The sequence below is a fragment of the Equus asinus genome, chromosome 13, assembly GCF_041296235.1.
Source record: "Equus asinus isolate D_3611 breed Donkey chromosome 13, EquAss-T2T_v2, whole genome shotgun sequence".
In the NCBI taxonomy this organism is placed as follows: Eukaryota; Metazoa; Chordata; class Mammalia; order Perissodactyla; family Equidae; genus Equus; species Equus asinus.
In genome coordinates, this window is record NC_091802.1 from 2,969,270 (window position 1) to 3,084,839 (window position 115,570).

The following is a 115,570-nucleotide window of genomic DNA, read 5'->3' on the forward strand; positions in this document are numbered from 1 at the left end:
CGGGTTCGGGTACGAATTTGCGAAGGTTCCAGCAGCGGTTGGGGGGGGGGGGTCGCCTGGACACGTGAGTAGGGAGTGGGGGGCTGTTTGGGGAATCCGGGCGTATGCAGAGGAGCGCCGTGGGAGGGCGGGACAGGCCCACGTGGGGTCGCGGGCGTGCGGGGTCGCGGGGCGGGGCCTGTGCGGACGGGGGCGGGGCCTGCGGTCTGGGGCGGGGCCTGCGGGCGCGCGCACGCAGCCGGCGCGCCCCCTCCCGGCCGCCATGTTGGCTGCTGTGTGGGTGTCAAACGGAGCTAGACGCGGCGGCGGCTCCGCGGGCTCCGGTCGCTCCCGCCTCCCCAGCGCTACTGGCGGCCGCAGCCGCGCACCCGCGCCGGCCCGGAGGAGCGGAGGTGAGCCAGGGCCCGCGGGGCTCGGGGGCCGGAGCAGGGCCCTAGGGCGCGGACCCTCCCCTCCCCAGGGGGCGGACGCCCCCAGAGCGCAGGCCCGCGCCCCCCAGCCAGCCCCTGAGAGCATGCTCCTCTGCTGCCCCAGCGGGGTCTCCACGTCAGGCGGGACCCCTCCTTTCCGACCAAGCCCCGCTCCACGGGCTGGAGCATAGCCCCCTCCCCATCTGGATCTCTCTTTCCGCTGCAAGGAGCCCCGTTTCCCTATCAGGGCGCTCTTCCTTTTGCATCCTCGGAGTCTGGGGCTCCCCTTACTCCCACCCCAGATCCAGGAGCCCCCTCCAGGCTCTCGCCCTCCACCTTTCAGCTTGGAGCAACCCCGCCCCTCCTCCCCGGAGCACTTTCCTCCCCTCCGCGGGCCAGGCGCCCCTTTCCTCCAGAGCCCAGACTGGCTTCCCTCCCGCCCCTGTGCAGAGCCCAGCCCCCGTTCCCTCCAGAAATCGAAGGAGGGGGCCCTCTGTCCGGGGTGCCTGCCCGTCCCCCGTCTCCTCTGGGCTGGAGCGGGGCCACCTTCCCCTCCCCGGGGACCAGGTTCTCCCTCCCCACCCCCACCCCTACCCCCACTGCACAGCGGGGACGGGGGCGGCAGAGTCAGGCTCCAGCTGCCTTTTGTTCCGCGTGGGATGGCAGAGACCCCGCCCGGCGGTCCCGCTGGGCTAATCGGGTGGGTGAATGGGTGCGTGGGGGCCGGCCTCTCCGGGAGCCCCTTCCGCTCGCTCTCCATGGGGCGGCTCCCCAGGAGCGCGGCGCGTTGGGAGAGGCTGGCCCTTCCTAGAGGAGTCGGTGCCAACAGGTTTTTGTTTGCGACCTGGAGTTGGCCCAGTGGCTTTGCGGGGGAGTGGGGAGGGCAGCTTGCTCTCCTCAGAAACCCCAGCCGAGGCCTGTGAAAACCCATTCCTCCGCCCAGGGGCTCCGTCTGGGGTCCCTTCACTATTTTGCTGCCCTCGGGACGCATTTGAAGTCTGTGCTTGAAGAGAGGATGGACCTCAACCATCATTAGGGTTCAGATGGGGGAAACTGAGGCCCAGAGATGCAGTGATTTGCCCGAGGTCACACACAGCGATAGCGTGTCAGTGCCAGAACTGGAAGCTTGGTCTTCGGGGCTTTCTCCACGGCGTTTTAGAATTTTTTTGAGAGAGATATTCAGGTTTACTCTCCTCCTCGTTTATTTTTTAACATTCACTCAAGCAAATGAGCAGGAAAAGATGAGAAGTATGAGTTCTTTTCTACCTCCAGAAAATGTCCCATGAAAGAAGGGATTGAAACAGAAGGGTAAATTAATTGAAAAAGGTGAATTTTAATTATCCACACCCGCCCCCCCCGCCCAATTACGTAAGATAATGAAGATTTGGCAGAAAACTTGTGCATCCTGTAGCTCTAGACTGCGGATGATAGGTGCTGACAAAATCATATACTGAATCCTGCACAGCAGTGATTGAATTTGCACTGATAATTAAGTTTTCATCTGTATTTAAATGGACATCTAAAGGGACTACAGTTTGTTTCCGAATGGTATTTGTTCCAGTGATTATGTTTGGAACAAGTCATTGTGTTGGAGAAGCCACTAAGATCTTCTCATCTTTTATTTATCTGTATTTTTGTTCTTACATTCTTAAAGCTTATTTGTTTCTTTAATTTTAATATCGGGTTAGTCATCCTTACCAGTCTCACTGGGCTATTCTTTTGTAAGTATTGGATGAGATCCTGGCTGTTAAAGAGTTTGGTAAAGTGCAGATTACTATAGGGCATGGTTCAGGGCTGCATCCCACAAGCCCCTAGACCGGGAGCAAGTTTGGATTGTCCTGTGGGATGTACTCATCTCTCCTGGTTCCCTCCCTGGACTCAGGGCTTGCAGATGGGGAGCTCTGTGGAGAACTTGTCCCCAGCAAGCTGGGTTGCACCAAGTACATGTGTGAGGTGTGAAGAAATGTAAAACTGTCAAGTGATGATGCCTAGCATGGTATATGCAGTCTTGAAAAATGACCCATCCTTGTTAGAAATCCTCTGTAGAAATGCAGTTGTCCCTTAACGTAGCTATCTTCTGTAGTAAGGTGTGGATTTCCTAAGAGTTGGGGTTCTGATAGGAGTCCTGCAAAAGTGGTTGACAGTTTTTTGGCCTCTGATTTCTTCTAACAGCTTGGCTTTTCCTGAACTTAATGAATGGGCTTTTTTTTTTTTTTTTTTTAAGATTTCTTTAGGAGGAGTGGCACCTTTCATTTCTTTGTGGACTAAAGTGTTAAGAGATTTTCATGCATGTGATTGTCGTCATACTCTTGGGAAGCGCATTAAAGTTTTCAAAGCTTTTTGGCAATTGTTCTCACTGTTCCCCAGAATCTTCCTGTCGTCTTGGTGGGGTGTGAATGACTGTGGTTGCTGTCATTTTATGGCATGAGTACCTGGTGACCCTGAGCCTTGGAGAAATTAAAGGGCTTGGATTTGGGGAATTTGAGGTTAGGGAGGATATAAGGAATTATCTAGTCCTACTCCCTCGGTTGTCTGCTCAACTTTCAACTCATGTGTTCGATTTAAACAGACCTCCTCTGTCAAGCCTTTGCCAGCCAACTCCACCAGTTGTTTGCGCCCCTGTGCTCTCCAAGCCTCACCACCCCAAACCGTCTGTTGGAGCATTTATTATGTTGTCTGTGTGTCTGGGGCTCTTGTGACACTGTGACATCTTTCAAGCCAATGATCATCCTGTCTTTCTTTACTTCTCCAGCGCCCAGCTCAGTCTCTGACGTGTGGTAGGTGCTCAGTAAAGGTCTGAGGTGTAAATAAGTAGCCTTGGGGGCAGGGGAACAAACTTTTATCAATCCCTTACTACAGGCTCCGCTGTTCTGTTTTATACTCTTGCAAAGATGACTGCTGTTGGTCCAGCAGTTATATGTAAGTCACATGGGTATTATCCCCCTTCTACAGCTAGGGAAACTGAGACCCAGGGGCTTAAGTCATGTGCTCAAGGTCACATAGCCAGTAAGTGGTGGGGTTGGGATTTGAACAGGTCTGTTGGATCCCAAAATATGGTTATACCTGTTATCTCATTGGAGAAACTTAGTCTCACAGGGGTGAAGAGACTTGCTTACAGCCCTTCTGCATGTTGACAGTGGACTGAATACCATGGGATGATGTAATTCAGACTGTGGAGGGTGGGGGAGAGCACGCTTTGTTTTTGTCAGATGCATTATGAAATGAATGTGTATGTCCATCTGTTGAGTTTTTGAAAATTGACAAGCCTTCTGATAAGTTCCTCAATGGAATTTTCTGCAGTCTTAGTTAGCTTGTTCAAGGTGTCTAAAAATAGAATCTTAGAAAAACAAATACAGTGAAGTAAGCGTCCACAAGCTTCAGGGAATGTCTTCTGTAACACGTATCTAGGGACTTGTTTGACCATACCTATTTTCCAGTCAGGCATTAAATTTTTGATGTCTTGAAATGCAGAGCTGTTTCTGCAGACTTTTTTTTTTTTTTTAAGGTATTTTCATTTTGTGTTCACATCGACATATGACATAGGGATTACCACCTATCTATGAGTGGAAAAACTGAGGCCCAGAGACGTTGAGTAACCTTGGAGGAACTGGCACAGACAGGAGTCAAACCTAGCCCCTGTGCTTCCTGAACCTGGGTCCCTCCTACTCCACCAACTCCTATAGAAAGCTCCACAGTGGAATGGGTACTCATTTAAATTATAGGATAAACTTGTGATCTGAAAATCACCAAGTTCATTTAGAAGGTTGGGACTTGTGAATGAGGAGATTTCTGTCTTTTTTCCAAGCTTAGGATCTGTGAAAGCCCTGTGGTTTGGATGTCGAGTTTAATGGACCACTTGAACTGATAGAGGCTAGATTTAGGGTTTGATAAAATAAAAAAAGAAGAAAGCCCGCCTCCTTTGAACCAGACCTGCAACATTGTTACAATGCTCCCTGCACATGCTTTGGATTCTTTCTGGTGACTCATTCCCAGCACCCCCAGGTCCTGGAGCCTGCTTTGTGCCTGGGCACAGGAGAGCTTTCCTGTTGCTCCTGGTCTAGGCTGAGTGTGCTGCACTTTCAAGCCCCCTAGAGACAGAACAGGTAACTTAACTCTCTTTCTATTTGAAGCAGTGCTGGGAGCTGGGTGCACAGAGGGCTGCAGATGAAGGGACTCCCCATGTTCTCTTCCTGGCAGCCCGGCTGATAAACGGAGCAGGGCAAAGCAGGCTCATCCTGCGGGGTGGCTGAGACCATTTAGGGCTGATGCATGATGTAGATTTAAAAGCATCTATAATTAATCACTTCTGAGTGCAGGCCTCATCGTTCCTGTCACTCCCACCCCTCTTAAGGTAATGTCATCGTCACAGCCTGGTGGTTCAGTAGGTAAGGACACCAAATGATACAGACAATTTGGCTACAAAGGTCATGTGACAAAAAGCTTTGGAATCAGATGTGGGTATAAATTAGCCTCCTGGCTCGGTGGCTTTGGGCTTTGGTTTCCTCATCTCTAAAGTGGGGCTAATAATAACCACTTTGCAGAATAGACTAGCGGTGTTTCTTGGAGGGCCTGGTAGACACATTGCCGGGCTCCACCCCCAGAGTTTCTGATTCATGAGGTCTGGAGTGAGGCCTGAAAATGTGCATTTTCAACTAGTTTCCAGGTGCTACTGATGCTGCTGGTCTGGGGACCAGCTTTGGGAACCCTGGCCCAGAGGACTGAGTGAGAAGGTATGTAAGGTGTCAGCACTGGCTGGCTGTGCAGGGGAAACTCAAGAACAGCAGTTCCTTTTTGCCTCTGAAATGCTCTGAATATTGCTCAGGAGATGATGGCGTGACACTTGGGAAGGGAGTTTCGTTTTTCAAAGAGACGTTTTGACTTTGTTCTTTTATGTGGTCACAGGTATTATCACTCTATGGGTTAGTAAGGTTGTTTTCCTTAATGAAGGGAATTTAAGACCTCCTTGTCCTTCCAAGAGACAGTAAATCTAGGATTCTGTTTGAAAAGCTGGTTCATCATTCTCACACATCAAGCAAGATGTTCGCTGTCAAGGCTTTTTAGAAATGCAGCTGGGAAAGGGCAAGGGGAGTGATGTTGGGCACCGAGCAGACTCCCACGGGGCCATTAGGGATGGCCGGTGGTGTTAATGGAAGTCACTCTTACCCCCTCCAACAGTTCGGATTGATTTAATAGTCTTTGGTGTTTAGAGTTTGGGGAAAAAAAATTATTTTTCTTCAATAGTAATTATCAGCATGTCTATCAAAAAACATGTGCGTGTGTGTTTGAGACCTGATGGTTTTTGAATGTCTCCCGTGTGCCAGGCTCTACACTCCTCCTTTTATGCACAATATTTAATTTAATTTTCATCATGATCCTGCAAGGCCTGTCACCATTTCTCTTTTTTGCATATGCAAAAACTAAGTCTCAAAGGGGTTCAGCCACCTGCCCCAGGCTACACAACCAGTAAGTGCCCCAGCTGGTATTTGTTGCCAACTGTGTCAGATTCAGAACCACGTTATTTCTACTACCTCACTCTGCAGCTGGGCCAGGTGCTCCCCAAGCCCCACTCTACCCTCACTCACAATAGCCCTGGGAAGTAGGTGTTTCGCAGATGAGCAAGCTGAGGCTCAGAGGGGTCAAGCTTGTTCACGTGCATCCACCTGGTGGCTGGCAGGACCAGAATTCAGTCCCACACCTGTCTGTTTTTGGAGCCTCATGAGCTGTTTCCAGGGCAGCACCTCAGCGCCTTGTCCAGGGCTACAGAGATAAATTCTAACACCCAGAGTTGCCTGGATGTGTACTACAGGGACCTGAGGGGACCCCAGCTGGGTTGACTGGGAGGAGGTCTGTGTGGGCTGGTAGGAGTTTTTGTGTTTGCAAAGCTGTGTTAAAATAATTGCCCAAGTTGCTCTTTGAGGGAGTGAATTTCTTTTTATTCTGTAATCCTGAAGCTCTGCATCTTGATTCTGTAAACATGACACGTGGGAATTAAGGACTAAAAAATCCTTTGGTGATGCTGTTGTTAAAACATGATCAAATTCATGCAGAAGAACTTGATAGTCTTAAAAAGTTACATATAAATAAAAATATAAGGTATCTCCTTCCTCACTAGGCAATTAATACATGACTTCTAGCAAATGGGTCATTTTTCTGGTCTCACAATGTACCAGGAGGCTAGGGTGTGATCGTTTTCCCAGGGTTTGAAAATTGCCTGCAGCTCCCAAGCCAAGGGATGGTAAACAGCTATGTGTCAGTACCTGCCCTGCGCTCTTGGGAGGCCCTGGAGGTTTGGACGCCAATTTGTTGAATAAATCGTGACAGCTAAAAGTTGGTACTCAAAATCTGTCCCCTTCTCTGCGCCCCCCACAAAAAAAAGTCATAGCAATAAAGGAATACTGACAGACTAAAAAGTCACATTTTTACTTGAAATCAGGTCCTCTGTGAGTGGCTGTTTAATACCCAGAGCTGTCCTGGGTACAATGAGTATACCTTGGATCCAGAAATTTGGGAAACAGATGATCAGAGAAATAATTTTTTTTTTTTTTTGAGGAAGATTAGCCCTGAGCTAACTACTGCCAGTCCTCCTCTTTTTGCTGAGGAAGTCTGGCCCTGAGCTAACATCCGTGCCCATCTTCCTCTACTTTATATGTGGGACGCCTGCCGCAGCATGGCGTGCCAAGCGGTGCCATGTCCGCACCTGGGATCCGAACCAGCGAACCCCGGGCCGCCGAGAAGTGGAACGTGTGAACTTAACCGCTGTGCCACTGGGCCGGCCCCCAGAGAAATAATTTTTATCCCACTTTATGAGAGGCAGTCTGGTTGTATAGAGGTATGGGCATCAAATCAAGGACAACTTCTTGACAATAGGGCAGAATATTTGAGATCAGTCTCAGCCTGGAAAATATGCAACACGTGTCTCTCGACTTAAAGTGATGTGATGCGTGTAAGTGAAATGCCATGTTTCTTGCCACCAAGAACTTAGTCTAATTGAGAAGACAAAGTTAATATTTGTGAGACAGAAGCTGGCGGTTTGTTGAGCTGTGATTTTGATTCTTTGTCAGATCAAGAATGGAGAAAAGTCTAGAAGAGTAGGGGAGAAGGTAGGATTTGAGCTGGACCTCGAAGGACAGGGAACAGTGTCTGGGAGTGGAAGGCAGGTAGGAAGGCATTTCAAATGGAGGGAACAGCAGGAGGCAAAGCCTGGGGTGGGCTTGGGCAGGTGCCTGCATGTGTTTGGGGGGTGTGGGGTTTGTGCATGGCACAGGCTCCAGAAGCAGCTCTGCCCAGTGGATGCTTGCCAAGAGCAATAAGGACCGAGGTGGCTGGATGGCCACTGGCTCTGATGAGGCAGTGGCCTTGGGATTTGGTGGTGTTGGCAGTAGGGAGCTCACGTGTTGGGGGAGGGGCCTTCTGGTAGAGACCTGCAAAGTGGCATAATTCCCGTGGGCGAGGACCTGGCCAGGCTGCCTTCACGAGACTGGATAGGTCACAGTTCCAGAGACAGCACAAGGGTATATATCAGAGTGAAGGGAGGCCAGAGTTTGGTTCTGTTTGGGGAGAGGCAGGGGCCTCAGTGCCAGCTGGGAAGTGTGGATGTGACCCTGCGAGCCTGCAGTTCTTATCCTTGGCTGCACCTGCAAATCACGTGGCCTGGAAAGCTGCTTAAAAATTCCTGTGATGGGGCCCCACCCTAGACCATGGAGGGGGAGTCAGTAGTTTTTTAGAAGTACCCTAGATGATTATAATAGTTTGTGTGGGCTGAGAAACTGAACTGTGTGCTCAGGGGAGCCTGTAGGAGTGGCAGGGTGTAGAAGCTGGGAAACAATTGGAGGTAGAGAAAGCAAGAAGCCTTTGCAGTAACGAGGTATGGTGTGCTGGGACCCTGAGCTACCATAGAGTGACTGTGGATGGGCTTGAGAAAAGAGGGAGGGGTGGCACATAAGGTGGAATCCTGCCATAGAGAGACAGACAGAGATAACCACCAGGGCTGTGGAAGCTTGTCCTTGAGCCACCTTGGGAAAGGGGAGCTAGTTTAGCAAAGAGTAAACAAGGTGAGGGCAGGAGAAGAGATTGAGACCCACCTGTTTGGTAATCCTCCTTCAGTCTGATTTTTAAACAGGTCTGTGGAGCAGGCACAGAGAGTTCTTATCTGTTCATTCAAGCCTGTGAGCCAGGTTCCTTCCTACGCCCCTAATTATAATGACTGTAGCAGACATTACTTATAAAATTTAAAACTGCATTTCTTTAAAGTAGTCATATTAAAGATAGTTGGATTTAGGATTCCTAATTTAGGTAGATTCACCTTTTAGTCAAAGTAGTAAGATTTTAGCTGGTACATTTAATGCATATCACAATATCATAATTTATGGTATTTCCAGAAAAAAATTAGTTTATCATCCAATCATTCAGTCTTTATTTAATGTTTATTGAGCACATGTGTATTATGAACTATAGGCTGGGAATACGTAGATAGTAAGATGTAAGTTGCTGCATTCCAGTAGCTTATGGTCTGCAGAGAGTGGCTCCTGACAGAGGGACAAGTAATGTCAGTCCCGGAAGAGGGAAGTTTGGAAAGTGGTGTCAGACACTGAGAGTGAACCTGGGTGTCAGAGAAGGCTTCAGAGGAAATGATATGTAAGTAGGATCTTGAGGGAAAAGTGGGAGTTCTCAGGGACAGAGACAAGAGCAATCCTGGCCAGGGGAACAGCGCTGTGCCAAGGCCTGAGGGTGAAATGTCAAGCTTGGGCTCAGCAAGAAGGGTGTGGAGGAGGAAGGGTTGGACCTGTGCCAGAGGCCCGCTGCAGGCCGGCCGGGCAGGACAGGCGGAGAGCTTAGTGTGATTTGAGTCGGGCTCTGGTTTTCGTCCGGTCTTTTTGGTGCTGAGTGGGCAGGGACGTGGGTCCTCCACCCTACCTCTGATCAGAGCAGCTCTCATCTGAAGATGGGGAACTGGAAAGAGCTCATTTGAGAAGTGTTCCTCTGCTGTTTAAAAAAACCGAAAGTGATTTCATTGCTGTAGGTGCTGGGGAACCACTGTGAGCAAGAGAGTGCCCTGTGGGTGGCTGGGAGGGAGGGACTGGAGGCTTCCCCAGGGACCTGAAAAGCCCTCACTTTTTTCTGTTTACCTGAGAAGGTAGAGTTGGAAAGGCTTCTTGCCCGTCCTCTCTCCTCCTCCTCCTTCCATCCTCTACTCCAAGCCAGTTTCTCAGGTCGCTGGGTGATGGTCTAGGCAGCGTGCTGATGCTGTGCTTGACAGGTCCCTTGCGAATAGAACCTCTTGCAGTCAAGCAGCTCTGTTTTCCAGAAATCCCCGGAGACTTTCTGACCAGATTGCCGAGGTAAAGGGACCTAGCAGTGAATTTGGGGTGTGTGTCAGAGAGCTGCTGTGTGCCAGGCCCTGGGCTGAGACCCAGGAGATGGCCCCAGCCCCCACCTCTCCTCAGTGTGGTCCGTGGGTCCAGCTCAGATATGCATTTTTGGGGGGGCTGTACTGTGCCTCTTTTTAAAAATTAAAATTAGTTGCTGTGTTAGATTCCTCTGGCTGCTGTAACAAATTACCACAAACACAGTGGCTTAAAACAGCACAGTTCAATAGGTTGGAAGTCCAATACGGGTCTTAGTGGGTTGAAAGCATTGTGTAGTCAGGGCTACGCCTTATGGAAGCTCTGGGGAAGAATCTGTTTCCTTGCCTTTTCCAGCTTCTCGAGGCCATCCACGTTCCTTGATTTGTGGCCCCTTCTGTCTTCAAAGCCAGCAATAGCCAGTCCTGTCCTTCTCACACATCACTCTGACACTGACTTTTCTGTCTCCCACTTCCACTTTTAAGGACCCTTGTGATTATGTTGAGCCCGTTGGATAATCCAGGATCCTCTGCCTATTTTAAGGTCAACTGATTAGAAACCTTAATCCCATCTGCCACCATAATTCCCCTTTGCCACATAACTGGGATTAGGATGTGGACATATTTGGGAGGCCGTTATTGTGTCTACTACAGTTGCTAACATGAAAATCAGGAGGTCTTACATAGCAATCCAGACTTGCAGCTTCATTGACAAATCAGAACACTTGGCAGTGGGGGACTCGCACTGTTGCCTGGCAACAGTGGGTCAGCGCCAGTGTCACCGCCATCTCTGGATGGGGTTGCCTGCGCCAGTTCTTCACAGCCCCCACCCCTCCCATGGAGCCCAGTCATTTCTCTTCAGTGCCTGAATGCTGCTCCGGGGACCCAGGGCCTTACACATAGTCCAGTCATGGCAGCATTGTGTTCCGGGTGGTGGAACTTGCCTACCTCCCTGTTTGGTGCCTTCCTCTTTGCCCCTACAACCCACTTCCTGCTCCCAGAGCCTTGTCCTGCACCCTGCTCTGCCTGGCACACACTCTCCCCTCGTCTCCATGCCCCCCTCTCCTTAACCCAGGCTTCTACATTCCAGAGCATCTCTGATACTATTTTAGGTGATGTTGTTTGTACCATGACTCCTTGTCTCCTGTCCCCTCCTTTTCTGGCACCCAACACCAGTACATTCTGGCGCCTTCTATTTTATGTCTTGCATTGGTATTTGTGAAAAGCAGGTCTTTGTAATGTACCTTTAGAGCAGTATCCATCAAAAGTCAGGATCACACAACAAGCATTTAGTTGAACATCTACTATGTTCCATGCACTTCCCCAGACACGGGAAACACAACAGGGAATGAGATAGAGATACATGACCTTGCCTCCCCCTGCAAGTCTAGTTCTAGAAGTGGGAGGAGGAGAAACAGGTGAAGAGGCAATTGCAATATTAACCTCCTACTGCATCTAGAGAGGGTCTGGCAGCATCCTGCTTCCTCACACCCTGGCTGGGAGGTGAGCTCTGTCTGCAGTGGTGAGAGGTTCTGGAGCTCTGTTAAAGGCATTTTGCTGGAAGATTCCCTCATTTCCAGACATTGCCTGGACCCCAGCTGATAGCTGTGCAGAATTTGGGGCAGGTATTTCAGAGGCCCAGATAGCAAGTGTATTGGTTTGCAGTGTGAGAAACTAAGCTAGATGCTTCTGTAGGCCACTGCCTGGCAGTCTAAACTGGGGCCCTTGTTATTTTCCATGGAGCTCTTTGTGTGGCCTCTAATAGACTGGCCTGCTCTAGGTGACCCCGTGCTGTGGGGCTCAGGTGGAGGATGCTTGGTTGAGCCACCAGAATTTGACAGCTTAAGGGCATCTAGTTCTTTTATCTATGCAGAGTTTTATCCAGCTTGTTAAAAATCTTTGGAAATTTGCTTGAAAACAAAGCAAAACTTTAGTTATGGAGGATTTCTAACACGTAAGAGTAGAAGAGTTCCATGAACCCCTATCAGTCAGCTTCAACAATTTTAATCCAGGCTCCTCCCCGCCCCCCCTCCCCCGGATTATTTCAAAGCAAATCTCAGACTTCACTTCACTGATAAGAACTTCAGGATGTCTGGCTAACAGATGTGGACTCTTTGGAAACTGACTTTTAAGTGAAGGTTGACCACCAGGCATCCTTGTTCTGATTTTCATATGCTCTGGGGTTGAAGCTGATTTTTTTCAGTTGTGGAATAATGACCATCTTCATACAAAATCTTTTTCTTTTTAAATTGGCACCTGAGTTAATTTGTACTGCGTGGATCAAAAAGAAAATGTCATCGTGTATGAGGGGACAGGATGGTGATTTACTCTTGATTCCTTGATTTCAACACACACATTTAAAAAGCACTTATTACTGAAGTATGATATGCATAATAGAAAAGTATTCAATACATGATGTCAGTGCATGAGGGGCTCTGAAGACTCTTCTGGCTGTTTTTTGTTTTCGCTGGCTGTGTGGCCTGCTTAACAGCCGGCGTCTGAGGGACAAACCCTGCTCTTCTTAGACCTGAGACACCACAGCTGTGGGTCTGAGGGTGGACAGTGGCCTTTCTGAGCACTGGCATCGAAGGAATGCTCAGCAGTCTCTGGGGCTTTGCCCCCTCCTGAGTTATGGGGACAGACCTGGCATTCTTCGTGTTTTCATGAGAGCCGTTGATGGAAAAGCTTGTTTTCCTGGATATCGAGTCAGTCCCCTTACTGCTATACGGAGAGTCTGTGCCCTCATGCGTTCACAACAGCAGGCAGGAGTTCAGGACGGGAGGTTAGCTGCATTGCTGTCGGTGTGGAAAATGAAGTGGATTTGGTAGGTGTTTTACGTGCAGCACTGATTTCCGTTACAGTTAATTTCCAGTGAGGAGTTAGTGGGCAACTTGGAGTAGCCAGATGCTGACTGGTGGGTGCCCTGCTCCACGTCTGCTCCATGGGGTGAGAAGTGGCCCTACGCTGCTTCTTAGTTGGTTATGATCACAGTGTTGAGGAGCATACTCTCCTCTGCATCATGCTGTGTGTCCTTTTCTGGAGGGTGTGAGGGAGGTATGGGGGGGGGGACAGAATTCCTCTACCCACTTTAGGTCCTTCTGGCTGGCCTGCTAATTAAATTGACATGACACAGAATAACAGGAGAAAATCAGACAAAGCTTTATAGCATGTATGCATGGGAGAAACCCAGGAAAATTGGGTAACTTGCCAGAATGGCCGAGCTGCCACCTTAAATATCATCTTCAGCTAAAGACAAAAGAGGGTGTTGGGGATAGGTGTCTGGGGCTTCAAAGGGGAGGGAGGCAATTTACATGGACATGGAAAAGCAAATGTTTGGTAAACAGAACTTTGATAAGAATGGGCTTAGCAAGGACCCTCCCAGTCTACCAGTCTACTGACACTCAGAGTTATATATGGTGATGGCCTGTCCTGGGGACAGGCCTTTTATCTTAAATTCTTTTGGGCAGTTAGGGGGAAGGTCAAAGTTTCTTTCAGAGTCTTTTGTTCTTGAAAATAATCAAGGCAAAGAAATATATTTTGAGGTGACCAATTCTGATCCCCCACAGAGGTGTTCATCTCAGGTCCCAGGACAAGGAGAGTCTTCTGTGAATCTGATTTATTTCTATTTTATAGACAGTGTGAATCCTCTTTGCTTTGGCTACTAGGAAGCTCAGCTCAGAGCCAGTCACTTGTCCCATCTCTAGTGTGGGCTGCACTTTGGGTTCTAACCTTGCTTTCTGGCCCAGCATTTTTTTTTCCCCTTCTGTTTTCCTATTGCCTGGGTTTCTTCATTCACTTGTTTTTCATTATGTTCTCTGGATTTCTCTAAGCCAGTGATTCTCAACTTGTTTAACTGTTCTTTAATCAGAATCACCTGGGGAGATTCTTTTTTGAGGTACCAACACTGGGTCCCCATCACCTTCTGTTTTAATTGTTTGGATGGGGTCTGAGCATAAGTAAATTTCCAGAGCTTCCCAGAGACTCACACGTGTGGCTAGGGTTGAGAACCACTGCTGTAGGCCATTTTACATCTTTTTAGTGACAAGGCAGGGATAAATAGATAGAAAGGATGGAGTCTGGGAGGACAGCTGGCCCAAAGGACCATGTAGTGAGCTCAGAGAAGCCGAGTAAAGAGGATTATGTGGTTCTTCCAATTGTTTTCCTGCCAGTGGAACCAGTAGGAAACCTCTGAGGGGCTCCTCCTTGGCCAGAACAACCAAAGCCTGGACCAGGGTGGGGAGGAGTGCCTGAAAATTTTGCTCTGAGGATCTGGGGCCTGCCTAGTGGTACACAGCGTTGTAACAAGGTCTTCTGGGCCGTTCAGCACCCAAGTCGCATACCTGGCCCTAATTTATACTTCATACCATTTGCTGTAGAATGTGATTGTGGAGACAACTCAGCATGTGAAGAGAAAATGTAAAACATGGTCTTTGCAACTAATCTGGTCCCTCCTACACTTTAACAAAAAAGCACTCTTCCCTGCTTGGAAGAGAAACAAGAAATCATGAACGAAAGCACGTTCTTTCTTAGCTTGAAAGAGTGTATTTTATTGGCAAAAGAGGGCAAGCGGCACAGGAAATCACTGTGTAACCTGACTGCAAGGTGTTAGGTAGATTTGAACACTTGAAGAAAGAGAAACAAATGTTTCTTTAAACAAACAAAACCAAACATCATTCTTTCTTCCCTCTGTCCCTAGAAAAATCCAGATTATTTTCATTTAGTTCTTTTGACTTTGAACAAAAATCTTAACTTTTTCTTTTCTTCTCCACCATCTGATTATCAAGAATTTTCAAAGACTGTGTTAAAGTCAGCTCTACTAAAATAGGGTGCCTGCAATATAGTAGTTCCAGGCTGATTTTCTTTTTTTGTGCTCTCATGGAGAATGTGTAGGATGCCTGCTTTAATGGTCATCGAGAAAATTTGGGAAGTTCACTAAGTAGGAAGGACCAAAGCAGGACTTGACCTATAGCCTTGTCACTGTAATTGCTGTTATATTTTGGTTTACTTTCTCTAAGTTGTTTGTTTGTTTAGTACCCAGGGGTCTTTGTGGCCTGTGTGACCATCATGGATGGTGCAGAGCTTTCCCTTGAATGGCCATGCTGGGAAGAGTTCAGGTACCTGAATGATTTGTCCCCTCCTCCCTTGCTGCACATCGTCTGTAGCCCCCAGGGGCTCCAGAAGGCCAGGAGGGAACTCTGCTGGGGGAAGGGCTTTGCCCGCTTGCTAGGGTTTATTAACCAGCTGGATGTGGGTGAGGGAGGAGGAGACCCGGTTAGTGCCGGTGCTGAGGTAGGGAGTGTGGAGGTGGAACTGGTCTGGTGAGGAGGGTGATTTCAGGGCTGAACAGTGCAACCAAAGTCCGACAGCACTGCATGCATTTCAGAGACTTCCAGAGTGGGATCAACAGCTCCTTGAGCAAAGTCACTTCATGCTCTCTGGGCCTCAGTTTCCCCGTCTTTGGTATAAATGAGAGAGTAGGACTGAGTGATATCCAAGTCCTTCCTGATGCCGGAATGCGTGAGTTCTGTGTCCTCAAGACATTGTATTCTTAGGGAAGAGCAGCGTTCAAGTGGGTTTGTTGTTTCTGGATGTATCTTTTCTCTTTGGAGAGGTTGGGTTGGGTTGCTGATGAGAAGCTGGTAATGGTTCATCACCTCTCTGGAGTCTCCAGAAGAGAAGATGGGCCAATTCCTCAGGAATGGTGTTTGCCTGAGGCTTACCAGCTCACTCTGATCCAGCTCAGAGAGCTAGTCCAGGCTGTAGGTCAACTGGGTCACTTCAGGGTGACCTATGACATGTCGGGGTCTGGTGATTTCCCTCTGGGGCCCTGGGCATTGAAGTTGCATATGCACAGTCAGAGGGGTTGTTTGAGTCCCTGTGAGCAGGTCTCCCGCACTGGGGAGAGGTAGGTCCCTGATTCCCTGCCCACTCGTGTCAGGCCCACTTGGCTGGTTAGAGTCAACCCAGTAAAAAGATGTTGGCCTTCCCACGAGACTGCACACCCCAGGAAGGCAGCAATGTGCCATGTGCAGTGGGCAGGGTGCAGTGCAGGGCCTGGTGGTGGCGGCATCTTGGTACAGACTTGTCAAGTGGAGGTTTGCGTTTGTGTGCTACATTGCACTACCAACTGGTGGATATTTAAGACATTCTTTTAATAGAAATTGAAAGCCTGCTATGAAGGATTCTTTTTTTTCATTTGGAAGAGAAAAAAGTGGTTTAAAACTTGAGAGGGGAAACAAATGTTTTCTTCTTTAAAAGAAAAAACTCATTCCTTGACACACTGGCTTCTGAATCAGAATAAGAGGTTTTAAAAACCACTGCCCTGTGAGGCTCGTGGCAATCCAGTTTGGAACTGCTGCGGTTTCTCCCCTGCAGTAGGTGATCTGGAAATACGGCTTTGCTGTTGTTTTTGTTGAGCAGGAGCACAGCACCGCATTGATTTGTCATCTTTTGAGCATTGAGCCGCTTCAGAGGGACATTTCTAGACAAATGAATATCACCCCTTTGAGGGCCAACGCCTTTCCTTTTCACTCACAGTTTTTGCTTCTCCTCTTTACACTTTCCCACTTCCCTGATTTACCAGAGGCTAGGCTGGCTGGACCAGGACGTGGTGAGGAGAGCTGGATTCCAGGTGGAAGGCCCAGGCAATCCTGGAGTGAGGTGGATGAGATCGCGTGCTCAGACGGGCCCTGAGATCGTGTTCCCTCGCTCTGAACGCCTGGAGGAGGAGTCCAGGTTCTCTGCCCCTGGCGTCCAGCGCTGTCCCTGCCTGGTCTGCCACCCTCTCTTCTGGCCTCACCTCTCACTGCTCTCCTCTCTTCACTTGCCAGGCTGGGTACTGAGCCACTCGTTCTGCTTGGAATGCACTGTGACTGCTGCTCACCCACCTCAGCCATTCCTTCACATGCTCCATGCCTTGCCGGTACCCTTTAGGCTTCCATCTGGGTATCATTGTTTGTGTTTCCCTGCTCCTCGTGGGCTGTCGCGTGAGCTCTCTGCAGACAGAAGTTTGTCTGATTGATCTGCACCCCCCAGTGCCGTGCTGCTGCCCAGCACGTAGCAGGTGCTGAAGATCCAACTGCTGCACAGTTGGCAGCTCTGAGCTTCTTGTTCTTCCCTTCCTTGACCCTGCCACCTGATGATTAGAGACACAGACCTGCTCAGGCTACACTTGGAGGGGAAGAGGATTGTGCATGAATCTGTGGGCAGGGCAGGGGAGTGGACAACTGCAGCTGGGAGTTGTCTGGGAGAAGGACGATGCCGACCAGCTGGATAGCCGGTTGGGTGGGAGTGCGGACAGCTGGGGAAGCCACCACAGGCTGTTCACAGCCTTCCAGGTGTTGAAGTCTGAGGGATTTGGAAGGGACAGATGCAGGACTTTCTGTGCTCCCTGCCCTCCAGCTTTCACAGCTATCAGTGGAGGGCTCTGACCGTTGGACGGGTGGAGGGATACGGAGAGAGCTGGGCTGACGGTTATGGCTGCGCTGCTCATGGCACTGGCATCTGGGACCTTTTGGCCAAAAGCTTTGATAATTTTTTTTGAATGATGGGACTTTTTAAAAATGTAATGCTCTTTTGAACAGGCGGTACATTTACATAGTTCTAAAATGAAAGCGCACTAAAGTATATTTGAAGAAATCTTGCCCTTCGCCTCTGATCTCATCTGCCCTATCCCCCTTCTCCCTAATAGATAAACCCTTTTAGTAGTTTGAATAGCCTTCCGGTGTTTCTTTATGCAAATAAAGCAAACACAAATTTATATTTCCATTTCTCCCTCCCCCACCTTTGTTCTTTTGAGGAATATTAGCCCTGAGCTAACATCCTCCACCAAGCCTCCTCTTCTTGCTGGGGAAGGTTGGCCCTGAGCTAACATCCATGCCCATCCTCCTGTCTTTTACGTGTGGGACGCCTGCCACCGCATGGCTTGATAAGCAGCGCATAGGTCCGCGACCGCGATTCGAACTGGTGAACCCTGGGCCACCAAAGCAGAGCGTGCAAACTTAATCACTGTGACACCAGGCCGGCCCCTACCATTTATCCCTTTTTGTTAAGTAAAAGATAGCACACTGTACACATCGTTTTACACCTTGATTTTTACTTACCAATGTAGCCTAGAGATTTTCCATGTCAGTACTTAGAGAATCATTGTCATTCCCTTTCTCTGAGAGAGGGAATTGCTATGTAGTATTGTGAAATTGTTCCTTTTTTTGGAAGAACAGAAGTTGTTCCTTTTGTTTTGTTTTAAATTCCATCCCCTATACAAAGGCATTCGAGCTGTTTTCCGACATGCTGTTTTATGACATGCCTGCCACGGGTAGCTTACTGTGCCTCAGGAGTCCTTTCCGGCAGTGCAGGTGGACCTGTAGGGTAGCCTAGGGACGTTGCTGGGTCAGAGGGTAAACACATTTGTCATTTTGATAGATTTTGCCAAATTGCCCTCCACAGGGGTTGTTTCATTTTGTGTTCCCACCAGCAAGTAGGAGTGCCTGTTTCCCTACAGCCTTGCCAGCAGAAGGTATAGTCAAATGTTGGGGTTTTTGCCAGTCTGACACGTGTAAAGAGTATCTCAATATAGTTTTAATTTGCATTTTTCTGAAATGTGCGCTGATCATGTTGTCATATGTTTAAGGACCATTTATATTTTCCTGTGGACAGTTTTCCCATTTTTCTCTTGGGTTATTGGTTGCTTATTTCTCAGTTTCTGTGAGCTCTTTGTATTTTTGGAAGTTTGGTTCAATGTGTTATGAATTGTAGGTATTTTTTCAGGCTAGAAATTATTCTGATCTAACCAGATTCTTTAAGTACCTCCCACTCCATTTTCTGTGTTTAAAGATTCAGACTGTGGCCTTGGGACAGAGTCTGGTTCCTACTGGGACAGAACCACAACCTTGGCGTCCTTCCAGGAATTTAAGTAATTGGCCGCAGACACGTTTTCAACAGAAACATACAGTAGTATGGATGTGTTTGAGTCTGCATGAGGATGGGCTGCTTGCTGCTGTGAAAGCAACCAGCCCCTCACATTTCAGTGGTTCAGCACAGCAAAGGCTTATTTCTTGCTCATGCTACGTGTCCGGTGTGTGGTCGTTGTAATCATTCATGGACGCAGGCTGATGGAGGCACCATCTTTTTTTGGTTGTTATTAACAGCTTTATTGATATATAATTTGTGTACCATGCAATAAAATTCACTTATTCGAATATACAGTTCAATAGCTTTTAGTATATTTAGAGTTGTGCAACCATCATCATAGTCTTATTTTAGGACATTTCATCACCCTGTAGAGAAACCCCTTACCCATTAAGCAGTCATCCCCCACCTTGTCCCCCAACCTCTGGCAACTGTCCATCTACTATACTTTCTGTCTCTGGATTTGCCTGTTCTGGACACTTCATGTAAGTGGAATTGTACAATATGTGTCCTTTTGTGTCTGGCTTCTTTCACTCAGCATGTTTTCAAAGTCGTCATGTTGTAGCATATATCTTTACTTCATTCCTTTTTAAGACTGAATGATATTCCATGTTATAGACACACCACATTTTGTTCACCCATACATCTGTTGAGGGACAAAGCTGTTTCCACTTTTTGGTTGCTATGAGTAATGTTGCTGTGAACATTGGAGTGTGAGTTTGTGTGTGGACACGTCTTCCTTTCTCTTGGACGGATAAGGAGGCTCCATCTTGACATAGGCTTCCACCCTCACCAGCACATTGGGAAGGGAATGTGGAGAATTGCACAGTGGCTTTTAAAGTGTTCGACAGAAAGTGACACACATCATTTCTGTCACATTTTATTGCCCTGTGCCGTGACTGACTTCGGAGGGGGTGGGAAAATGCATTTCTATCACAGGCCCAGAAGGTGGTGAACTGGAAATACTTGTGAATGGAACAGATTGCTACAGAAAAGAGAAATGGGCATTCCCGGGCCCCAGGAGATGATTCTGTGTTGAAAGGTCACTCTGGAAAGGGCTCATTAGTAAGGTGGGAGTTCTAGGTTAGAAATTACCTGGAACTGATGGGTGGACCTTGAAAGCTGGTTGGTGGAAATACCTTGACTCTTCCAAGGAGCGGCGTAGGAAGTGTGTGATGATGTTGGAGAGGAAGAGGGCAGCCTCATGGAGTAAAGTTAAATTGGCCTAGGTTAGGACTGGGCTCATCTAGGTTTTCACAGGCATAGAGGGAGCACAGACCTCACCCCAGCTCTGCGACTTGCTCTGTGTTCCTCACCCTCTCTCTTCTCATCTGTAAAATGCCTGCTTTGCAGATTTGTAGCACATAGTAGACACTCAGTACATTACAGCTGTCACCTTGGTGAGTTTGACAAGCAGCAGCGGAGCCTGTGGTCACTGAGGGAATAGGCCCTGGCCTTCCCCAGGCCTTTGGTTCATGTTTTCCTTGTGAAGCAGAAATGTGCTGAAGGACTGCCCTGTTCTCACGGTCTGGTCATCCCCGGGGTAGCTGAAGGAGGAGGAGGTTGGTGGCATTGACGTGGCCGGTTGAATATTCTTAGGCATGTAAACAGTTCTTCCTCAGCCTCTGGCACAACGAATTTCTAAGCCGGTGCATTTTCTGGGCACTGGAGAAACTGGGCAGATGTGCATGCACACTCAGTCATCAGTGCTGGACGTGCACCCCTTTATTATTATTTTTCTAAACAAAGGAGGACAATGGCGGTGGAAACCTTGTTTGAACAAAGCATTTGGCTAATGGAGATAAAACCAAAAGGAAAAGAAGTGCTTTAATTTCTTTTTGGCTTTTGTGTTTTGACATTTGGCAGCATACTTCTAATCTTTTAAGAATTAAAAAAATTATGTGGTATGCAAGCTACTGTTTGTTTCTGCTTGTTAAATTTAGTGTGAAATTGACTCAGAAATGCCCCCCCAACCTGGAATGTCAGCTTGCTCCTGTTCTGCTTTTCTTTTGGGGAGAGTGGTAAGGGGACCAGTGGGGCCTGGTGAGGGTCAGTCAGAAGCATGTGGGCAAACCTGGAGCCTGTCGTAGAAGTAAAATGTTTCACCCCAGTTCACACAACTCAGGTCTGTTGCCGTGTGGGGCTCGCAGCTCACCATTTCCATTTTCCAGAGGAGGAAACTGAGATTTGTCCAGGCGACTAAAAAGTGGTATGGCGGGGCCAACCCTGGTGGCCTAGTGGTAAAGTTAATTGTGCTCCGCTTTGGCTGCCTGGGTTCAGTTCCTGGGCGCAGACCTACACCACTTGTCTGTTAGTGGCCATGCTGTGGTGGTGGCTCACATACAAAAGAGAAAGATTGGCAGTAGATGTTAGCTTAGGGTGAATCTTCCTCAGCAAAAAAAGAAAAAGGAAAAGAAAAGCGGTAGGGAGAGCAGCCATCTTTCCACTCTACCAAGTTGTTATTTTTAAACTGTAACAATATTGATAGGCCGTGTTTTATATTCCATAAGAGCATTTGCAGGTCCTTGATTTGGAAGCGTGGTGAGGGTGTGGGAAGGGGCAGAGAGATGGTGGGGGTGGCACGCAAGCAGGTGGGGGTTGTACTCGGTGCCTGTGGAGTCATTCATTCCTATAGCAGATGTGTGCCAGGCGCTGTGCCAGGCCCTATGAGGCAGAAGCAGTGTGGAGACAGTTGGAGCCTCTGTCCCCTGAGAGCCTGCAGTCCAGAGGTCGTGGGAGGAAGGAGGGAGAGGTGGAGGGAGAACCGGAAGCTTCCCACGCAGGCTCCAAGGCCTCTGGCTCGCCCAGCCAGGCAGCAGGTGGTGGGTCCTCCAGCAGAGGATCCCTGGAGGGAAGGGGAATTGGAGGCAGGCCGGGGAGTTGGGGGTGATGGATTCAGATTTGTCCTGAGACAGGGAGGTGGCCAAAGAGGTATGGGCCATGGTGCAGCAAGTCTGAGAGGTTCCCTGTGGCCTTCCCCGCAAGGGCATTTGAGCCATTTGTTGGTGTAATTAGGAGAGGGCACAGCTGTCTCAGCTACCTGCTGCCATACATGGTACTTGAAGGCAGGTCTCTTGCTATCTCCTCTGGACTCTTCTGTGTCCCTGTTTTTTGTTTTTTGGGTTTTTTTTGAGGAAGATTGGCCCTGAGCTAACATCTGCTGCTAATCCTCCTCTTTTTGCTGAGGAAGACTGGCCCTGAGCTCACATCCATGTCCATCTTCCTCTGCTTTATACGTGGGATGCCTACCACAGCATGGCTTGCCAGGCAGTGCCATATCTGCACCTGGGATCCGAACCGGCGAACCCTGGACCACTGAAGTGGAACGTGTGCACTTAACCACTGCGCCACTGGGCCGGCCCCATGTGTCTCTGTGGATTAGCATTACTCCCCGAAACCTCTCTGCTCTCCACTCCGTGCACTGGATGGTTTCCTGTGTCTCCACCCGCTCCTGGCCCTTCTTGAAATTTGCTGATGGCCACTTGCCTCCTTCTGACTTGCATCCTCGTCCCCATACTCCTCTGCTCTCCTTGGTTCCTCTCATCTGCTCCTCCCAGGGGAACATGCCAGCCCTAGCACCCCTCCCCGCCCTAGGCACCAGCTGCCACTTGGCCATATCCGTTCTCCGTGTCTATCTTGCCAGCACTTTCAGCTACATTTGTCTGAAATAAAACTGCTTATTCTGCCTCTTTCCTTCTCCTGAAAGCTGCACACCCTCCTCATCTTTACGCTCTGTTAAAGGTGCTTCTGTCCTCCTGGCTGCTCCCTTGCCTGCCTGCCCCACCCATGCCGGCACTTCACTGTCCAGGGTTGATTTTCCCGCTCTGTGTTTATGTCCTCTCTGGCCTGTATCCATTCCCCTGCTGCACCGGATTCAGGCCTAGTCTCCTCGCATCGCCTCTGGTGTGGGCCGAACTTCATCTTCCTCCCTTCTCCCACAGTCCTCTCCCCCTGCTGCTGCTTGATCAGGATTGCAGAAATACCATTCTGACAGATCACTCCTCTGCTCCCAAACAAAACAAAGACCAACTTCAGTAGCTTTGCCTTTAGTGGTATTTCCTAAAATAATGTTAAGTGGTACGCAGTTGAATGTTACTCATTTTAATAGTTCTTTATCTTAAAAATACCATAAAGTTAAATATAGAGTTACCATGTGACCCAGCAATTCCACTCCTCGTACATACCCGGGAAAGCTGAAAACATATATCCACACAAAAACTTGTACAGATGTTCATAACAGCAGTATTCATAATAGCCAAAAAAATGGAAACAACCCATATGTCCTCCAGGTGCTAAGTGGATCAATAAAATGTGGCGTATCCATATAGTGGAAAATTATTCAGCCATAGAAAAGGAAGGAAGTATGATAGATAATGCAATCTGGGTGAACCTTTAAAATATGCTAAGTGAAAGAAACCAGACACAAAAGGCTATGTATGGTCCCACCTATGTGAAATGTCCAGAATAGGCAAATCCATAGAGACAGAAAGTAGACGAGTGACTGCCAGGGCCTGAGGGAAAGGAGGCGTGAGGAGTGACTGCCCATAGATACAGGGGTTCTCTTTGGGGGTGATGAAGATGTTCTGGAATTAGATAGTGGTGATGAGTGTACAACATTGTGAATATACTAAATTGTTAAGTGTGAATTGTACACTTTAAAATGGTTTTTTAATTTTTTTTTATTTATTTATTTTTCCTTTTTCTCCCCAAATCCCATCAGTACATGGTTGTATATTTTAGTTGTGGGTCCTTCTAGTTGTGGCATGTGAGACGCCGCTTCAACATGGCCTGATGAGCGGTGCCATGTCCATGCCCAGGATCCGAACCGGTGAAACCCTGGGCTGCCAAAGCGGAGTGCGCAGACTTAACCCCTCAGCCACGGGGCCGGCCCGGAAAATGAATTTTATGCTGAATTATGAATTATAATTTTATTTTTAAATAATTTTATTTTAAAATAAAATTTTAAATTTTAAAATAAATACAATTTTTAAATGATTAAATTTTAAAATAAATATGTTTAAAAATAAATTTTGTTTTTAAATAATTGTGAATTTTATGCTGAATTATGAGTTATATCCCAGTAAAAACAAAACAAAACGACCCCTCCCCCCCAAAATGCCATAGCAATGATACCTGATTTCATATATGGTATTACTTAAAATGGGTGTTTGAGATTATAAATAAATTGATTTAAAGAAAAATATTAAACAATAGTACAGCTTACAGTAAGAATTTTAAAAGAGATATACTCCTAAGACAGTGCCTGACACATGGTAAGTACCCTATAAGTGTTAGCCATTATTATTTGGAGGAGATGGCGAAAATCTTGAAAGTGGATAACCAAAGTTGGCGTGTCCAGATTCCATAGCGTGCTGAGTGGGGCCTCACCGTGCGGCCTCGCCAGCCTGTACCTGCAGCCTGGAGACTGTGCACTCCCACACACCTTGCTCTCTGCCCGAGTGGCCTCCTTTCCCTGCTGCACTTGCTCGTCCCTCTTATTCTTCATCGGCATTTCCTCAGGTACACTTGACATCTTACAGCCTGTCCTGATCTTTTCATTTGCTGCCTGGAGCACCCAGTTTGGAGTCTGCTTTCGTTGCCCTGTGTGATTGCTGTCCCCCTAGTCCAGACCAGAAGCCCAGACCTGAGCTTCCCTAAATCCTTGTGACTGTTGGCATTGTTTTTTGCACACTGAGTGTGAGACAAGTTCTTGTGGAATCTAGTAGCAACTAAACCATTAACATGACTTCGTGCAGTAGTGATAAAATGATGTTATAAAACACGTCAGCAAAACTAGTTTAAAAATTTAGCACAGAGAACATTTGTATACCCTATGAATGAGCAGTTCTACTCCTAGGAACATACTCTAGAAAAACTTGGTGCATGTGTCCCGGGAGACACACTGCACATACTAGCATTATTCATGGTAGCAAAAATCTGGAAATAATCCAGATGTCCATTGACAGCAGAATGAGTGGATAAATTGTTAAATATGAACATAGGCAAATATTATGCAGCAGTGAAAATGGATGAACCACAGCCAGCTGTACGTAGCAGCATGGATGAGTCCCAGAAGCATAGTATTGAGTGACAAAAGCAGGTTGTGGAAGATCATATATTATTTAGTTTTACAACATATGTGGTAAAATTATTTTCTTTTTTGAAAAGCAAAGGGCTGAAGAATCCAGAACCTGAGCTGTTTGCCTGGAGCTGGGGTGGGGGCGAGGGGAAGGACCTCCTGGGTGGGCACATGGTCGTGCTCTAGGCCTTGAGGGGACCTCGGGTCACAGGGGCTCATTTTGTTTGTGCCTCACGTATGATTTGCACTTACTCTTTTATATGCAGCCAACAGTACATAATAAAAATTTACAAAAACCAAGGAGCAGCAGGAAGACATTCGGGCTGACTTAGGTCTTTGTAGGGCAGACTCTTGACATTTACGGGTTAGAAGGAACCTTTCCTCCTAATGTATCCAGTCAGTGTTGCAGAGTAAATAAAACACTGGGAATGTCTCCAGCAGAGGAGGAAGGAGAGAAATAATATATTTTACTCTGTACCAAAAAAGGAAGTTTACCTTTCAGCATTGAGACCTGTTTTTTTCTGAGTGGTATTTCAGATGACAACAGCTATTTCAGAGGAATAATGCAGACTTCTCAAGTTGTTAAAGTTGGTGTAACTGATTTAGTAGAAGACGTGGTTATAGCCAGAGAGACAGCATTGCTTAAGGATGTGAGTTCTGAAGAACAATTTTTTAAAAATAGTTTTGGAGTCTCTGTGGTATTTCAGACTTCCACCTTGCCTGATTTCATTGTATTGCCAATCTGTAAAAGCGCACACATTTCAAGGTTAAGCTTTCTTGAAGAGCATTAAAGCCATTTTCCTTTTGCTGACTGTGCTGGAAGGAGCTGGGAACGCCAGGCTCTGATCCTGGTAAGCGCTAAACCACTCTGGGCCTTGGTGTCTGCATGGGACCAGTTCTGAGGCCCTTCCAGTTCCAGCGTCTTTGCCCCTGATCGCTTGGCGTGGTGAGCTTCCTGGGGAAGGATCTCCTCTGGCCAGCTGAACTGCCGTAGGAAAATAGTTGCTTCTCTGCCATCTTCTGACCCCTTAAACATCTAGACAAGAGGGGCCTTTCTAGGCCTGCAGATTCAGCAAGAGAAATTCATTGTTCTCATGACTTTGAGCACTAGATTTGTCTGAAGTCAAATGGAGTAAGAATAGGGATTAAGAGAATGGGATCAAAAGCTGGAGGTCTGGGTTCAGATCCTCATCCTGCCACTTGCTGGCACTGTAGCTTGGGCCAGTTATGTAACCTCTCTGTGCCTCAACTTCGTCTATAAAATGAGGATGGGGCCAGCCCTGTGGCACAGCGGTTAAGTTCGCACATTCTGCTTCGGTGGCCTGGGGTTCGTGGTTCGGATCCCAGGTATGGACCTACATACTGTTTGTCAAGCCATGCTGTGGCAGGCGTCTCACATATAAAGTGGAGGAAGATGGGCATGGTTAGCTCAGGGCCAGTTTTCCTCAGCAAAAAGAGGAGGATTGGCAGCAGATGTTAGCTCAGGGCTGATCTTCCTCAAAAAAAAAAAATAATAATAATAGTCATAAAATAAAATGAGGATAATAATAATAATAATAACTCCCTGTAGCATTCTTAGGAAGATTCAGTGAGTAGATGTGTGTGACATCCTTAGAACGTGCCTGGCGTATAGTCAGAGTTCAGTTAGTATGCATAGATTCTATTTAGAGAGCCTCTTTTCCTGTTACTATTCTTAGTTTATTCTATTATGATTACTAGTATCAAAGAGTTAGCACATCCGAGACCTTTCTTCTAAGTACCAGCTGCAAAGGAGAAGAGCAGGCACTGGTCACTGTGTCTGACAGGTTGTCTGTATGGTCAGGAAGGAGATGCTTGTGGATAAGAGTGCCTACCAAACCGCTAGGTGGTTTCAGCCCAGCATGTTTGTCACGGAGGTGCTTCTGTGGGCTCTCATCTTCTGCCTTGGAAGTCCTCGTAGAGTGGGCCTCAGGGACATGCTGAGAAACATCTTTATAGACGTTCTCACTTTGGCACGGCCGGAGAGGAAGCAGATATTTGGGCACCTATTATTTGCTGTCCCTCTCTAGGCACCTCCTCACAGCAACCCTGAGCAGCAGCTGTCGGTACCTGCATTTGAGAGGTGGAGACATAGAGGCTCAGGAGAGCACATCAGCTTGCCTCAGGTCACCCAGCTGGAAAGGCAGAATGTGGATCCATGTGGTCAGAATAAGGAATATCCATTTTCTTTCTTTCTTTGTTTTTTTGAGGAAGATGAGCCCTGAGCTAACATCTGTGCCAACCTTCCTCTATTTCATATGCGGGATGCCATCACAGCGTGGCTTGATGAGTGGTATGTAGGTCTGTGCCCAGGATCTGAACCTGAGAACCCTGGGCCACCCAAGCAGAGTGTGTGAACTTAACCACTACGCCACCAGGCCAGCCCCAAGAAATATCCATTTTAGCACTTGCATGCTGCCCAAGGCTGGCTGGCTTTGCTCCTGAGCCCAGGCTCTCGAGCACATTGAGTCGTGTCTGCCCTGAGACACATGTGTTGCCCTGTGGGGCCCAGGCTTCAGTGGTGGCTGTTCATGCATTGTGGTGAGCATTCATTAAGCACCAGGTATGACAGTTCCTGTCTTCAAACAGTTCATCGTTGGGCAGGCAGTCAGTAATTGGCGTATAGCAGCTGTTTTGTTTTTCTTTTTCTTTTTTTTTTAATTTTTTTAATTAATGTTATGATAGATTACAACCTTGTGAGATTTCAGTTGTACATTTTTGTTAGTCATGTTGTGGGTACACCACTTCCCCCTTTGTGCCCTCCCCCCACCACCCCTTTTCCCTGGTAACCACGGATCAGATCTCCTTGTCAATATACTAACTGCCACCTATGAGTGGAGTCATATAGAGTTCGTCTTTCTCTGACTGGCTTATTTCGCTTAACATAATACTCTCGAGGTCCATCCATGTTGCTGTGAATGGGCCAATTTTGTCTTTTTTTATGGCTGAGTAGTATTCCATTGTGTATATATACCACATCTTCTTTATCCAATCATCAGTTTCTGGGCATGTAGGTTGGTTCCACGTCTTGGCTATTGTAAATAATGCTGCGATGAACATAGGGGTGCAAGGGACTCTTGGGATTTCTGATTTCAGGTTCTTAGGATAGATACCCAGTAATGGGATGGCTGGGTCATAGGGTATTTCAATTTTTAACTTTTTGAGAAATCTCCATACTGTTTTCCATAGTGGCTGTACCAGTTTGCATTCCCACCAACAGTGTATGAGGGTTCCTTTTTCTCCACAACCGCTCCAACATTTGTCGCTCTTGGTTTTGGATGTTTTTGCCAATCTAGCGGGTGTAAGGTGATATCTTAGTGTAGTTTTGCTTTGCATTTCCCTGATGATTAGCGATGATGAACATCTTTTCATGTGTCTATTGGCCATATTCATATCTTCTTTTGAGAAATGTCTGTTCATGTCCTCTGCCCTATAGCAGCTGTTTTTAACTCAAGTGATAGAGCCCAAAAGGGAAACAGAAACTGAGAGAATAGCTCCCAAACTCTTAATTCTGGTGGTCTGAGTAGATGGGATTAGGGATGATTTTTTAAAATTTTCTTATTTTTTGCCTTTGTGTTCATTCACTCATCAAATGTTTATTGAGCACTCACTGTGTGCCAGGCTGTGTTCTAGGCACTGAGGAGATAGCAGTGAAGACAGGCAGGGCCCTGCTTTCATAGACGGCATGAGGGGCATAGGAGATAAACAAACAAACAGGTGCATAGGCAAGAAAATGTGCCATAGAGAGAGGGTCTCTGCCGAAAATGAAAACTGGTGACTTGATAGAGTGACTGGTGGTTCTGAGGAGGTGATGTTTAAACTGTGGTCTAAAATGACAAGAAAGAGCAGTCTAGTGACAGTCATGGGGAAGGATGGCAGGCAGAGGAGACAGCAGGTTGGTAGAGTGGGAGGCAAGGGCCAGTTTGGCACATGAGTTTCTCTGAGGTGACAGCAGATTGTTTCAGTAATAAGGAAGAGACTGGAAAAGAGAGTGCAGCACGTGAATGGCACATAAAGAATTAACCTTCAGGACGTGGCCTTCCCCAGGGCCCAAATGTAGGATAACTTGGCATATCCTTTAACCTAGTGCTGAGGTGAGCCTGTCCTCTGGTCTCTGGCAGCCCCATCCCATGCTATTAGGGTGGGGTAGGGACCAAGGTCCCCCCTGTGAGTTGTCTGGCCAGCAGGCATCAGCCACCACTACCTGAAGTCCATAGAAGTAACTCCCTTAAGTGCCTGCGGAAATCTGCCTTGTTCTTCACTGCCACCGTGGACAGAGTCAGACATGACCTCCCACAACTGCTGGTTCAAGGGCAGAGGTGAGGAAACCACTCATTTTTGTCGTGGCTTTGGTTTGTGCCTACACAATGTGGAAATACCTGTTCCTTAGCCTCAGAGTTCCTCTTGGCAAGCATCTTGAGTTCCTTTTGAGAAAAGTCTTAGGTCACTGCTGTGCCTCAGACCAGGTCTGTGGGGTCCTGGCCACAAGATCCATGGCTCACCCTCCCTTTGCTGCCACTCTCTCCCTGGCTCCTGAGAGATGGCGACAGCCCAGCACTTAGCGCCACCGCAGCAACCAGCCAGCTCTAAATTAAGCATGAAATCATGGGAATTCTAAATTTTCCCATGCAGCTCTGCATTTTTTTCAAATGTCTCAAGCTGGAAAATTGTACTGATCAAATGGTAATCCATAGCTGGGCCTGCCCCATGGGGTGGGGTGGATATGTGAAGCCGTCAAATGCCCCCATTCTGTGGTTCCCAGTCTTTGGGTGGCATTGCCATCTGCCGTTAGTGGGTATTTCTAGTAGCAGAGTCACAGCGTGTCGGAAATGGAGACTCTGGCCCAGGGGTCACACACAAGCTGCCTTCCTTGGAGGAAGGAAGAGTTCTGAGGGCTGCTCTTTGTACTTCCAAAGGCCTACGGGAAGCCCTACCCTTTTGCCGACCATGGAACCCCACAGGCCAAGAGAAACATCCACTGCTAGGCTTGTGGCTGGAATTCTAGCCCTTCAGTCACTGACTTGTGGCTAAGGCTGGTCGCAAGCTTGAGCTCCCCTGTGACGCCATAGAGATGGCAGGAAATTGAGCCATTTGTTAGAAAGGGAGCCTTGGGACTTGAAGATTTTGGGGAGAGCGACTGGTCTATCCCATCATTTTAGAAGCAAGGAGTCTGGTCACTGGCTTGCCTGGTGCTGCAGAGTGGTCACGGTGCTGGATCCAGATCTCTGGTTTCCCAGCTCCTGATTCTGTGCGCTCTACCACACCACTCTGTTTGCTTTTCGGCATGACTTTTTAAGAATGCTGTCCGTGATTAAACTAGTTTGAGGAGTAGAAGAGAGGTGGGGGAGCATTAAGAATTCTCTTTTTCCTTTCCACGTTTCTGCATGCCCTAGGTCCACTTGCCAGGGTGTTTGATTGATCCTCGACCCTGTGAGGGAGGTGCAGCTTGTCACACCCCCGCTTCCTGGATCAGGGAGTGAGGCTAAGTGACCATGTCAGATGGCCAGGGTGCAGCCAGAATGGCCAGAACCCTGTTTCCTAACGTGGGTCCTTGCTTCACACAATCTTTAAAAATGACTGCATTTCAGCACCTATGTAATCTGCACCCACAGGCCGCTCTTCCCAGAGACTAAATGCTCAGGGCACATAGGTAAAGAAAAAGGAAATTCCTCATGTCTGTTTTCAGTACTTGATTTCTGCTTTTAGAAAAATTAAGGACACATAAAGTCATGGGAGGCTGTCTGACATCTGATTGGAGCTCTCCTGTGCTTGTTCCAGTGACTGTCAGATCCTGGGGGAGCTCCCCGGGTGGCTCTCTGCAGGAGGCCCTCCTGCCTCTCCTGAAGGGCCTTGTTGGCCAGCATGGGGGCGGGGCCTTCTCCCCATTTGGTGGGAGGTTTGCTGACTTTCCTCCCCTAGAAGGGAGAGAGGAGAGTGCATGGGCAGTTTAACTTTACCTGCTTTATCATCTAGAGGTCATCTAAAACGTTTGTTTCCCTCGAAATTCTTTAAGTATGTGAATCCAAGTTTTTTTCTAAGCTGCTTTTTGGATAGTGATATAAAATTTGACTGCTCTACCCAACAAGCATTCATTGGCATACTTCCAGCCCATGTTCAGTTAGTGAAGAGGACATTTCTTTTTTGGGCTGTAACTCACTGTTTTTCTGGTGTTTATAAAGTAAAGGGTTTTTTCCCTTTTCACTTCTCCCCTCTGCGTGAGCAGTAGTTCTTAGGCTCTAAGTTATTGCTGGCTTGGCTGATGCAGTCATAATAGTCCTTTCTCTTTAGGCTGAAATGATTACTGTGGAAAAGAATGTGGCACTGTCCATATTGTCCTAACTGGACCGTTGTCTTCTGGAGAGCCAGCTCAGTTTGGTCACATGAGCTGCGGTCTCAGCCACCCCTTTACTGAGCCTCCTTGTGATGGCTGTGGTACCCTTTTCCCCAGTAGGAAGATGGAGATATTTCCAAACTCATGGTCCGTACGCACAGGGAAACTAGAGCCAGCTAATCAAGGCTTGCAAAGTAGTTCACACACTTAGTGTTTGTGTGAATCATACGGTGACCCCCTGGCACTCACTTCAGGATGCCTAGAAATCACTATGGGGGCTTGTACAGGCGTCACATCCCCTCAGGGCTGCCCCCAATTTACTGTGTGTCTGGAGTTTTGAACAGTCTGCCCAGGAGATTCTGGTTTATATACCCTTCCCACAGCTCTTCCTGTCATCTGCTTTGAGAAAAATGGAGTACATGTGAAGTCGCTGGAGACTGCCGGACATGGATAGATTGAGCTGCTGTCTGGAGTGAAGATCTTCAATTCGCCCAGTACTGTTTGTTGATTTTGCATGGATTGTCGCAGGCAGCGTTGGTTGACCTGTGACTGTTAGGTTTTGGGAGGAGGGAGAGACAATTGTTGCTGTTCCCTTATAGCTGGTCTTGATCCCTGATAATGATCCCTGATCCCTGAAAAGCCACTATCAAAATCGCCTTAGGGATTTGGTGAGGGATTTGGGGTAGACTACGATGGATAGGACCTGGCCCCCACGCCTTGCTGTCACAGAAGCACAGTGGCTGAGAGACTCATGGCTTTGACCAGGGACCCGCCTGGGCTGCTGGGAACCATGGGAAGCCTCCTCTTCTCCTATGACTGGGAACTCTAGGTTTGGAAGGAATGTCCCCACCCAGCTCTGCAGGCCCTTAGAGCACATTTTTATGGAATTTTTCTTGCCTCCAGGGGCATCACTCTAGCCTTGGAATTTTTTGTTTGTTTAGGTTTTTTCTATTTGCTGTTTTCTTCAATCTATTTCCAGTCTCCACTGTGTTTCGAATTTTGATTGTGTTTCAAATACGCCAGAATTTTTCTTCCCCAGCTTGTCCCCTGCAGATGTAGTGATCCAGCTGTTACTCTGTTGTCACCATTATAAGCCACTCTCGACAAAGAGCGATGATCCCAGGCTTTGACTGGGGTGCCTGCATTTTGAGGAGTGATGAGCCTCCCTGGGAAGGACGCAGCTCCTTGGTGAGCCTGGGGCTGTGGGTCAGGCGTGAGTGAGGAGAGCCTGGTTGGTGTCCCTGCACTTCTACCTGAGGCTCTGCGTAGGCCCAGGCTCTATATGTTTGTTGTTTGGCTGTTGCCGGCTTTCTTCCTCTCAGGGTACTTGTTGCACGGGGCTTGCTGTTGCAAATGACAAAAGCACACACTGCTGTGGGTTACAGAATGACCGCATTGGCTCATGCAGCTGAGGAGTGCAGAGGGTAAATGGCTTCAGGCGTAGGTGGACCTAGAGGTTCAAATGATGTCCTGTCTTGCTCCTTCGCCATCTCTTGGCTCCTTGCTTGCTTCTCTGTAGGCTTCAGACTCAGGTAAACCCTGGCTCTGTGGTGGCTTCCAGCCCCTTACCAACCTTGCTGCTTTCCCAGTAGTTTCAGGGCCCGTCCAGAGAGGTCTCTGGTGGCCCGGTCTGGATTGTCCACCGCCCCTGATCTAGCCACCATGGCTGGGGGCCCATGGTGCTCTGATTAACTGGACCTGGGCTGGGCTGGGCCTACTCCTGGCCGCTCCCCCCACCAACGACGGAGGCTCTTTCTGAGATAAGGGGATATGGGTATTGCACAGGCAGAAACAATGATGGACATGAAATATTCTTTGGCTTAAAGAACTTTCCCTAGTACTGGGGACTGACTGTAGAAAAGTGAGAGTCCCCTTTCATACTGAACAGGCTGGCTTTGATGTGGAGTCTCGGAAGCTCCCAAAGGCCTTTTGGAAGTCCCAACAGAAATGTATATTGGCCACGGTGAGACTTTCCAGGCCAGCTGATATGTTCAGTTTCTTTGCCCGTGGTTTGATTTTATCGACTCGGTATGGCTACCAGTGGTTTTCTCATGTGCATCAGAAACACTGATTCTTTTTTCTTTTTAATTTTTTTTTTTTAAAGATTGGCAGCTGAGCTAACATCTGTTGCCAATCTTTTTTTTTGCTTCCTTCTTCTTCTCCTCCTCCCCAAAGCACCCCAGTACCTAGTTTCACATTCTAGCTGTAGGTCCTTGTGGTTGTGCTATGTGGGACGCCACCTCAGCATGGCTTGATAAGCAGTGCCATGTCTGCACCCAGGATCCAAACCGGCAAACCCCTGGGCCGCTGAAGTGGAGCGCGAGAACTCAACCACTCGGCTACAGGGCTGGCCCCAGAAACCTTGATTCTTAACAAAGTGAATTTTTAATTAGTACAGTTTCAAAACAGGCTCTTCAAGGCTGAGGCTGGAGTGGGGAGGTATGGTGGAGGTTGTGGTGGTTGGGAGCCCCTGCTCACCTCATTCAGGAAAATAAGTGGATGTCCTCTGGCTCCTGTTCCAGCTGCTTTGGCAGGTGCAGAAAGATTTGTTTGCCTTGAATAGTAAATCTCAACTTGAAGTCTTTTTGCTGTTTCCATTCAAAAATATTTAAAGTTGTACCGATTATACAAACTCATGTGCTTCATTTACCACTTACCGTAAAGTAGTTCTAAGTAATATCTGGCAGTAGAACTAGATTTCTAAAGGCATTTCTAGTTACTGATGTTCTAATGGTGTTTGTCCCTTTAGCTGTCAGTGTTTAGCTTTTGAAAACGAGTCCTCCTACTTTTTTTTTTGGCTATCTTGGTCTAAACCTTTAACAAAGTTTGTTTTTCCTCCCTATTTTGACAACCCGCTCCTGCCCCTCACCCACTGTCTTCCCCATATCTGGCTTAGAGGTCCTTAATAAATGATTGGATGTTTGTGAACTGACCACAGTTCCCCAGACTTGAGTGAAGAGCCCAGAAGGTAACAAATGCTCCTGTTTTAGTTGCTTTTGCATGTGCATTAGTTCAGGCTCAGCAAGCTGGAAGCGGAAGAAAACTGGCAAATTGAGAAGGAAAGTTTGGAAAGTGGAGCGTGCAAACTATTCAAAAAGGAGTGAGAACGAAACAAAACTCAGGTTCTAGAAATAACAGGATGTCTACTTGAGGATGGTGTGTGTTTGGGGCTTGCTTTTAGGAGGGAGCACCTGGTGGATTTTTGCTGGGAGGGGAAAGGTTTAAGTGTTTACAGCCAAATCCTGAGGTTGAGGGGGAGAGGTTTAAAATGGGAAAAGCTAGGTCTGAGGTCCACATAGGCAGGCGCAACTGAGCCACAGAGGTCCACATCTTTAAGTGGAGCAACCTGGGACATCTTGTGCCCAGGCTAGCACTGCTGTGGTTTTGCAGCCCACCCTCCTGTGGCCAGGTTCTCTCATGGCTGGAATTGGCAGTTCCCGTCTGCAAAGTCTGAGGTGAGGTGTGTAACTCAGTTGACTTTGAAAATGGTTTCTCGAAGGCACGTTTGCTGTCCTTTGTCCTGTCAGGAATTTCTCATTCTCAGATCTCACCCTTCTCACCATTTGCCTGTCCTGAAAGCTGTTCTTGTCTATAGCTTTTAAGAAAATAGCAGGCAGCCATTCAAATTAATATAGACTTTACATATCTTTTCTGACTATAACAAATATTTCATTAGCTTTTTCCTTCTTGAAGCCTAAATGTTTCAAAGAGACTGCCAACAGATATCTTTACAAGTTGAGCCTGTTAGAGAAAGCCCCCACCTTGGTCTACAGCCCCTCTTTCTAAATTGTTTGGCATTCCTTTCCCAGCCTTTGCCCAGAGGTACCTGGGCCCTCGCTCGCAGAAATTGCTGCCTTTTCTTTGCCACCGAAGACCTAGAAGGCTCAGTGGGTGCCCTCGCTGGGCCTCACGGCTTCTCCTCTGCTTCTCCCTTCGGAGGACACCGAGTCCAGCTGTTCTGGTCCACTCCCCAAGGCAGCCAGACTAGAGGAGGGGCAGCAGAGCCTAGCACGTGATTTCTCCCTCAGGAAATGGTGGGTTTTGTCATTATATTTTCAACTGTTTGAGGCCTTTTTACCAGGACCATTTGCTCTCTTGCTTAATCGATGCTGCTTCCTGACCTGGAGGAAGGTGCCCCAGGGTTTCTTCAGTGTTGGATCCCAGCTCTCCCTGCTTCTCCAAGAAGCAGGACAGTCACACCTGCTGTGCATCAAATGGAATGCCAAATGGAAGTGCCTGGTGGTCCCTGGCACATCGTAGGGCCCCTGGGCATTGTGTCCATCCAAATGTTACTACTGATTTTGACAAGTATTTGCACTTTAAGTTGGGAGATGCTCATTAAAAATCAAAGTGTTCTTTTTTCCTTTTCAAGGCGCATCCCACCTCTGCTAGCAGTGAATGAAAAACCTAATTAAATTGAATGTGTGGGTCACTGTGAAAGTTTTTATCCCTGGTCCTTCTACAGCTTTGGAGGATTTGTGAGAGCTGGCCAGATCAGTGGAGAGGCAGAATAGGCCTGCCTTCAGCTGAAGCCCCTCCTGTGGTTTCAGCTGGAGGCAGAGTTCTTGGCGTATTTGAGGGTGGAGAGAAGGCCCTTTTTGGCTGGAGCACATGTATTGATTGTCACCACGATGAAATTTTATGAGCTGCCTTTTTCTTATTTGTATGGGTACATGTGATGAGTGATCATTGCGTTTCTTGTTGCTTTTCCTGCTCCTGACACCTTTTTTTTACTTTTTCTTTTGATGTGTCCGTTGCCTGTCTGAGGCTATATGTGAGGAAGGTGGGAGCTGTCCGTTGTTTTTCTAGCAGAAGCAGCGCAGCAGCTTGGAGAGTAAGGACCCCTGCAAGAGGAGAGAGGACGGTCCTAGCTGGTTGACCTTAGTCAGCTGACCTCATAACTCCAGGCCTCAAGTTCCTCATCTGTACCGTGGGAAGAATAATCATTCCCCAGAAGGTTTCGTAAGCGTTACGTGGGACAGCCTGGCGTGAGGCTGCCACAGCTCCTTCACAGGCCAGACGAGCCCAGCAGGCAATAGCTGGGGATGTGGGTGGGGGATGGTAGGACAGTGGGTAGTGTGGCCAGACCCCAGCTGTGCTGCTCTGTCTTCGGCAGTCCCTGGCGTCTTCTGGGCATGTTTTCTCACTTTGAGGAATAACCTGTGTCACCACTTCCCTTCCACCTGCTCAGGTCTCCTCAGCTTTGAAGACCATACTGAGGGTTATTTCTGGCAGAAAGTGCTTTTTGTGCCTGTGTTTGCAATTCCAACAGCCAGCTAGGTTGGTTGTTCTAGCTTTGCATCCTTAGATCCCCTGTGCTCACCTCTGTCCCCTGCCAGACTGTGGCCTTCCTGAGGACAGGGACACAGTTTTTAATCTGTTTCATAAATCTATTCAGTAACATTTATATCTGTGTCAGGCACAGCGCTAGGTGCTGGGTGCTCATTGGTAAGCAAGCCATATGGGGGTCCCCAAACTCGTGGAGCAGAGCCCACTCTTGGAGACGTGGACTTCACTTGAGCTCGGACAGTGTTTCTGCTCTGGAGAGATGGGTAGATGTGTTCGTGCTTGTAGGGCTGAGTGGACCAGCTAATGTGTAACCCTGAGCCTCAGTTTTCTCCTCTGTGAAATGAGGGGATTGGGCCAGAACCAGATTATTTCTAAGGGTGTGTGATACAGCTCAGGCCAGATGCTGGAGACTTTTTTGAAAGCCCAGTGGAGGGCCTTAGCCGTGCTCTAGAAGAATAGTTGGAAACTTTTACAAAAAGTCAGGAGAAAAGCAGTGCTCACAGAGAATTCCCTGGGCAGCTAGAATCTTAGAATCATGGTGGACCAAAGCCCAAGGTGAAGCAATTTTAAAGGTGTAGATAGGCACTTTTGGGTTACGATATACTGAAATGAGAGGCTTTCTTGCTCCCAGAGGTAATGTAAAATCTGTCAGGACTGACCTTTCCAAACTTTATGATTCTTTTGTAGCTGGCTTTTGCCACGCAGTGAAAATACAATCCATAGAAGAGCCATTCCAGAGGAAGTGTTTTGAAAACAGAACAATAGTCATACTGTTTACTTCTCTTCCAAAGGCTTAAAGTTGAGTTTAAATTTTATTTACTTTTAAAATTTTATTCATTATTAACTTGTAATATTGAGCTTATCTTAGTCTTGAAAGAAAGTTGGACTCTCTCTCATCCTAGGGAGGCTGGAGTGTGTTCACTCACTGCCCCTTGACAGACCTCAATGCCTCTGTTCACAAAATGTCTAAGCCAGAGCCTCCTTCTGTCTTGGAGGAGCTGATGGCGCAGTGAGTGCTTCTCTTTCTTTCTCTAGGTCATGGCTTCCGGCTTCCTGGACCTGAGGCTCCCACGGAGGAAATGACTGTCAGGGATCTTGCTCCAGATGTGTTAGAGACTGAACTTTGCATGGTGTGATCTTGCCCAGGACAGGAAATTTTCTCTCTTTGAAGGGCTTTACATTTGTAACAAAGAAAATTAAAGATGACGACCTCGTCTATCAGACGCCAGATGAAAAACATTGTGAACAATTACTCAGAAGCTGAAATAAAAGTCCGAGAAGCCACTTCCAATGACCCGTGGGGCCCTTCCAGCTCTCTGATGACTGAGATCGCTGACCTGACCTACAATGTGGTGGCCTTCTCAGAGATCATGAGCATGGTGTGGAAGCGGCTCAATGACCATGGCAAGAACTGGCGGCATGTGTACAAGGCGCTGACGCTGCTGGACTACCTCATCAAGACCGGCTCCGAGCGCGTGGCCCAGCAGTGCCGCGAGAACATCTTCGCCATCCAGACCCTGAAGGACTTCCAGTATATCGACCGTGATGGCAAGGACCAGGGCATCAACGTGCGTGAGAAGTCAAAGCAGCTGGTGGCCCTCCTCAAGGATGAGGAGCGTCTGAAGGCTGAGAGGGCCCAGGCTCTCAAAACCAAAGAGCGCATGGCCCAGGTCGCCACCGGCATGGGCAGCAACCAGATCACCTTCGGCCGTGGCTCCAGCCAGCCCAACCTCTCCACCAGCTACTCGGAGCAGGAGTATGGCAAGGCTGGGGGCTCGCCGGCCTCCTACCATGGCTGTGAGTAGTGGAAGCGCTCCCCTGCCCCTTGCCAGAGTGCGCTGGGTACAGATGCAACAGCGCTTGGCCACGGCTAGCGTGGGTGCCCTTGGGCTGAGCGAGATCTTACATCTATCCTCTGTTCCCAGCTTTTGGCAGCCCAGACAACAATGCTCTTGGGCTACATCGAGTTACAGTTACTAAGGGGCTTTCAGCCCCTCGGCTGCTCTGGTTTGAGGGTCTTGAGAGTCTCTCGCTACTGTGTGATCTGGTTCTGTACACCTGGGCAGGGCTGGCCCCTGGGGAAAAGGCAGGCCTAGGGGCAGATCTTGTCTGCTTCCTCCTCATGGAAGGGCTGGAGCCAAGGGATTGGCCTGCTGCACAAACAGTGGGGAGTTGACTGTATTTGGTAGTTAGGAGGAAACGAATGCTCTTTCTGGATAGTCTTGTTTCTTTCATCTCACATTAAGTGGTTTTCTAATGACTGGGCTGCAGGTCTCCTGACTGGCTCAGTGTATTTTCTCAGCATCAAGGAGGGTAAGATGGTATGTCTCTGTCTCACGTGAAGAAGGAGAAGGCAAAAACCTCTGCAGGTGTCAGTGTGGGCAAGGCCTCCTTTCCCAACATGCGGATGAAAGTTCTTGGTTATTTGGTGGCATGGGTGGTCTATGCTAGGTGTGCTGCTCTGTTTTCTCGTTTTGCATCTCGGATTACTTGGGTCTTTGCCCAACGTTCAGAAGAGATTTCAGGGAACAGAAGTGGAGTTCAGGGCGTGATGGAAGCTGGTCTCTGTGAGCTGTGTTGGCATCCTGGCCATTCACTGAAAGTGGTCCCAGGAATGGCACCCCTCTACTTTCACAGTATGGTGTTGAGATAGGTAGTCCTGGTGGCCTGCAGGGGTTGGGTGGGGTGGGTGATGCAGAAATTGTATCTTCTGGCTGTAATAAAAACAGAAGTTCAAGTCCCCATACCCTTTCTTTTTGGAATCAGTAACACTATGTCAGCATAACAGAAAACTTTTTTCTTTCTTTTTTTAAAGGACATTGTTTGTAGTTTGGCAAACCCCTGTCAACCCTTGCTTAGTCAGTGCTTCTGTTACCAGACCACTTACTCAGGTTTCCTGCTTTTGCAGGTTTCAATTTGATTTTGTACTGCCACCAGCAGTATTTGTACTGCAGCATTTTGAGAAATGTGTCAAATAGGAGATTTGCATAGTAAAGTCAGAGTCCGTACCCCCCCACCCCGGGAATTCTAAATTATTATCAAGCTTGGAGAGATTAGTGTTTTATTGTCCTACTTCTAGTTATTGTTGTTTTCCCCACTTAGTTTGAACTGTTCCACTTAAGCAAAGGTTGTGACCTTAATGAAACCACTCGGAACAAATGGAGCCCGTGTCTCCAGAGGTCTCCCTATGGGCTAGGTTTCATCAGAAAGTGAAGGTTGCCCTTTAAGAAATGAAGTTGTTGTTTTTCTCTCAAGGATCCTCGTTCCATCCTCCAGAAAGGCCCTCTGAATTGAGTTGGTCTCAAGCCACCTTGACTTCCACTTTGGGAAGTGACTGTGGCTGTACTATATGGCCATGGGAGCTGTTCTTCTCTCGACATGTGTTTTGCAGTCATTATTCTCAAGAAGCCAGAGGATAGAAAGTGAGGAGCTGAAATAGCGTCCATCTCATCAATAGTCTGTGGGACGTTCCGGTGCTAGGAGAGGCGGTGAAGGTGCAGGAGCTTGGGGGTCTGGGTCGGGCACCCAGTCACACGTCCTGCCAGCCTTCCACTGGCCTGATCGATGCTGCCATGCTCCCAGCTCTAACAGCTTCTGGTTCCCTCAGACGTTGAGCTTCAGCTTCATGTTCAGGTTAGAATGTGGTCAGCTGGCTATTCACCATCTCTCAGCCTATGGGGCGTTGGCCTCACCCGCACCTCTGCCGCTCCCTCTCCCTCTAATGGCATGTCTTTCTCTGTGTGTATGTGTGTGTGTCCCTGCCCGACAGCACCCGAGGCCTCACTGTGCCCCCAGCACCGCACAGCAGCCCCGCTGGGTCAGAGTGAGGAGCTGCAGCCACTGAGCCAGCGCCACCCCTTCCTGCCGCACCTGGGGCTGGCCTCCCGCCCAAATGGCGACTGGTCCCAGCCCTGCCTCACTTGTGACCGCGCAGCCCGAGGTGGGACGGCGGTTTGCTTTTCTCCTTCCTAGAAATGCTGGGCTGCTTGCTGGGGGTGAGCTTGTTGTGTCAGTACAGCCAACTCTCTCCCTGTCTCCTTCTGGGCCTCATGGTCCAACCTCCAGTGGCCCCAGGGCCCCTGTCTTCCTCCCTCCCTAGGAGCTCATGGCCTAGCCATGCTCCCCTCACGCCATCACACGTCACTGCCAGAAGTTCTGCTGAAGGGTTAATGGGGGAGCTGCTGTTTGGGGGAGGCATGGGGTGATTGTCCCCATGCCCTGAAAACTGAAGGGGCTCCACTGTCTGCCAGACCCAGGCGTGGTGGAGGACTGAGCCAGAAACATGCGGTTTAAATCTCGCAGCGCTGGGCAGCCCTGAGGGCCTCAGGGGACAGTTGCTGGAGGCCACCGTCCTTGATGCAGTGACAATACCTCGCTGAGGACAGGATGGGCTTGTTTTTGCTTCTCAATTAACTGCCGTCCTTCCTGAAATCCCCATCACCGTGGTAAACAGAGAGTTAGCTGTACTGTCAATTCTAGGTCACAGTGTTTGAAGATACCTAATTGAATGGGTAACTGAAAATGGGGCTTCTCTTTTGACTAATTAATAATGTATCCTGGTCAGTCTACAACTGTTGCAGATTAAACTGAAAACAGATTTTTCACTGTTGCCTATGAGAAAATGCTCTCAGTCTAATCTACCTTCAGTCCCAAGTGGGGCCCCGCCACAGAGCAGAAAGCCACCTGCTCTCTTCTGCTCTTACTAGAAGGGGCACCAGCGGAGAGCCTTTTTGCGACTTCCCGATAAGGTGGCCAGCCTTTATCCAGCCCTGGAAACGGTTACTGTTCATTCATGCCTCATTAATATTACAGCTTGTCTGACTTGGGGATTTGTGTGATCACTCTGTTTAGCTCTGGGAGATTTTCCTTCATCCTCCTTTAACGGTTTATACAGGATTTTGTAAGGAGGGCCAGCTTTGCACCTCAGAGAATGCAAAAGGTCAAAGTGTGTTTGAAGGATCACCCAAAGGCATTTGAGTTACATGCCCGTTTCTCCCAGCAGATCTTCAGGGCCTCTTCCCGCAGGTTCCCAGTGATCCCCAGAATTCCGGGAGCTCCCTTTTTGTTTTTCCCATGTTCTCCCTATCCAGTAACTGCTAAGGTCTGTTTTGAGTCTGGGTGATTAACTGTGTTCACCTGGCCCTCTAGCTTTCCTGGTGGCAGGCAGGCTTTCCTGAGACATTTGTATGTTAAAATCAGGCTGAGCCGCCTCAGCAGTGCTGCCTGCTGCTCCCACTGTGGCCAGGACCAGGTGCCCTGCCTAAGCAGGTCGGTCTTGGTCTGTCTTGCCCATTCAGTTCCCTCTGCTTGGCTGCCTCCCCTACACACACACATCTGACAAGTTGCTCAAGATATAGACCCCATGTGGATTTCTTTTCTCCTTCAGCTCTGGTAGAAATTAAGGATAAAAATGAGTTTTGGGTCTTTTGGGAGAATTTCTCCTGGCCCAAATGAGTTTTGGACAAACAGGTGTCACACGGTGTCATGTTTCATCCTGTAACCTTTTCGTGTGTGCATTCTTCTCCATATCTCACACCCTCCCCATCATGGGGAGCTGTCTGGGGGCAGGACCTGTCCCATGACTCCTTTCTGTTTTTTTCTTAGCACCTAACAAAGTATTAAGTGTAAGGTAGGTTCTTAATATGTGCACATCTGGGGCTGGTCTGGTTGCGCAGTGGTTAAGTTTGCACGCTCCACTTTGGTGGCCCAGGGCTTGCCGGTTTGGATCCCAGGTGTGGACCTACCCACCACTTATCAAGCTGTGCTGTGGCAGGCGTCCCACATATAAAGTAGAGGAAGATGGGCATGGATGTTAGTTCAGGGCCAGTCTTCCTCAGCAAAAAAGAGGAGGATTGGCAGTGGATATTGGCTCAGGGCTAATCTTCCTCAAAAAAAAAAAAAGTGCACATCTGCAGATTTGCTTTGAAGATACCAGCTTGGAATCCAGCAGAGGAGAAGTCAGTCAGACTGACACCAGCCATTCAGAAAATGGTCTCGTGAAATTCATGCTATGGTTCAGGGGAGACATTTGTGAGGGGCACACTTAGGACCCCAGAACCTGCAGGGGAGGCGTGGTGGGCACAGGTGCAGACTCAGGGTAGGGGGCGAGTGGAGGCAGATGGCTGAGAAGGCCCTGGCCCCTTTATGGGGGAGCAGGCCTGGCCGGGAGGTTATGACCCGCAGTGTGCATGAGGTTTGAGAAGAGCTTCCTTTGACGTAGCGTACCCATTTGATCCTCCCTGTGCCTCCTCCGTCCCTCTCACTTCCACATACATCTGTGGATCTGACCTTGGAAGCCTCTCAGATTCTGTCCTTCATCTCTACTTGCATGGCCTCAATTCAGTGCCAGCTTTCTGATTGGCTTCCTGGCTATTAGGCTCTCCCATTCTTATCTACCCTCCATCTTTATGAATGATACCCTGAGCCCAGGGCTCAGAAAGCTCCTCTAGCTCCCAGCAGTCCCTGCACTGTTCACCCCAGAGCCTTTGACATGGCGGACAGCTCCCTTCCCTGCTGGTCCTTGGTTCTCTGCCAGCTCAGGGCTGTGAAGTCTGCCTCGGGGCACTGCTTTTGGGTTCGCTCTGTGAAGCCTGCCCTGGCTCCGCTCTGGCTCCCACATTCCCTTGTTCACTCTACAAGTGTGTGTTGAGTTCCCATTGTGTGCCAGCACTGTGCTAAGCACAAAGCAGAGCCCCCTGCCACTACTAATGGGAAGAGAGATAATAGATGTGGGGCATTATACAGCATGTAATGTAATGAGTGCTCTAGCAGACAGCAAACAAAAACCAGGACAACCCAGCTGAGTATGAGGATCAGGGAGGGTGGTCTGCAGTGCTAAGGAGGGTGTCAGAACAAGCCTTGTTGAGAAGGTGATGTCGGAGCAAGGATTGAAGGAGGAGGAGGAGGGAGCTGTGTGAAGGTCTGGAAGAGCATTCCAGGCAGAGGGCAGGAGCAGCTGTGCAAAGGTCCTGAGGTGCGAATGTGCTCAGAATGTTTGCTGAACAGGAAGGCAGCCAGTGTGGCCAGAGCTGAGTGAAGGTGAGTGGCGCGTGAGGTGAGGGTGGGAGTGTGGCTGAGGGCAGGCGTGGAGAAGGTGTAGGGCATGCTTCTCAGATTGCTTCTGGCAGGAAGCATTTCTCTCAATTCCTAATCCATCTCAGGCTGAGACTTTTGTATCAGTGTTTGGATGTTGTAGCAATGTCAGATGTCTAGAAAAGTTTCCAAATGTTCTCTCTCCCTGTACTTGTCTGTCATGGATCACACCCTAAGGAGACTGGTGTAGGGCCTTCTGGGTCATTGGAAGCCCTTTGGCTTTTACTCCGTGAGCTGGGGAGGCAGGGGAGGGTTTGGAACTGAGGAAGAACTTGATCTGATTTAGGGATGAGAAGGCCTAAGAGGACCCTCTGGCTATGTATGGGGCAAGACAGGCCTGGGGAGACTAGTCAGGAGAGCACTGTCTTTATCCAGGTGGGAGATGATCGAGCCTGGACCTGATGGAACTGTGGAGGTCTGGGTACATTTTAAAGGAGAGCCAGCAGGACTTGTTGGAGGGCTGGATGGAGGTGAAAGGGGAGTTGAGGACAGCTTTGATGACGGTCACCTGAGCACCTGGGAGGTGGAGCTGCTGTCACCTCACATGAGGGTGGCTATGAGTGGAGCAGGTTTGAGCAGAGGTGGGGTTCCATTCTGGACATGTCGAAGTGTCTACTAGACGTGCAGGTGGAGGTGTGGAGAAGGTCTGAGAAGTCCAGGACTTGGGAGAGAATTCTGGGCAGGAGATGACTCCAGCTCTTTGGCCTCACCTGGCGCTTCTGGGTACTTTACCCTTTTGTGACCCCTGGTGCACCGGCTGCCCTCCCCACCCAAGGCTGAGTCTTTGGTGCACCTGCGTTGGCTACCTTGCGTGATCCTGGTGCTTAGGACTGCAGTGTGCGGGCGAAGCTGTGGGGCCCTGAGGAGGCCTCTCGGGCTGAGGGGTTGGGGTTTGCCTGAGACCACACAGACAGTGCAGCTGGCTTGGATGGAATGGGTGTGAACAGCCTTCCTGTTACCCCACCCAGGGCCCTGTTTACCCTCCCACATTCTGTAGGTCTGGTCACAACATCCAGTAGGCCATGGAGAAAGTGCAGAAGTTCTTGGGGTAGTGGGAACCCACATCAGAGGGGCCACAGGAGGTTGGGAGAATCATCCCCATGAGACAAGGTGGAGACCTGGAATATAAAGATTGCCGCTGTCCTCTGACCTGGAAGCTCTGAAGTCAGGGACGAGACCTCCCACTCTCCGCACCTCTGGGCCCTGGGTTGGTCTCCACCGAGGGAGGGCTGGTGAGAGAAGGAAGGAAGGAATGCCCAGCTCTCGTTCTCAGCTCCCTTGGCTGCACTCCCTGAAGTGGTCTCTCAAGCCAGAGCTGCACTTGCCTTGCCTTGCTGCGGCATGAATGTGTCCCATGTTGCTTGTTGCCTTGGGTTTCTGGGTGGGAGGTCAACTGCCAGCATTCTCGTTCTTAGGGAAAAAAAAGAAAGAAAAAAGAAGGAAGAAAGAGAATAGAAATCCTCATTGCCCTCTAATTCCCTTGGGTGAATCAGAACCAACCTAACGTCCCAGAAATGAAGTGGGCAGCAGTGGGTTTTGTATGGGGCAGGTGCATGGGGTGGGTGCCACCGCCTGCAGCCCGATCTTGGGCTGTCCTGATGGACACCGTCTCAGTGACACCTCCAGCACTCTGGCTGGTGCAAAGCAGCCTCTGTGGTGTGGCTAACGTATGCTTCCAGGGGAATGTCAGTCCTTGGGGCTGAGAGCTCCTTAGACAAGGGCTGCTCCTGCTCACATATCATAGACAGTGACTGACCAAGTGATTATACTAGAGATTATGACCATTTCATCTATTTGCCCTGCTTCACTCTAGAAAGGATTGGTATTGGCTTACAAAACACATGCAATACCAGAGGATTAAACAGATACCAGAAGAAATTGGGGCAAAAGGAAAATAAGGATAGGAAAATAAGGATAAGAAAATAAGATAAGACCAGGGTCATATACAACTGCTGGAGATGGATCCAAAGATGGCTTTGAACTTCTCAGCCACCAACACCAAAGAGAACACTTTCTCTTTCGTTTCTGGACAAGAGTCCAGGATCCAGATGAAGCCCAGGGAGGCCAGGTGCAGAAGGAGGAGTGCTTAGGTTCACCCGGGGCTGAGCACTGCTGCTCCAGTGGCCGACTCAGTGTCAGGTTTTGTTCTGTTGAAGGCTTCCTCCTCCCTGTCCCTTCACTTGTTGACCGGTAGCAGTGCCCTTTCAGAAAGTCAGAGTCAGCTGGCCATCCTCCACCCTTCAGCAGCTTGAAATCGATGTTGCCGATTCGGTTAGTCTCCTCCTGCTGACTGCTAGTGGAAAGCTTAGTCCGGCTGTTAGCAGAGTAGCTGGCACCCTTCAGATGAGTTCACTCGGTGGCCTCCTTCTGCAGTTCTAACTGGTAAGTTTGGCATGGATGTGAAATAAGAAACTCTACTAGTTTTTTCATTATAAAAGTAGTGCGTGTCCATTCTTGGTAGGGTAGAAAATACAAGAAGAAGACAGGAGTATCCTGTAATCTTATTACACAAAGACAACTGTTGTTCACATCTTGGTATTACTTCCTTCTGGATTTTTTTCCTAAGCATTTTGTCTTCCAGGGTTGCAGTTTATTGTAAATGCAACTTTGCATCCCTGGGTTTTGTCTCATAACATTGTAACAGAAGCATTTTCTCCATCCTTCCCCAATCCTGTGAACATTTTAACAGCTGCGCTCAGCGTTCCGCTGGGTGCAGTTCCTGACTTATCCTCGCCTGATGTTGGACAGTCAGTCGCTCCTCGTGTCCATACTGAGCAGCACAGCCATCTGCAGTGCTAGGGTCCTGGCTGCCTGGACTGAGCATGGGCGGTTTGGAGCCTGCAATTGAGCGGTGTTGTTATGGCCATCTGTCTGTGGGTGAAACAAACAGGTTCTTAATCTGGAGAAGAATTGAAGGCCAGATCAAGACCCACATCCCCCAAAGGCAGCTGTACTGATGGATGTGGATCACAGGTCTGAATAGTGTTCCATGAAAGCAGAACGAATCTGATGTTTTATATTATGTAGATAATAGAACAACATTATACAAGTGTCATTTATAACCACATGACATTTCCAAAGCACATTTCTCAAATGGTTAGTGTGTTCATTTGTTCATTTTGTAAGCCTGTGTGTGGCAGGCCGGCACTGAGCAGTAAGGGGCTCACGGTTGGCAGCTGAGGCCTTGCTCTCAGTGGGCTTCCAGTTCAGGAGAGGCAGACATGTCAACAGTGTGCCAAGTGTAGTGCCTGGCAGGGGGCCGGGCAGGGGGTTCAGAGCTTCTGTGACCATTGAGCTGTTCTTACTCTGTACACAGTGGGATAGGGTGAGCAGAGGCCACGGCAGACCCTGTATAGTGGCTGCCCTTCAGCTGACTCCTTACCACCGGATCCCCAGGAGAAATAATAGAATTATGCAGTCTGATTTTTTCACCTCACTTTCTGTGTGCATTTTTCATGTTGCTACACAGTTACACTTCATTTTAAAGGTTAACCCTTGGGTAGGTTACTAACTTCTGCAAGTTTAAGTCTTTTGTGCTAGCCCTGATGGCTTAGCAGTTAAAGTTCAGTACTCACCACTGTGACCGCCTGGGTTCACTTCCCAGTCATGGAACCTCCCCACCCGTCTGTCAGTTGCCATGCTGTGGTGGCGGCTCACACAGAAGAACTAGAAGGACCTACAACTAGGATGCACATCCATGTACTGAGGCTTTGGGGAGGGGAAAAATGGTTTAATCTTTTAATCTGTAAAATGGCGCTAAGGATAGTACTCTTTCCTGGGTTATTGAGTAAATTACATACGCAAATACATGCACTGTGCACACCTCTTTGCACAGAGGAAATGTTCCGTAAGTGGATCATTCATTATCATCGTTATGATCAGAGTGGTTTTCACCAGTGTAGATAATGTTGTGGTAAATGTCTTTGTGTGGAAAGCTTGCTTTTCTAAGGATTTTTTAGGTTATGTCTTCAATGTAGAGTTCTCAGAAGTGAGATTAGTGGGAAAAGTGTATCAGCATCTTCTGTCTCTTGAAACATTGCAAATGCTTTCCAAACAGGTTGTGCCCATTTGCAGGTGCCCCAGCCATGAATGACCACTGCTCAGTTGATAGCCCCTAAGCCCAAAATGGGTACTGTAATTTTTAAGATCGTTACTAATTTAGTAGTTGGAAATTACTATCAGAACACTCATTTTAAAAGTGAGTTTCCTGTTTATAAACATTGCTCTAAGAAACTGCTGTAGGCGTTTAACTTCTTTAAATTTATTTATTATTATTTTTTAAAGATTTTATTTTTCCTTTTTCTCCCCAAATCCCCTGGTACATAGTTGTGTATTTTTAGTTGTGGGTCCTTCTAGTTGTGGCATGTGGGACGCCGCCTCAGCGTGGCTTGATGAGTGGTGCCATGTCCGCGCCCAGGATCCGAGCCAGCGAAACCATGGGCCGCCGAAGCAGAGTATGTGACCTTAACTGCTCGGTCACAGGGCTGTCCCCTAAATTTCTGATTGAATTAAAAAAGAGGTAAATTCGGTCTTTATTGAGGTTCGTGTCTTTTCCTGTGCCTGCTCACAAGTTTGGGTGCAGGTGGGCAGAGCCCCCTCCTCTCTCCCACACTCTGGCCTCGAGAGCTGTGGATGGCTCCCAGCTCCAATGGTGCCCTCACCCTGGTGCTCCATCCAGAGCGTGACTTCCACCGTGGACAAAGCAGCAGGAACCATGGGGACCCCTGGGAAAACAGCAATGAGAAAAAATTGCTTAATGTTTTGGACAAGCCCTCCCTTCGCTGCCTCCCATGCTGGTGATCTTGTGAGGGAGAGGGTTTAAGCTGTAGCCCAAAGAGAACAGCACAGACTTGCTCCTTTATTTCAGACAGAGGATGGGCTTTGAATCACGCAGACAAATAAAAGGACTGCCTTTTGTCTCTGCTCCACCCGCCTGCCCCCATTTCAGGCTCCACCCTTGTTCCAAGTAGGAACATGGCCGCTGCCCTGGCTCTGCCTCCTTCCCTGGGTTTCAGCTTCTGTGTCTGTAAACTGAGGTGGCAGCACTAATATCTCAGGGTAGTGGTGACGAATGTGTGAGGTGAACCCTTGGAAGTCACAACCATTGTTTTCACTGGAAACTAAACTTGAAAATGAACCCACAGGTGTTTGAACTCCTGCTCTGTGCCTGGAACAAAGCCACTATGGCCCCTACCTGTGTAGAGATTGCCGCCAGGTTGGGGAGATGGCCTGACTGGATAGGTCAACAGTGCAGAGTGCATAAGTACTGATCATGAGGGGTGCAGGTGAGGGCCTCGAGGGGCCCTCTTTGTTAACGCTGCCTGAGTGCTTGCAGAGTGCCTGGCCTGCTAACAGGTGCCTGGGTGATGCCTGGGGGATGGGGGGGGGGAGGAGTCTGTGATGAATCAGGCCAATAAGAACCTCTGCCCTGTGGAACGTCCTGATGGCACGGTTGGGGAAGATGTGCTACAGAAGGTGGCATTGGAACTGACACTGAGGGATGAGGACATGTTTCTTTTTTCCGTTTGAGGAACAGAAGGAGAGTGCACAGTCTGAAGGCAGGAAGGAGCCTGAGGATTCTAGGAACTGAGTGGAGGCTGGCATGGCAGGTGCCCAGGGGGAGGATGGGCTCGTGAGCAGGGCCAGGCCAGGTGAGCAGTAGCCCGACAGCCAGGGGTGGGTGCGGTTCCTTGCCCTGCGTGAGGAGGATGCCTGCTTTGGTCTGTGTCAGGAGGTGCTGGGAAGGCCCTGAGATGTGCTCTGGGAAAGGCTTTGATCTCGCAGCTGATAGGGCTGCTGCAACAAAGTGCCACAAACCCGGTGGCTTAAAACAACAGAAATGGATTGTGTCACTCTTCTGGAGGCCAGAAGTCCGAAACCAAGGTGTCGGCTGGGCCGTGCTCCCTCTGAAACCTGCTGGGGTGACTCCTCGCCTTTTGCTGGCTCCGGCTGGTGGCTGCAGTCCTGGTGTTGCTTGGCTAGCAGCTGCAGCACTGCAGTCCCTGCCCCATCGCCACGTGTGTTCTCCTCTTGTGTGTCTGTCCCTGTGCCTGTTCTCTTGTGAGGACGCCAGTCATATTGGATTTAGGGCCCACCCTGCTTCAGTATGAGGTAACGAATTACATCTCCAACAACCTATTTCCAAAGAAGGTCACACTCGGAGGTACTGGGAGTCAGGACTTCAACATATCGTTTTGGGGGACCCAGTTCTGCCCACAACACCCAGTCAGAAGAAGGCACTCGGAGTGTGAGTCCCCGCCTTGAAGAAGCATCAGAGGCTGCGCCCTGCTCACAGTGGCACGGTGAGGTGCTGCTGAGGGCCAGTGTGAGCCAGGCCAGGCAGAGCCACAGAGCGTTGCTTATGGCCTTGGGCCAGATGGTCCAGGAATGTTTCCAGGTATAATAGCATTTCAATTAAACATAGTCAGAATCCGGCCGCTTCTTACCTCCTTCCAAAGCTACTTTCTGGCGCAAGCTCCCATCATTGCTCCTGGACCTGTCAGATTGCATCATTGCTCTGGTTAGACCCTCTCAAAGCCCCGCCAAGGGCCCCTGGAACCGCCAGTGTCTTCCATCCTGGCCCTTTGGGTGCACTCTGCCTGCACCAGCCTCAGAGCCCTCCACCCTGCGAGTGAAGCTCCCATCTGCTCTCTGCCTGGCCTCCTCGCTGCCCCCGCCCACCCCAGGCCTCTGCTCCAATATCTTGTGTCAGAAAGGCCTTCCCTGACCTCTGAACGCACAGAGTAAGCCCTCCTCTGCCCTGACACTGCCCTTCCCCTTTCCTTGCTTCTTTATGTATGTATTGTCTCTTCCTACTAGAACACGAGCTCCTGGAGAGCAGGGACTTTCCTCAGGCCTAGAGGAGTGCTGGGCATGTGTCCGCGACTGTAAAGGGTGGGGCTCGCAGAGTACCTTTAGGGCGCTGGGAGCAAGCGTGAGGTTTGGCTCTAAGACTTGGCCTTGAGTTCTTCTCCTGCCAGTAAGTGAGTCATTTAACTTCTCTGGGCCCTAGTTACCTCTTCTGTGAAAAGGGTTGATAATAAAGAGCAAGGCCCTCAGGGCCAGACTTCATCTCTCACTGGCTGAGTGACCATGGGCAAGTCCAGTTACCTTTCTGCCTCAGCCTTGGTCTGAGTTGGGGAGCAGCACCCGCTCCTAGTCTGAGGGTTCATTGATGTGCTGGTAAGTGTCGTACAAGTGTTGTGTGCCAGGTGCTGGGCTAAGTGATTTTCACATATTAACTCGTTTAATCCTCACAATAGCTGTGGGAGGCAAGCACTGTCTCCATTCTGCAGAGGAGAAAACTGAGGCACAGAGAATTGCCTGCCTAGGCCAAGGTCACGTGTTGCGAAGGGGCAGAAACCAGATGTGAGCCCAGGCATTTGGACTCGCCCTCCACGCTAGGCTGCCTCTCTTAGGCTCAAGACATTCAGCCTAGGTCAAGCCAAGATAAGAAAAAGCAGCACACACAGCAAGGAGTAGACGTGGTTCCTGTGGGTAACCGTCAGAGAAGCACACCCATGCATGTCAACACGCGGAATGTGCGTTCAAAGTTTTCCTGAGTGGAATCACAGCAAAATGTCAACAGCTGTTTCCTCTGGGAAGCGGAATGGGGGCAGGATGAGCGGAGTGGCTCTCACTTCCTTCTGTGCTGAAGTATTTAAAAATAAGTCATGGGCATCATCACATTCCACCCGTAAATACTTTTGTATGCATCTCTTGCTGAAGAGTGAGTGACAAAGCCATTATCACACCTAATAAAATCAACAATACCAATATCATCTAATACGCAGTCCATAGCCACATTTTGCCACTTGTCCTGAAAGTGTCTTGTAGCTGATCTGTCTACACTGAGATCACTCCAGGACCTCATGTTGCGTCTGGTTGTCCTGTCCCTTCAGTCTTATTGCAGCTCATTCCCTTTTTCTCGTGACCCTAAGGTACTAAGAGGCCGGGCCAGTTGCCCTGCAGAGCATCCCTTGGCTGGGGTTTGTCCATCCACTGCCTCACGCAGTGTTCGGCTCAGTCCTCGCCCTGTACGTCTGTGAACTGGGAATCAAAGAGTCTGGATTGGAATCAAGTCCGAGGTTCTGCCAGGACTGTCATGGGTGGTGGAGTGACATCACGTGATGGCCAAGAATTGGCCATAGCACCAGGTGCCCACGGTTTGTCCCTCTGTTGTGAAGTCACATCCCCCTCACAGCCTGAAAGTGATCTGGTGCACTTCCCATCTTGTACCTTTTTGGCTTTCCCACCATGTATTTATATCTTTTTCTCTTTTAATGTTAGCTGTGGTAATCTGAGCTTATTTTCTTATTTGCCCTGTTCAAGTAAAAGCTGTCTTTCCTGTTCCTCCCTATGAGGTAGTATGTGAGGGCCCTGGAGGGTCTTCCGTGGGGAACGGATTTAGAAAGCTCAGCTCAGGCCAGGCTAGTGGGAGGGAGTGTCCTCAGTGGCTGAGAGTCATTGCTGACCCAGGAAATGACCCGTGGAACCACAGGAAGATGTTGCCACGTTGAGGAAGACCCAGTAAGCCCTTGATTGCAGTTCACTAATGAGGAAGGAACTTAGCTGGACTGGGGAACTGGTCACTGGCAGGTGGAAGCTGGCCCTGGGCTCGGTGTTGGCTCCCCAGCCCCTACCTTGGAGGAGCACAGCTGCGCTGGAGCCCCAGTGCTTCTCCCGGAAGGCCTGGGAAGGGCCAGGGTCCCCCAGCATACCCATTTGTGGCTTCTGCTGTGCGAGGTGGAGAGTGGGAGTGCTGGATGGAACTCCAGCCCCCAGGTGGTCTGGTGGTTATGGGATGGAGCAGAGAGCAATGACCTGGGCAAGGCACATCCTCCAGGGAAAGCCAACTGTGTCTTGGACACTCCTGAGTCCTCCCACAAGCCCCATTGGTCTCCATTTCATAGATGTGGAAGCAAAGGCCCAGAGAGGTCAGGCCATTTGTGTGTGGTCTCACTGCTAGTAACTGGTGGGGACAGGATTTGAACCCTGGTCTGCTTGTCAGCTGACGGGCACAGGGTTATAAGTGGTGGCAACAATGCTAGACCAGATAGGGTCTTCACAGGCCCCTGAGCCTGACGACCTTGCATTCTTGCCAAGTTGTCAGATGTCCCTTGTGTGCCCAGAATCAGCCAGGGACATGTGGAGACAAGGCCTCTCACCCTCTGCAAGGCTCATGTACCTGAAGCTTCACCAGAAGTCATGCTGGTGATTGTGCACAACGGTTTGCTGGTAAAGTCGTGTCCCACAGTGTCTGTTCCCTTTAATCAATGTATGTGATTGCAGACGCTGCTTAAGTACTTTCTAGGAAAATGGTAAAACATAGCAGATGAGAAGAAGTGATTTCCTGTTTTTCTGTTACCTTGACTGCTTCGCTTTCTTCTTTCAGAATTACCCAAGATTGGCCAGCCGAAGTGTCTTTGTTAGAAAATCTTTTGGCCTTTGTTTAGGAGTACGTTTGGGAAGCAGGGTCCTTCCTGCAGCCCAGGGTGCAGGCACGCAGGCTCGGCCTGGCTGTGCCTGGAGCAGGCAGAGTGGAGTGAATGTGGGAGGCCCTTGTCCTCCTGCACTGGGAGGTGTTGCTTGGTCTTCCTCTGAGGCTGTATTCTGAGGGAAGCGTTGGGCTTTTATAGGCTCCCTGTTCAACCTCTCCCCTCAGGCTTTCTCAGCCAGGGTAACAGACCAGGAAAGATAAAAACGAGGCCTACCCAGGAGCATCATTTTGGCCACCGCAAGTGAAGACTTTGAGCTCTTCCAGGTAGGATCCGTACACAAAAGGACAGCGCAGCAGTAGGACAAGGACGATGATGCACTCGACGCTCCTTTGGTGATTAGCTTATGCTAAGAATTGCTGCTGTTCCTTCCACAGGGTGGCTGGTAAGCCAGCAGCCGGCTGCCCTGAGAGTGGGCACTCTCTTGGGCACTTGCTTTTTCCATGGGTCCCTGTGATTGTGGACCTTCAGATCCTCAGAGCAGGGCCAGGGCCAGGCTCAGGTGGTCAGAAGGGTCCATTCAGGCCTGTCTCACAACCACATCTGTGTTCACTGTCATGTGCACGGGCACAAGAGGTCCTTTGTGGGACCAAAATGTTGTTAGTAAGTAAAGAACATCGCCGCTGGAATCCTCTCTCGCAGCTGAGACTGCTGTGCGGCTCAGCTGATATTCAGGGCTGGTGGCTGTGAGTTCTGCCATCTGCGGAACTGAGAGCTGTACATCCGTTTTATAAAAACCACAGCATCTAGGGGAATACCCTTTGTCTTTAATTTCCACATTGATGTGGTAAGCTATTTCCGTATGTGCCGGCTGTGCATTATTCTAACAGCATCGGTTATGGTAGACATAAACATGTCCATTTGCATTTGAAGCCCGTCTGGCCTTGCAGATGTGCTGAAAGGCTTGGAGGACAAGGGAGGCCTCATCTCTCCAGAAGGTCCCTGTTCGGAGCCCCGTCCCATTCATCCCTGGTCTGGCTGAATCAGGCCCTGTGACAGTGCAGCCAAGTAGCAGCTTTCTGTGCCAAGTTGGGGCTCATTTTTCAGAGCACTTTTTGGGGTGTAGGGTGGGGTATGAGGTTTTCTCCTTTATTCACTCATGATTTCCATTTGGTAGTAAATGAAGGATGTCGGATATATTGTATTGTTATAAACTGAGGGTTTTGTGAAGCAAACCTCAGAAAATTTTGATCAGGAAAGAGGCTGGAAACCGGTGGCCTGGGTGGTTAATGATCTGGATGGGAGAGCCACATTTAGTTGAGGAGATTCCCGCAGAACCATCCTCCAGAACTGTCCCCCAGAACTGTCTGGCTTCCTTTGTTTCCACCAATCTGGATGGTGACGTCTTTGCTTCTAGAGCACAAGAAAGCCCAAACTTAAACACTGTGATTGGCATAGGTCAAATTTGGAATCAAAACCAACAAAAAATATACTTTTGTTTTGGTATATTATTAAGAAATCAAATTATTAAGATGGATTTGAGAACATTTTGTTACCATCTAGCTTTTTTCCTAAAGAAACACTTTGGAAAATATAATTGGAAGTCATATACTAGGCTGAAATTCAACTTGATTTTATTTAGAAAAATATATTTGTGTTTTTTATAACGGCAGCATTTTTTTGCTCTTTGACCTGTTAATGTAGCTTCAAATAGACATGAAGCAATTGGTTGCTGGCTTTTTTGGGTTTTTTTTTGGATGGTTCTTTTCGTTGACAATAAATCACAGCAAACACACCATGCTTCCCACACAGAGCTGTTCCAGATGAACTCTCTCTGCTCTCCTCTGTGTGTTTTCTTTTAAGTGTGTGACAGAGTAGTGCCATTTGCAGTCTCCTGCCCTGCATCGCCCCAGCCTTTGTCCAGAGCAGCCCCTGCAGCCTCGCCGGGTCCTTCTGTGGATTACCTCCCCGACCCCAACGGCACCTAGCCCTCTTCTCCTGTTTTACTCACTTTAGCCAGAGCCCCGCCACCTGGAAACCTCATCGGTCAGGAATCATCCCTACCCTTTTACTTTCTCCCAAAGAGGCAGACCCTGAGGGGTGAGTTTGGATTGGAGACTTAGGCAGAAGCAGCATTTGGTGAGTGAGTCCTGATAACTGGGTTTGCTAGAATGGATATAATGAAAGAAGGAAGTAAACTAATACACAATTAGAGCATTTTCAAACGACTACTCATCAGCCATAAAATTGAATTCTCCATCTGTCTGTCTGTCTCTCCATCCATCCGTTCAGGCATCCGTCCAATGGGTATTTGCTAACTGCTCTGCCAGACTTTGGGGATGGATGTAATGAGAAGACAGGCCTGGGTCCTCCCCCACAGAGCCTCACTCTGGCATGACCTACCAAACTGCAGAATGTGGAGGCGTGCTGACCCAGCCGCGGCGGGGAGGGCAGTCCTGGAGGTCGGAAGGGGAAGCTGAGCTCCGAGAACTGCGGAGTGGCTGGGCGGACTGAGGGAGCAGCAGCACAAACACCCAGAGGGAGGATAGAGCTTGCAGTCGCCTAAGCCAAGCCGGTGGTTTCAGAGAAGCTCTGGACTCTCTCCTGGGGTGGGGGCAGAGGTGGGCACACAATCAGGGACAAGCTCCCAAAGCTTTATGTCTAATTTCTGGAGGCACCGAGACCTCCCTAATGCGCAAAACATCCTGATGACTGTCGGCCCAGCATGTTTCACTTGGGAGGCCCAGCCTGCCTGACAGCGTGAATGTGCCTCTCTCCCGGGGGTTTGTTAGATCAACTGGAATTCACGTCTCACCCCTTCAATAAAAACTGTCTTTCCAGGAGCTGCTTACAAGTGTTTAAAGTAGTACGTACTTAAAACAAAAAGTATCCGCATTTGTGGGTTTTTTTTCAAGTCAGTGTAGAATTTTATTTAAAAAACAAAAATTTTCAGGGTTACTGCAGACATGTTTGGGCTTCATTTTCCATGATCCTTATCACTACAAGATGTAAAGTGAGATTCTTAAGTGTTGGGGAAATCTCGAGTAGGGTTCTCGGTCCTCAGGGGCCCTGCGCTTGTTTGAATGATGTTCTTTGATGCAGCTTTGCAAGAACTCAGGAGGATTCCTGATCTTTTAAATTGTTCCCCTCTTTGAAGCAGTGCAGCTCTGTGGTGAAGACTGAGGTTCTAATTCTCCTGAGGCCTGACCACTGGGCTTGCACCCAAAGGCGTCTTCTTGGTCTGTGCCATGTGGCTTATGTAGTTGTGAAATCACATTTGAGGTTACTTGATTTTAACCTTGAAATATTCGTAAACCGTGGCCTGTTACCAGACCTGTGAGTGTGAGATGGGAATGGGGTTTGATTTGACCATGTAACTACTGAGCATGAGCCTGTCCTTTGCATATGGTGACTTTGCCTTCCCCCTACAGCCACTTCTCCGCGGGTGTCCTCCGAGCTGGAGCAGGCCAGGCCCCAGACCAGCGGAGAGGAGGAACTGCAGCTGCAGCTGGCGCTCGCCATGAGCAGAGAAGTGGCTGAGCAGGTCGGTGCCCAGGCGAGTCTGCCTCCAAGTGACTGAGATGGGACTTCGTGTTGCCACAAGTGCTTGTCTCCCTCCTACTGCCCCCAGTCAGGGAGGGGTCCTTTGCAAAGTTACATTTAGGAAAGGGTTTCAAGGGAAGTTGTTGCCAAGGGACGAACCAATCAGAAGTGCTTCCCAGAAACACTTCTGCAGACAGGACCAGGTTGTGGGCTGTGTGTTTGCAGGAGCTGCACGTGCACAGCCTCCTTACCTAGGGCGTGTGGGCACAGATTGGGCTTAGCCCCTTTGGAGGGCAGTTTGGTAAGATGGACCAAGAGCATCTGAACATTGAAGGAAAAGAAGGCTAGAAAGAAATGCCCCAGGAAATAAGAGTGCTTATATTCAGATGACATACATGTGTGTAGTTTTAATTGTTTTCTCAGTTCCTGTTTTCTTTAATCAGCATGCATTACTTGAAAATAGAGAAGGAGGGAAAGGAATGGTTAAAATGACCTTTCAAAATCATAAGCCCTTTGGTCGCAATTATCAGGTCTGTCTCTGCTGACCTGTGGTTAAAAAGGGGAAGAAGGAGCCAGATGTTGTGTGGTGTTAGAGACAAATATTAGGGATAGTTCGATGGAAGTGCAAAGATGTTTGTCTCAGCATGATTTGTTTTCGCTGTAACCGGAAATATCCTGAAGCTTCACAGCAGTGGACAGCTTCAGTATGGCCCCTCTGTCTGCAGCAGGAAATACACAGCCATCATATCTGTCCCTGTGCTTGCCTGGCTCTGTTATCGACCGCCCAGGAAGAAGGTGCAGAAATACAGGGACAGACAGTCTGAGCCCATTTTCGTTAATAACATCTCTATGGCTTATTGTATTTATAATGATTAAAATATAATGACTGTATTTATTTATATTTAATCATTATATAATAGCTAGGGTGACCTAGTCTTTTGCACATAGTGACTTTGCCTTAAATAAATATAAATTAAATGTAATCAATCATTTCTGTTAGAAATCATAGAAATAAATATACAGTCATTTTCTGGAACAATGAGAGGTGGAACAATAGCTGATTTTCATCTTCTTTATAATTCCTTTCTGAGTTGTCAGATTTTTGTAGTTTATAAGGAGACATCTTCTGTAATTAGAAAGAATTATAAAGCCATTTTAATTTTGAGGAAAAAACCGTTTTGGAAAAAGTATTCCCTTTCTCCAATTTGGTGCTGCCTATGCCCCACTCTCCCTGCTGGGACCCCGAAACTCAGGGCGGAGAAACTCAGGGAGGAGCGCTCTGGGCTACACATTCAGAATAGAAAAGTAACTGTTTTACAAGTTGTTTTCAAATCCTCCTTTGAAATAATGCATAATACAATTTTGCATTTCCTGCTCCTGGCCATACCGCTTTGTTCTATAGTGATGTTGTTAACAGTCATCACCAACTTCAAGTTACATTGTCCTCTACAGGAAGAACGCCTCAGGCGGGGTGATGACCTCAGATTACAGATGGCCCTAGAAGAAAGCCGAAGAGACACAGTTAAAGTTCCAAAAAAGAAAGAGGTAAGCACTTTACTGGGAAGGTCAGCGTGTGAGACTGCCCTGTAGCTGTGGCTGCAGTGTCCCAGATGGAACCCACAGCTCACGGGTGACCTGTGGTGAGTTAGAGGTGCTGTTTTCTCTCTTCACTCAACAAATAATCCTCAGGCCTGTGATGAGCAAGAGTGAGTTGGGGACTTCACTGAAAACGCATCTACCTCTGCTGTTCCTCTCCTCTCCCGAGGGCACCCTAGAAGATGGGCACAAGCGAGGGGCCCAGTTCCCTGGGTTCTCATTCCCTCCACTGACTAGTGCCTCAGTTCCCTCCTCCGTAAAATGAGCAGAATAACAGAGGGCACCTTATGCAGTTGTGGCGATTGTTACCTAAGCAAAGTGTCAAGTGCTTTGGAACAATTTCCTGGCAGAGGGTAAGCTCTCCCTAGTACTGGTCTTCATCGCCATCATCATCCTTACTCTATGCCAGGCTCCCTGCTGGGGACCCAAAGGTGACCAGGATGTGGTTCTGCTCCTGACAGGCTCATCATCCTGTCAGGAGACAGACCTCCCTCAACACTACAGGGCTGTGGCTCCGTGGTGGCCATGGGAGGGGAAGGGTAGGGCGCCTAGGAGAGAGGTCCCTGCATGATGGCTAGGGGAGTAAGATGGGGAAAGACAGCCTCCTGGCTGGAGGCCACAGCCCAGGCTAAAGCCAGTGTTATCCTGGTAAGCCCTGAGGACCGTTTGAAAGTGGGTGGGGCGTTTGGCACATAGTAAATAGCTCTGACGTGGCTGGAGCCTAGGCTGTTTTGGGAAGTCCTGATGTAGGAGAGTGGGCAGGATGGGGCAGGAGATAGGGGGCAGCTCAATTTTCAAGGTCCTTGTTGGCCCCTCCCAGAAGGCCTCTACTCTAGTAAGGAGGTACGGGCAATGTTTATGGCTAATGGCATGGATATTTGCTGTAACTGTAGCAAAGTAAAACCTGTCCCCTTCTCTTTGTCTCAAAAGCACGGCTCCCACCCACAGCAGACCACGCTATTGGATCTAATGGATGCCCTTCCCAGCTCAGGCCCTGCTGCCCAGAAAGCAGAGCCCTGGGGCCCATCAGCTTCAGCTAAACAGCCCAACCCCTGGGGCGGGCCAGTGGCCCCAGCCAGCACATCGGACCCCTGGCCATCATACGGTAAAGAACCCCCCTCATTCGCCTCCCGTGCTTGCCTGCTGGATGGGTGAGGGAGAATGGCAGAGCCCCTTGCTCTCGCTCACCTGGTCCATGGCCGTGGGTGTCCAGGCTTCTGCAGACCCCAGCGATAATGTCCAGCAGGCTGCTGCCCTCCTCCTGAGGACTGTGGTGCAGCACTCTCTTCCTTTCCATTTGGAATGATTTTCTGCTTTGGTAGAGGGAGAGCTGACTTCCTCACTGCTTCCCATGTGCATCAGAAATGGCTTGTCCCTTCTCTGGGACACATGTCAACTCCCTCAGCCTCAGAATTGCACCCAGAACCCTAGATTGTGAAGCTATGGTATACAGCATGAAACATCTAAATCAGGTTGCTGTAATTAGCTGGAAATTATGATGTGCTCAACTGGACTGCTAATGAAAAGGGGATACATTTGCTATAATTCTTCTTGTTATTTAAAGCAATAGTAAATCAGTTTACTAGGCTAAATGAATATTTTAAAGTCCTAATGTTTGATGCCAAATGTAAGAGAATTTGTGATAGGAGATTTGAAATATTGAGTGTGGCACAATCAGTTTAATCTGGATGGAGGTCTTGGTCATGTGGGTTTCCTGACTGCTGGACACAGGGCTTGGCCTGCAGGCTCGTGATGGCTTCCTACCCAGCCTGCTACTCTAGGAGGCTCCCTTTGGGTTCTCTGAACTCTGCCACCCATGGCTGGTCAGTGGGCTTTCTGTCTAGGAACTTTGAATTGTATATTTTGTGGCAACTTGCCTGTGTCTCTTGGGGTCTCTGTTTCCCCAGACTGGAACCATCTTTTGTATTCAGCTCAGTTCCCTGGATGTTTACCAAAATGTACCAAATACCAGGCTCTGTCCTGCCATGCAGGGACCCAGACACAAACAAGTGATGGTCCTGCCCTCAAGGTCCTGGGCAGGTGTAGGCAAGACGGGAACACCAGTATGATAGCGGCGCTCTGGGGGCCTCATTGTTGGCTGTTTGAGAGTATCCTGGGGCGGGGATTAGCCCTGGAGTGCAGAGCACGTGAGGCCGGCATCTTGGAGGAATCTTCAAGGAGGAGGAGTGGACAGGCCACCAAGAGGCAAGGGTGTGGTGAGAGGCATGAGGGCATGCAGTGCTGTAGCGGGTACAGATACAGGCACCTCCTGGTGAAATAGACAACAGGTGAATGGGGTAGGGGAGAGGACAGTGTGGGGTGGGAGGAGGAGAGGCCTGGTCCCTCAGGGCCTGCCAGCCTTATCTAGAGCTCAGTGTAGGCCCCATATGTCCTTTGGCAATGCTGTTGGCCTCAGGGACCCAGGCAGAGCCCCACGCACCCTTTGGCAGGAGCCCTCTGGGCCTTGGGGCAAACCCAAGGCCATGGTCCATAGTTCTCGCTCACTGAAGGCCAGCACCAGGGCTGCCAGAAGGTTGGTCCACATGGTCCATGGCCTGTGTGCTGTGCCCCCAGGGAGCCTGTGGGGTAAAGTCTTGCTGAGCACATGTGGGGACAGCAAAGCAGATCTTCTGGAAACGTCCACATGGTGCTGCCCGAGGAGAGGACAGGCCTTCCAGACGGTGGCTTTGACTGTATTTTTAAATCTAAATAGCAGTTCTTCCGTAAAGAGACGGCCACCTTCAGTTATGGATAGGATGTTCCTTAGGAAAGACTGTCAGTCCCTTTCAGATTTGGCTAATGCATCGTTAAACAGACGGGTAGTTTTCTAGTGCCCAGAGAAGAAAGCAGTCACACTAGGAGCTGGGTAAGTTTCTCAGGATTGCATTATGCTGGGTCAGTGGTTGATACTGGGGAGGGCCTTGCGGCCTGGGCGGTGGTTGGGGGAAGACAGACTTTTCCCTGTCTGCCTTTTTTTTACTGTTTGACTTACTCACCAGGGGTGAGTGTTACTTGGTCAGAAGAGACAAAATATATATATTCTCAATGAACAACGGTTTGCCCCCTTCTTCCTTTGCTGGTGGACAAGGCTGCACCCTGGAGCTGCGTGTCTTGATTGAGCCAGGAGCCCAACCTCACCGGGAAGCTGGGAGTCTTCTGGTGGGTGGGGCAGCACCACCTCCAGCGATTGGGTTTCTCACACACCTGCAGGCACTGTAAGCCAGGAGCTGGCCAGAGGCCAGGGCACAGCTGGGGACAGGCTATGGGTTCCCAGTAGCAGCTGAGCATTGCCCACATGGCTCTGCTATTCCCATTTTTTTTAATCGAGATAAAATTCACGTAACAAAATTCACCATCTTAACCATTTTAAAGTGCACAGTTCAGTGGTTCTTAGCCATTTATGATGTTGTGCAACCATCTCTGCTAATTCTAGGATGTTTCATCACCCTAGAAAGAAACCCCATTCACATTAAGCCATCACTCTCCGTTGCCCCTCCCCTCAGCCCCTGGCAACCACCAGTCTGTTTTCTATCTCTGGATTTGCCTACTGTGGATGTTTCCTATATACCATGGAATCATATCACATATGGTCTTTGTGACTGCTTTTTTTTTTTTTTTTTTTTTTTAAATGTCTGTTCATCTCCTCTGCCCATTTTTTTTTTTTTTTTAAAGATTTTATTATTTCCTTTTTCTCCCCAAAGCCCCCCGGTACATAGTTGTATATTCTTCGTTGTGGGTTCTTCTAGTTGTGGTATGTGGGACGCTGCCTCAGCGTGGTCTGATGAGCAGTGCCATGTCCGCGCCCAGGATTCGAACCAACGAAACACTGGGCCGCCTGCAGCAGAGCGCGCGAACTTAACCACTCGGCCACGGGGCCAGCCCCTGCTTTTTTTTTTTTTTTACTAGCATAATGTTTTCAAAGTTCATCCATGTGGTAGTGTGTATCCCTACCTCGTTCCTCTTTATGGCTGAATAATATGCCATTTTATAGCTACACCACATTTTGTTTAACTGTTTAGCAGCTGATGGACATTCCGGTTGTTTCTACTTTTTGGCTGTTGTGAATCCAATTTCTTCTTTCTTTAAGGAAGATTAGCTCTGAGCTAACATCTGCTGCCAGTCCTCTTTTTGCTGAGGAAGGTTGGCCCTGAGCTAACATTCGTGCCCATCTTCGTCTGTTTTATATGTGGGACGCCTGCCACTGCATGGCTTAATAAGCAGTGCATAGGTCCGCACCCGGGATCTGAACCAGTGAACCCCAGGCTGCCGAAGCAGAGTGTGCAAACTTCGCTGCGCCACTGGGCTGGCCCCGTGAATCCAATTTTTTTTAAGAGAAGATTGAAACATAAATTTTTGAAACTATTACTTTTTAAATGTTGACAATGAATTTTAAAAATGAAAAACATGGTTGGGGCTAATCAAAATAGACCTGCAGGTGGCCACATGTGGTTTGTGGACACCAACTTGCAGTCTCTTGCTACCTGCCCAGGCTAGGGCCCTCTCCTTGGTTCTGATGCACTGGGCATTTTTACCAGTAACTTGGGGAGAAAAACAGGCTGCCAAAGCCCAGAGAGTTCCTCTGGTGTCACACAGCAAGTTAGGGGCAGCCACTTCGTCCTGGAATCACCAAGCCATCCTGGAAAACAAAGTCCTGTGTGGTGAGCATGTCCTGGAAAAGTCACCTCAAATTCCAGCATCGAGAGAGAACCAGTGTTGAAATGTTAGCTTATCTGCTTCCTGTTTTTTCTGGGCACTTGTGTTTTTACGTAGTCGAGGTCATATTGTATATACAATCTTATAAATATAGATAGATATTTCAGTTTATACTATATGATGAGCATTTCCGGCATCATTAGAAACTCTAAACAACATGGCTCCAGCGGGACTGCCCAGGGCTGTCTGCCGTAACCCAGCAGCCCGTTGTTATCCACGTAGTGGTTTTGCAGTTCTTAGCACTCTGCTTTCAATAGCTCTGCAGGAGACGGCCTGACCCGAGCTCCCGAATTCACTGGAGCGTGGTGACAGTCCCTTTGCTTCCGTCTTCCAAGACAGAGCTCCAGAGCACAATGGATTAGTCCTAGTAAAATCCGATAATGTGCCTTTTCAGGGCCACCCCACCGTCCCAAAACACGTTCATAAATTGGGAAGATTAGAGTCTCTTCCCAAGCTCTGTTAGTTGCACCCTCTGGATGAAAGAAACACTGTTTTGAAAGTCACTGTTTGTAGTGAGCCCTGCCATTACCACTTCTTTCCGAGCAGCACTGGGGGTAGCTTGGACAAGTGTCCTTTGGAGGAAACGCTAAGGGCTGAGAGGAGGGAAATTAGAGCCTGCCAGGTCAGCGGGGCACTTCCTCCTCTGTTCCAGACACACAAAGCAGCCACCTGGCATGAGGAGGGCTCACAGTCTGGTGATTCAGAAGGCCTTGGCTGGCTTGGGCCCTCTCTCTGCCCCCACCCACTGCACAGGCCCAGACAGAGGCTGTCTTCTGCCCTGGCGGCAGCAGGTGGTGCTGCTGGTTTCTTGATGACCCCCGTGATGGCTCAGTTCCGTGACCCCACGATGTGACTGCCTTCCTGTGCACATGAATATTCATACATGAGGCTTGGGATGAGCCAGGCTGGCAAGTGAGAGGCAAAGGGACGCATGCTCCCTATGAATGGGCCCACAGAGGAGGAGGCCGGAACCTGCTTGATCTTTCTGCCCTTGGTTCCGTCCTCCTTTCCTGTCATTCACTCGGGCTTTCAACAAGCACTTATTTATTGGGTGTGTGGCAAGTCCTGGGCCTTGCCGAGGACGTGGAGGCCAGAGTACAGAGGAGCCTTGCAGTGAATCTACTGTCCATTCATGAAGGAGGAGGAGGACGGAGTGCGGGGCCCCAGCAGCCGTGCTGTGAGCGGGCGTTCAGTGGGGGCCTGCTGTGCCTGACTTTTTGCTTGCTTTCCCACGGGCTAGCTTATGTGGGCCGTCGGCACCCGTGGGAAGGTGGAGGGAACATTAACTGTCCCCAGGTTTGGTTTGAAGACAGGTGCTACAGTGTGTAGCCTCTAGTGACTCCCGGTGCACAGTGGAGGAGAAAGTTGGCACAGTGTCCTGTGTGCGCGCAGGTCCCCAACCACCACTTACAGCATGGAAACACATCAAAGCTCACTGAGGCTAAGGAGCTTATTCATGGTCATCCGGCTGATTTGGGGTGGCCAGGTTTTGAACTGAGCACATCTTTCACTCCACATCCAGAGCTCTCCCATCTGTGACCAACTTTGTCCATGTGCATGGTGGTACAGGAGCAGAGGGTTCCTTCCGGGCCAGGGCTTGTTGATTTCAACATCGTACATCATAGAGGTTGCTGATCTGTAAAGTCCTTGACCACGCTGCTATTTTTTTTGTTTCACAGATCCTAAAGGGGAGCAGGGCCCATGGGAGATAACTGGAGGTGTCAGAAGAGGCTCTCAAACAATTTCAGGGTGGAGCTGCATAGCCGTGGGGCGCTCTGAGGGGAAGCTTTGCCTCAGAGCCCCAGATGGTGGGGCTCAGCGTGACACCAGCTTGTGGAGAAAGCATTAGAATGCATGCAGTGCATGCAGCTTCATATTGCAGAGCGTTCATGTAGACAGAGGTCTTCCAGAAATGTTGTAATACTTTGTTGCAACCCTTAGCTATATCAGTTTTGGGGAAAACTGGTGTGTTTAGACCCTCATGGCCTGAGAGGTGGTCCAGATAGAGAAGTAAATCCTATTTTTGCACACCTATGTGTGTGTGGTCACTGAGGGGCTTGCCCATGTGAGGTCAGGAGGGCAATGCCTAAGGCTAGGGCTGGTGGGGTGGCTGAAAAGAGTGCCAAAACGCATCTCTGCTTGGCAGGGCAGCTTAGATTCCCTTTAATGCCTGATCCTGACTTAATATTGTGTCCTGTCGTCTGCCTGGCAAACTCCTGTTTATTCTTGAAAACATGGTTCACATGTCCATGCTTGGGGAGACGTAATCACCCTGTCTTCAGGACCACCTCACCCCATCCCATGGTCACTGGCTGCCCATGACCCCCTTGCTGGCTGCAGTTGCTTATGTCTGTGTTTCTCTCTCAGAGGCAGGACCTAGGCCTGGTGAATGTTGACCAAATATTGCTCAAATAGAGTAAGGTGACTCCAAGGACCATCTGTCTGTGGGAGGCAGGGCTTGTCCCCCCAGGTGTCCATCCATTCAGGCCAGTGTGTCCGATGTGGGCCATTAGATGGTGGGCCCTCACTTCTGAGGAGGCTTGGCCAGGGGCCCAAGTGCTCCAGGAGCTCAGGGGCTCTCATGCATCCTGGCTGCCCATTCTGGTCACTTGGGGAGGTTCTAAAAACCCAAATGCCCAGGTCCTCCCCAGAATCTGTGTGTGTTGTGGGGAGGACAGGACAGTGTCAGTAATTTACTTACATTCCCCCAAGAGATTCCCAAAGACACCCACAGTTGAGAACCACTGGTCTGGTGCCCCATGAGCTGCGTGGTGAGGAAAGTCCCACTGAATCTAAGATGTTCGAAAACTCTGGGTAGAGTGTTAGAGATTAGGGGCAGCTCTTAGCTATATGTGTTTCTAGCATCTGAATCAGACATTTACCCAGAACCTTCTAGAAGAAGTGATCACTGAACCCCAGTGTTCAAATTCAAAAATGCTTCTTCACTGGAGGGAGTTAGAGTAGATTAACCACAAAGCCCGTTCTAGTCCTGAGGCTCTGTGGTTCCCTTTGTTGTTTCCCTTCAGTCCCCAATTAGTTATCAAGCGCCTTCTGTGTGTCAGGCTCAGATCTGAGCTCAGGGGGAGCAGCGTGGGCAAAGCAGACCCAGCCCCTGCTCCCATGGAGCACGTGGTCCACCTGGGGAGACAGATTCTCACATGAGCAAGAGCAGGGGATGAGTGCCTTGTGAGGGACTCTGGGCTGGGTTTAGAGTGTGGGTGGCTGTGTGATGAGATGACATGGAGGCTGCAGGGTGGGGACTGTGCCTTCCCAGCAAAATGCCCACGCCTGCCCTGGGGCGTGTTGGGGAGGTAGTCTGGTCAGGATGCTGTGTTGCGAACAGCTTTAGTAGAGACAGGTGGCTCTGCCTTGAGGCCAGCTGATGCCGTGGCTCAGAGATTATCACCAAGACCCAGATCCTCTTTGTGCGGCCCACCCAGTGTGTCTTCCCCTGTCCCCTCCAGCCTCAGAGTCTCAAGGTCCTGCTGCCTTGGGTGCCCACCTCATGTTCCCAGTGTGGATAAGGAGAATTCCTCTGTGGCTCCTATACCATTCTGGGATCTGGGGGCGGGGGGTGGGGGCTGGAGGTGACTGTGCAGATTGACTTTAGCTAGCGAAAACACTCCCTTGTTGCCAGGGCAGGGTCCGTCCCACTCAGACTGGGACTGGGAGTGGGTGAGGGGACAGCGTGCCAAGGAAAATCAGAGTATCCTACAGGAAAAAAGGCGGGATGGATGCTGGAAAGTCAGCAGGGAGTATCTCTTGATGGCAAGAAGGAAAGGACAGTAGTGCTCATCTGGAAGCGGGGAAGGTACCCAGCGTGGTCAGGGGTGCAAGGGATACGAGACTCCACCGGCCATGTCCTCCACGCACAGACAGGCTAGGGGGACGTGGACCGTGCAGCATGGGTCTCCTGACGTGAGCTTGTTCGGTTCTCACAGTTGCTGGTAAGCAAGGAGAAGTTGAGGAAAGTGTGTTAACTTCCTCATGGTTCCTTAGGGTGCCAAAAACAACCTGGCAGCTGTCCTAGGTCTTCCTGTAGACCAAATCCCATGTCCTCCATTGCATCACGGCAGCTGTGAAGATGTGTCCCAGCTCTTCTGACTTGCTGTGCAGCATTCTCCCTGACACACTGTTTCCACCACATTACTTCCCTTCGGTTGAGATGCAGAACTGAGGCCCTGTGAGGTGCTGTGTTGGAGGCAGAGCAAAGGCCAAGGAGCGAGAGCAGCAGTCTCTTCCTCCTCTTGCCCGGGCCGCTCCCTGCTCACTGTCAGCTAACCCTGCTGAAAGTTAGAAGGCAGTCAAGGCAGTAGCTGGGACTGGCTTGATAGGCCACTCTGAGGCCAGCCAGCATTTCAGAGCCTAGAAAGGATGATGGCAGCACGGTAGAACGCCTAGCAGAAGGTTTGTCTTTCTGAAAGCCAAGGAGCTTCCTACTGACACGTCCACGCCTGCACGCTGCTGCAGGGGCTGTGAAGGAGGGGCGTGCATGGGAGGGGGCCCGGGGAGGTGCGTCCTCAGAGGCTCAGGGGAGCATTCTCCCATCTTCTCTAAGATTGGCGCTTACCACCCCTCCTCCTGCCCTCATGCCTGGTGCAGGGGAAGGAGATAGCCCTCGCCCGGAGGGAGTTCACAGTCCAGGGGAGACTCTTAGGCAAATGAGTAGTTATGGTGCTGTATGAGAAGTGCTCTAAAAGAAAGCCAGGTGGAGGCTTCCAGAGGGGTCAAGTAGGCAAGAAGAGAAGGGAAAAGATGGAGGGACGTGAAGGCGGGACCCAGAGGTGGCAGGTGGTGGGCCTTTGGATGTGTTTGGGGAGCCATGGGGAAGTCATTGTAGCTGGGGAAGCATGGAGGCAGAATCAGGACATCTAACACATCTTTTTGGAGTTCTAGAAAAGTTAATATTTGAAAAAATAATGACTGAGGGTTTTCAAGAATTATGGCAAGGTACTTCTTCTCAGATCCAGGAAGCCTAGTGAATCACGGCAGGGTAATAAAAGAAATGCCCACTAGACATGCTGTCAGGAAACTGCGGGACGCCGAAGAGAGAGAACATCCTAAACCCATAGGGACCAGACATCTGGGACAAAGGAACAGCAGTCAGACTGGCAGCTTGCTTCTCAACAGTGACGGCAGATGCCAGAGGACAGTGCACGGAAAGGAAGACAAATGGTCACTCCAGGTTCCCATTGCTAGCGAAATCATCTTTCTTCCAAGAATGATGGTGAAATAAAAATACTTTAAGTTTTGAAACAACAAAAAAAACTGTCACCCTCCAGAATTCTGTGTTCAGTGAAGGTATTCTTCAAGAATAAAGGTGAAATAATAACATTTCCAGGGAACAGAAAACTAAGAGAATCTGTGGCCAGCACATCTGCTGCACATGAAACACTGAGGGAGTTCCTGGGGGAGGAACGAAGAGTATCAGAAGTGGGAACTGACGTGGGGGATATTTTAAAAGTAATAAGAACATAAGAAAATTTGAGCAGCTTAATTCATAAGCCTGTGAGTTTGTTGTTCCCAGCAATTGGGGAATACACATTCTTTTCAATGACATACAGAATACCTACAAAAAAAGATCACGTGCTAGGCAAAAAAGCTAGCTAGCTTCCACAAATCTCAGAAAATTGGGGTCACATAGAACATATTTTCTGACCACAATTCACTCAGGTTAAAAGTCAGTAACAAAAAGATAACTAGAAAAACTTTATACACTTGATATTTTAAAAACAGAATTCTTGAGTCAAGGAAGAAATTATAACGAAAATCAGAAATATTTAGAACCAAATAATAATGTAAATATTTTCATATCAGAATTTGTGGGTTAATGGAAGCAATAGTAAGGGGAAATTTGTAGCTTTAAATGTTTACATAAGTCAAGAAGAAAGGCATGAGATTAATGAGGTAATGTTAGAGGTTAGAATAGCATTATACCCAAATAAAGTAGAAGGAATGAAATAATACGGATAAGAACAGGAATTAATGAATTAGAACACAAATAATACCCACAAAGACAGAGTTGGTGAATGAAAAGTAATAAACTAGACAAATCTCTGGCAAGATTAATTTCAGAAAATCAAGAGGAAAGGCACCGACTCTTGGGAGTGACACCAAGGATGTAACTGCAGATGCTGCCGAGGTTCAGCGGGGAGGAAGAGGCTGTTGGTCTACTCTGTGCTTGCAGACCTGGAAACTTAGATCAAACGGGTAAATTCAAAAAGGAAAACTTAGCAAAGCTGACTGAAGAACAAGGGAAGACTTAGAAATAGGGATAGTCCTAGAATCTGAGGGCCGAGTCGATTACTGAAGAAGTCTAAAGAAACTGAGTCACTTACTTAGAAAACCCCCGCCCCCACACGCACCCAGAGTTTACTGGCAAGTGTTTTCACCTTTCGAGAAACAGTTCTACTTTTATACAAACTCCTTTAGAGGATAGGAAAGTAGGGAATATTCTTCCTCATTTTATGAGGGTCGTATAACCTTAACACCAGGACCAGACAGCGATGCACAGTGTGAGAACAGACACATCAGGCCAGTCCCATTTAGGAATATAGACGCAAAAACCCTAAGCAAAGAAACAATTGCAAAACCAAAATGAGAAAAACATGAAAATGATACAGTACACCCTGAAACACTTTGTTCGCAAGGACCAAGTCATTTTGTATTAATGGACCACATTAACAGACCCAAAGAGAAAAATCATGTGATCCTCTTAAGAGAGGCAGAAACAGGTTGATAAAATTCATCAGCTGCTCTCTGCAAAAGTCTTAGCAGACTTGGAATAATGGGAACTTCCATAACTTGATAAAGGACTTCTAAAAGGAAAAAAGCCTGTTATGGTAAATGGTACCATTTAGTGGTAAAATGTTGAAAGTTGATCCTGTAGGAGCAAGACTCTGCACTCCTGCTTTGTGCCGGGACTAGTGCCCCAGCCAGCACACTGAGACAGGAAGACGGAGGAACAAGCATAAGGACTAGCAAGAACGAAGCTGTCATCATTTGCAAGTGATGTGATCATGTACATAGAATATCCAAAAATTTCCACAGATCACTTGATTAGAATTGAGTTATTGTAATTATTATAAGAGTAATTAGGATGAATTTCAATTATTAGAATTAAGAGTTTAGCAAGATTACTGGATACAAAAGTAAGTATACAAAGTTAAACTTTTTTGCATAACAATAAATAGAAAATGAGTTTTAAAAAAACAGATGAGTTCCTAAATACATTTTACAGAAGTTGTATAAATCCCTTATGGAGATAAAGGATAAAGTAAAAAAGATTGCATTTCACTGAAAGATAGTAAAGAAGACTTAGCGATGTCCCGTGATTTTGTTCTGGAAGGCTCGGTCTAATAGTGATGACAGCCTTCCTCAAATTGATCTGAGATTCAGTGCAATTTTGATGAAAATTTCACCAAGGTTTTAATTTTTATGTTTTTTTTTTTACTTAACAAAGGGATTGTAAAATGAATATGGAAGAGCAAAGGGCCAGGAATAGCCAAGATAGCCCTGAAGAACAAGACCAAGGTTGAGATTTGCTGTACCAGATATCAAGATTTATCATCATAATATCTGTGAGGATCGTCAAGAAAGTGCAGGGATGGAAACAGATAAAGTGGGTCAGTGGAACAGAACGGAGAGCCCAGTGAGGAGTCCATGCAGACTTGACTTCCGATGGAGGAGGCACTGTGCGACTTCAGGGGGGAGAGAGTGCTGGGGTGACTCATCAGTCATACAGGAAACCGTGCGGTCGAACCCTTATTTTATACCATATAACAAAAATCCATTACTAAGGGGTCCAATATGGAGATGTGAAAGGCACACTCTAAATCCTTCAGACGTTACCACAGAAGAATAGCTTTGAGGGCCCAGTGTAGGGAAGCATTTCGTAAATGTCTCAAAAAGCACAAATTACAAAGGAAAATATCCATAGGTTCTACTCCATTAAAGTTAAGAATTTTGCTGTTATCAAAGAGAATGAAAAGAAAGGCCACAAATTGGGAGAAGATATTTGTAACATAAATAAAAGAATCAGTATTCACAAGATGGAAAGAACTCTCTCAAAACAAAAAAAAGATAACTGCACAGGAAGGCAGAGGAAAGACTGGAGCAGGCACTTTACAGGAGAGGATTCAAGGGGCCCTGGACACAGATGAAAAGATGCACAGCTTCCTTAAGGACCAAGGAGACACAGTCAAAACACGGGCAAGTAATATTTCACACCACCAGATTGGCACACGTGAGAAAGTGAGATGGTATGTGAGGTTATGAGGCTCCTCCCGGAGCCCGGGACCTGTGTCCGTAGCCAGTGGGAGCGGAAGTTGGCACGACCACATGGAGACGTCCCTGGTACCATGCAGTGAAGGGGCAGGAGCTCTGACCTGCAGTTCTCATGTGTACACATGCACCCGGGGTGTGAGCAAGAGCAAGCAGCAAAGCGACACGAAACCAAACCAGTGCCTGCAACAGACTCATCGATTGTGACCCCACCGTGGAGTGGGACGTGACACAGCAGTGAGGAGAAACACCTTTCAGCCACACCTCGACACGGGTGAATCTTCCAAATAAGCTGATAAAGCCAGTCACAGAAGAAGACATACGGTGTGTTTCCGTTTATATAAAGTTCAGACGCTCGGCACAGCTAACCACTGTATTGTTTAAAGGTAACTACGTGGAAAACTGAGAAGGAAAATCAAGAGAAGGGCTAACACACTTCATGAAGTTTGGGCTGGGGCTGCCATTGGAGGAGGCACTTTCTGGTTCCTGAAAGGCAGCAAGTGGCTTTCAAACACTGGTTGTGATGTTCTCCCAGAAGAAAGGAGGCACATGAGCCTTTTGTGTGTCTGCACACACACAAATAACATGTGTGTCTACATGCAACTGAAGCAGAAGAATCTCCCAGCAGGACTGACACTTTACGTCAGATTTGCTCAGGTGTTCTCTGTTCTATCCTCAAAACAAAAAAGCCAGTTGTGACCTACTAAATTGACCTGTCACTCACAGTTTGAAAACGTTATTGCTTAAGTGGGTGGTCAGTACATAGACGTTTGTTTTATTTTTCCTCTTTATTCTGTGCTCATCTCTTTTATTCACCCTTCTGTCAAAAGCAGAAACCATTCAAAGCTGGTGGGGAGAGGAGGCCGCCTGGGCCTGAGGCTTGAGCAGCGAATGCCAGGGACAGCTCTTGTCTGAGGAGGAAGCCTGTGGACCCTGCGGGAGGCAGGCTTGAATTGAGCTCAAGGAGCCTTTTGCAAGATCATGTGTGGTGGGGAGATTGGAAGGCTTCTCAGCTGTTTCCCCTCTCGTCCCTTTCTTGGGGCTGTCCAGCTAGTCCTGGCCCAGCACACCCCGCAGCGTGGAAGCCCCCAACAGCTGTCGGCCCTGGGCTTCAGCTCTCTTTACCATTGCTGCTGTGGGACAGCACCCTTTGGGTGGCTGCCTCACCAGACACAGGGCCCAGACCCCAGTGTGGCTTGCATGGCCCAGTGTCTTTTCCCTTCTCATGCCTGATGCCCAGAACTTTCTGAGGGCATCTCTGAGCTCTACCCCACCTTCCTACAGGTGCCAAGCCAGCTGCCTCTGTCGACCCGTGGGGAGTGCCCACTGGGACCAGCACACACTCCATCGCCAAGAGCTCAGACCCCTGGGCAGCCCCGCAGCAGCCTGCCTCCAGTGCTGGGAAAACAGCCGACGCCTGGGCCGCAGCCTCCACTGCCAAGCCTGTGTCCACCTCTGGTGAGACCTCACCCTACCCAGCGGCCGAGAACCCCTTTGGGCCCCAGTGCTTTCCCCTCTCAAGGCTCCTTGGCATGGGACCTGCACTTGCTGCCCTCCTCCCTGATCCCTGGATGCCACGTGCCCAGTGTAGGGGGTGAGGTATCAGGCTCTCTGGGCACCCACACCTCCCTCCAGAGGGGGCCCTGGGCAGGCTGCCCGCCAGGCACTCCTTCCAGTAGCTTCCTACTGGCCCTGTCAAGCTTCTAGACCCAGCTCAGATGTGTCACCATTAGCCCCCTGTTCAGTTTGGGGTGGGGGTGATGGGAGCAGTGGCAGATGAGCACCCCACACTGTGCACAGGGAGGCCAGAGACCCTGGCCCGGCCCCTCCCCCGCTCCCTCCCAGCTCCCCTCTGGCTCTCCACCCTCTCCCCTGAGGCGGGGAGCTGCCCCGCCTGCCGCTGTAGACTGGCAAGCAGAAGCAGAGAGCGCAGAGAAGCCAATCGTGGTGCGCCCACGGTCACTGGCCTCTCATGTCGCCTAGGGGCCTTTGATCTCTTCAGTAATTTGAATGGTACAATTAAAGATGACTTTTCTGAATTCGACAACCTCCGAACTTCAAAAAAAACAGGTATGTAAAGGTGGTAGTGCTTTCCACAATGTCCTGTGCATTTGACAACCCAGTTGTTGTGGAAATAATCATCAGCTCCCCAAACCTGTCAACTTCATGCATTTTCTTTGTGTTTTGATCTTGGGAGCCAAAAGAGTCTAGTTGCAAGAATTCACACATCAGCAGAGAAAAGTCATGTGATTGAGTTTTTCTTTCACTCTCTCCTCGTGCTGGGCCCCGGGTTTCCTGGCTGGGTCACTCTGTGTCTCAGCATTGCTCCCCTAGGGCCCCCGTCTCCCTGCAGAAGCCCACTGCCCTGGCCTGCCCAGCACGGCCGCCACCCCCAGGTCGGAGCCATCATTTCTCTTCACCTTCCTCCTCCCAACTTCCCACTGCCCAAAGGTGCCACCATTTCCAGACAACCCCGGCTCTGGGCGTGGACCCCGCATCCCTGCCCACCCGATCACCCCTAGGCTGCCACTCATGCTCAGCCCGTCCAGGAGACCCACCATCAAGTCTCCAGGCCCAGCTCCTCCCCTGGGCGCCCCGGTTTGGGAGGGGCTCAGGGTAGAGCGCAGAGGGCGGAGGCCTGGACGCCTTCTTCACACATCCCTAAGTGGGGCTGGGGACAGAGCTGGGCAGCCTGTGTCCCATCTCAGGGCCACCCCTCCTAGCCACATAGAGCAACTTCTCTCCTTTCTCTTCCTCTCTCTGCTTCTCCCTGTGCCCCCCACCCCCCACCCCCTACTGCCTCTCTCCCACTTCCTCCCCTCCCCCTGGCTGCAGCCACAGGCCTGGCTGTTCCTGGTCTAAGGTATGAGCAGGCTGGCACCACTGACCAGCTCCTCGGCCCCTTCTCAGCTCAGGGGACCAGAGGCAACTTAGAACGTGCTGCTTCTTGTATTAATAAAGCAACAAGATTCCGTGTGTCTTCTCCGCAGGCCAAAGCACAGCCTAGCTGTCCTTGCTGCCCTCCGTCCTCAGTGAGAAGGCACGTGGCGTCGCCGCGTGAACATTCTTCCGTGGACGTGGGAAACCTTTGCCCCAGTTCTAGAAGTATTCCATGGTAGAAAATGTGGAAAAGTCTATGGGAGAAAATGAAAATCATCATTAATCCTTCCACCTGCCCTCAGCACTGTGTTTCCTTCCAGTGTTTTCTCTGAGCTCTTCCACATGGTCTCTGTTCCACCAACACTCAGATAGAGTTGAATGCTGCCCCCCTACTTGTATGGAGTAACAGGATGAAAATATTTTCTCATGTTGTTAAAAACTCTTTAGAAAATATTTCATAGCTATGTAGTATCTCTTTGTATGGCTCAGTTATAATTTAATCATTAATTTTGGGGAGGGCATTTTAGGTTGAATTTAAGTTTTGCTAAAGTAAATAATGCTGTGGTGAACATCTTTGTGCTTAAATCCCTGTTCACATTTTGCATTATTTCCCAAGACTGGATTCCTAGAAATGGGATTACTGAGTGGAAAGTATGACCATTTTTAAGAACCTCTATACCCATTGCCCCATTGCATCTTGGCAAAGCAACCACATTGCCACTGGCCTGGCCTGTCTCACACACCCTCTATTGGCTGAATTTTAAAAAATAATTTGCTTTCTTTTTAACTATCAAGAAATTCATGTTCATTGTGGAAAATTTAGAAAATGAAAACATAAAAACCGTGAATTACCTGTGCCCAGCCACGCACCCAGAATAACATCAGAACGACCTCCTAAGGTGTTTGCAGGGCTGTGCTGTCAACTGTCCTGCCCCTGCTTTCTCACTTGATGTTTGGTGCAGGTCTTGCTCCTTGTCAGTGAGTCCTCTCTTGTCCCTGCGCTCTGGGGTTCAGTTATGTGTTTAGTGGATAATGGGACCTGCCCTGTGACTGTGTGTCTTTAGTTTGGGGCTGTTGGAAATGACACTGCAATGAACATCCCCATCCTCTGCACAGCTCTCGTGTCCCCCAGGGACTCACATGTCTGGGGAATGGCTGTGTTCTGCTCTGGACGCGCCTGGGGTTGGCAGGCTTGGGTGCACCAGTCTCAGGGCCCTGCCCTCCAGGCTCACCATGCCCATGTGTGTCTTTGTCTTGTAGCCGAGGCGGTGGCCTCTCCGCCATCCCAAAACAATGGAACTGCAAGCCCTGACCCCTTTGAGTCTCAGCCCCTGACCGTCGCCTCGAGCAAGCCCAGCAGCACCCGGAAAACACCCGAGTCCTTCCTGGGCCCCAACGCAGCCCTGGTGAACCTGGACTCACTGGTGACCAGGCCAGCCGTGCCAGCCCAGTCCCTCAACCCTTTCCTGGCACCAGGTATGCTCGCTTCCTGGGGCTTCCTCTAGCTGTCCACTCTTCCTGAGAATGGGTTTGGGGCAGGCCTTAGGCCCCAACCTCTCCTCTACCTCGAGGGGGTTCCTCCCGCTGTGTCCCACGTGAGGGCATGTCCCATGTGCGGGCACCACACTGAGTGGTGCGCCAGGCCTCGGGCTGTGAAGTAGGGGAGCCAGCAGGGAGCTCCTGCACCAGCTCTTCTGCCTCTCTAGGGCCTTGTGGGCTGGGGCCTGAAAGCTGCTGTTCAGTTAAGGGGGGCTGGAAAACAGCCCCTCTCCTCAGTTGAGCCCACTGAGCAGAAGCTGCTCCTGACTTGGTGCCCCCAACCAGGGAGACCCTCGAGCAAGCACCAGTTCTGGGTCAGCTGGAGGAGGGCGGAGCTGGGGGTGAGGGAGAGCCAGGGTTGGTCCCCCAACATTCCCCCTTTTGGGTGGAGTGTAATGGGGCCCTTTGGCGGGGCCATCCTCCAGGGACCCAAGGATCCTCACTTGACCCCTGATGGCTGGATTCTGCCTTGTCCGGGGCCAGGAACTCCACCCTCCCACCCCCTAAATCCATCTTCCTGCTGGCAGGCTCTGTCTAAAGATCTGCTCTCCACCCTGTGGGGCTCCATGTGGGCTGCAGGACAAGCTTCCAGCCCTTGCTTTAGTGTCCAGGGCCCTCGTGGCCCGGCCCCACCCCTCCTTCTCTCCCTGTGTGCTCAGACCCTCCTAACGTTCCTCACGCACATGCCTTCTGTTCCCTCTGCCGGGAGTGTCTCCTGTCTCTTTTCCAGCGGGAAATCACATCCGTCCTTAAGCACCCAGCCCAGACAGATGCCTTCCTCTTGGAAGCCTTCTTCCTTCCCCAGATTTCCCAGCACGGCCTTGGGCTCCCCAAGGACAGGAATGTGTCACATACAAGGTGTTCAGCCTTAGACCTGCCCCACGACAAGGAGATCTGAAGATCTGGGCCACTGCCCTTGATAGAACCCTACAGAGGAGGACCCAAGGACTGAAGTTGGGGACTGTAGAGCAGAAGTGGGGTGTGTGGAGTGCCTGGCTTCCACTCAGCCCTGCCATCCTGAGGTGGCTAAGGCTGTGGTTGCCCTCAGGGGAGGGTGGCTTTATGGCTCCTCACTCCCTGGGTGGAACTGAATTAGAACCCAGGTTCCTAAGCCAGCCTGGAGCCCCATCCCTGCCCCTGGAGGGCGCCTGCCTCTGCCCAGAGAGCCTTCAGGGGCCCTGCAGAGCTCCACCAGCAGGCTGTGTCCATCGGCAGCCTCCTCCAGGGTCTCAGGGGTGCTCTGTTAGGGCCTTGGGGCAACTGTGCTGTCTGCAAACAGTTCGTGGCCCCTGGGGGCTGCAGCCAAGGTGGAGGAGGTTTGGGCAGCCCCGCTGGACCTCCAGGGCCATTCTCCAGGCCACCCAGGTCACTCTGGGCTGTCATTTGTCACGTGTGGGGTCCTGGCTCAGACCCATCCTAGTTGGGGGGCCTCAAGCAAGTCACTGTCCTGCTCTGGAGGCTCACTTTGCTTGTCTCTAACCAGGGGTGATCTGCAGAGCCCACTTCCTAGGGTTACGGGGAGGAGCTGACGCAAGAATGTCAGTGTGCCCTCAGTGGGGCCTGCTCCCCGCAGTGTGGCGCCGAATCTCCTGCTGGACAGCCTTTGTGAGCAGGGGCTGGGCTGCGTTGGAAACTCACTGCTTGCAGCTCCTATGTTTTTTGGCAGAGAATCAATAGATGTTTTTGCTAAAAGGGGGAAAAAGCTTTCTGATCAGTTCTGGAAACACTGGGTAAGACAGAGCTGCATATGCTTCATGACTGCAGAACTTCTCAGAGCCTTTATTATGCCAGGGTCCCAGGATGCAGCACGGAGACTGCCACTCTCAAGCCACACACTGTAGTTCCCACCATCCCCTTTGCTCTCCTCTCTCTCAGGCACCTTGGTCACAGAGCTTGACAAACAGAATAAGGGAGCAATGCCAGCTGTTTGTGGCTAAAGGAATCCTGGGGTCCAGCCCTGAGAAGCAGCTGAAACCCCACAAGCCTGGCATGTTCCCAGCACTGCCTCGTTCAGGCTTTGTGACCCTGGATGAGTCTCCTGGCTTCTCACAGCCTCAGGCTCCTCATCCAGACACTGGAGACGTGTTCAGCTCGCACATGGGCCTGCTGTGGGCGCTGCAGCAGAGCAGGAGTCAGGATGCGCCCAGTCCCTGCAGGGTGGGCTCCCTGAGAGCCTGTGCTCCCAGTGGCTATGTGCTTCCAGCCCTTGCACTTGGGCATGGATGCTGTTCTGACTCGAGCCACTGCCCCTCCTGCTCTCTCCGCAGGTGCGGCTGCAGCTTCGGCCCCTGTCAACCCCTTCCAGGTGAACCAGCCCCAGCCACCAACGCTGAATCAGCTGCGGGGGAGCCCAGTCCTGGGGTCCAGCACGTCCTTCGGGCCTGGCCCAGGTGTGGAGCCCATGGCTATGGCCTCTGTGACCTCCACGGCCTCACACCCAGCTCTGGGAGCCAGCAGCTCCTCCCTGACGCCACTGGGCCCCACCACAATGAACATGGTGGGCAGTGTGGGCATCCCCCCATCGGCACCTCAGGCCAGTGGCACAACCAACCCTTTCCTTCTCTAGTGCCTGGGCCTGGGACCTGCTGCAGAGCGAGTGCCCAGAACATCTCTGCCCGAGGGTGCTGAGCAGGGACTGTCCTTTGTGGAATGGTATCTCAGAGTTGGGGCGGCTATGAGGGATCTCCAGTTCTGGCCCCCTGATAAGGGGTTGTCTTTACAGCCCCGACCCTCAGACTCAGTGGCGGCAGGTTTGCTGAGACATCGGACACAGCACGCAGGTCTCCAAGCCTTCTGAGGCAGCCTGCTCACCTGTCCCCAGTCTGCAGCCTGCAGCACACGGGAGGGTCCCTGCCCCAGTCCGGCCACCCTCACTGCTGCCTCCCATGTACGGGGTCCTGGCTCCTGTGCAGATCAGCTGGCGCTCTGGGGCCCTGGACGAGGAGGCGGGAGTCCTCAGTGTTGCCCTTGCCCCCAGCCTCAGCCTGAGGGTCTCTGAGCCACTGCGTCCACCCAGGACTTGGGACGGCCACCTTGTCCTTGCCCCCCAGCCCTAGCAACACCCCAGGCAGTCCCAGGTGTGGACAGAATGAAGTGCCGGCTCCGTTAGACACTGACCTTTTGGGGAAGTGGTTGTGTATATTTTACTTTTCTTTGACTCGTGTGTGAGTTCAAAGTAAACACTCAGCTGTGGAGCGACTCGAACTAAGTCCACTAGAGCAAGCTTTAAACTCACCCAAGCGTAACCCTGCCACGCGGCTCTATGCTGGCATCCGTTTGCACAGTTTCATATTTGAGTTTGCAGAATTATCTAATAGTCTTTTTTTGGCTAATATTTTTATAAGGTGGTTCTTATTTAACTGTCTAGTTTTGATAGAATTTACCAGGTCTGGCTGAATTAAGACATGGGCACATGTCATGTTAGTGGTTTAAATCCTCTTATTTATGGTTTTAACTCTGTAAGAAAATTTAAATAGGAAGAGACAAAAAAATGCCTTATGGAAAAACTAAAGCAAATTCTTTATAGGGAAAAATATGGGAATTTGATTACACATAAAAGATGATGTTTATTTAGAAAGAAGACAACAACAGCAACAAAAAATCCTAGCCTCCAGTTGCCTTTTCCTTTCTTTAACTCCCCCTCTTGGTAAATTACCAAACGGATTGACTTTCAGCCTTTTGGGCTAGATCCTAAGAGAGAGGCTCTTCTTACCGAGATACCAACATCAAGAAAGTTAAAGAAAACAATGTAACGTATGAATGTGACTCACCAGTTGGTATCAGCGAGTTCCTTTTTGTAACTGAAGGCGTGCACGGATTGATGAGGACTTCGTTCACAAGGAAAGCTGAGTGGAAGAGACGCCTTGAACCTGTGTGTCTCTGATCTCCTGTCTCACTCCACGCTCAGGGTACAGATGGGGACGGTGAGGAGACAGCAGTTGTCTGGGGGGCAGCGGCACTTCTGGGCCCTTGGCTTCCTGGGGGATGGCCCCGGGGCTGGGACGAGGTGAGGGACCAGGGCTGGCCCTGATCCACCCACCTGCTACTCCAGTCACACGTTGTAGACTTAAAAATAATCATCTCTTATTTTGGAGAGGAAGAAAAAAAATCATTCTCACACAATGACTTAACAGATATGCACTAATATTACGCCCTCTCCCCACCCGACCCACCACCGTCCAGCAAGCGCTAGGCCACAAATCAGAGACGGAAGCAACTTGCTCCTCCCCAGGGAACGGACCTCCCCCGAGTCCTGTGTCCGGCCCGCTCGCCTGGCAGGCGTTCCAGTCTCACTTTCCACCGTGGACTTCTAAATTCAACTCCAAGGGCAGCTGACCACCTGGTGGTCCCTCCGAGGGGGGACGGGGCTCCTCCACCCCTCTCTCTGGTTCCAGAGAAGATGGACCCTCAGCCCTGGGCGCGGGAGAGGTGTAAAACACCAGGAGGCGCAGGCTGATCACAGCTGCCCGCTCAGGCCCTCTCCTGCTGCCTTTGGGAAAGAGCTCACCCGTGCTGCCCCGGAGGCTGCCAGTGGCTCCAGGAGCCACCTATCCAGAGCTCCTGCCCAGCCGTGCCTCTGCCAGAGCCGGAGATGTGGGGCTGGACCGTGCGCTCTGAAGTCATTCACGGCCTGGCCTCTTCCGGCTTGGGGGAGGGTGGAGCAGGGTTGGACTCGGGGCAGGATGCTGCCCCAGGGAGGTGCTTTCACTCAGATGGTGCACCCCGACCACCTCACAGTCAGCAGACCACTCGTCTCCGTGGGGCAGTGATTCTTTTGTAACAGTCAGGCTCCTCCTGATGTGACTCTGAGGCCCCATTACAGCCACTGAGCCACCAAGGCCCAAGAAGACTCCTACCCCACCTACTGGCACAGGCCCCTCCCCAGGCGCCTTGGCCCTGTTGCCCGCTGCACTGATCGTGAAGCCACCGGCCGCTGCCATGCATGTTGTATACATGCCATCGAGCTCCCTCCTCAAGGGCACCGTGGTAGCGGGGGTCACCCAGCTGTTTTCTCAGTCCCAGGGGCCGGTGGCTGGTTTTGAACTTGTGTTGACTATTGATACTTATTTACTGTATAAATATAATTTATCATTTGTATCATGATGCGGTGTCTGGCTGCGTCTTTCCCTCTCCCCGTCTTTATCAATCCCACACACAGGAGAGGGGTGGGCAGGCGGGGGAGCCGGTTCTCTGGAACCCAGCTTGGCCTGCAGTTAACAAGGCCACTGCCCGGTCCTGGTGCCCACAGGGGCCTCTGAGCATCAGGGAAGGAAAGAGGCTAGAAGGCAGCCCTCAGGACACTAACAAGTGGTCTGCAAGGGCAAGGTGGTGCAAGTGCTGGTCATAGTCCTTTACCCTGTGCCATGGCCTTGTCGTTGGGTGCATTTCACCACCCATGGACTTTGGGCTGAGCCACAAGGTTTGCTTAGAATGAGGTGTAAGTGACAGCCTGCCAGTTCCAAGGCCACGTTTCCAGAGCCCACGGGCTTGGCTTCCTCTTCCATGGCCATGCCGCCAGAAGAGCTCCTGCTTGAGAAGCTGCCCGGCTCACCTGCATGTTCGTGAGAGAGTGACCGTGGGAGCCACTGGTTCTTGGGTGGCTTGTGCAGCTTCACTGTGGCAATAGCTGACTGGGGCAGAGGACCTGTCCCCTTTGGAACCTGTGATCAGGGGAGGCACAACAGCTGAAGGACAGAAATTTCTTGCCAGGCAAAGATGGAAGAGGTGCTCCGATCGTAGGAGAGTGTAGCAAAGGCAAGGCCGGGCGGAGGGAGACGCAGATGGAAAGGTGGTGAGGGAGGCGGGGGCCGGCGCGCAGGCCTCTGCTCTGGGGCTGCCCTGCACACCCACGTCTGTGCTCGACATTTGGCCTGGTGCCCACTCGGGGAGCAGGACTCAGTGGGGGATCTGGGAGGGTTCGCCAGAGGCTGGGTCAGCCAGGGGTCCACTTTGAGGCCAGGTGAGAGGTGTGTTCGTCCAGGTGCTCTAGCTTACACTGCAGTAACAGAGCACATCTCAGTGGCTTCACAAGTCAAGTGTATTTCTCACAAAGTCCAGCATCTGGTTGGGCAGCTCGCCAGTGATTGGGGACCCCAGCTGATTTCATCTTGTGACACTGCCACCTTCGAAACACAGCCCTGAAGGTTGCCATGGAAGGGAACAAGTGAGCAGAGGGAAAAGTGCTCGAGATTTCCTAGGGGCCAGGCGTGGGAGTGTGTGGCCTCCACCCTTGTCCCAGTGCCAGAACTGGTCCCACGGCTCCATCTAGGTGCAGGGGGGTGAGGAAGTGCTGGCTGCCTCTGTGCCCAGGGGGATGGGAAATGGGTTTGTCACAGCTGGCCCTCTGGTCACCAAACACGTATACACGAAACCACATCCCCTCCCCCAGGGGAGGCCTCCTTGTGGCCTGTCCAGTCCCCTATAGAATCATGAGAGAAAAGAAATGGCGGTGGTTTTAGGCTACAAAGTTTTGGGGTGGTTTGCTACACAGCAATAGAGAACTGGAAGCCCACACATAAAATTCTTCCCTAGACATGAGCCTGCTTTATGTCCTTGCTGCCTTATCCCCAGCCTTCTTTCAACCTGATGGGAACTACTGTGAGGCGTTTGGGATTACGGTGGGAAGGCCACCTTCTTAATCAGATATTTACCAAAAGGCTGAATTACTCGTCCAGATGAGATGAGAAGTCCCACCAGGCCTTCATTACTCAAAGCATTCCTCAATCTTCTCTCTTCCCATTTGAGTTCTAGAAACAGTTTCCTTTTCCAACCTTTTGACGCCCAAAATTTTTGGATTCTATTTATTTCCTGTCATTTCTGCTTGCAAACTGGCCAGTTCTTTCCTGAGCTCATCTCTTTACCGTGATGACTTTCCACATGGAGCCAACAGTAGCCACCGCACAAGGCACACCTGCCATCCCCCTCTCCTGGAGCTGTCAGCTTAGCAGGCACATGGCCTCCTCCAGGCTTAGCACAGGGTCTCACCCAGAGTTCTGTCCTGCTGTCCAGCCTTTTCTCTCTGTTCTTCCTGCCCGCCACCCCGCTGCTAAGCCAATGCCACATGCATTCCTATTGGTTTGGTTTTGGTCATACCAGATACCCACTCCTGATAATCAGAATAGAATGGGCTCTGCAGGAACAAACGAGCCACAAACTCTCTGGCTGAACCCAGTAAAAGATCCTCACTCACAAAATGCCCATTGGGGATATTTCTGGCAGCTTGGTGATCCGGGCCCCAGGATGTGCCATGGTGGAGAAGGAAGAATGAGAAGGATGGCTCATGGGAGGTTTTAAACTGGTCAGGCCTCTAAGTGGCAAACATCCTTTTGACCCACATTTCCTCAGCCAGAGCTCACACGGGGACCCACCCGGATACAGGGGCCTGGGAAATGCAGTCTTCCTAAGCGCAGAGAAAAAGGAAATGGGCCGGTGAGCACACAGCTTTGCCACAGCGGAGAGCGGAGAACGGAGCGAACAGCAAGTGAGGGGGAGCTTGGGGGCCTCATGCCTTGACTGTGGCTCCTGTACATGGTCACAGATCTCCACCCCGCTCCCCAGTTCCCAGACACAGCAAGCGCATGCCCTCAGCCTCCAAAGCCTGGCTATGTCGTCCTGCTGGGACTGGGAAGAGGACGAGAGAGCTTCCCAGACAATGGGATCTTCCTGTACCTTGACGGGGACGGGGGTGCATTTGTCAAAACTCGGGACTTGGTACACTTAATATTATGCATTTCATTCTATGTATATGTTCCCTCAAAAGAAAAAACACACCTAAAAACAAATACTGAGCTCCAGTTACTGGCAAACATGCTGAAATAGGCAGGAGGCGGACTGATGTCTTTTTTTTTTTTTTTTGAGGAAGATTAGCCCTGAGCTAACATCCACTGCCAATCCTCCTCTTTTTGCTGAGGAAGACTGGCCCTGAGCTCACATCCGTGCCCATCTTCCTCTACTTTATACATGGGACGCCTACCACAGCATGGCTTGCCAAGCGGTGCCATGTCTGCACCTGGGATCCGAACTGAGGAACCTTGGGCCACCGAAGCAGAACGTGTGCACTTACCCGCTGCACCACCGGGCTGGCCCTCTGCATCTTAAAATGCACTAAAACAGGATGGATTAATGGAGAGATGAGGAGTTGAGATTTGGAAACACAGTACAAGAAAGTGGTAATCGTAGCATCTTGGGGGTTTGTATATGAGTGTTTACTGTAAAGTTATTTCAACTTTTCTATTTAAACCTTTTAATAATAAAATGTTGAAAAAATTAAAAATTAGAAAATTAAACGTAATGAGAAGAGGGTGAGTCACTATGTCAAAAGTGCCGACAGGCGGTACCTGTGACCTGAGACTTGCACATGGACTTGACAGGACGGTGTTTCTGGGCGGTGACAGGGAGAAGGCTGACAGGCACGAGGGGAGCTGAGGGACAGGACGCAGCCCCTCAGGGCGCTGCGACACAACAGGCAGAGATGTGGTGCAGCACGCGGAGGGTCCAGGGGCTTCCTGTGGGTGGCGGTTCTGTAGAGGAAGAGCACACATGCAGAGGCCAGCGCAGCACGGAAGGGGAGGAGCCGGGGGAGCGACTCCTGCAAAGCCAGAGGGCCTGGATCTCGTGCACTGTGATGGCGGCCTCAGGCAGGACCACTGGGACGGGGGTGTCCCACAGCAAATGTGGGCTGGTGCCAGAGGTGGCGGTGGGAACACGAGGGAGCTCTGTTTCCATTTCCTCGAGAGCACTCGGCTGAGGGGAGGGGTAGTGGAGGTTTGAAGAGGACAAACGGTGTGCGTTTTCCTCCGGGAATGCGGGAGAGCTGACTAGGAAGTAAAGGGGACTGCTTGGGAGCGCTGATGGAGGCCTGGCCAGGGCCTAGCGGGCAGCCCTCCTGCTGGCCACGCTCAGACCATGCTGCGGCCTTAATGGATGGCCAGCCTTCACGAGGACTGAGGTTGGCCAGAGGAGGATAAAGGGCCAGAGGCACAGGAGCTGAGGGTGTCTGAAGGGAAAGTGCACGGTAATGGCAGCTGAATTCAAACTCGGGCAGGGAGGAAAGGAAAGGAAGGGGCGACAGTCCGCACAGAGGGGTGTGTCGGTGGCTTGGAGGAACTGGACGGAATGGAGGACGGTGGAAGCGGGGACCACACAGGGAGGGGGCTGTCTGGGAGACGGTGCTTGGATGCGCATTCTCCAGGCGACGGTGTCATTGGTAACGAGAAGCAGGCTCTGACCATGGGAACGGGCAGCTGTTGAGGGGCATAGGGCAGGGGAGAAGGCTGGAGAAGAGGCCAAGTCGTGGGAAGGATCATCCACGTGGACAGTGATCTTGCCAAAATAGCTGGAGGAAAAGACAGGCTGTCAAGCCTTTGGAGCACCAGGGCACAAAGCTGGGGGCAGGGCTGGAGTGCCGCAGGCGGCACACGCTTCGGGTGCCGAGATGACCAAGTGAGACAAGGGCACAGCAGGGCAGTCCGTGTGGTCTCTAAGGGCAAGTGTAAACCACAGCCAGGGCAGTGTGCAGTGGCCAGGCTGGTGACCTCCAGGCTGGGGGGCGGGGCTCCCTGAAATCCTGCCCAGGGCGTGTGAAGGCCAGGGAGGGGGAGGGGGTACACACACACACACACTCACGCTGCTTCTGCCCGGCCCAGCCTCAGGCTGAGGGCAGGGTGGGAGGGAGCCTCCAGCACAGCTGTGCTGAGGGCTGGGCTCCCGGGGCACAGGGCGCAGGCCGCGGGGCTCCCCCTCCTGCTGTGACTTGACGGAAGTGGAATCCCAGCAGCTTCCCATGTCGGGGGTCTGCAGCCCCACTCTGGGTGCAGTGTTGGGCGCAGAGTGCTGGCTGGGGGCCTCTCCATCCAGCTCCCACTCACAGGCTTCTCTCCTTGCCAGGGGAGGCTGGCAGTCATGGAGCACGGCTGCCACGCGTGCCAGGCACCAAGCAGGCGGCCCTGGTTCAGCAGGTCCAGCAGAAGTCCCGAAGCCTCCATGGCAGACGATGCGCTTGTTTTAGGGATGAGCTTGTTGAGGTGCAGAAAAAGCCACACAGCCCCAAGGGGCAGAGCCAGCATGGGGCCAAGGCTCACGTCCTAGTTGGCCTTCCTAGTGGGCCGTCTTCCATGCCCTGGGCAGTGCGGGGAGGAGGGCAGGTCCTGGCCCAGCTCAGGAAGGGCTGGAGGCCGGCCTGGAGGCCTGCTCCACGGAGGGGCTGCTAAGGGGAGAGGCGGCGGCTGGGCCAGCTCTGTGAAGAGGTAACTCTTTATTGTATAAGGTCCCCCTCCCCGCCGGCCGCACTTCAGGCAGACACTCAGCGGAAGGACAGCCCTGCATTCTCGGAGAGCTGCTCGGCCTGCACAGCGGGTGGTGGAAGGGCCCTCACCCGGGAAGGCCCTGAGGGGGGCTGGGCCCCAAAATGCCATGTGTGTCCGGAGGCCCAGTGTCGTAGCCCAGCTTCCTCATGTCCTTGGTCACCACGTTGAAGAGGAGAGTGACAAAGCCCTGGGAGCGGACACGGGTCACTGGGGACAGAAGGGCAGTGTCAGTCAGGCTGGGGCAGAGAGAGACCCAGGCTGCTCTGGGAATCTCTCAGCCTGTGTTCTCTCCTGTAAAATGGGGACAGCACCCGGCCTGTAACCTCACTGGGAGGTGAAGGGGCTGCAGCAGGGACAGACAGACAAGGCAAACCCTCCAACCAGGCCCACATCTGGGAGGCGCTCTGGGAAACTCCTGGGCCCTGCTCCTGCAGGATCAATGCCTACGTGCCTGGCAGATCCCTGGCATCCACCCCATTTCCTTGGGGCCCACATAGTCCCTCCTAGGCCCCAACCTGCCTATGGGAGTGGGGGGATCAAGCTTTACCTTCCCGGCCTTCACCCTGTGCCACCACCTTGGGGTCTGTGTACTCAGGCCGCCGTCCCATGAACCAGCTGGGAAGACAGGAGAACACTGGATGAGCACGGCCCCAGCCTGGGTGTCCCTCAGACCCTGGACCCGGGCTCTCTCCTCGCTTCGGAAGCCAGCAGCCCTCCTCCTACCCCTCCAGCAGGGCCAGGCCCTGGGCAGCCTTCCCACACCCAGGCCCTCTGCTTTCTGCAAGGGGAGGCTGGGTGCGGTGCTGCTGGGCTCCACGGAGGCCCGGGGGTGGCTTCTCCAGACCTGTGGTGCTCCGCAGCCCACTCCTCCTCGGCAGGATACCAAGCTTTCCCATGGTGGTCAACCACGGGTTTGATTCACTGAGAATGAAAGCTGAGGGAGATTTCGGGCTGGGGTGGCGTGAGGGTATGGCTTGAACCAGGTGGAAATCCAAGGAAGGTGACAGCAGCTGAGGTCGGCGAGGGGAGTGGGACCTGGGGACAGTGTGACCTCCCCTCCTCCCTGGGAGGGAGGCCCCATCCCAGAGTTCAGCAAGCATCCTTGGTGTGGCAGAGGGCCAGATCTGGGCTCTCCACTTTCCTCTTAATAGTGTGGGATCCAGGACAAGTCACTTCCCGTCTCTGAACCCCAGTGTTCTCAACTGTGATGGGGATAATAATGGTGCCTACCTCATGGGGCTCCCAGGTGAAGGCACTCCGTCCACGGCCACACAAAACATTAACCGTACTATTTATGGTTTTCACTCTGCAATGCACCTGCAGAGGTGCACGCATCTGCAGGGAGAGACACCGCCATCCAACTCGTCACCCCGGGGAGGTGCCCTGACCCCTGCTGTCTGCCTTCCCTCACAGCAGCCTTGCTCTGTGCATCCCCGCCTTACAGAGGCGGAGAGGAGTCCAGTGACTCACCCAAGGCCATGGTTAGGAAGCAGTGGAGCAGGATGCGCCCACGGCCTCCGGGCTCCAGGCCCCAGGGCACCGGGGCAGCTCCTTCTGGAGCAGCAGCCTCGCCTCCGACACACCCACTCGAGCCGGAAACAAACTCGTGCACTATTCCCGGCTGGGTGGGCCAGGCAGACACGGGCTTTGTCCCGGAGCCACCTCCTGGGCCAACAATGTGACCACCTGGGCAGAGAGGGGTGCCAAGAAGGCCTTGTGGCCTCCCATGTGGAAGGGGCGGGGCCCCGCGCCGCTGGAGGTCCCTGCGTTCCTGTAAAAGCTGGCGCCCTGCGGCGCAGCTCCAGCGGTCCAGGAGAGGCCGCCCTCATCGCCTGACGGGCAGGGAGCCGGCCGCGGCTGGGTGAGTCTCCCCTGGGCCCAACGCCCTGAGGGAGGCGGCGCCACCCGGTGCTGCCCAGGGCAGGGCGCCTTCTGGGGCCACTGGGCGCTGGGAGGGAAGCAGGTCTGTTTGTAGGAGGCTCCCGGAGGCCCCGCCCTGAGGACAGGGACAGGGAGGGGAAACGGGGAACCCAGGTTCCAGCCGGGGCTGGATGGGCATCACCACCTCTCGGCACCTCAGTTCTCCATCTGAGGAGCGTGGCTCTAGCAGCACCCACTTCACAGGCCGCTGCGAGGAGCAAGCCACAGGAACCAGCCACTGTGAGCCTGGCACACCCCAGGTGCAAACACAGGGAGCTACCAGGGCCACTGCATTTCTCTCTGAGGTCGGCGGGTGGGAGGCAAGAGGCAGGCTGTTCAGGGCAGTGCTCCAGGCAGGGGCCCAGGCAGGGGAGGAGCCAGGGGCTGGAGGAAGCAAGGCAGGGGAGGTGGGTGGCAGGAGGGCATAGGTCAGCAGGGCCAGAGAACTTGGGGCCCCGTGGCCTTCCAGTTGAAGGTAACCCTAAATGCAGAGATGAGCCTGAGGAGTTTCTGAAGTTGTATTTTCAAAAAACCCTTTGTGTTGCTATGTGAAGACTAGCTCGGAGGTGCTGTTGTAGGCTGAACAACGGCCCCGACGACAGCAGGTCCCAGTCCCTAGAACCTGCGAATGTGACCTTATTTGGAAAAAGGATCCTTGCAGATGTTAACGATCTTAACATGGGAAGATTATCCAGGATTATCCAGGTGGGCCCGAAGTGCCATCACAAGTGTCCTTATGAGAGGCCCAGGGAGATCTGGTACAGGCGGGAGAGGCAATGTGACCAGATGCAGGGACGGAAGTGATGCCGAGCCAAGAAAGGCTGCAGCCACCCGAAGCTGGCAGGGGCGGGACGATTGGCCCCCAGAGCCTCGGGGCACACCTTGATTTCGGCCTGATGCTGGTTTTGGACTCTGGCCTTCAGAACTATGAGGAAATGAACTTCCGTTGTTTTAAGCCCTCGAATTTGTGGTAATTTGTTACAGTAGCCATGAGAAACTAACACAGGAGCTGAGAGTGGAAATGGGCAGGCCACGTACGTAGGCTGAAGGAGGAGGGCTGGGAGGCAGTGGGAGAGAGCAGAGAAGGGAGCTGTGGAGGGTGCCAGGGAGCGAGGGAGGGACGGATCGGATCAGAGCCACAGGGTCTCTGGGGGAGCGAAGGGGGCTGCCGGAGCTAGTCACTCAGTGGCCTCCACAAACCCATTCTGGGAAGATTTTGTCGATCAAACTGTCTTCACTAATCGGACCTTTCCCCAGTTTCCGTAACCCAAGCACAGGTCGCCTGGCAGTTGAGAGCCCCTCCAGAGGGCTGGAGACGGCCCCTGCACCGAGCGGCTGTCCCCAGGCATCGGCAAAAACCTTGGCTGCTCGGCAAGCTGAAGTCAAACTTTTCCAGCAATGGACCCTCTCCTCAGTGAGATCGCGTGGCGAGGCCCAAACTCTCCCCTCGGAGCCGCGGGATGTGCGGCTGCATGACTGCCCTGGCCACGACGGCCGTGTGGACTCGCAAAGCCCTTAACCTGCCCTGGACCCGCTGATGGCCACTGCCCTCCTTCCCCACTTTCCTGACAGCCTCGTGTGGCGGGTGTTGTCACCTCCAGCTTACACTGGCCCAGGGCATCTGGCTAATAAGCCCCTTTCCATCATGGTGGCCTCCTAGAGCTTCTAGGGGCAACGGGCACTCAAATTGTCCCCTCCCCAGCCTCCACAGCTCAGTGACACTTCTCTGGCTCGGGCCCGACGCTGTTGCTCCACCCAGCAGGCCTCTGGCCAAGTGTCACCCTGATGCTGGCCAGGCCTGCAAGGGACTGCTCACCAGCGGCTTCCCGGGAACCCAGGTGGTCCTCCATCTCCCCCTCACCCAGGCCCACTCCCGCCTGACCTGCTGGGGAGCACGGGGGGCTTGCAGCTGAGCTGAGCTGACGGGGGCTTCCATCCCCAAGCCTGAGTCAGTGAGCCAGGGCCCAGCCAGCCCTCCAGCTCCTACGTGGATGTGGCAGAGGGCAAGAGGCCTCCGGGCCAGTCTCCCCACCATCTGTCCACAAGCACCCCCGCAGGCTGTGTCTCGGCCCCCGCCTCCCTGACATCTCCCCACACTCCCCCTTGCTCACCAATTAGGAGCCACACCCACCTCCTGGCTGCTCCTAACACACTAAGCCTGCGCTCTCCTCAGGGCCTTGCACATGCTGTTCCCTGTGCCGGGAACGTCTCCTTCCAGACCTCCCACGCTGGCCCCTTCCTCCGCTCTGGTCTCTGCTCAGGCGTCACCTCCTTGCAGAGGCTTCCACACGTGAAGGCATTTAGCAACTGACTGACAGAAGGTACCTATTAGGATTATTGCTGTTTTAGGGTGTTTGGTTGTTATTGCTGTACGCTCTCCTATCACACCTTTGTAATGTCACATTATGTTATGAGCACTTTCCCATCTGACAAGTTTTTCTCTGCTCTGTCTGACTGACTTCTAACAGGGCACAGAGTAAAACTGCATGGCCTTATGCTGCTGGGACAGTGGCCGAAGGGGGCCAGTGACCCTCAGCAACCCCACAGGACCCATTTGTTCGTTTCCATTTGTCCCCAAAAGACGGAGCAGCTTGAAGATCTGGAGAGGTTGCTTGGCACAAATGAGGGGTGGACGTGACATGCCTCCCACCACTCCCACCACGTGTCAGGAGGAGGGGCCGGGGTGACGTGTGGAAAACTCACCTTGTAAACTTTTGCAGTTTAGATGTAGATTCTGGGACAAACATGGGGATGGTCCTTTTGTGCCTGAAACAAATGTTTTCACAGACAGACGTGCTGAGTAACAGAAAAGTGAGGGAGCTTTCTGAGCCTCCAGCAAGCAGAAGCTCTCACGGATCTGGCAGCGCCAAGTCAGTGCCGAGGCCAACCAGTGCAGCCTGCGCTGACCGTGCCCGCGGGGCCAGGCCGGGCACTAGTGCCAGGAGAGCACCGTGGACACAGCGGGCCTGGGCCCAGCCTCGCAGAGCTCAGAGTCCCGTGAGAGTCTTGTCTCTTTTAAAGAGTCGGGAGAATGCTGAGGGTTACAGAAACCAAGCTTGGGGTCCCAGCTTACACCATGCACCTCAGACGGCCCCCGCGCTTCTTCAAATGTCCAAGATCTCTGCTATCTTCCAGGCCCCATTTGGATGCCCCTCCTCCAGGAAGCCCCTGACAATTCCCAGGACTGTGGTCACCTGCCCTGGTCCTGTCCCCTCCTCAGAGCCTGGGGTCCTGCCCCTCGCTGCCCTGGTCCCTCCCTCCTGTCCAGGCTCCCCCCGGCATCTGGCACTTTTTCTTTCCACAGTAACTCACAGAGCACTCAGCACACCTGCTGTTCCTCCTTCTCCCTCCACCTTCTCTAGACAAACTCCTCAACTTTTAAGGCCAGCTAACCCTGGCCCTCCTCTGTGCCCTGGAACACTGTGCGTCTATACCCTGTCGCTGTGCTCCACAAAAGAGAATCACGTCTCTCCATCCATGTCTACTACTTGGGGGCTTCTGAGGGCAGGGCCCATGTGATCACACGTGTGTCTGACACAGACGTGTCCTCTGATGCCAGCAGAGCCAGGCCCAGAAGGGGCATCGGTGGGGGCTCACAGGACACTGAGGGAGGGAAGGAAGGAAGGAACGAGCATCTGAACTCCAGACCATAACTGCCGGGAACCATCTGTAGCTAGACCCAGCCCCTCTCAGGATGCCCCCGTGTTCCCTGCCGGGCCCTCCGACACTCCCTCCCACCCCACCTCGTGCTCGGACAGCAGCATTAGCCTCACCCGCTTGGGTCTCCTCCCAGATATGGGCTACACTCCCACCCCCAAGCCAGCTCAGTCCCTCTGGGGACCCAGGACATTCCCAGCCTAGAGGTGAAGTCTGTCCCCAGAAAAACTCTGCTGAAGGTGCCCAGGTCCCTGGGCCAGCATGGCCGAGCTCAGAGTGAGGACCCACCTGCCGGGCGAGAGAGGCACATGCGCCACCCCGTAGCCTCGAATCACGTCGTTCCCGAACACGTCTGGCCCGTACACGCTGAGCACAATCTGCGGCCCTTGGGAAGGACAAGGCAGGGGTCAGCACATGAGGAAACAGCACAAGGGTAAGGTGCTGGGCAGAGAGCAAGGAGGACGACACTCAAGGTGCCAGGGGCGTGGGTGTGATGAAGGGCGAGAGTAGACATGTGCCTGGCACTGCTGCACCAAGCATTTCTGCCAACCCAGGACCCAGGGAGGTGGCGAGGTGGCTGGGGGAGCCAGAATCTGCTGGCCTGGCCCCTTGCTCAGTCTGGATGCCCAGAAGTCACAAGCTCGGATGCTGCCCAATTCAGTCTTTCGACAAACACAGGAAGTGCCTCAGGAGGCCTTGTTCACGGCTCGGGGACCCAGCTGCACGCTGAGCAAAGGTCTCGCTCTTGGGAGCTTCCGTTCTGATGGAGGCGGACAGACCACACGGGCTCAAGGGCCAGAGAGGAGCTGGTTTTGGGGTGTCTGTGGGAGAGGTCAGAAAGCAAAGGGCTTCCATGCACCTCCCTTTAAAATATTAACAATTCCACCTGTTCGCTGTTGACATTGAGGCATATTAGGTAATTTCACCTCCGCCAGCATATTCAGGGGATGAATCATTGCCCAGGTGACAGGTGAGGCAGGGAGGCCCAGGGAAGCCCCAGGAGCCGGCCTATCAGGCTCTGATCCTGTGGCCACTAGCGCTGGCCTAAGGCAATTACCTCCCCTCTCTGCCCCTCAGTCTTCTCATCTCTGAGCCACCTGGAATAGCCCTTTCCATCACTACCCCCAAAGGTAACCGCTACTCTGAATTTTAGGAAGCCACTTATTTTCTAGGGTTTCACCACCAAAGAATGCATCCCCAACACGGCACTTGGTTCTACCACTGTTTTGAACTTTGTATAAATGGAATCACAGAGTACAAATATTTTTGTATCCGGCTGCTTTTTCAATTGTTTTAAAAGAAATTGTTTTATTGAGGTCACACTGGCTGATAACATTGTGTAACTTCAGGTGTACATGATTCTATTTCAGTTTCTGTATAGACGGCATCGAGTTCACCACCAACAGTCTGGTTTTTACGTCCCCAGACATGTGTGCCCCTCGGCCCCTCTGCCCCCATCTGGCTGCTTTAGTTCAACGTCATCTTCGTGAGTTCATCCAAATCGTCTCACGCACTGGGGTCTGCTTCTTCTCAGTGCTGGACGACACCCTCCTCTGCGTGGCCCACGACTCGGCTCGCTCCAGTGCTGATGGACACACGGGTTGTTTCTCCTTGGGGCTCTCACGGATGCAAGGCCACAAGCACTCTGCCACTCTTGTACAAGCTCTCGGTGCACATGTGCACACGTTTCTGTTGGGCACATATCCCAGAAGGGAAGCGCCCAGGGTATGCATATGTTCAGTCTTAAAAGAACACAGTTTTCCACAGGGGTCGGACGCCCCCACTCCCTCCAGAGTGCCATCTGAGTCCCCACTGCTCTGCACCCTCCTCAAAGCTTGGTGTTCTCAATCCTTCCAATGTGAGCTACTCTGGTGAGTGAGTACTGGCAGCTCGCCTTAGCTTTAACTTGTATTGTCCTTAATTCGAATTGTTCTTACTGAAGTTGAGGCCTTGGCCCATTTCTTGGTCACCTGGATGTCCTCTTGTGAAATGCCTGCTCAATCTTGTGCCCATTTTCCTACTGGATGGTCTTCTTCTCATTGATCTGTAGTATGTGAATGAATTTTGTGGCTTGTCTTTTCACTCTTAATGATGTCTTTTGAAGAACAGAAGCCCTTAATCTTAGCATAGTCAAATCTATGGATCTTCTCCTGTAAGGAGTCCTTTTAAAAGTTCTTCCCTTACCCTGAGAGCTCAGCTCTAGTCTCCCAGGCTATCTTCCTGAGGCTTTACTATTTTGCTTTTCACACTTACATTTATAGACCCCTGGGGTGGACTTTCGTGAATGCACAACACGAAGCAGGAATCGGGTTTCACTTTTTCGCACGCATGTCCAATTGTCCCAGCACAGACTCTCGGTCCATCAAACTCTCTCCCCTCCTGCTCTATAGTGCTCCTTGCTCATGAATCCATCATCCACAGGGCTTAGGTCTGTCTTGGGGCCTCTATGGATCTGTTCATCTATCCTTGTGCCAAACTACACTGTCTTAGTTATTGTGCTTTATAATTAAAGTTTCATATCTGGTAGAATAAGTTATATTTCGATATAATTATAAATTATTTTAAAATATTTTGCTTTTCATATAGAACAGCATACATATTTATTTTTACACAAAAAGCAACTGATTTTTTTTTTTTTGAGGACGATTAGCCCTGAGCTAACATCTGCTGCTAATCCTCCTCTTTTTGCTGAGGAAGACTGGCCCTGAGCTAACATCCATGTCCATCTTCCTCTACTTTATACGTGGGACGCCTACCCCAGCATGGCTTGCCAAGTGGTGCCAGATCCGCACCTGGGATCCGAACTGGTGAACCCCAGGCTGCTGAAGTGGAATGTGCGCACTTAACTGCTGCGCCACTGTGCCGGCCCCAACAACTGATTTTTTTTATATTGATCTTATATCTAGCATTCATGTCAATTTATTAATTCTAATAATTTATCTGTAGGTTATTTTGGAAATTCTACATACACAAGTATGTCATCAGTGGATAATGACTTTTTTTAAAGGTTGGCACCTGAGCTAATATCTGTAGTCAATCTTCTATTTTTCCTCCTTCTCCTCAAAGCCCCCCAGTACATAGTTGTACATTCCAGTTGTAGGTCCTTCTGGTGGTGCTATGTGGGACGCCGCCTCAGCATGGCTTGATGAGCGGTGCCATGTCCGCGCCGAGGATCCGAACCAGTCAAACCCTGGGCTGATGAAGTGAAGAGTGTGAACTTAGCCACTTGGCCACAGGGCCGGCCCCTATAATGACACTTTTCTTCCTCCTTTCTAATTCTTTTATTTGTATAATGTTGGTGGTGATAACAAGCATCCTGATCTAAGTCTTTCAATATTTCACTAAAAAAAGTGATGTTTGTTCTAAGTTTTTTATAGATAGCTTTTATCAGATTAAGAATGTTTCCTTCCTTAGTCTGCTAAGTCTTTACCAGGAATGGATGTTGAATCTTATCACTTTTTCTTCATTTACGGGGAGGACCATGACTTTTCTTCTTTTGAATGTGGTGAATCACACTGGGTGATTTTGGATGTGACAGAAGCTTTGTATTGGCTCACGCTCATGATGTAGAATCTTCTCGTATCCTGCTAGATTCAGTTTGCAAACATTTTGTCCGGGAGTTCTGCAACCACGTTCAAGGTCTGGAATGAGCAGGGCTGCTCTCCTTCCCTCTCTCCCTCCCTCCCAGGGCACCGCTCTGTAAGGTCTTGGCCCAAGCTGCCGGGATTTTCCTGACTCTTGTGCCCCCAGCCCAGAGAGGCTGTCAGAAGTCATCATCAGCTCTCGGTCACCTCTGCTGGAATGGGCAGATACCCCTAGGGGAGATGTGAGTAGGGCGACGTCTCTGCACTTCTGTTCTTCTCCTGGATCTTGACCTGGTAAATCTCCACTACTGTGCTAGCTCTCTGATACTTTCAAGCAGTTGTTTGTTGGTTTTGCTTTTTAATGTTTTACTTGCCTGTCCTAGCTGTGCTCAGCAGGAGGAGGTTGGTCTATTACCTAGTGCCCCATTCCAGGAAGCCCACGCAAGTTTCTTACTCATGGATGAGGACACTAGGACAGCAGTCCCTGCCCAGGAGGACCACCAGGCAGCCCCTGCTCTAGACCCTTTGCACCCGGTAAGCCTGGGCCCTGGCCACGCACAGCAGACAGGCCCGGACTGTGAAATGAGACGGTCCTGAAATCAAATCCTTGTTCGGCTCCTAGAGGTAAAGCTGAAGGCAAAGGATGTCACTTTGTGGAGTCTCAGTTTCCCAATATGGGAAAAGAAATAGAGAGAAATCTATCCACCAGAAAGGATTAGGAAGCTTGGACAAGCCACATAGGGAGAGTATTCCTAGCCCTCTGGAGCCGACTCCAGGCTTTGCACACAATAGGCGTCCATTAAGCAAGAGCGAACCACCACCACCAGACAAAGTAGAAAGTAACTACTGAAGCAAGGGAGGCTTTGGGAAGGAGGGCAGTGGTGGGGTGTGGGAAGAGTATCCCAGGCGGAGGGACGAGCACGAACCACAGCTCAGAAAAGGGGACTTGAGGGCCTTGCAAAGGAGACGCAGGTGGTTTGGGTTTGGCTGGAGCACAACACATGACGGGAAGTTGAGAGACGTGAGGGTCAGCTCTCCAGCCAGACTGCGCAGCCCTGGACACCAGGCTCTGCCCTTCACAGGCACGGAGCTGTCCAAGGCTTCAGGCTGAGGCCTCACCTCGGTCACGCTGAACTTCCCAAAGGGCACGTGCACAGCGTGCGGATGAACTGCATGGGGAGGAGGAAGCAGGGGAAACGGCCAGGTGGCAAGAAAACGCATGACAAGGCTGGTGCAGGGCCCAGGTGACCGGCAGGGAAGGTCTGAGTGCAGACGGTGGTGGGCAGGGTGAGGCCAAGACTGCCTGGGGCACCTCCCCTCCCTGCAGGGCCCCTGCGGACTCACAGCCGTAGGGGTTGGTGCTTTTAAAGGTGATGTCGATGGGGAAGTTCCACACCAGTGCTCGCCGCACGTCTTGGCTCTTGCATGTGATCTGTGAGATGCCCTCTTCCAGACCCTGTAAGGACAATGACAGCGACAGCTAGCGTCCAAGTTCCAGGCTGCCACACCCCTCCCCTTACCTGGGCAGCAGCTGGCAGGGCTATTTTCTTCACTTTCTTCTGCCAAGACACTAACTTTCACATAAAGGGAACTAAGAGAGAATGGAGCAGCTCCTAGGTCTTCTACCGTTTCAGTTCATTAGAGCGTGACAACCTCAAGAGCCACCCTGTACCTGTGCACGAGGTCTCGTCCCCTCGCCTGACTGAAAGGAACGCCTCCAGCACATCGGTGCCCTCTCCTCCATCACCAATCTTCCCCAGATCGCTCCATCGGCAGATGTGTGTATGCTGTCTTCTCGATCACAAGACAGGACTCTCTCGACTACTTCTTCCTCCACCCATCAACCCACTCTCTGTTCCCGTTTACAGCAAATCTTCAAAGAGCTGTCGATGCTCCCCGGCTCCAACTCCTTCTCTGCTCTTCTTTCATGAACCCACTCCAACCTGACTACTGGCCCCCGCTCCACCAGAGAATTTTCGGCAAGTAACACCAGTGACCTCAGCATTGTCATATCTAGGTCACTTCTCTGTCCTCATTTTACGTGGCCCACCAGCAGCATCTGACCACTTCCTGTCACACTTCCTCCACTCGGTTTCCAGGACTCCTCAGGTCTTTGGGTTCTTCCTCCTCACGGCTGGCTCCCCCTCCATCACTCTTGCCAGTTCCTCCTTAGTCTGCTGTGTCCTGTGCTCGGTCTCTGGACACTCATCTACCTGCACGTGGCATCTCAGTAGTCTCAGGGTTTTCGATGTGGTCTGTGTGCATGATTCCCAAGCATGTGTCTCCAGCCTGGTCCTCGCCTCCAGCCTGAACTCCAGATCAGCATGGCCCCATCCCCACTGCTGACCGTGCATCTTCATTCAGATTCTAGTGGGAACACACGCCAGGCTCGGCTCTGGAGAGTTCTCCCAAATCAGCTCTATCCACAGTCTTCCCATTGAATGGCAACTCCGCTTCCAAGTGCTCAGGCTACAAAGCTTGGCGTTATTCTTACCTCCTCTTTCTCTCATATCCCACATCTGTCCAGCAGTAAAACCTGTTGGTTCCATCTTCAAAATACACTTGAAATGCAAGCACCTCTCACCACCCCCACTTCTGCGCCCTGTCCACGCTGCCGTCTGCTCTCACCTGCAGACTCTAAGTGGTGACGCTCTCCCTGCCTCGGCCACTGCTCCCCAGTCAACTCTGCATCCCCAGCACCCAGAGGATGAAAAAGGCTCAGAGAGTTTAAATAAGTCGAGCCTCCATTTCCTCAACTGCTGTGAGGATTAAACAAGTGCTCTTCAGACAGTAAAGTGTGGTGCAGGCCAAAGCTGCCATCAGAGGCCCTCTCCTGGGAGGGACAGACTGTTCCTGGGGAAGTCCTGGAAGGAGAGCTCCAGAGTCCTCCCCATGGGCTCAGGAGAGGCCAAACAATAAAAGGACTGGCCCAGAGTGTCTGCAGCTCAGCCACCTCCAGGCTGGCTCTCTGGGGCCTGCCTGCCTGCGCTGTCCACACACTCCTCTTTGCTGCCACGTGCAAGCTCTCAGGATAGGGTATGTGAGTGAGCACGGCCTTGGGAGAGGGGTCAGGGAGCCCACCGGCGGCTGCATTCTCTGCTCCTGCTTTACCAGGAATAAACTCACATCTACAACCCCCCAAACTACCTCTCAACTGGTTGTGAACTGGGAGGGAAGGGGTGTGATGGCCACCTTCAGAAACCCCAACAGTCACGCAGGCTGTGAGTTAGGGAGGCCCAACAGGCCAGCTTACCGCCGTGGGGGCCCAGTCCTGGCCATACACGAAACAGTACTTGCAGTAGAGATCATCGTACTCAGGAAACTGGAAAACAAGCACACACGGGTTCTGTTCACGGGGACTCATGCTGAGGCCAACATGGTGGTGAGCTGATAGGAATTCTGAACATGGCCCCTCGGGTGGGGTTGATGAGACAGCTGGGGATGTGGACACGGAGTGCAGCGGCGGGGCTGGGGCCCGAGATGTGGGAGTCCAAGGGAGAATCCACGGCTGCTACTGCCCCTGGGCCTTTGCTCAGGCTCTGCCTTCTGTCTGACACGCCCTTCCCATGCCTCCATCTGACAAACTCTTGCTCGTCTTTCAAAACTTACCCTTCAGGGAGCCTGCCCCTGACTTCCAGGCTGTCTTAAGGGCCACCTCCTGGCTCCTTCAGGCCCTCGTACTTCCCTCCATCAAAGTATTGACTGCCTGCATTTATTTCCGTCAACCCCATTAGACTGAGAACAAGGAACAGGTGATACGTTTCTGGGTCCCCAGCGCCTGGCCCAGGGGTGGGCACAGAGGTCTAACGGAAGGGTGCTGAGTGAAAGGTCTGAGAACCCAGTGTGCTATCAGGACATAGGATACGCACGGCTGGAGCTGAAAACCTAAAGACAGGGAGGGGCCTAGAGCATCGGGAGGAAAGGAGGGGTGAGGTGGGTGCTGAGAGAAGACACCAAGACGAAGCCCAGCTCAGGGCCCCTAATGGGACAGAACAGACGAGGGGGAGCCGGTCTTGGGCACTAGGCCAAAGGGGAGGCAGACAGAGTGGGAGCGTGGGGCAGCATCCCTGAGGAAACAGGAAAGCAGGAGACACCAGGCCCTGGCAGAGCTTTACCTAAACCATTTCAGTTAGTTCTCAGAATAATATAATAACAATAACAACAACGATAATAATAATAAACACCATCTCCAACAGCCTGGAAAGGCAGTCTAGCAAAGCTTTGACGTCAGACAGACCAGGTTTCAAATCCCAGCTTTTTCCCATTTGTCAGTTGGGGATGCCAGTAACACCTACTTCACAGGGCTGTGAGGATTGCATGAGCAGTGCTGAGCATGGAGTTTGGCGTATATTTTACGTGCCATATGTCTTAAATATTTTACATATATATAATGGTTCTTATAAAGTGTAGGGTGATGGAGAGGAGTCCATCTGACAGACACACCCTCCCTGGATCATTCCAGGCCACCACCGTCCTTGGATCACATTAACCAAGTCATTCTAACCCAAATTCAAGGACCCGAAAGTTGAGTGCGGGGCACTCCCTGCGCCGGGGGCTCAAGCACTGAGGATCAGGCCCTGAGCGCCGGCCAAGCCTCCCGCTACACCCGCGTTGGGCTCCTGGCCGTGGCTCAACAAAGCAGACACAATCCGAGCCAGGAGCCACGGGCTTGGCTGAGTGTGGCCTCGGTACTAGCTGAGACTCTCGAGGTCTGTTCCACACCCGCACATCCGGGATAAGGATTCCCAGCCACCTCGCGCCAAGCCTCGCAAATGCTGGTCCCCTCCCCGGCCTAACCCAGGGAGAGAGGCTCGGGGGAATGACGCGTCTCTCGGGGGCCACGCAGCAGCCCGGAGGTGCAGGACGGGCCCCGGCGGGGTCCAGGCCACTCACCTGGGCGCTCTCCACCTGTCCGTTGACCATGAGCAGGAAGACGCTGGGACCCGCGGCCGCCATGGCAGGCTGGGGACTGGGAGGAGACCCGGCTGCGCGCGCGTTGCTAAGAGGCGCCCGCTGCCCTGGAAACAGACGGCGCGCCGCGCGGGACACGTTTCCTGCACGCGGCGGGGGGGGGGGGGGGGGGGGGGGCCTCAGCGAAGGCGCGTGCGTGCGAGAGGGGGTGCGCAGGCGCAGTCGCGGCGGCCTGCGGGCGGGCGGAGCCCCGTGCTCCCACGCCTCTCGGGGACGCCGGGCCCTGTCCGCGCGAGGCCCGGGCTCGGCCGTGGGCCCATCGTGGAGAACGCGGCCCCGCCCGATCCGGTTACGCCCGCGGGAGTGCGTGCTCCCGGACTCCGCCCTGCTCCGCCCCGAAGCGCGGCGGCACCGACAGCTGTCCGCCGCGAGAGGCCGCTGTGGCGCCGGCGGGAGGGCGCGGCGGGGGCCCGCGGGCCGGGCTGGGAGCGCGGAGGCCTGGGCGCGCGGCTCTGCGGCGTCTGCGGGAGCAGCGCTGTGCGTCGGGTCAAGGGTATGCTCCCTTGTGGCCTTTGAGACCCTCGTCCCCGAGAAAGTGTAATGAACAAACTTGGGCGGGACCAAAGAATCCTGACGTTCAAGCCGCCGCTCCTCAAAGTGAAGCGGGAAACTGAGGCTCAGGGAGGGGCAGCGCTGGTCTCCTAGTCACCCAGCCGTCGCGGGAAGAGTGACAGAGCCCACGGCTCTGTCAGGACACTTCAAATGACACTCCCTGGCCGCCGCAGTAGGTCACGGCTTCTATTAACACGTGGATCTGGTTCCTCTTAGCACTCGCCACGGTTCGTATTTGCGTATTTATTATTGCCATATCTAGCCTCCATGAGCACAGGGGCCGCGCTGATCTGGAGTCCTGGTTGCCTGGCGCATCGTAAGCAGTGGTAACGGCTTGTTGAGTGAGTGAATGATTGAATATACCTTCACTACACAAAAAGGGAAGCAGACTCAGAGAGGGGAGGTGACTGGGACTCAGTCACAGCAGCAGGTGAGTAACTGAGCCAGGATTCAAACCCAGGACTCCAGAGGCTCACTGCCTCCTCTTCCTGGTCTTGGGCAAGATCAGAGGGCACTTCTTAGCCAAGGTGTAGAAGGTGGCGTTAGAGACCTTCTCTCTGATCCAGGAACGGAAGGGATACACAGGCATGTAGACTTCAGGGAGGCGGGTCCCCAAGCAGGGACTCCAGGTCATCACACCCTGCAGCAACCAGTTTCTGCCCTGGGAACAGACCAGGGGGGCCCCATCAGACACCTGTGCAGGAGAGAGAAGGCGGGGTCACAGCCAGCCTGGACACCACCGGAGGTGAGCAGAGATGCCTGATTAGGGGAGGGCACTGTGCAGCCAGGGTTCACACCACTGACGGGCGAGGCAGAGGCTGGGGAGGCCGAATGGGTGGGAGCCCAAGTGCGACATAACGCAGTTCTGGCAGGGTTGTCCACCTCCCCAGGGACTCGGTCATACCCCCTCCTCACCCCTCACAGGCTCTCTTTCCGGTTAAAACGCTTCCTCCCACAAATTCTACCACCTCGCCCAACTCTTTCCTCCTTGTGGCTTTTGAGGCTCAGTATTACACCAAAGTCAGTTTTCAACAAAATGCTTGCAATTATCAAATAACCAGGGGGCACCCAGTAGTTTAAAACCTGGCTGTGTCAAAGGCTGCCCCACATTCAAACAGGACCTAAAGGGGGAGTCTCCCCAGCAGCCTGGAAACTCTGGGGTGGCCATCAGGGCTGCAGCTAGGCCAGTTCTCTGGGTGTTGTGGGATGAGAGACCCCAGGCGGGTGGGAGGGTGACCAGGCCCAGCTCTCCCAGGTTTAGTGGCATTAGGAAGGACTGTGGGGGAGGGTGCGTCTCGATGCCTGCCCGGGGCAGGGCTGAAATCCTTACCACCAGTTTGGAGTAGCTGTAGGGGAGCCTGGTGCACTGGGAGCCCTTGGGCAGGCTGACCTTCAGGTCGGGACAGTCAGGTTGGAGGCGAAAGGCATCTTTGCAGGAGCTGACATCCAGCGGTTTCAGCGGGACACTGTGCAGCTCTTTCGGTGGGATGTAGGGATCTGCATGTGGGGCGGGGTGGGGGAGGGGGCATACCCTTAGCCGAGACCCACATACTGCAGGTTTGCACCAGTCCTGCCCTGCTGGTTATTAACATACTGCAAGGCTTCCCTCCCTGCCTCAAAGCCTCAAGTCTCCCCCGCAACCCCCGCACCCCCAACCCCCTCCTGGGGCTCCAGTCCTCCCTGACACTCCCCACCCCCAGCTCCCTCTTAGTACAGCTCCATCCTCCGTTAGACTCTCAAGGTCCTCTCAAGGAAGCTTCAAGCCTACTGAGATCTGGGACACACTGCAGTCCTGGAGGGGGCAGGGAGAGTGCCCAGTGCCAGCCATTGAGCTGCTGGGGCTGGAAGCTGACTCAGGCACAGCAAGGTGTCAGTGCCCGCCCTCTGCCCTGCCCATGGTGCTCACCAGGCAGCTGGCCAGGGCTTGGTGGCTCTCTGGGGCTCAGGGACTCTGGGGATTACTTCCTCTGCAGGGTCTCAGCTCCACCCTGGCTGTCATGTCTGCCTTGCCCAGTCCAGCGTCCCCAGCTGCCCTCAGCCATCCCAGGGATCTGCTCCCATCCTTACCAAAATCAAGATCAAACCCCTGGGCCCAGCAGAGCTTCGGCCAGGGGGAAGGCTGGGGGCCAGTGGCCAGAGAGACAGGCTGCACTGCACTGCTGAGAGATGGTGGCCTTTCCAGCCGGGCCAGGGCCAGGCCACCAGGCCCAGAGCCCTCGGGCCCTCCTGGGGACAGGAGCAGCTCCTCCACGCTGGACGTGCTCTCGCAAGCATCCAGTGCCAGCCGATTTGGGCCCAGGGTCACGCTGAAGAGGGACGAAGGCCAGCTGTGGAGAGCCGGAGGTGGTGAGTCTGGGGGCCTCTCTCCCGGAGCCCCTCTCCACCCCTCGCCCTGGCCCCTGCATCTACCTGCCAAAGCAGCTGGCGCCTGTGAGCACCCACTCTGGGGAGATGAGGGCTCCCTCGCAGCGGTACCTGGTGTCCAGGAAGATGCTTGCCTGCCAAGGCCATGTGGCTGGGCCCTTCCTGCTGTAGGCCTCCGCTGGCATGGGCCCTGCACCGCCGGAGATTGAGGCACCAGCTCTGGGGCCTGGGATCCTGCCATTCATCTCTGTCCTATCTGACCCCCATCTTTCCACCCAGGGCCCTACTAACCTGCAGCCCCAGCTCCCACTGCTCACCCTCCAGCTTGAAACCAAGCCACTGGCAGTGGAGTCCAGCATGGCCTGGAGAGAGCTCTTGAACCTCTCAGAGTGCCCGTTTCCTTGTCATGCCCAGGAAGGCATTGTGAAAATTAGATATGATAATATATGTCAGATACTCAGAATGGACTGAAGCTCGATACGTTTTTAGCTATTCTTATTAAAGGTAGCTCTTGGTATACTCATGCTTCTTTATGCCTCCAGGATTGCACATGCTTTCTCTCTACCTAGTGTATCATACCTTGCCTTCTCCACCTAGAGAACTCCTATTCAGCCTTCAAAGCCCACCTTTGTGGAGTCGTCTTTGATCTCCTCTTCTCATTCCCCTATAATCCACCCCCTGGGAAGATTTCCTCCCCTTCCTGCCCAGAAGCTCATTATATGTGGGTGTCCAGCTCCGCTTGCTTTTCTGTCAAGATAGGGAACTCACTTATCACTAAGGCAACTGGGCCTCCTTTAGCTGCCCTGCCCTGTAAATCTTGTTCTACCCTCTGGATCTTCAAAGGTCAGTCCCCGTCCACATGGAGCTCCTCTCTGCAGACTAGACATCCCCGCTGCCTGTCCCCTGCGCCCAGGTTCCTGTTGCTCGAACCCAAGTCTGGGTTACCAGCTTTAAGAGACCTGGACTCAACCCTCAAGGGATGGGCGCCCCGCTCTGCAACAGCTCCCTCCCTTCCCCTCTGCTCCTCACCGAACAGCAGCGGCAGCAGCAGCGGCAGCATTGGGAGAGGGACCCTGGGTCTCACACCACTGGGTCTGGCCGCTGCCTTGTCAGCCCAGGAAATTTAACCTCTCCATGCGCCCTCCCTACCGCCCCATAAGGCCCACGTCACTGGGCAAAGGGGAACCGGCCTGGGGAAGAGGAAGCTGCCGAGGTAGGGGCCGGCGTCCTGCCCACAGACCCTGGCCCTCCTGCTCAGACAGGCAGGGGCTCTGGCCCTGCCCCGCCTCCCGTCTGAGAGGAGGGGCGGAGCGGCCAACTGCAACAGGAGTCCTCCCACCGTCCCTCGCTCCACCCCCGTGAGGCTCTGCAGCCCCTACTGCAGGGCTCCTCCCAGCCCCTCCCCAGGAGCCCTGGTGCCAGGTCCTTTCCCAGGGCTGTCAAGGCTTAGAGAAGTGAGGAAGGGACTTGGCAAGGTCACAGGGCGTTGGAAGCAGATGGACCCGGGGTCTCTGTGACTCCAGGTCTCCAGATGGCTTCTCTCACAGCCCTCATGGATCTTTCTTCCCGGCTCAGCCTCTCAGCAATCCCGGGGAGGCCACGCCAGGAACGCCTGACATTCTCTGTGGACTGCGACACAGGCCAGGCCCATGGCTGAATTTTACAAGTGACACAAAGCCGAGGCCCTTTGTGGCCTGTCGGGTCCCTCTGGCCCCTGCTGCTGCTGGCCCACCTCCACCTGCTCCTCAGCCTCACAGTACTGGGTGCCTGCACACACACCACCTTCTTAAAAATTGTATGGATTTACTTTTTATTGAGGGTGAATTCACAGGACCGAAAACCAGCCCTTCTTACGAGTACAGTTCAGTGGCTTCAGTGCATCACGTTGTCTTTGCACGTGCTGTTCCTTCACATTTGGGAGATCCCTTCCACCTTCTCTGCCTAAAATCTTCTTATTGAACGTCAAAATCCAGACAGATGTCCCTCCCCTCCAAGCTGCCTGTTTTCTGACCCCCATGTTGGTCCAGGGGTTCTCTCTGGGCCCCTCAGTCACAGCCCTACCATGAAGAGGCTGTGGTCTGACTCGGTCTCCCCAACCACATCAGAGCTCCCTGAGCACCCATGGAGGGCGGGCGCATTGGAGTCACTCAGTAAATGCTTGTCGAATGACTGTGTGAGTGACTGAAGAAGTGAGTGGAGGTCTTTGGGAGACACTTTGAGGGGCCCCGGAGCCTTATGGGCCAGGCTGAGCCCTCAGGTTCCAGCTGGAGGGAGGCTCTAGACTCGGGGAAGGAGAGAAGAGTCAGGGACCCCGGCCTCCAGCAGTACAACAGAATAACCAGGTCTGTGTCTGACGCACAGCTCCAGATAGGGTGCAGGGCCCTCCGTTCCCATCTCCAGCGTATCTCCAACTTGCTGTGTCACCCTGGGCAAGTCATCGCCTTGCTCTGGGCCTCAAGATCTACCTTAGTAAGAGAAGGGCATTGCCTGGACTATCTCATTCTCCTGTTAAATCATTTGTAGGGCTAGGGGAATCCCTGGCCTCTCCAAACCTGCCTCGGGGGCGGGGCCTGCTCTCTGTACCCCTGAAGCTCGAGGGAGGAAGTGCCTGGAGCAGCTTCTTCCAGGAGGTAACCAGCAGAGGGAGCGGTAGAGAAGTGAGTCAGGCAGCCTGGGTTCCAGCACAGACTCTGCCCCTCGCTAGCTGTGTGACTGACCTCAGGCTGAGCGCTTAACTTGTTTGAGTCTCAGTTTCCAGGAAAATGGGGGTCATAAAACCTCTACCTAGCAGGGCTCAGTAAGTGGCAGCAACGGTCTCCACAGTGAAGATGATGATGTGATTGGAGTCCAGCTTGCTTGTAGACAGACAAGTTGAATTGCTGGCCAAATTCTGGAAAACACTGTAGGTCTTTAAAAGCTACTCATCATTAATCCAGTGGATACAAACTCAATGTCAGTGAAAGCCAGGCGGATGAGTGAGGCATGCCAGGAGGTCACTCACTGGGCACATGGCATGGCAGTTAGGCTGCATGTAACAGAAAACTTGACAAGGCCTTAAATACATAGGGATCATTTGTCTCAAACATCAAGACAGTCCAGAACTGACAGTGTGGCTCACTTATGCCAACAGGGACCCAGGGTCCTTCTGTCTTATTGTTCTACCTTCTTAGCATGTGGTTTTTGTCCTCATGACCACAAGATGGCTGAGTCATGCCAAGTATAGCACCATATTCTAGGCAGAGGAAGGGGGCAGAAGCCATGGGGGTTCCTGGCAAGACTTTGTGTAGGACCAGGCATCCTACACAAACCACTGATTGCATGGGGACTTTCCTACACACCCCGTTAGCCAGAAATGAGTCATGGGGACACTTCCAGCTGCAAAGGAGTCGGGGACCTTGGGCATTTTTCTTCCCAGGCTCCGTAGGATAGGACAGCAAGGGAAAAGGCAGTTAGAATGAGTGTTGAGTTAGCCACTTCTTCCCTTCCATGAAGAACCATGCTTCTGTCAATCTTAGCAAACATGTCTCCACATCTAGCTTTTGTTTTCCTCCTCTGTTGAAAGATATAGCTACTAGAAGTACTTCTCTGCTTTAAGAAAACACAGCAGTTCAGGCATAGAAATAATCAAGGGAATAATGGGGCATGCTCAGCCCCAGGCAGCTGTTGAGGATGGGGTGGTATTTAAAATCTGAATAACTCATATGGCATGGGCACCAACCAAGCTGATAAGATGTCCAATTGATCAAAATGTATGCCCAACCAGTTGGCATGGATGCCTGCCAATGGGCCTGACGGCCGCATGCCAGCAGAAGAGCAGCCCTGGTTGACACCCCAGCAGAAGAGCAGCCCTGGTTGACACCCCAGCAGAAGAGCAGCCCTGGTTGTAGGCATTTGGGTCCACACGTGCCTGAACTTCTGCTGCTTAACGAACAGCTAGGAAATCTCCATGTTTCCTTGAGATCTCCTAATTTTGCCATGTTGGGTGAGTTTTTAGGTGACACTATGTAGGTCACAGAAAGACCACTTGCGGCTGTTGATAGGTAATCCCTCAACTTTGGGTCCTGCGGCGGCATAGGCGTGGCCTGACTAGCTTGTGGGAGGGGGTGGCCGTGCCGGTCGCTCTCCATGGTCCTGGACAGATGGTTCCTTCCTCTGAGACACCACTGCATCCCAGGCTCTCAGGAATTACAGACCAGGGGAGAGACAGAGGGGGAAGGGAAGGGAGGCAGCGGTCCAGGAGCGGCAGACCAGGCTTCCTGAGAAGAGAGACTGCTGAGAACTAGGAGAATTCAGGGTGACATCATTTTTAATGGACTAAAGTCACCAAGGCTGGGAAAAGAGACAGCAGAAGGAGGATTTTTAAAAAAGTGTCCCAGATAAGATAAAGCCATGTAACTGTCTCCACGCAGTAGTCAAGGAGAATCTCTCTAAGTGGAGATTGCATCGTCAAAGTGACTTCCTCAGTTTTCTTTTCTACCTGATCAAAATTGGTGATTTTTTAAAAATGCTGTTGAAGAATAAACAGAACCATGCGTTATGTTTTTACACCATATGTAGCTGATTGTAAGTACTTTTGGCAGTTCTAGATGTTTCTTTCTAATAGTTACAAAGTTTTTTCCCCTCTGAGAAATGGTGGGGTGGGTGGGTGGGTGGGGTTCCTGGTGGTACATTCTAGGGCCTGTAGATTGCAAGTGCTCTCCCTCTAGTCAGCTATGTGGTCCCCACAATAGTTCAGGAGGTGGAAGTTAATGGCTACCTCACAGGAGACAGAACCACCAGGCTCAGAGATGGAGAGTGCCTCACCAAGGTTGCACAGCAAAGTGGGAGTGGAGCTGGACTAGAGCCTGTGTCTGTATCTGGCTGGCTCCTGCAGGAGGAGTGGCCTCAGTGGGAGATGGGGGTAGAAGGAATGAGCACTTGGATGGGACTCTTGCAGATGTCTTGAATCGGCCCACTGAAGCATAAAAAATGACCATCAAGGTCGTGAGAGCCACCTTCCTGAGCCTAGAGTTACCACTCACTCAGGTATTTACTGGGCACCTGCTGTGTACCAGACACTCTCCCAGTTGCTTGGGGTGACGCTGAAGACAAGACAGACACAGCTCCTGCCCTCGTGGAGTTCACTTTCTGGTGGGGGACACAAACGAGTAAACAGATGTTCAGAATAATTTAAGACAATTGTAAGCGCTATGAAGAAAAAAATAAAGCAGCATAAATGGCTGAAGAGTGATGGGGCAAGTGTTATGCGGATGGGTGCAGAAGGAAGGCCTCTCTGACGAGGAGACTTTGAACAAAGTCCCACAAGAAGTGAAGGCTTGAGTCATGCATAGATCTGGGAGTGACTACTTGCAGACGCAGAGCACAGGAAGTGCAAAGGCCCTGAGGTGGACAACGCTTGGGGAACAGAGAGGCAGACTGGAGTCGGCTCACACTGGCTTGCACTGACTCATAAGAGAGAACTGTGTACAGCTCTGCCTTCAGTGGCATCACGTTGGTAGCTTGAAATCAGCCATAAGGGGAATGTTTACACCATGGAAACTGGCAAATGCTAACATCAGGGCTCTCGATTTTTTATAAATCTTTTTTTTCAGAGAGCCACTTTACCAGCACACCACTGCGGTTAGGGGATGGGGCTGGAGAGCTCACCAGGCCCAGATAACCCAGGGCCTCAGAGTGGCGGGAGGGTTTTGAGCTGAGGAGGTAGGTGAAGTGACCTGGGTGTCAACAGAATCTCTCTGGCCACCGTATGGGGAAGAGACCACAGGGGCCGGGACAAAGTTGGGTGGCCAGTGAGGAGGCGGGTGTGGCCATCTGGGTAGGGTTGTCATATTAGGAAATGAAAATACAGGGTGCATGCAATATTTGGGACCTCCATAACTAAAGAATGATCCGTTGTCTATCTGAAATTCAAACTTAACTGGGCATCCTGTGTTTTACCCGGCAGCCTACCTGTAGGTGCCAGGAGAGAGAAGGCAGAGGTCCACGACTGCCCCCACAGGCTCGCCACTCAGACAGGGCTCACCCGGCCGCTGGGAGGGAGTCTTCCCCATGGCCGTTCCCTCCTCCTGGGGTGTTCCAAGCAGGACCCTACCACCCCTCCCAGCCTCCACCCACGCCGACCCAGGACCTGCAGATGCCCCTCAGCCATTTCCTCCAGCCTTTTCCAGAAGATCTGAGGGAAACTGGGTAGGGGCCTGGTCACAGAGAGGCGAGAGGGATGGTCTCACAGGAAACCAGATGAGCCGGAGTCACCACCACACACTGAACTTGGCCTCAGGCCTCAGAGAAGCTGGTCCCTTCACCGACTGCCACCTCCTCCATCTCCCTTCCATCCTTGGTGAGCAGGGCCATGCAGGTAATGACTCTCTCCCGTGGGATGGGGAAGTTATTGCAGAGACACCATCTGATCCGTTTTTTTTTTTTTTTGAGGAAGATTAGCCCTGAGCTAACTACTGCCAATCCTCCTCTTTTTTTTTTGCTGAGGAAGACTGGCCCTGAGCTAACATCCATGCCATCTTCCTCTACTTTATAGGTGGGACGCCTACCACAGCATGGCTTTTGCCAAGCAGTGCCATGTCCACACCCGGGATCCGAACAGGCGAACCGCAGGCCACCGAGAAGTGGAACGTGCGAACTTAACTGCTGGGCCACCGGGACGGCCCCAATCCATGTTATTTGAAGGATCCCTCTGGGTGCTGTGCAGGGAACAGGTTATAGAAGCAAGAGAAGATGCCAAGAGGACAGCAGGAGGCGACTGCAATAGTCCTGGTGAGAAATGATCGTAGCTGAAACTAGGCAGCTAGCAGTAAAAATGGTGCTTCTCCAACCCTGTCTCCCCTAGTCACTCTGCTCCGGCTATAGCTTCCTCACACATGCCATGCATACCCATGCCTCAGGGCCTTTGCACTTGCTGTTCCCTCTGCCTGATGCTTTTCCCTCACATCTCCACAGGGCTCACTCCCTCTCCTCCTTCAAATCCTTACTCTGATGTCACCATCTCTATCTGGCCTTCTCTGACCATTCTATTTAAAATTATAACCACCTCCCCCATCAGCACTTTCCACCTCAATCGCCTGCTCTCTTTTTCTGCATGGTGCCTCTCACCTTCTAAGACGCTGTGTAATCGAGTTGACTTATTTTATTGCTCTCTCTCAACCGAACTCTAAGCTCCTCCAGGGCAGGGATTTGTATCTGTCTCTCTCACTGTCTAATCCCCAGCACCTGGAACAGTGCCGAGTGCGTAGTAGGCACTCAGTCTTGTTGGGCGAGTGGCTAAAGCTCTGGATTTGGGCCTGCTCTGGACGCCCAAGTAGATTGGAGTGGTAGATCAGGGGTGAGGGCGAGGGCGAGCGCGGGGTCGCAGGTGACCCCCAGCTGCCTGGCCTGGAAGGAGGTGCCATTTGCTGAGAGGAGGCACCTGGGGCGGGGGGTTGGCGAGCGTGGTACTGGCCACAGGAATTGGAGGGCTTGTGGGAATCCTCAGGGAGATGTCTGGGGAGCACTGGGTGTTGGATTTGGAGCTCAGAGGAGAGGGCTGGGCTGGAGCAGGGTCGGACATGGTCGTGCTGAGCTCAGGGAGGAGCAGAGTGAGGAGAGGACGGAGCCATGGCCGTGTCTCTCGATGCTTCCAGAGAAGGCACGGGAGCAGCGGGGGAGCCGGGAGAGGCATACGGCTACGAGGTTGACTCCCTGATGACATTCGTTTGTGTCAGTCTCCCTGGAAGTCCTGGGACGTCCAAGGGCAGAGCAGATACGACTCTCCATCCTTCACCCAGGACAAGCACAGGCAGGCCTTGGGAGCGCTCTGGGACGGGCAGTGTCAGCCTGTGTGCCTACCCAGCTCCTGGGTTCTCTTGGGACCATGGGGGACTGCAGCACCAACAGTGGAGCTCCAGGCACTGTGACAGATGAGACCACCCTCCACACCCCACCCAGGTGCGTGGTTGGCCTGGGTGTGCCGAATAGTGGAAGCAGGGGCAAGGAGAGGGGTGCTGAGAAACCACAAATGGCCCCAAGCTGGTCATGAATTCAGCCCACCACCCAGGCCTCAGGGACGGTGACGTCCCTACAGGCTTCCTGCTCTCCCTCCACCAGCCACGCTCAGTTCCAGGCTGGCCTCGGGGGCAGTCCCTTCCTGCAGGGGGCTGGCATGCAAATGCCCCTGGCTGGACTGGGATCCCACTCTGCCATGGCCTGTGCCCTGTGGGCAGGTGTGCGCTGCCTCAAGCCACACCGCCTGCTTGTTGGGCACAGGGAGCAGCCGCCTGCGCCCCCTCCCAGCTCCCTGACTCTGGGAGTTTACAAGCCCCGCCACGCTTGGCAGGCCTGTGTCCCTGTGGGATCAGCATTGCCCCCCTGGTCTCCACGTGTAAGGCACTTTCAGGTGGAAATTGCCCTTCCTATTTTCCTCATGATTTACAGGAACAGAGGCAGCTTATCCTGGCCGCTCTGTGTGCTCAGGTAAAAGCAGACCAAGGGGAAGCGCCACAGAAGGAAGATGTGTGTGTGTGTTTGCATGTATGTGCAAGTCCCCACGTGTGTTCCCAGAGTGTATGTCCTAACAGTTCGTGTGTGTCCCCGTGTGTGTATTGTTCCTGTGTACACACGTATGCCCCTGTGTGTGTGCCTATGCAAGCCTCTGTGAGTTCTTGTGCACATCTGAGTGTGAATGTAAATGTGTATGTAGGAGGGTTGTCTGTGTGTGCCCCTGCATCTCCGTGTGTGTGTGCAGAGCAGGGTCCCTGTATCTCGTGCGTCCCTGTGTGGATATGAGCATGTCCTGTTTCACATGTGACAGTGTGCACATGTGAACACTGGTGACCGCCAGTGTGCACGGGCGTCGTGGTGTGACATGTGGCCTGTTGGGCTTGGCAGTGCTGGGTGGAGGTGGGAGGGGCAGGCTGAAGCTGCCGGCCAGCCCTGGCCTTGCCCCCCCCCCCACCCCACCCCCGGCCCTCCTGCTTGTCATCTGGAGACACTGGGCTCTGGGCTGAGCAGGGCCTCGGTGCCCGCCACCTTTTGGAAAGAGCACGGGAGTTCCCAGAGCTGGGAGAGACGAGAAAGGTGGTTGTACTGGGGAGACTGTGGACCTTGAGTGGGGAACCTAGCCCCCCCAGGCTGCCAGCCCTCAGGGTCCCCTAGAAGAGGCCTATCTGGGCTCGGGCACTAGGAGCTTCCCACCTGCCCTCTAGCCCAGTAGACCTGGCTTTGCCCCTTTTACCTGTAGGCCACCTACTCAATATGTTCCTCACTTCTTCCTTCCTAACCAACCCTGATTTGGGGGCAGCTATGTGCCCATCTGAGCCTCCTTTGCAGCAGGAGGTGGCCTCGTGACACAGTTCTAAGGAGACGTAAGTGCCTATCTGCTGGCGGCTACCAGGAAGGTGTTTGCTCTTGTGATGATAGGGGACAGATGTAGCACCATGTCCTTCTCCCTCTTTTATCCTGTCTGGAGCATCAATGTGATGGTTGGAGTACAGCAGCCATCTTGCAGCCATGAGTTAAGAGGGACAAAATGTCAGGAAGATGATGGCAAATTGGGAAGATAGAGCCTTAGTCCCTGACAAGCATTACCGGGCAGCTAAACCAAGGTCCTTTGGATTTCTTATGATGAAAGAAAAATAAATCTCCATATGTTTAAACCATGGTTGGTGGGTTTTTGTTACTTGCAGCGTGATGCAATCTTACTGATCATTCCAGGTTGAGGGCTGAGAGAATGGGCTGTTCTGGCTTGCCTTGCTCCCTCTCCAGCCATGGGCCCCTCCTTCGAGACTGCTCAGACTCCTGCCCGCCCCCAGCCCATACCATTTGTGTGGTTAACAGCAGGGTCTGTATTCAAATCAGGCCTGGAACCAGTCATAATTTAGACCAACTCCCTATTTCCAGCCTTGGGGAGACAGATTCCTTCATGCATGATGGTGGACTCAATCACTACCATTTTTACACAGAAGAGGACACTGAGGTTCAGAGAAGGCTGAGGTTTGCCTAAGGTCACCAGCTGAGGTGATTACAACTCAGTCATTACCTCTCTGGCAAGGTCTGAGGGCTCATGGAGGAAGTTCTTGTTCCCAACCTCCCTCGCCACCCTGTCCCACCGGCACCAGAAGTGCCCTGTTGAGAACGGGCAGCATCCTTTGCAGGCTCATCAGTTAAACTGGCCACCTTCTTGGGAGGGAACATTCTGTTTGCGATTTCCACAGGCCACCCTGTCCGACAGGTGGCACCAGGAGCAGCAGGCTGAGGAAAGCGGGGGAGAAAGGGGAGGGGGCCCTGCAGACTGACAACTGCCTGCCCTCAAAAGAGGGGGACCGGGGAGCAGCTTCCGTTGGCCTCTGCAGACGTGGGTGTGAGCTGTGGTCTGGCCATGTGGGCTTTCCCCCCGGATGCCCCAGCCACTCACTGGGTGACAGAACCAGATTATTCATGGTGCTGGCGTTGGTCAGCGAGGTGTGTCTGTGTGTAAAGAATGGGAACTGGCTGCCTGGAGTCAGCCGGTCCCCCCACCCATGTTTTGTGGCCCTTGGGTCACTCACTCTCCCTCCCCCGCTGAGCCTGTTTTCTCAGCTGTAAACCGAGACAGTGGCGTCCTCTGGAAGGACAAGGTGAAGGTAGAAATGTTTACACACCCAAGATGTTACTCAAATGCCTCCCAGTCTGGGGGGAGTTCCAAGCAATGACTGCTGGTCCAGCATCTCTGAGGGGCCAGGCTCTGCGCCAGGTGCTTTCCTGGCTATCATTTCTCGAATCTATAAAAAAGCCCAACCAGAGAGGTCTGAACATCCCCACTTTACAGACGAGGACACTGAGGTCAGGGCTGTCCAGTCTCAGCACCCTCCATGGCCTTGGGGTCCTACATGGTCAGGCTTCTGCCTACCTCTCTGGCCCCTTCCCTCTTCCATGCTCCTGGCCCCTTAGCCTGGCTGGCACTTGCTTATCCATTAGGTCCCAACTTAGATGTTCACCCCTGACCTCCCCGGCTGAGCGAGGGGCCTCTCCTAGCTCCCCTGTGCCTGTGCATCCCCATCTTGGCACCTGTGACAGGGCCAGGAGCTGCCTGGGTGAGGACGGGGCTCCCCTGTGAGGGAGCGGGCCGGGGCTGCACGTTCACGGTTATGACCCCAGCACAGCACAGATCAATAGCGAATGCCTGGGCCACGATGTGGCAGAGCAGGCTTCAAAACCAGGTTGTCTCTGATCCCAAAGTGTCTTTAGACTAAGGCGCTCCGGGACTGGAACGAAGGCAGGAACATCGGCGGAGAAGTTTTCCAGGACGGAGCCCCACCCTGAGTTCCTCAGACTTAACTGATGCGGGATCGGTGAGCCGAGGAGTCGAAAGAAAGATTTCTTAGACTCTCAAGATCTGGCAGTAGTGCTCTTTTATTTAGAGAATAGTGTGGAATAACATGGGGACAGGACCCATGGGCAGGCAGAGCTGGTGCATGGGGACAGGACCCACAGGCAGTCAGAGCTCCTGCTGCTGCCCTGAGTTGAGGGTTAGGGCTAATTTTATAAGGCACGGGTACGTGACTTATTTTTACTGGGAAAAAAAAAAAGATGATGTAAAAAGTCATTAAATGATTTCAGTGCAGATGGGGTCTGGTTATTGTGCGGTCATATAACTTTAGATACAAATCTGGCCATATAGATCGGCATGCAGGTGAGGATGCCCTGGGCTTCTCTCCCTGGGGCGGTCCTAATTCATACCATAAAAAAAGTCCACTGGGTCGTATAGTTTGGCATGTAGCCCAGGTCACCTTGGGCTTCTCTAGCTGGGGCAGCCTTAATCCACATCATTAACCAGACCTCCTCAGGCGGCAGAGGTATGGATGGGTAGGGCACACTGCTATTTCTACTGGCCCAGCACCCATCCCACTTTCCTTAAAGCCCAGGTTTCCTTTGGGACAATGGCTCTCAGCTGCTCACAATCTGAGGTGTTTGGCTGGGGCTGGAGTCCCCTCCTCCTTCCAGAGGCAGACAGGTGACTCAGGTCTGGCCAATCAGCACACGCCCTGGCTGAGGCTGTGGGCTGGGGGGGTGGGGAGGGGGGCAGGGGGCGCAGCCCCTGGAGGGTATTTGAAGGAGTCTGCCGCTGGGAGCTCCCTGATGCTTCCCAAAGGATGAGGGCTACTGGTCTGCAGCTCAGGACGGCCTTGGGGCTTGATCAGAGCTGGGAATCACCACGTGATAGGACGGGACTGAACAAGCCTCAAAGCGTCCACCACAGAGCGCATCACGCACCCCAACCGGTTCCTCTTTGGGGGTCCCCATCTCGATGACATCTCCACTGCCTACCCAGAAACTCTGACACCTCCTGCACTTGCCTCCCTCCACATTCTTCTTTCAGGGATCCATGCTCTGTGCTCCTGCTGCCACTGCCTAGTCCAGACCCCCATCAATCACCTGGACTGACAATAATCCCCGTGTCTCTAGTCTCCCTCCCTCAATGACACCCTCCGTGCTGTTTGCCAGAAATATTTTTCAGGAAGGCAACTCTGAAGGGCAGTTTCCTATTCAAAAGTCTTCAGACGCTCCCAGTAGCCCAAACCAGGAATCGTAAACTCAAATACCCACAGTGGCTAGGCAGGAAACATGAGTCCAGAGACTTGAATATTTGTATATAATACATGTGATAGTCTTCATTGTTTTGACACATGTCCTGTCAGCCTCTTTTGTTTTCCTGCTTTTAATAATATGTAGAAAACAATGGTGCAAGTACAATGATAAATGGCATGTGACACTTGAACTGTGCTGGGGAGGTATCA

At 51.6% G+C, this 115,570-nt stretch overlaps 3 protein-coding genes and 1 long non-coding RNA gene across 16 annotated transcripts; 2 read left to right on the top strand and 2 right to left on the bottom strand.

Moving 5' to 3' along the window:
* Positions 1-208: 208 nt before the first annotated feature.
* On the top strand, positions 209-80,560 carry EPN2 (epsin 2). Of its 9 annotated transcripts, none has more exons than XM_044746070.2 (10): positions 255-392; positions 37,410-38,171; positions 40,144-40,314; positions 56,335-56,447; positions 57,899-57,991; positions 58,973-59,147; positions 72,323-72,496; positions 73,022-73,108; positions 75,179-75,394; positions 77,725-80,560. In XM_044746070.2, exons 2-10 carry the CDS (start codon positions 37,577-37,579, stop codon positions 78,021-78,023), a joined length of 1,923 nt encoding a protein of 640 aa, XP_044602005.1. In that variant the 5' UTR covers positions 255-392; positions 37,410-37,576; the 3' UTR covers positions 78,024-80,560. The 9 variants fall into 9 exon arrangements, with proteins under 9 accessions (XP_070338376.1, XP_070338380.1, XP_044602010.1 ...); XM_044746073.2 differs by lacking the exon at positions 40,144-40,314 and adding an exon at positions 37,062-37,172 and having other exon boundaries at positions 256-392; XM_070482276.1 differs by lacking the exon at positions 40,144-40,314 and adding an exon at positions 34,895-35,119 and having other exon boundaries at positions 264-392.
* Positions 80,561-85,690: 5,130 nt separating this feature from the next.
* B9D1 (B9 domain containing 1) lies at positions 85,691-100,309 on the bottom strand. The gene is made up of 7 exons (XM_014851678.3): positions 99,816-100,309; positions 98,176-98,244; positions 96,267-96,378; positions 91,627-91,723; positions 90,385-90,447; positions 86,309-86,376; positions 85,691-85,968 (listed from the first exon to the last, which is right to left on the bottom strand). Exons 1-7 carry the CDS (start codon positions 99,876-99,878, stop codon positions 85,826-85,828), a joined length of 615 nt encoding a protein of 204 aa, XP_014707164.2. The 5' UTR covers positions 99,879-100,309; the 3' UTR covers positions 85,691-85,825.
* LOC123276442 (uncharacterized) lies at positions 100,298-112,447 on the top strand. Of its 2 annotated transcripts, XR_011493544.1 has the most exons (5): positions 100,334-100,672; positions 108,754-109,146; positions 109,342-109,577; positions 110,585-110,744; positions 111,231-112,447. It is a non-coding gene; the product is annotated as an uncharacterized lncRNA (long non-coding RNA). The 2 variants fall into 2 exon arrangements; XR_011493543.1 differs by lacking the exons at positions 108,754-109,146; positions 109,342-109,577; positions 110,585-110,744; positions 111,231-112,447 and adding exons at positions 102,419-102,791; positions 103,089-103,228 and having other exon boundaries at positions 100,298-100,672.
* On the bottom strand, positions 100,661-104,104 carry LOC123276441 (serine protease 33-like). Of its 4 annotated transcripts, XM_070482283.1 has the most exons (5): positions 103,839-104,104; positions 102,855-102,999; positions 102,513-102,772; positions 101,776-101,942; positions 100,661-101,139 (listed from the first exon to the last, which is right to left on the bottom strand). In XM_070482283.1, the coding sequence occupies exons 1-5, from the start codon at positions 103,867-103,869 to the stop codon at positions 100,918-100,920; spliced, it is 825 nt and encodes a 274-aa protein (XP_070338384.1). In that variant the 5' UTR covers positions 103,870-104,104; the 3' UTR covers positions 100,661-100,917. The 4 variants fall into 4 exon arrangements, with proteins under 4 accessions (XP_070338384.1, XP_070338382.1, XP_070338383.1 ...); XM_070482281.1 differs by lacking the exon at positions 103,839-104,104 and having other exon boundaries at positions 100,675-101,139; positions 102,855-103,168; XM_070482282.1 differs by lacking the exon at positions 100,661-101,139 and having other exon boundaries at positions 101,331-101,942.
* Positions 112,448-115,570: the final 3,123 nt, after the last annotated feature.

Excerpts from the sequence above, each read along its gene's own strand:
- B9D1 (XM_014851678.3), bottom strand. The coding sequence starts at position 99,878 with ATGGCGGCCGCGGGTCCCAGCGTCTTCCTGCTCATGGTCAACGGACAG. Across the intron at positions 98,245-99,815 it reads GACAGGTGGAGAGCGCCCAG|TTTCCTGAGTACGATGATCT; the intron begins GTGAGTGGCCTG and ends CTTGTTTTCCAG. Across the intron at positions 86,377-90,384 it reads AAACTGCAAAAGTTTACAAG|CTGGTTCATGGGACGGCGGC; the intron begins GTGAGTTTTCCA and ends CTGTCTTCCCAG.
- LOC123276441 (XM_070482280.1), bottom strand. The coding sequence starts at position 103,168 with ATGCTGGACTCCACTGCCAGTGGCTTGGTTTCAAGCTGGAGGGTGAGC. Across the intron at positions 102,773-102,854 it reads GGCGCCAGCTGCTTTGGCAG|CTGGCCTTCGTCCCTCTTCA; the intron begins GTAGATGCAGGG and ends GGCTCTCCACAG. Across the intron at positions 101,943-102,512 it reads GGGGTTTGATCTTGATTTTG|ATCCCTACATCCCACCGAAA; the intron begins GTAAGGATGGGA and ends CCCCACATGCAG.
- EPN2 (XM_044746070.2), top strand. The coding sequence starts at position 37,577 with ATGACGACCTCGTCTATCAGACGCCAGATGAAAAACATTGTGAACAAT. Across the intron at positions 38,172-40,143 it reads GCCGGCCTCCTACCATGGCT|CACCCGAGGCCTCACTGTGC; the intron begins GTGAGTAGTGGA and ends CCTGCCCGACAG. Across the intron at positions 57,992-58,972 it reads AAGTTCCAAAAAAGAAAGAG|CACGGCTCCCACCCACAGCA; the intron begins GTAAGCACTTTA and ends TTGTCTCAAAAG.